Here is a 144,179-nt window from a genome sequence, read left to right on the forward strand (position 1 = left end):
GGTTCTAATGATGCGCCGGTATTAAGAGCCCCAACCTAGGGGAGAAGTTCTTCGTTCTTGCATCAACGTCGCCAGTTCGTCCCACCCTCCATTACGACTCCTGTGGCTGCAAATGACGCCCTTTTACGGCGCCAACCTATGAAGGTGGTGCTGCGTGTGCGGAGCCACGTGGTGCATCGGAGACCCGAACCAGCTAAGAGTTTTTATTTAACCCCCAACCATGTGCCAGGTGTAGTACGAATCCACATTCACTCTAGGACTTATATTATATATTTTTTTCCTCATTGTTAAAGATTTAAGATGATTATGTGTGTTCATATTTTTAATTTATAGCAACTATATTGTAGTTTTTAATTTAACGTAGTGATTGTTAAGATTATCGGTAATAAATTAATTCAAATCTGTTTTTTTTTTTTTCTATTTAAACATCCTTCAATTTAAATTTTATATATTTTTTAGTTTGCCGCTTTAAAAGATAATTCTCTCTAAAATTATTATTTTAATGCGCGACAGTTTGTAATATTAAAATAATGGCTTTTTACTAAATGCATCCATATGTATACTCGGTACATATACCAAAATAACATTTTTTACACTTTTTATCTGTCTATTTGTTTCGGCTAATCTCTGAATCGGCTGGGCCGATTTGACGGGACTTTCACTGACAGATAGCTGATGTAATAAGGAGTAGCCTAGGCTACTTTTATTTGAGAAATTTATTTATTTTATAACTCTACGAACTGAACAATAACTTTTTTGTTAAATTCCACGCAGGCGAAGTCGCGGGCACAGCTAGTAGTTTATATAGAGAAGGAGTGCAGAGTGCTCATTTTTTTTAATTATGCATAAAAAGTACATTAAACCAATAAAACAAACATTACACACACTATCATGTACTTGACACACACACGCATATATTATGTATCTACTCTATTGTTTATTATTATAGAAGTTTAGTCTTTGACAACAGAACCTTAATAATGTTCAAAAATATAATTTAAATTGATTATGGTCCAATTTCGACCACTAGGCGACCACTAGAAACAATAAATGAGCGATGGATATTTTATGCTTTATTTTATTATTAGTAATAAAACGATACAACATTATATACAAAGAAAAATAATAGGGCTAAATAGAACACTATATTACTCGTAAGAACAGTTTAAATATAATATGTATAATGTAAACATTGTCTTTTTACGAGTAAATAAAAAATATATAATTAATAAGACAGATATCATGAAATATCTACTTTATAATTTACTCGTATACCCTAACGCATTTGTTATTCTAGATATACTACAATTAAGAACATGCATAGAAAAATCATATCTTCGTATACAATTATTTAACTGAAGTTCTCCATGTCTAGCAGCGTTGTATATTAGTAATAGCCTACTGAACAATTACTACAAGCTGTCACCGAACATCGATTAGCTACAACATCGACTTATTTTTCTAATTTTTAAATTAAAATTTTCAACTAAATTTAATATAAAGGAGAAAATTAACTATATTTTAAACAATTTTTGGACGAAATTCACCACAGCTCTTAACGCACAGCCAAACACTTGTAACCGCTACAACTCGTCGTCAAAATCTACGGGTAGTTTTTAGACCGTATGTAAAAGCACGTTCAAAAAAAAATTAGATAAATCGAAAAACGAATACAAACTTATTGTCGCTATATTTATTTATAATACACGTTTAATTACTCTTCAAATTTTATATTTTACAAATATTATTTTTATTCAATAATACTTACAAATAAAACATTTTCAATGCTGCTAGTAAATTCGTTATTTACCACGCTACAAAAATAAATTAATACGAAAAATATATAACTATGTTTCTGTACTGCAATTAAATAAAATTAATACTCGGCAGCATCTATCACACGAACAACCAAACCAGATAGTGTGTTTAATACTTAGGAGAATAATTAAGTATTAATGATCCTTGAAACACTCTTGTTTAATGTCTTCGTCCTTCATAGAGTAGGTACATATGAGTACCTATCAGAAGGATCAATATTTTTATAACTTTATGTAAAAGACACAAACTCAAACGTAGTTAAGTATAGTATAATTTATAGAAAAGCAATATATCACAAGCTCGTCGATAGTCGAACGTCTAATACTTAAATACTGTAAATCTTGTATAGTTATTTTTTATTATATTGTGCTTTCACCAAACCTTTTAATTTTCAAAAAAGTAAGTAAGAATATCAGACTGCTAATGGATTTATACGTATAGAAATATTTTTTTATCGAAAAATCTACTAATATAATGTATAATAATAATATTTTACTATCTGGTCTTCGTTTTGTAAATTCGATTGTATTAATTGATTTAATAAGTCGTATTGTTTCCTTTACTGTCTATAAAACGTTAACATTAATTATTTTTCTAACAATGTTAATTAAAATATTTAAATTGACTACATTTGTTTTTTGTCCAATTAAATATTCGGTTTTTGTAATTTTGTGTATCATTCATTTGATATTTAAGTGATTATAAAAAATATTTTTAATAATACTGATTTTATAATGGTAACATTTATAGATACAACCCGTACGTAGCATTTAATACACTATTCCACAGTTACAGGTAAAATGTAGATAGACATAAATTAACCTTCTTAAATTTTAATAAAGATAACAAAATTTAATAGTATTAAATCAGAACGTGGCTAAGGGCAAAATGAGTTGTTTGGTTACGAAAACCTTTATGGCGTTTAAGGGTTTTCGGTATCAGATATAACAATGACGTCCTCTTGAAGAAACTCTTCAGGTTCCCTTCTCGATGTCAAGTCTTGTGGCTGTAATAATATGGAAAGGGGACATCCATTAATCATATAGACATAGATGGTAACTCATAATGGGCGGGGAGGTCAAATGAAATCTCACCAAATCTCAATTTAAACCGAGCGGGATAATCGAAAATATCACCTCAACTTCAAAACATATAAATAAAGTTTGGAATGGGTCCCGACCCATTGGTCGACGAAAAAAACGTAGACGTTTCCCATGACTGTGTTCTAGCACTACCAGAAATCCCAGATAACATTTATTCAATCGAAAAATTACACGAAACTCCATGGATTGAGTAAAAATTTTAAAAAGTGTTGTTTATATCTCGTTTTGCTTTAAATTTTATTTAATTAAAAAAAGCACACACGCACACGCACACCCGCACACACGCATACAAACAATGAATAAAAATCTTCTTTGACAACAGAAACTTAATAACATTCAAACGTATAATTTAAACTAGCTGTGCCCGTGACTTCGCCCGCGTAGTATTTAATAAAAATGTTATTTTTCAATTCGTAGAGTTACTCTAGTGAAAGTCCCGTCAGAATCAGTCCAGCCGTTTCAGAGATTAGCCGGAATAAACAGACAGACAGACAGACAAAAATTGTAAAAATGTTATTTTGGTATATGTACCATGTATAGTGTATACATCCATATGCATTTAGTAAAAAGCGGTTATTTTCATATTACAAACAGACACTCCAATTTTATTTATTTGTATAGATAAAATATGGTCGAATCTCGACCACTGGGCGACCACTAGTTTAAATAATTTGTTGTAAGAAATAATAAATAAATAAGACAACCTGTTCACTGACAGCTTTTTGCGACATTCTTTCGTTGAGATCTTCATTTTCTTCATAATCTTGCCCCTCTGGGTCGCTTAGTTCCCGGTAGGCGTCGGATATATTAAGGGTTAGCGATGGCCCTGAAAATATTTTAATACAGTGTTTCAGTTTCGTACATTTCTGACACTTGCATTGTAAGCAGTAGGCAATTTTTCAAAGCTTAATCCACTATTGTTATTTAGTGTTATTACGTAGTATTTGTGTTTGTTATCAAACAAAAAAACCGGCTAAGTGAGAGTTGGAATCGCGTACGAAGGGTTCTGTACCAGTGAGTAGGTTAATTACAGTAGATAAAATTATACAAAACTAAAATTTTATAAAAATAACTAATAATTTACGTAGGTAATAAGTTTCGCAATTAATATCACGTAGATACTACAAATCTTATTAAGTTTCTTTATTTTAAGCAGATATCCCCAAATGTAAGAAGCAAATTGCAAACTTAGAGGCAGGGTTTTTATGCACATTCGGATAGCAAGACGACGCTGTGCTCGCGCAAATACGCAGCTGTAGCTCGCCTTGTTTCGTGACGTTATCGCTACCCGAGCGATTGTTGCTACTGAGTATTTTGTGAATATTTCAAGTGCCTACCTGTTGCCATTATTGATATCCAGCAAAAAAAGGCAAAAATATTACGTTTGTTGTATGGAAGCCCCTTAAATATTTATATTATTTTGTTTTTAGTATTCAATTTTGTTATTATAGCAGCAATAGAAATACCTACATCATTTGTGAAAATTTAAACTGTCTAGCTATCGCGGTTCTTGAAATACAGCCTGGTGACAGACTGACGGACAGACAGCGAAGTCTTAGTAATAGGGTCTCGTTTTTACCCTTTGAGTACGAAAACCTAAAAAATGAGATTATAAAAAAAAAACTATTTTGAAAAACGTTTACATACATTGTTGGGACATCCTTTTGAGTACGTGTTTGACTTGTGTCAGGATGTCCCGCTTTTCCATGGTCATACTTATAAAATTAAAACTTAACATTATCAAAATTCAATAACAAGAGAAACAAAAACAAAAAAAAGCTTATTTATGTAGGTTTCTGTGCGCGTGTGTGTGTGTGTGTGCGTGTGTGTGTGTGAGTATTTGAGTGTATGGTGGGTTGTGCTTCAATTTTTAGGTAATTAACTCAAGTAAAGCCTTTTTCATAATTTAGTTTTGTAAGCCTTTCAGTTAGTGGTTTATTTAGTTTGTAAGTATTTAAAGAATATATTTTTAACAAATTGTTTATCTTCTTGTATACAAGCGTATTATTGACAAGCAAATTTAGATTTCGCAATAGATGTTTCATCTGTTTAAGTTCCTTTTTGTTTTAGTGCAAACAACTATACTATATATATCCTTCTCAGACTCAGTATCTTATTTATGGAGTAAAGCTCTTTCTCGGGGTATCGGTAAGATTTACAGTACATAACCTTTAACAATGCTCTTTGACTACGTTCTAGTTCAGGTTATTTAATTTTTGATGCTCCTCATAATACTGGTATGCAATAGGATAGTAATAATTGGACAAAGGCTGTGTAAACTTGGTTTATAACGTTTTTCGTTGCTTTATTCTTAGTAGTAGTTATGTCTTAGAATCTTAGAGATATAAATAAGTTTTCTAAATTTGCTAGATAATAGTTCTATTTATTTATTTATTTATTCTTAATGTACACCAAAATACAGACACATAAAGAAAGATACAATACAAGATGTACAAAGGCGATCTTATCGCTAAATAGCGATTTCTTCCAGATAACCTTTGGGAACTGGACACGATACAGTAGCAGTGGTTAGAAGTGTGCACAAATTAAGGAGGAAAAATCAATAATAAATAGATAAAAAACTACGATATGATAGACTTACATAATTATTAAAGAAAAGAAAAAACATATAAATAAGTAAATATTTTAGTGTATACTATATAATATACATATACACACACATAAACATACATACACACATACATACATACACATATAAAAATATATACATATACACACATAAATATATACATATATGTACACTTAAAGTAAACTACAAATCGCGACAGTTATGACTTAATGAGCGACATATAATGCTTTTTAAGGCGTTGCTTGAAGCAAGCTTATGTTGGAGCTTGTTTTATTGAAAGCGGAAGAGAGTTCCACAGACGGGCAGCATTAACAGTAAATGAATTGGAGTAGAAGGAGGTAGAATGGGGAGGAGTTCTATATGAGAATGCTAAGATAATCTTTGGTCAATGACTATACCTAAATATTTGGTTGAATATGTTTTATCAATGCTAGGACAAGGACATATTAAGCTAGGCACGGGACACTGATGTATGTGTAGTTTTGATAATATAGGTTAAGTTTTTATTTATTTATTGAACAACACACATATATAATTCGTCTTGTTTGTATTGACTGTCAGAAAGTTCGACCTAAGCCAACTAGATACTTTCCCTAAGCCTGTTTAAGCAGTAAAGTGAACTCCTTTCCAAATTACATCGATTTGTAATAAAATAACATCATCAACCTATGTAGTTACTCGAAAAACTGAACAATTAATACGTATTATTAAGTACAAGTCAAAAACTTGTCGTCAGATCTTCTTCAAATTTAAATGAGACCACAAAAGTCTATACTATATACAAGTAATACTAACAGTCAGTTTCTTCCATATCAGATGATTCCGCCGTATCCGACGTAGGCTCTGAAATAAGAGTTTATAGGTTAACTGAATATTTCATAAGTTTTAGGTAATTTAAGTTTAGATCATATTATTGATTTATTTACCAGATGAACTCGTATCACCTTCACACTGGTTATTTGGCTTAACTGGTTTAACAACACATTTCAGCTTGCATTTTCCTTTTGGTAACTTGGAGATCTATAACAAATAATTGTGTTTGCAGGCAAACGAAGAAAAACTGACTTCATTTATAATGACAAGTAATACAACGTAGGTAGACGAAAAAATAGTCAATAAATACGCATTATCAAAGATTACTCCAAAAGTTGTAATCAGATCTCGATGAAATTTAAATGTGATCACATGGTAAACATCGGCTTTCGATTAAATTAAAAATTATCAAAATCGGTACACCCAGTAAAAAGTTATGCGGATTTTCGAGTTTCCTTCGATTTCTCTGGGATCCCATCATCAGATCCTGGTTTCCTTATAATGGTACTACACCAAGGATATCTCCTTTCCAACAAAAAAAGAATTATCAAAATTGGTTCACAAACGACGAAGCTATCCCCGAACATACATAATATATATATATACGGTCGGATTGAGTAACCTCCTCCTTTTTTGAAGTCGGTTAAACGTCGTACATACTTGAAAAATTAAATATAACGATTTGCATATCAAATAGCGTGTTTAAAAAGTAAAAACATTTTCAATAATTAATCTTTCTGAATACTTTAGTAATATACTCCAGAAATAGTTTTTATTTATCTGCAAAAGATTGATGATTATGTATGAACATGTGTGTTATAATACTTGTAGTCGAAAAATTTACTGAAACTGAACTGAACCAATGTTCAGCCAAATGTTATTATAACTTGCTTATAACAAAATATACTTTTATTATATAAAAAGGACGTTTTATATTTTAATTTTAATAAATAATTTTACCAGAACTTCGCATGGTTCAGTGCTACTATCAGGTTCTGCGATCCTGACCGCTTCGCCTTCTATCTTCTTGGGTTTTTTTACGGGATTCATCTTCTTTATTAGTTGACTTTTATCTGTAATATTATGGGGTTAAAGGAACTTTATTGTCAAAAAGAATACAATATTCACTTATATGAGAATATTAAATTAAACTTACAACTAAAATCGTGTACAATGTGTGACGAAACAAAGCAACAATGGCAAAACATTCAGAAAATAATATATTTTTTTAAAGAGGGTGTCTATAGAAAAAAATAGTTTTATAGAAAAGCAAAGATTAATTAGAATTGGAAGTGGATTGTTGAGTTAGTAGAAATTGCATAATTTTTTTTTTGTTTTTTATTTATTTTATGATTAGTCGAAAACCATTCTACGTTACTATACTATTCTTATTATTACAATTTTTATTATTTTGTGTTATTTTTTTGTTGTTTTGTGTTATTTTTCACATATTATGTGTATTTTTAATAGCCTCTTAAACTGATTAAATTACTGTTTGCCTCTTTAATGTTTTATGGTAAATTATTGTATAGTTTAGCTCCTTCAAATATATACTCTTATTTCCGTATTTTTTTTGTTGGGGGTTTGGTATTTCTATGTTATTGTGGTTTCTTAATATTTATATTATTACAAACTCTTTAAATTATTTCTCTATTTAATTTTAATTAACTATTACTCTAAAAGTAAAATGAAATTAGTAAGCGCATAGTCTGAACCATGATAATAATAATATAAGGAAATAAATAAAAATAAAAACATTTATGTTATTAAACAGGAGATAGCTCTCAGTTAAGTAAAACAAAAAATATACCATAATAATTTCTCTAATACATTGTGAAAAGCAATAATAAAAACCGTAAATCATCAGCATATTTAGTATTTAAAAAAAAAATTGAGTATTTTTATTACTCAATAAAAACATAATAGAACTAAATCTGAAAGCGTTGTTTGTTTTATTCGCACGCGACAACACAACACAAGGCAACAGGTGGCTATTAGAAAACAAGACGCAGAATCACCAAGCGCAATATTCTATAAGATTACTAGCTGACTCCGTAAACGTTGTTTTGCCATATATTTTATTAACCCTCTTAACCCCCCCCCCCCCCTTATAACTAAGGGTCATGAAAAATAGATGTTATGCTTATCATGCTTATATGCTAGTGACAATCGCTCTGGTGTAAAGGTGCATGATGGTTTGTGAACTCTGATGTTTTGATCTGTCCGTTTGATATCTCGGGGAGCACGTAAAGCTGTCGCTCTCGGTTGTTTTCATCAGCATCTGATAGCATTCGTTACTTATGTCAGGGATAATATCCAAAAACCCGCAGTTCAGTAGCGTGGCGGATTATCATCAAAACACGCGAGTGAATTCAAAAGGTAATCCATTATATTGCCTACTTATTGGATGACGCGTTGGCGCAAAGGTCACAGCACTGGTTTGTTGATGTTGCGCTGGCGGTTGCGGGTTTGATCCCTTCTTTGACACATCGGTCCCGGTTGTTATCATGTACACCTGATAGCGATTGTTTCTCGTAATAGTGAATATATCCGCTAACCGCCATTGGAGAAGCGTGGTGGGTTAATCTCTGATCCTTCTCCTACATGAGGAAAGAGGCTATGAACAGCAGTGGGATATTACAGGCTGAAGCGAGCGAGCAAACCTACTTATTACGACTGTGTATACGATCTCCCTTCTCATCTCAGTTAACAGGAACGTGATATAGTCAAAATCAATAATCTATTTATAATGGCACATCGCAATTACAATATTGTTAAGGTCGTGCGTCATGTTTTGTTAATACAACTTGCTAATAATTCGCCAAAACTTACCTACGAACTAAGTTATTATACAATTTATTTCAAAATGATTTACATTCGCCATTTTTGCATTATTTCCATAATATTTGTAATAAGTTATTTGTTTATATATATTAAAACAATACAGCAATATACAATACTTACGCTTCAGTTGTTTTCTAACAATATGGCAGTTTAATAACTATTAAACAAGTATTACCACACAATGTAATTTTCAAAGTTCGTCTGTCCCGTACACGTCAAAATAGCTTGGATACGAAAGCTAGAATACCTAGATTTCCGGGTTCAGCCAGGTAACGACATGGTTTGCGCATGTCTGACTTCATGATCAATAAATTGCAATACCTGTATTCATACAATGAGATAAAGGAACTGTCTAATTTAATATTACATTCATTAATTAAACGTAATGTATTTTTCAAAAGTTTTCATTTTCTTTCAGACCACTACGAGTACATGCCTATTAATTTGGTTGCACGGTAATATTCTCATGAATTTCTATTTAAAGCATAAGATTGATATGTAAAATAGTGTATGGTGGATGAAAAAATATTACCAATTTTTTTTTGGAGTTTCCTCCTTTAGGATCGATTTTCATATAAGGACTCTGGTATGAAAAAAAAAGGAGTAAAATCTACTGGACGAATGACTTCGTTACGTTTCTCGTAACGCCATCTCTGTCGTAGCCAGATGACGACGTTTTCTAATAATGCCATATTGGGTTCCGATAGATGGCATTATTTGATTCGTTTGGTTACCATTTGATTTGGTATTAATCTTTGTCTAAAATAAAATTAGTGGTAGGTTTTTTTTTATGTCACTAGGTCGGCAAACAAGCGTACGGCTCACCTGATAGTAAGCGATTACCGTAGCTTATAGACGCCTGCAACACCAGAAGCATCGCAAGCGCGTTGCCGACCCAATTCCCAATCCCCCCAGGAGCTCTGGTCACCTTACTCACCAACAGGAACACAATACTGCTTGAAAACAGTATTTTCCTGTGATCTTCTGTAAGGTCGAGGTACTACCCCAGTCGGGCTGCTCCATATTTTGAGCAGGAAATTCCTGCTGTGCCCTACCTCAGTTAAAAATATATTAAACTAGTAAGCCTATAGTAAGCATATAGTAGGTATATTAAACTAGTAAGCCTTTTTTGTGCCTATCTACACAGTCGATTTGAAGGAGTAAACTCCAGTCGTGCGTCGGAGACGAGCGGACACATACACTTTTTTTCCTTTAAAAATATAGTAAAAGTGGATTATATGTGGAAAAATTATTGCATGTTACACATTAAGTTGACCACTCTCGACTACCAATATGGTAGTGGATAAGAGTAAGTCAAAGGACTAAATAGGGGTTTACTCGAGAGTCGTGAGTATTTTTGGATTGTGAAGATATTAAAGAGAAGAATAATATTATAATTTAATAACCTCCTAAAATATACCAACCGACTTTCCTTTACATCAATTTACTTACCAATGGTCCTTAAATGCTATTTTTGAGATAAATTTGTATTGGTTATAGCATTAACCGTTTATAAGATAAACTGCCAACAACAAGAAAAATTGCAACATAATATTTGTAATTTAATTTTTTTGTAATTTTTTCACTGAAAATAGGCCTTAACATTTTTGATTCGGCTACTCGACGAATATCTTGAGTTCTTTTCTTAACCCACGTTAGATTTGTTATAAATCTAGTCTGGCGGTTGACGGTTAGCGTAGCTAAAGGACGCATGCAACACCAAGAGTGTCAAAAGCAAATAGCCAGCCCTACCCTCGATACGATGCATCCTTGAATCAAAGAATAGTAATTGAATAATAGCTGTAAAAACTCTTTGAAATAAAGCGATTTCAATGTATTACTTAATAATGTCGGCTTTCATTCTATATGTTATACAGGTATATATTTTAAGCGTGTTGTCTCATTTTTTTCCCAAAGTAGTTGTCGTAGTAGATATCAAAGATATTTTACGATGGAAAAATATACATTACAGTGTTAGTATAATATATAGACCATGAACTGATAGACCAGTGCTTTTACCTTCTGCAAATGGTAAAAAGTGAAAAAAATTATAGAAGGACAAAACCCATTGGAAAAGAAATATAATACAATGATAATTAAAAATAAATTAGAGGCGATCCGAGGTCCGGAAGTGGTAAGGGGTAAAAAAACGGTAAAAAAAACGGGATTTCCGGCTAAACTCAAATCCTATGGAAAAAAGCTCAATACTAAAGTGGTAGATAGTAAAAAGATCTACAACTATTATATTTAGACTTTTTTCGCATAACCTTAAAATTCGTGTGAAAATTTAAAAAAAATCAAGTTTTTGGTTTTTTATTTTTATCTTTTACAAGAAAAAATTGTTTTTTTTTTACAAAATTTGGTAAAAACTTACCTTTTTATGTCCCCAACACACTGTAATTTTTTTGATTAAATTTTTTTTCACCTTATTTTAACCTCAATATTCAAAAAGCACCCTCATTTTTAGTCGAAAATTCTTACGACAAAATATCATCTCCATCATCTTCATCAGGATGATGATGATGACGTCAAAATGTCAGCTTACGAAAAAAAAAAGTCGGTGGGTTTTTCGTTCGTTGAAATCACTATTTTATGTTGCTGTAAAAAAAAATATACATTACTATGGTAAATGTTTTCAGAAAATACAATCCGCTGCTATCTAAGAATCTGAAAATCAGCTAAAAAAGCCCCTTAGACTGAAGACACTTCCCCAAAGTAGGGCCTAGAAAAATCAATAATAAAGGAAAAAAAGGAAAAAGTTTGATACTAACTGACACTCTTGTGAAAATGAAATGAAAGAACGTGTACGTGAAAGAGAAGAAAAATTAAGAAAACAAAAAATAATAATTCTTGGACTTAATGGCTTTCAGTTGTGCAACGAAGACTCTTAAGACTGTAAAAAGACTGAAAACTGAGAAAGTAACAAAAGACATGTCGCTGCGGATGCTAATCGGACTTTAATATTACAAGCTTTGATTGAAATTATAAAATTATGTTTGTAATTTGTTAATATTAAATGTTTAATGTTTATAATTAATGAATCTTAGTGAATTGATTATCTGTTTGTTTAGTTACTATTTCTTTTTATGTAATACTTTTGCTGTTTAAATTGCTGAATGATTAACATTAAAATATTATAGAAGTCAATTTTATGCATTTGTACTTTGATTTATTCGTCTAATAATTTAATTTAATATTGTAACGATCCTAACGCGTGTACTCTCTCGACCAATAGGAACGCAGTATGACAATGTCTTCATGTAATGTATATTGGCGGGAAATCGAGTTGACGTAAGCGTGTTTTGATCGGTGAAGGAGCCAGATTCCTTTTGGTATTAGCTAGCGAAAGATAGCCTTTCTTTAGTCATGGAAACTCTGTCAATTTTGTGCCTTATATCTTAAAATTTTGAAATAATTTGTAAAGCTCTTGTTAAAAGTTAAAAATTAAGAAATTACGTTTAATTTACATACTATTTTAGTTACTTCTTTTTACGTGACGGTAGTTTAAAAACAAATTATAATTCTACCATTGAAATCAATTTTTCTAGTAAATTATAATTAAAATTGTGTTATAATTAAATCTTTATTTTTCATTTTGCTTTCGCTTTTAATTTCGAGTCATGGATAGCGATAGCAGAACCATAGACCTAGCTGTTGTTGACGGTTCTGCCATTTTTAACCGACTTCAAAAAAAGGAGGAGGTTACTCAAATCGACCGTATATATATATATATATATATATATTATGTATGACCCTGTCCGTAATTCCGCCCTGGAACTCCAGTCACCTTACTCACCAACAGGAACACAACACTGCTTGAAAACAGTATTATTTAGCTATGATCTTCTGTAAGAGGTACTACCCCAGTCAGGCTGCTCCATGTTTTGAGTAGGAAACTTCCTGCTGTACCCTACCTAAATAAGTTAAGATAACATAATGGAAGAAAAAGAAAAATGATCAAACAAAAGCATCGGCTTAAAATTTGGTTTTTATGTACACCTACGCATGCTTTTATGACACAAAATCAATGCAGGTAATGCAATACCTAGGATATGCACAGGTTGGTCCAGCTAAATGCAATCTACCTGTCTGCGCATGTTCGTTCTTTAATCGATACAAAATAATATTGGCTATAGGAAAATTATATGAAAATAATACCAAGTAACATGGAATACGTTTATGTTATATACACAAAAGATGAAAAAAAGATGCCTGAGTGATAGTCGACGGGTAAAAAGAAATCACGTATTCGTATCGTACCGTTTTTAACCGACTTCCAAAAAGAAGGAGGTTCTCAAATCGACTCTATTTTTTTTTATGTATGTGACTTCAGAACTTTTGACTGGGTGGACCGATTTCGACAAATATTTTTTAATCGAAAGATGACAGAGGTTTTGTTTAATCGAAGAGACATAACTTTTTACTGGATGTACTGATTTTGATAATTCTTTTTTTGTTGGAAAGGAGATAGTTCTAGAGTCCCTAGTTTGGTACCATGATAAGGAAACCAGGATTTGATGACATGATCCCAGAGAAATTGAGGAAAATTCTCGAAAATCCGTATAACTTTTTACTGGGTGTACTGATTTTGATAATTTTTAATTTACTCGAAAGCTGATGTTTATTATGTGGTCACATTTAAATTTTATCGATATCTGATAACTACTTTTTGAGTAATATTTGATAACGCGTAGTTCCTTGACTATTTCTTCGTCGATTATTGTATTACTTGTCGATGTAATTGGGGTCATTTTTTATTTTATTTAGACAGCTTGAAGTCAAGTTATGTACAAGTTGTTTTCACCATCTGAGTAAGCCTTTCATGAGTATCAACTCTGTGCGTTTTAGTATCTACACTTTTAGTATCACTAACTATAATGTGTTATAGAGTTCTAGTATCTTTCGATTACATTAATACGTACGATTACGATTTGTGTAATCGTGCAAAAGATTTGAGCAAGATTTTTGATTCACAAACAGTTCATACGCAATACTAAAGAAGACATTACAAAGGTTTCGTTACCCACGTAATAACGTATTGGTAGTATCATAATATCAGAAACTTGACGGTCACTTTCGTGATAATAACCATCTGTATTCGAAAATCTCCTCCGGTATTGCAAAGTTTGCCCTCTTTTTAATTGGGATTTGCATGATTTCAAATTACTTGTTCTGTCACAAAGGATATTCATGATAAACCCAAAGACCGTCTACTAATTGGTATGAAAAGTTACACTAACATAAGAATGATCGGCTATGGAGAATTCATGGAGTATCTTCTAGTGTAAAGTCCTATAAAAATCGCTGAAGCCGTTCCGAAAGTTAGCCCAAACAACAAAAAGAGAGACAGACAGACATACATTTTAGTATCGTATAAAAAACTATAGGCACTTGAATAAAAACAGTCATTGTGAACTCACAGACAGACAATTTAATTTTATTCATATGTAGGTATAAATGATCGATTATTTAGTTAAGATGCGATTTTATTGTGCAACGCAGCTAAATAATGACTGGAATGGTAAAATTATGACAATCTCTTTACGTTGAAAAACTAATTTGTGTGAGCGAGAGAATACGTATAAAACTATTTTGACACGTAGATAGTCTTTATTATATAAAAATTACACATAGAATAGATTTTTAAAACAGTTATACAAGATATAAAAATAACTCATAATGAGATACAGTAATGATCAAGTCAATACATTTATGAAATCAGATTTGTAAATGAATAATTTTTCCCACTTCGTATACATGTAATTTCATTATTAAATAATAATTTTTATTAGCTTCCTGTCACATTTTTATTATTTATGATTTTACTTCAAAGTACATCGTTTTTTAATGCAAATAATTGTAACGGTTAAGCGACTGTTTTAATAGACATACATGTAACACTTGAAACAACGAAGAAGATCGAGATGTTTGTACTAATAGAACTAACATCGAACATTGATACAATTCCATAAAACTACTAGTACTTATAACATCAAATTACATAAAAGATTATACAACATATGTTGAATACATTTCCCGGTCCCCCAAAAGATTATACTCAATAGTATATTTTCAGTTCGTCTTAAAATTTTGGCCTATCGTTAACCGTAACCGGTCGTACAAACTATTCTCGAATAATATTCATATACCTCAGGAATAGTGGTCCAGTCATAAAGTCATGAGGAATCTCATTTTCCATTGGATGTTCAGAATTTCTAAATTTGACCTCTATGTTCTATAGTTAGGGAAGTATTAAATTACCTACTGAGATCTGTAACTATAACATCAAGTTACACAAACCTACCAAATTAAATCGTTGAAAGCAATAGCTAATAATCAAGAACATTGATAACTAACACTGAGAATATTTCTAGACAATTATGCTTAGTACTGTTTTTAAACAGTAATAGTCGAATAAAATTTTAAAACAATGCGAAGGTTTAATTAACTATTGTACGACACTCAGTAAGTTCATAATTGAAGATAACATTTAGTTCATTAACGCGTGATATTATTTCATTTTGTTGTTCTCTAATGCCTCTGAAAATCTGTGCGTTGACATCAAATACTGAAGTAAAATTTCTTTTTTTTTTGTTTTTTTCGCTTGCACGAAGACGTTTAAAGTATCCTCGTAGTTTCTAGTATCTGTAAAAATAGTGACTTGTAAGGACAGTACCTACTATAAAGAAATTTTATAAATTCATTCATTTCAAATTTATACTAACCTCTGACAAATCTTCCTCGCTTTTGTAGCGATCATCGTTTGCCGGTGGAGGAGGCATTTGCTGACGAAGTTCTTGCTGCCTTGCCAAGTTCAATCTCGCTGTCAAATTAGCTTTATTGGCGTGATTAGGTGGGCTTTTGTTTTCCAACTAGAACATAATAATTAATGTAAAAAATTTAAGATAATTATGAGTAAGTATATATTTGTATGTTCTCAATCATACTATTTCATCCAACTCCTTGTACAGCTCTTTGATCCTTTTGGTGGCCTCATCACGGTCCCAGTTATCTTTAATCTCAAATGGTATTGGAGCATCGGGATCGGAGAACCCTGTACAAATTATTTCATTATTTCACACTAGTTGAGATTATCGTTTCAGTATTAAAATGAAACTCTAGGAATTCGGTTGTTTCTGTTTTACATATATTATATAAAAACTGTTGTTACTTGGTGGGCTGTCTGTGTCCGGAACAAAGAGGCTGCAAGGATGTCCAATAGCGTATTCATTAGAATCCTTTGTCCACTTTTGTACCTGTAAAATCTTCAATCAAACCATTAAAAAATATACAACATTATTTTATACAACTATTGGATTGAATGCGAGCAAAAACGTACAGCTTGATTTTCTTCTTCCAGTTTATAGCGTTGAGAGTGAGTAGCCAAGTAATACGCCCTATTTTTCATTATATCTGCTTTTGAGCTTGGTGGTTTGATCTGAAAAAAAATAATTATTATTATCACACAAATCATAACCTTAAAGTTATTCAACCGAGATTGGATTAATACATACGATCTCAAAGAGAGCTTTAAATACTTTAAAAAGTCGAACTAAGTCAACTGAGTTTTCACCGCGAGAAGCATTCGTTTGAAGCCTATGTATTCTTGAAGGTGAAGCCGGTTCTCGAGACACTGTAAATATTGTTAAATCGTTAACTTTTGTAAGATTAAAAATTAAATAAAATTATGTTTTAATTTTAGTATTATATATCATACTTACTATCATTATTTCCTTCAGCCATTACACAAATATTTTACGCTGTTGAGGCGTTTCTGTAATTAATGAATTATATTAATACGTTTTGTGCGTAAACAGATTTATAAAAATTTATTTACAAAAGATTAATCAGTGAAAAAAGTATGTTATGAGCGTAATATTATAAATAATAGTGACAGGAATAAGACAAGAACAATTTATTAACTAGTAAAAAAACGCATCACACTTAACGCCCCCTAGTGAGATTTTCTACTGTGGCAAGGATCAAGAAAGACACAATGCACGGGAACAGACGCTCAGACTACAGCAAACATATGTATGGCCTACATAGATCATTGCAAAGAGCGGGGAACGAGCTAGAAACTGCCAGCATAATACCCAGTGCCATGACCACAACGGCGTTGTCGTAACGTAAAAAAAAAGTCGAAAGAACGCTTTCTAAACACCCGATGAAAAAATATAGAAAGGTAGCAGGGCAGATGGACTTGTCGTGAATAAAGTCGACAAATAAGAAAACAGTATTAAACAAAACTTTACCAAAAATACAAACTCACTGCATACACCCTCGCTTTTATACACAAACAAGCGAAACAAGTAAACGCAACAGCTGGGTTCATGAGTACCAACACCAAAAAATAGTCCATTATTACAAAAATATTCTAACTTATGAGTTATTTTACTTGCGCGCGCAGCTATTAAAATTCTTTTTCTCTTTCTTACATTAGGTTGGCTAGCACTCCCCACTCCTTTCCCAGAGATGGAGGAGAATATGAACAAAATTCAATAAGTGTTACCAGTTAATGTATATATTAATTATAACGTTTATTAGTAGGGTACCTACCCTACTTATTTCACAAGAAACATATCATACGAAAATAACTATGCAATCACATATTATTATTTGCAAAACACAAAATAATAATAATTCACCAAAAATTTTTTTTTAAAAAGTAATACTTACAATATTTCTATTTAAACGTGATGTGATCAATTTAACACTTTTTACCGAAGACTATTTCAATACACGTCGTTATATCCCGAATACGGAGAATGGAATGCTATAGATTTTCCCTCAACCCAGATGGCTAGATTCAGATCATCTCAATGCGCATGTCTACCATTGAATCAATACCGCCAAGGGTTTTAAATTTCGCTAAAAATAGATATTTATTACAAAAATGAAATACCTACCAGTAGGATATCAGCAAAAAATTAAAATCATCTAAATCTCAAATCGATAGTATACAAATAAACAAGTGACAATTTGTTTTCGTATACACTTATGCACTAAAACACGTTGTTATCATAACACTACCGGGCAAACACTTGCTCTAAAATAACATAATAGTATATATGGGGTCGGCTATGAGAAAGACAAGAACTAACACCCGAACAAAAGTCATCTCCACATCTCTGAGCCGTAACCGAAATGGTGACTATCAATATTTATAATACTTTTGCACTTATGCATCAGAATGATTATTAAAAACTCAAAGTAATCGTTAGGATACGCCCTTCCTTTACAACACTCATAAAAAGAACTAAGGAGTTGAGAAAAACCATGTCAAACTTTTGTGTGAAATCGATAAAAATTATGACAGCAGAGAACTGTTCCTGCAGTTTTTTTAAAAAAATAACAATACATGTAAATAATAGTAAATTGTAATCAATGTAGGATAAGTAATAAGATGGTATATTCCTTTTTATGTAAAAATTTGTTTAATTTTACGTATATATATATATATATATATATATATATATATATATATATATATATATATATATTAAGTACAAATGTAAATTCTGCCTCCATAGGTTATATATATTATAGTCGCTTCAGCCTGTTATATCCCACTACTGGGCATAGAACTCTTTCCCCATGTAGAAGAAGGATCAGAGCTTAATCCACCACGCTGCTCCAATGCGGGTTGGCGGATATATTCCCTACTACGAGTAACGATCGCTATCAGGTGTACATGATAACAACCGGGACCGACGGCTTAACGTGCTCTCCGAGGCACGGTGGGGAGACCCACAAGGACTGCACAAACACCCAGACCACGGCAAACACCTGTATGGCTAATACAAATGTTTGTCATGAGCAGGGATCGAACCCGCAACCGCCAACGCAACAGGTACAATCCATGGCTGTAACCGTTGCGGCAACGCGTAATTGACGTTAAACACCAACCCCACTTATTATATCTATACATCTATATAAATAAACAAAATTGGAATGTCGGTTTGTAATATTAAAATAACCGGTATATAAACCAAAATAACATTTTTTTTATATCGGTCTGTCTGTCTGTCTGTTTGCCTGTCTGTTTGTTCCGGCTAACCTCTGAAATGGCTAAACTGATTTTGACAGGACTTTCACTGCTAGATAGTTGATATAATGAGGAGTAACTTAAGCTACTTTTATTTTGGAAATTTGTTTATTGTAGGTATAGCTCTGTGAACTGAACAATAACTTTTTTGTTCAATTCCACGCGGACAAAGTCGCGAGCAGAGCTAGTTATTTTATAAGAAATAACATAGAATTAGCTTAGACGGTAACTTACCCAGAGAGTGAATGTGGATGAATGAAAGAAATTAGTATGCAGAATGAAATTGCGAGAGGCATAAACGATAGAACTGGAAAGAAGGTGTACTAGTAGATAAAGGCCCAGAACAATGTTTTTGGGGGTTAAGATTTAAAAAAAAATAGCACTCCCCAGTTATAGAAGAGAGTAAAATATAAATAGGAGTAGACTAAGTTAAGTTAGTCTTATAAATAACTACACTTAATTATGTAAAATTAGATTAACTATACGGCTAGATTAGCTATTACATTAGGATTAGAGGAACAAACGTCTCAGAATCTAGTAAAACTACTTCGATTTGGTACTATCGATCAAATGATTTTATATTGTGACTAGCTGACTCGGCAAACGTTGTCTTGCCGCTAAAAGCTACTTAAAAATGGGTGTTGGTGGTAGAAGGGTGAAAATTTAGGGTTGTATGTATTTTTAAACGCCAAATCATAATTAAATAAAAAATAAATAATTTATCTAAAAATTCAAAAAAAATTAGGGTTGGACTACCCTTAACATTTAGGAAGATGAAAAATAGATGTTGTTCGATTCTCAGACCTACCCAATATGCACACAAAATTTCATGAGAATGGGTCAAGCCGTTTCGGAGGAGTTTAACTACAAACACGACGACACGAGAATTTTATATATTAGATTTGATGTTTAAAATTCAATTTCCGATTAAGTCTATCAAAATAGTTCACTAGTGATCTTAGTAACAAAAAAATAAGTTTTGCCAAGCGTTGTTTTAAGCATAGAGTGGAACTTAGCGTCGCGGATGTAGTCCATGAGGTCACTAGATATTTCGATCTTCATTTAACTTTTTGTCAATGCAAATAAGACTTCAGATTAACAGCACAAAAATATTCGTAATTGACATTATTTACATTTATAGATGTGTTATAAACTTCCTTATAGACAGGAGAGTTTTTTTTTATTTCTAGTAAGTCGGAATTAGTATTAACCAAGATAATTCTGACAGCATTCATTGCAATATTGCACCCGGGTATGATTTTTAGACGACTCAAAAAAGAGCAGGTTCTCAATCAGCAGTATTTTTAGTAACTAAAATTTTACTGAGTGTACCGATTTTGATGATTATTTTTGATTAATGTGGTAATTCTTAAGTTATACTTAATAATGCGTATTAATATGTAATAATCCGTATTTAGCATAAACAGCGTGGTGGATTAAGCTCTGATCCTTCTCCTACATGGGGTAAGAGGCCTATACCCAGCAATGGGATGTTACAGGCTGAAGCGGAAGCGGAATTAGCAATTTTTTGCCTACTACTTACGTTGTATTGCTTGTCGGTGTAAATTTATGTCGGTTTTTTTCGTTTGCGAGCAAACACAATTATGGCATACGACTTTATCAACTCGAGTTAAGATTCCTCCTATGTATAATCTATCTCATACTTGAATATCACACATAGCAATTACAAATAAAAATATCAAAAACTTGTCTCTTTATTGCCTTGTTGTGTGAAATCCAGCATATAAAATATTTCGATAACCTGCAGAACATAAAGAGATGCCCTTTCAATTTTTCTTTAGGTATTTTAAATAGTTTTAAAACATTTATTAATCTCACAATTGTCACAATGTTAAAATCATCTTCACCTATAATTTTACTTGACTGAGAACAACAAATAACTTACTTTAAAGGTGTGTATAATAAAATGAAAGAATGTGCATGTTTTTATCACGCATAATCAACGCAGGAAGTGCTAGACCTAGATTTGCACAAGTTGGTCGACCTAAATCCAGGCTACCTATCTGCGCATGTTTGTTCTATAATCGATACAAATAAACATTAAATAGTAAATAGATAAATGGCTATAGGAAAAAAACCAGAATATACTAGAAGTAGACAGGAACATGCAATAAGTTTATGTATACCTAATATACACAAACAAGCAATACTAGCCTGTGAAGAAGCCTGGATGTTTAATCGATGGGTAAAAATATATCACAGGTGGAGTTTTCAATTACAGGTTATATATTACATTAAGTAAATGGGGTTAATTGCAACTTAATTTGATTCAGTAAATACGGATTTAAACTTAATCAGATTTTAATAGTGATTGTAAATGTACGAGGTGTAAAATATACAAGGGCAATAAATAATTGAAAATCAACTGATTGGATTAGCTCCTTCATTAATCAAAATCCTTTCTTGACTGACTAATCGGAATAAGAATGTAGAAGGTCGAACTACAATGTACTAAAACAAAAAAAAAATTTTGATCTACAACTAAAATAAATAACTACTATGTTTTTACTATGTAAGAAACAATGTCATATATAATAATAATAATAAATATGGCTGTGGTTGAGCACAGCAGAAACCATGCTGCTCAAAATCTGGAGCAGCTAAACTGTGGAATTACAGACGGACCTTACAGACGACCACAGACAAATAATACTGCTTCTAAGCACTGTTGTGTTCCTCCAGAACCAGAGCTCCTGGGAGCATTTGGAGTAGCAGCTACTGATATTGCAGGAGTACAGGTACAAGCTACGATAAGCGCTTACCAATAAATTAGCCGTATGCTTTTTGCAGACCTAGTTCTCAAAAAAAAAGTAATCTATACATCTATACAAATGAATAAAATTGAAGTGTCTGTTTGTAATATTAAAATAACCGCTTTTTAATAAATTCATATAGATGTATACACGGTACATATACCAAAATAACCTTTTTTACAATTTTTGTCTGTCTGTCTATCTGTTTGCCCCAGCTAATCTCTGAAACAGCTGAACTGATTTCTACGGGACTTTCACTGGTAGATAGCAGATGCATTAGGGAGTAACTTATATTTATACTTTATAACTCTGCGAATTTAATAATAACTTTTTTGTTAAATTCCATGCGGACGAAGTCGCGGGCACAGCTAATTATTAAATAAATTAATAAACGCTTAACGCTCAACCCATAGACCATACGTACTACATTAATCTGGCAATAGATTTGAGCTAAAGATCTGCGCCTTCAGAAACCAAGTACTAAAACAATATTAATAAAAACTTCATACGCAATACTAAAGAAGACATTACAAAGTTTTCGTTACCCACGTAACGAATTGCCCGAACCGTCCCCGAAATTGGTAGTATCATAATATCAAAAACTTGACGGTCACTTTTGTGATAATAACGATCTGTATTCGGTATCTGTATTGTAATCTCCTCCGGTATTGCAAAGTTTGCCCTCTTTTTAATTGGGGTTTGCATGATTTCAAATTACTTACCAAGATTGCTGTGTTTTTAATCATTGATTATGTCATTGAGTAAATACGAGAATACATAGTAACTCCTATACGATTCTCTAGAAAGTTCTATCACAAAGGATATTCATGGTAAACCCAAAGACCGTCTACTAATTGGTATGTAAAATTACATTAACATACGAATGATCGGCCATGGAGAATTCATGAAGTATCTTCTAGTGTAAAGTCCTATAAAAATCGCTTAAGCCGTTCCGAAAGTTAGCCCAAACAAACAAAAAGAGAGACAGACAGACATAAATTTAAAATTCTTGTGTTTGTAATTTAGTATCGTATAAAAAACTATATGCACTTGAATAAAAACAGTCATTTGAACTCACAGACAGACAATTTAATTTTATTCATATGTAGGTATAGATGATCGATTATTTAGCTAAGATGCGATTTTATTGTGCAACGCAGCTAAATAATGACTGGAATGGTAAAATTATGACAATCTCTTTACGTTGAAAAACTAATTTGTGTGAGTGAGAGAAAACGTATAAAACTATTTTGACACGTAGATAATCTTTATTATATAAAAATTACACACAGAAAAGATTTTTAAAACAGTTATACAACATATAAAAATAATTCACAATGAGATACAGTAATGATCAAGTCAATACATTTATGAAATCAGATTTGTAAATGAATAATTTTTCCCACTTCGTATACATGTAATTTCATTATTAAATAATAATTTTTATTAGCTTCCTGTCACATTTTTATTATTTATGATTTTACGTCAAAGTACATCGTTTTTTAATGCAAATAATTGTAACGGTTAAGCGACTGTTTTAATAGACACTTATACGTATAACACTTGAAACAAGAAGAAGATCAAGATAGAACTAACATCGAACATTGATACAATTCCATAAAACTACTAGTACTTATAACATCAAATTACATAAAATATTATACAACATATATTGACTGCATTTCCCGGTCCCCCAAAAGATTATACTCAATAGTATATTTTCAGTTCGTCTTAAAATTTTGGCCTATCGTTCCGGTCCGGTAAAACCGGTCGTGCAAACTATTCTCGAATAATATTCATATACCTTAGGAATACTGGTCCAGTCATAAAGTCATGAGGAATCTCATTTTCCATTGGATGTTCAGAATTTGTAAATTTGACTTCTAAGTTCTATAGTTAGGGAAGTAGTAAATTACCTACTGAGATCTGCAACTACAACATCAAGTTACACAAACCTACCAAATTAATTCGTTGAAAGCAATAGCTAATAATAGTGCTGTGTGGCTACGGCACTAAAGAATTTAGCCACCCCCTCTCTTCCCGTGGGTGTCGTAAGAGGCGACTAAGGGATAACAAGGTTCCACAACCACCTTGGAACTTAAGAAGCCGACCGATGGCGGGATAACCATCCAACTGCTGGCTTTGAAATACACAGGCCGAAGACGGGCAGCAGCGTCTTCGGTGCGACAAAGCCAGTACTGCGGTCACCAACCCGCCTGCCCAGCGTGGTGACTATGGGCAAAACACATGAGTTCACGTTTTTTTGGCGTCAACTTGTGGAGGCCTATGTCCAGCAGTGGACTGTATAGGCTGTAATGATGATGATGATGAATAGCTAATAATCAAGAACATTGATAACTAACACTGAGAATATTTCTAGACAATTATGCTTAGTACTGTTTTTAAACAGTAATAGTCGAATAAAATTTTAAAACAATGCAAAGGTTTAATTAACTATTGTACGACACTCAGTAAGTTCATAATTGAAGATAACATTTAGTTCATTAACGCGTGATATCATTTCATTTTGTTGTTCTCTAATGTCTCTGAAAATCTGTGCGTTGACATCAAATACTGAAGTAAAATTTCTTTTTTTTTTTTGTTTTTGTCGCTTGCACGAAGACGTTTAAAGTATCCTCGTAGTTTCTAGTATCTGTAAAAATAGTGACTTGTAAGGACAGTACCTACTATAAAGAAATTTTATAAATTCATTCATTTCAAATTTATACTAACCTCTGACAAATCTTCCTCGCTTTTGTAGCGATCATCGTTTGCCGGTGGAGGGGGCATTTGCTGACGAAGTTCTTGCTGCCTTGCCAAGTTCAATCTCGCTGTCACATTAGCTTTATTGGCGTGATTAGGTGGGCTTTTATTTTCCAACTAGAACATAATAAATTAATGTAAAAAATTTAAAATAATTATGAGTAAGTATATATTTGTATGTTCTCAATCATACTATTTCATCCAACTCCTTGTACAGCTCTTTGATCCTCTTGGTGGCCTCATCACGGTCCCAGTTATCTTTAATCTCAAATGGTATTGGAGTATCGGGATCGGAGAACCCTGTACAAATTATTTCATTATTTCACACTAGTTGAGATTATCGTTTCAGTATTAAAATAAAACTCTTGGAATTCGGTTGTTTCTGTTTTACATATATTATATAAAAACGGTTGTTACTTGGTGGGCTGTCTGTGTCCGGAACAAAGAGGCTGCAAGGATGTCCAATAGCGTATTCATTAGAATCCTTTGTCCACTTTTGTACCTGTAAAATCTTCAATCAAACCATTAAAAAATATACAACATTATTTTATACAACTATTGGATTGAATACGAGCAAAAACGTACAGCTTGATTTTCTTCTTCCAGTTTATAGCGTTGAGAGTGAGTAGCCAAGTAATACGCCCTATTTTTCATTATATCTGCTTTTGAGCTTGGTGGTTTGATCTGAAAAAAATAATTATTATTATCACACAAATCATAACCTTATTCAATTATTCAACCGAGATTGGATTAATACATACGATCTCAAAGAGAGCTTTAAATACTTTAAAAAGTCGAACTAAGTCAACTGAGTTTTCACCGCGAGAAGCATTCGTTTGAAGCCTATGTAGTCTTGAAGGTGAAGCCGGTTCTCGAGGCACTGTAAATATTGTTAAATCGTTAACATTTGTAAGCGTAAAAATTAAATAAAATCATGTTTTAATTTTAGTACTATATATCATACTTACTATCATTATTTCCTTCAGCCATTACACAAATATTTTACGCTGTTGAGGCGTTTCTGTAATTAATGAATTATATCAATACCTTTTGTGCGTAAACAGATTTATAAAAATTTATTTACAAAAGATTAATCAGTGAAAAAAGTATGTTATGAGCGTAATATTATAAATAATAGTAACAGGAATAAGACAAGAACAGTTTATTAACTAGTAAAAAAACGCATCACACTCAACGCCCCCTAATGAGATTTACTACTGTGGCAAGGATCAAGAAAGACAATGCACGGGAACAGACGCCCAGACTACAGCAAACATATGTATGGCCTACATAAATCATTGCAAAGAGCGGGGAACGCGCTAGAAACTGCCAGCATAATAACCATTGCCATGACCAGAACGGCGTTGTCATAACATAAAAAAAAGTCGTAAAGACGCTTTCTAATCACGCGTCGAAAAAATTAAAAAAGGTAGCACTTGTCTAATGCGTAAACAAATCGGGTTAAAAGGAACATATCTATTATAAGGATTATGGGGTAGGTACATAAATCACAAGAAACATGGGATTCGCAAATAGCTTAGCAATTTTTAATTCAGACATCATTATTATTGGCAAACACAAAATAAAAATAATTCGCCAAATACAAATTATCTTAAAATTATTTAACAAAAAAATGTTAGAAAAGTACAAGTAAATGTAAAAAAATTCATGCTTACAATATTTTTATTTAAACGTGATGTGATCAATTCAACACTTTCTTTACAAAGACTATTTCAATACAGGAAAACAATTGATCTAAAACGCGTCGTTATATCCCGAACGTGAAAAATGAAATGCTATAGATTTTCTCTCAACCCAGAAGGCTAGATTCAAATCATCTCAATGCGCATGTCTACCTTTGAATCAATAATGCCAAGGGTTTAAAATTTCTCTAAAAATAGATATTTATTACACACATTAAGTACCAGTATGGTATCAGTAATAAATTTGTCATCAAAATCTCATCCGATAGTATACAAATAAACAAAGCTACTAAATAATTTGCAAAGGAGTTAAGATAGCAAGTTTTATATCTTGAATTTTTTCCCAATTTTATAACATCTCAAGTGATAATTTGTTTTAGTATCAACAATTATTATCGAACCACCGATCTATCACCGGGCAAAAACCAGCTTAATAAACACACTACTCTATGGCACTGTGGGTTCGGTTATCAGAAAGACAAGAACCAACATCCGAACAAAGGTAGAATAATGCGGTACTGATTTCGATGGTATGATGAAATTAATTTTAAAATGTTGTTCCGGAGAGTTAATTTTGTTAGTCACAATCGAAATCAAAAACAACACTATTCAAATAGAGCAAGAGCACTTTCGAATCGTCATTTTACAAATTGAAATTTTAAGATGATTACTATTTTTGTAAAAGTAAAGCTACCACCGATTCGAAATATAGATTCTGCAGAGAAGAATCGGCAAGAAACTCCGCATTACTCCTTTGAAAATAATATATGAACTATGTTTTAGTACAAAAGTAGTAATATCTTGCATGAAATACAGCGTCACTAAGTCCACACATCTTTATCAACTATTTGATCCTGCACCGAATAATAGGCTCTATCTATTTATTTGTTTTTTTAATAAAAACTTTAAATTTTTGTTGAGATAATTCCAAAATTATTTGTGGGATTTTATTATACATGCAACTACCCAGAAAGGACCCAGGAGACGCTTATTTTGTGCAGTTAGAAACTTGGAGTTAAAATTTTGTTATTATCTCTTGTTTACATTGCGTGCTGTGTGGCTTGCGTGCTACTGAGATCTGCAACTACAACATCAAGTTACACAAACCTACCAAATTAATTCGTTGAAAGCAATAGCTAATAATAGTGCTGTGTGGCTACGGCACTAAAGAATTTAGCCACCCCCTCTCTTCCCGTGGATGTCGTAAGAGGCGACTAAGGGATAACAAGGTTCCACAACCACCTTGGAACTTAAGAAGCCGACCGATGGCGGGATAACCATCCAACTGCTGGCTTTGAAATACACAGGCCGAAGACGGGCAGCAGCGTCTTCGGTGCGACAAAGCCAGTACTGCGGTCACCAACCCGCCTGCCCAGCGTGGTGACTATGGGCAAAACACATGAGTTCACGCTATTTTTGGCGTAAACTTGTGGAGGCCTATGTCCAGCAGTGGACTGTATAGGCTGTAATGATGACATTGCGATTATTATTATTTAAAATTTCAAAACAATGAATTTTCTGGTGAATAACGTAATATTTCTATAAAGATAATGCGAAGCAATTTTTAATATACCTTTTGAAAAACACCCGGTAAGGAGACTCGAGCTCCAAGCCCGTAAATGCCGCGAATAGCCATTTTTGCAAAATAAATACAGTCTTAACATTTGTAGCATTACTCCACAACAACAGACCGGAAATAGTTAAAATATATTAAGCGTGCAGTAGCAACGTCGGTCAGCTGTCGTAGTTTTCTGACTGGGAATGCTGCAGAGCTGAGTCTACCACACAAAATTTCATAAAAATCGATCCATCTGTTTTGGAGAAGTATGGTAAATAACATTTTGACACGAGACTTTAATGTATAAGACTAGCTGACCCCGAAAAAACGTTGTTTTGCCATATATGCTATTAACTGCCTTAATCCCCCTCCCGCCTTATTACTGGGTATAAAGGAGTGTGGCGATACCTTTCGCGCAACATACGAACTAAGAACTGACGTATCCTACATCGCGATATCAAAGTTATCAGAGTGATTGATACAAGAACCCGACAAGAACCGTCGGGGGCGTTAGCCCACCAGACACAAACCCGTCTGGTCGGAGAATCCTCCCTTTTCAATGGGGATGAGGAACTACACCCCATGCCTCACTCTTCCAAAAGGGTATAAAAAATGGTGTTGGCCAATTCTCAGACCTACCCGATATGCACACAATATTTCATAAAAATCGGTCCAGCCGTTTCGGAGAAGTATGGTAACTAACATTGTAACACGATAATTTTATATATGTGACTAGCTGACCCCGAAAACGTTTTTATGCCGTAGGTAGATGTTATAAACCCCCCATAACATTGTGACCCCATTAACAATGTAATTGTTGTAATAATTTAAGCAACGAAATTGGAATTCACAAACGCAAACGATATTATTTCAATAGTATTTTTCCGAAAAAAATAACTACTTACCTTTATTATAATTTTATGCTGTACCTACTTCCAACGTGTCGGGAACAGTTAAAAATTTAAAAAAGTTAAGTCTTTTTAGTAGTCTACAACTTGTTAGTTTCGTTTGTTTCCTTGGCAGTTTCATAAAATGATAAAGTTATTCGACTCTCCTCATAGATGTTAAAATTAGAATTTTTACTTAATGCTATGTATCGATCCTTATAAAAATACCCACCCATACATATTATTTATATTTTTTTAAGTTCTAAACAGACCCTTAGTAAATAAATTAAAGTCAATAAAGTATAATAAAATCTTCGGAAACATCGCGATAAGGTACTTTTTAAATTATCCTAATTGTTGTAGGATAAAAAAAAAGTAAAGTTAAAAGTCGCTCAACGTGCAATGGAACAGGCTGTTCTTGGGGTTTCTCTCAATGATAGGATTAGAAATAAGACTATCTGCGAAAGAACGAAAGTATGTCGGTTACTTTTGTTGTCTCACAGAATTAGCAAGTTGAAGTGGCAGTGGGCTGGTTATCTGCGTCGCAGGAGCGATGGCCGTGGAGTAGACGGGTCCTGGAGTGGAGACCGCGTCTTGGCAAACGCAGTGTGAGACGTCCTCCGGCCCGTTAGACCGACAATCTACGTAAGATTACCGGTGTGGGCTAGATGTTAAATTCCACGCAGACGAAATCGCGGGCAAAGCTAGTAATAAATAAAAGAGTATATATGCATGTGTGTAGTATTTTTTTATTGATTTGAAGTTAACCGTGTTTCGCTCTTACTTAGCTTACCTGGATTTAAAACGATTTTGAATTTATGCACTCCTAGTAGGACGTTATTGTAATTTGGCGAGCGCTACAAGAATATATGTTTCTCATCCATAACTTTATCCCATAAATTTAAATAATTTTGTTTGCTCCGCCTTCCTAGTCCCCTCTAGTGCACCGACGTGACCTAGAGTGTGAATTTATTTACCAGCTTTTATTTATGTGATCCTAATACATTGCATCGTTCCGCACTGCAACTGTGCATTTTGCACATCTTTTGTAAATTCGATTTATTTAATGACAATTTTTTTCTTTCGTTTCTCTTTTTAACAGTTAATTTTTCGTTTTTTTTTTCTCTTTTTTTAATATCAACATTTTATTTAAACATAATTTCATTCACAAATAAATCGTACAACATATTTTTTTTATGGTTATGATTTCGTTTACCAAAATTAGTATGCAATTATAGTATAACCTACAGTGAATATGTAGCACGCAGACCTATGGCAAACAATTCCTAGGCTGTCGTAGCACTTGTAGAGAAGACTATTATTAACAAAACAAATATAAACAAAAAAACATAAAATATAATTGCATATTTTAAGCGAAAATTATTGATGACTAGTTGTGCCCGCGACTTTGTCCGCGTGAAATTTAGCAAAAAAGTTATTGTTCATTTCACAGAGTTTTAAAATAAATAAATTTCTAAAATAAAGGTAGCCTAAGTTACTCCTTATTACATCATCTATCTGCCAGTGGAAGTTTCGTCAAAATCGATTCAGCCGTTTCAGAGATTAACCGGAACAGCAAACAGACAGTCAGACAGACAGTCAGACAGACGGACAGACGGACAAAAATTATAAAAGAAATGTTATTTTGGTTATTATAAATGTTATTAGGTTGGTTATATGCATTTAGTAAAAACCACTTATTTTTTATATTACCAGCAGGCACTCCAATTTTATTTATTTATATATGTTGCAGTCAAAACTCTTAACCAGTCAAAAGCACTATTGACTAGCAAAATCAGTCAGAAGTACTTTTGACCGTTTGCTTTAGTCAATAATACTTTTGACTAAAATAACAGTTAAAAGTATTTTTGCCCAATGGAGCTGGTTAAAAGTACTTTTGACTAAATGATTCCGTCAAAAGTGGTTTTGACTGGTTGTATCAGTCAAAACTCTTAAAAAGTTAAGGTACTCGATAAAAATAACGATAAACGCACATATAAACTTTTATATTATTCATTATTAGTGGAGAACGTGTTAATATTAGAACAAAAATGAGTGACTACGAAAAGAAAGAAGGCTTTGTGCAAAGAATTTTAGCGATGGAAGATATGAAAGATAGTCATTTCAATGTGATGACAAAAGAAAAAGTTGAAAAAATTGCAATGTATGTGGAAGACGCGAAATTTAATGAAAAGGGAACATCATTACAGTACAGTAGACTACAAGCTTTAACACATTGAAGTTTGTGGTATAAAAAAATTAGTTACAAACACAGAACCTGTCAAATATTTTTGCCTGCTGAAGAAATCTACGACATTATTGATGCTGCTCATATTTCTATAGGGCATGGTGGTCGCGATAGACTTAAGAATGAAACGGCAAAAAAGTACGCTAATGTTACAAAAGAAATGATTAATATATATTTATCAATGTGCGAAGTATGCCAAAGGAAGAAAAGAAAGAAAAGGATGGGTCAGGTTTAGAAATCGATCCTGCACACTGAAATGAACTGCCGCTGCCAAGTTGATCTGATTGACATGCAGCCGCAAGAAGATCGCGGGCATAAATTTATTATGGTTTATCAGGATCATTTGACTAAATTTATTCACATCTAACGAGTTAATAGTGCTTTTGACTGACGCTTTTTTGCAGTTAAAACTACTTTTGACGGAGAGCGTCAGTCAAAAGTATTTTTAACCGCGAATTTGCAGTCAAAAGTACTAATAACCAACAATTTTCAGTCAAAACCACTTTTGACCAACTTCTCCAGTCAAAAGTACTTTTGACTGATTTCGCTAGTCAATAGTACTTTTGACTGGTTAAGAGTTCTGACTGCAACATATAGATTCTTTTAGCGCATGACTAAACATATTGATTGATTACACTTTAAGTTACTAACACTCCATAACCAAGTAGGAGGTGTATAGTCTTCATTAACTGGTTGGTTCATTATTTGTTTAGACTATAGAATCGAAATGGCAATTCCAGACGGCCATACTGCCGGTTTGTAATTTGTTAATTTTTTTCACGTATAAAAAGACCAGATTAATTAATATAAGTTATATATATAGATATATATTAAATTATAATATTTTAATTGAATTTAATATTTTAAATTCTACAAAGTCATTGTAGTCAAATTCAGACAAAAATTTTGAAACTTCAAGTATATAAACATATCGGATCATCAATAAAAAGCAATAGAAAAATATATTTTATATATTAATATATCTTATCCAAAAAAATAAATAAATTAAACAGTATATAATAAACGCCTGTCTGCATTAAAATCATGGTTTTTGGTAGGGGGAGTCCGCGAGAGGCATAAAACTGAAACTATGACATTTAATATTAGAAAGCAAACTGATGTGTACAAGGTTTAGGAAAGTAGGTACATATTTATATCACCAAACTTACTTTATACCCATTAATTTGAAATGTAATTTTGTTTGGTATGTGGTTCAAATGTAAAAAGGCACCCATGCGAGAGTTGGCCATAGTGGTAAGGAGATTTGACCATATATATTTGTAAAGGGAAAACAATGATAAATACGTTTTAAACCTTGAATATTTAATAAGAATAAAGGAAACAACATGTTGCTTATTTAATATACTATAGTCACCTATTATCACCAAGAAGGTAGTCAAAACACAAACTTTTTTATAAAAATAGAGTGACATCAAAAACAAATCACACTCTGAATAATCATTTTTTTCTCTTCTAAATAATGCTATTAATATCAGTCTCCAATATGTCTAATATTTAAAATTTAAAATAACTTTTAATATCACAAATTTGAACTTAGTGTTCGCATTCATGACATTTAAAGTTTTCATTATCTTTATATGTTACCCCACCGCATTTATCGTGAACATATCGCTTACATGAAATACAGAGTCTCATGTCTAATACTTGGTCTGTTTTGCTACAAAAAATACTAACGGTTATTAAACTTCAGGAATAACACCATTTTCAGATTTCCTCTTATTGAGTTTCTCCTTTTGACGTTTCTCTTTTTGACTGTCGCACATTTGTTAAAACCTTTTTCAGATACTGTTTCACTCCTACTATCCTAAAGAATTATTTTTATAGTTTTGTTTGGCCATTTTTCCCTTCTAATCAGAATTCCCCTTTCGGTAGAAGTAAACAGTCAGACTTAATTCGATTTCTCGCTTGCTAAACCTTATATAATATTAACATGTAAACATGCGACGAGACAGGATATACTATAACTAGCGACCTGCCCCGGCTTCACACTGTTGCAAAAAGCATCAGTTTTCCTCAACTATATTATGCATGTATTATACATATATAAACCTTTCTCTGGAATCACTCTATTTACTAAAGAAAACCGCATCAAATTCCGTTGCATAGTATTAAATATCTAAGCACACAGACAGCGGGAAACAACTTTGTTTTATACCATGTAATGGGTACATGCGTGACCGAGCTTATATCGGTATTTTTAGTAAATCATGTTTTTTAGAAATCATATTTAAATACTGATTTTACTGAAATATTAATAAAAAATATGATCTGGTTATTTAAATAAATATCATGAGTGCAATTTTAAAAAAAAGGAGGGATTTCAACCGTGGTCTTCTCAGTTGATCCCGACCGGCCGATTTCTCACCTGAGCTAGTACAACTTTACGATTGCGAAATTTACCTTCGTATTCTAACGATATTGTAGGCATTTTTTCATTATTAAAAAACTGCAATAAAACGACATTTTCCAAAAATGAATCCTAGCTATATCAATTTATTGCCCCCAAAATTCCCTTCATACTAAATTTCATGAAAATCATTGGAGCCGTTTCCGAGATCCAGATTATATATATAGACAAGAACTGCTCGTTTAATAGTATTAGATATGCCGTAGTTAGTCGTTACAGGTAGAAGAATATATAGATAGTGTAATCTTTTTAAAATTTAACTTCGAAATAACAGAATCCGATCCGAATCGGACTAATCGTGTAAAATGTTTACGGGTGAAACGGCAACGTTATGATGAAACGGCAACGTTTTTGTCGATAGCGTTGGAACGGAAATCTAAGGCTTTGTAGTGGCAAACTAATTATATTTGTATAAATATAATTAGTTTGCCAAAGAAGTTTCATTTCTGACATGTGTACTTTCTACGCACTCACTTTTTTATTATTTATGTTTATTTATTTTTATGTATAAAATTCTCGTATCACAATGTTAGTAAAACTTTTACTTGCGATCAATATAAATACATAGGTTTTAAGTAGGTTTATCCGTTTACGCAGCGTATGCAAAGGAAGCTCTCAAAAAATATATTTTAATGGATGGAGCTCCCTTCAATCAGCATTTTTCAATTTAAACCCGTAGTTACTGAAATTAGCGTGTTCAAACAAACAAACAAACAAACAAAGTCTTCAGCTTCCATAATATTAGTATAGATAATCCACATTGGAAATTACTACATAACTGCTTCCGCCTCGGCTTCCGCTAAAAGGCTATCGCGGCAACTCTAATATAACGTACTAAGAAGTATTTGTATTAAATGTTTGCAACAATTTGCAAAGAAAACAATTGGATATTTATGACATTTATTAAAATAAATACCGACATTTCAAATACAATGTTAAGTAGCCATTACAAATATTGAATATAATTTTCTTTTTTTTTTTAATTTTTCGATATAATAATAACACAAAGTGTGATGTAAATAGTTTTTCCGTTGAAAAGATATTTTAATTTTTAATTTTAATTCTTACGATCTAAACACCAACAATTAGTTTTAAATTTAAAGTTTTTTTTTTTTAACAGCCCTTACCTGTTATCATACCGCAGTCGTTTCAGAATCATATACAAGTAAATTATTTTAAGACGTGTATATTTCAGTAAATCCGAAATGTTTCGTATGTTTTATTATAAGTAATATATAAGTATAAGTACATCATATTGAGAATAATTGACACTGCCGATTTTTAGTAAAAGTCTGTGAAACTTTCCATTTTTTACTGCTTTTGTAAAATGTTGACGCGATTACATTTCTTTACTTTTGGATCATGATTATAATTTTCAATCATTAAAATAATAATATTATTATTATAATACAACTTATTTGATTTAAATAAATATAAAATATTGAAATCAAATTTTTCGGATTTCCATTGTTACTACTTATACTTATATATTATTATACTTAAACACGGCCTTTTACCTAAACACGCCAGAATAATATTATAACTATCACTACAAACGTACATCGAACACCAACTAACTAAAATATCAGTACAGAGTTAAAATAGATTAGATACATCTTATATTTAAAACAGAAAAAAATACAAGTGTAGCAAAAAAAAAATTTGGTTATTGTGCATAGATGCATAAAGCCTTTAAGATTTCCAACTGAAACTCTTTGTAAAATTAGTGACCTTTTATCAGTCTGAAAAATCTACGTTCTTAATCTCGTTTTGTAGTGTCGTAAATCACTAGGTAATGTATGTAAGCTTACCCAGAGAAGAGGTAGCTAACTCATAGTAATTACCTCACGTAAGGTACGCACAGCCTTCGCTACAAGACAATGTAATGCCCAGTCCACTAACGTATATACATATAGTAAGATAAGCAAAATACTTAACATTCAATAAAATGTTAACTAAATGGTCAGGGTCAGCTTTATTGAGCTAGAAAACCTTAGTGCTAAAATTAGCTTAAAATAGGTGGTTCTTTGCATTCTAATATACGCTACTACTGCCTATACACTCTTTTAAGATGCATGTGTGAAGTACACATATTACAGACCACTGAAGATTCGTTGGCGCAACTGTCACACCGCTGGTTTGTGGCTGTTGCGCTGGCGGTTGCGGGTACGATCCCCGCACATGACAAACGTTTGTATTGGCCATACAGATGTTTGTCGTGGTCTGGGTGCTTGTGCAGTCCTTATGGGTCTCTCCCACCGTGCCTCGGAGAGCACGTTTAGCCTTCGGTCCCGGTTGTTATCAAATACATCTGATAGCGATCGCTACTCATAATAGGATATATATCCACCGACCCGCATTGGAGAAGCGTGGTGGATTAAGCTCTGCTCCTTCTCCTACACGGAGAAAGAGACCTATGCCCAGCAGTAGAATATTACAGGCTGAAGCGATACACACCACTACTGCACTCATTTGTTTTCAACAAGTTTGTCAAAAAATATGTTGTAATGTCAAAAAATATCATCTTTGCTTTCTAACAAGAAAAGTATACTTCAAAACCATATATCATCCAAAACTTTGAGTCTTTTTTTGTATATACAATTTACACAATACATAGATAAGTTTTTTGAACAAATTTTCTTAAGTAATTTTTTTTTTTTTTTTTTATTAATTTAGTGGACAGACGAGATATATGAGGTTTATGTTACTAGTTAGTCTTAAGAAATTTATGTTAGGTGAATATAACACAGTTAATGTATTAAGCTTTGAATACTTTTGCTCCTATATTGTAGAGTTAATTTTAATTTACAAATAGGGGTCGAAAAGAAATGATAATTATGGGAGCGTATGAAGTGGAAACATGATAAAAAAGTAAGCCTTCAAGACATAGAAACGTTATCAGTATCTTCGAAATTAAGTGATCCTCTTACGAAAGTTCATCGGCTTTCCATTGCAATTCCTTGATCTGTAAACACAAAAATAAATGTTTGATACATCGATTAATAAATAATAACACTTTTACGGTAAGTACAATTATAGTAAATTATAAAAAAGAGAATACTAAAAAAAAGACACAAAACGTACTCATTCTAATTGCGTAAAGGGTTCTCATTGATATATCTCTACCATAAACCTTTTATGAGAGTAAATAGCTCATTATATGGTATCATATATGGGTAGTTAAAATTTAAGAACAAAAACCTACACATTCAGGTAGGTCGCTGCCGGAAATATCCTGTTAAAATCTGGAGCAACCCGACTGGGGAAGTACTCTTACAGAAGATAACAGCTAAATAATCGCTCAAGTGGTGTTGTGTTCCTGTGGTGAGTAGGGTAGCCAGACCTCCTGAGGTGGATCGCGAGTTGCCACTCATTCCTCTGAATGAGAGGCAATGGGCTTACAAAACTCGTGGTGTTTCAGGAGTCTAAAGGCTACCGGAACCGTTACCATCAAGCTAGCCGTACGTTTTTTTGCTAACATAATTGTATAAAACGACATGTTATACTTAAATTATTATATATTTACTTGGATGGGAAAACTCTAATAAAATATTATTTGTACATAGCATAAAACTGTGATTAGTCCATATATGTACGTGTGTAAATTAGTATATCACTTCACTTCACTTCAGCCTATCGCAGTGCACTACTGGACATAGGCCTTCCTAAGTTTGCGCCGAAATTTTGATAAAATTTTGATAAAATTTTGATATTGCTAAAAATATAGGAATCTTATTTCTTATTTAGTAGTTATAGATAACAATTAGGCTACATTAATATATTATATAATACCTCTTTAAAGCTTCCTTCTCTTTTTGTTTTTTATACATTTTATCGCTTTTTTCAAAAATTGGAGGACGTTCGTGATTTCGTGATACCGATGAAGTGAAAACAGATAACCCTGAAAATTGAACGACTTTAAATATTTTTATTGCATATTTGTGGTTTTATATTTAAATAAAAAGTAATCGCTGGAATGTTCGCGCATAAAATTTTATTATTCTTTTTTACGTTCGTTATTGTGGAGACAAAGTTTGATTCTATAAAAAATAAAACGATTCACGAATAAAAGATTATCGTGGTTCAAGTTCACCGATTGAGGTGGTTATAAATAACATTATTATCTATTCGATCATATCTTAGTGGATACGATACTAACATTCGCTTTCTTCGTTCAGCATCTCTGACACTTCAGCGTCCGACATTTCGTCTGAAATAAAAAACAAACACAAATTTTATATTACGTATATATAAATTTGAAATAGCTTATATGCTTTATCCAAATATCGTACCAGTTTTATTTCTTCCTGAACGATACTGCAGTTTTACGTTAGACTTCGACTTTTCATTATTTTTTTCAATCATTCTTGAAACCTGAACAGAAAAATATAAAGTACATATAAAATTAACAAATTCAACATTTTTTTATTTTATTATTCGCTCATTTATGCATATTTTTACAATTATACATCACTGAAATAAATGATGCATTAAAAAAAATAATACTGTTCTTAGACCTTATCTGTACATAACATATAAATACACATAAGAATAATCCTCGCATACATATATAAGAACAATCGCATTTGAACAAACTAAAGCATAAAATTAATTTCACGAAATGATTCCTTTTTACCTCATTTCACAATACAAAAATAACAATCATAGACATGTACCAAGCTGTCGCAGAGTGCTTTATTATTTGAGCTCTGGGTGTTCAAGCCAGCTGCATTTTTGAGTTCCTTTCTACTTTCTTCAGTGTTGGTCATCTCGTTCACAGATTTGGAATTATCTTACAACATCAAAATCTCGTGTAATTAGAACGCAATTAACTTTCCGTATATTTAATGAGAATGTCATTAACAGGAAAGTTTAACTACACTAATGCGCATGACTTTTAGTAACCCCCTCTCCTCTGAACCGCTACTGCGCAGAAGTCACCACCTTCCTTTTTTTCATCGCAAGAACAAAGGGTTCCAAATTACACTATCGAAACTTGTACTAGCTTATTTTTATCATTATTTTTTTAAGTCTAAATATACAATATTAGAGATATTTCTTGAAAATATCTGTAAAGTAGCCGGATAATGAAGTTTAGAAAACCAATATTAACAAAGAAACATTTTTATTGATCTTATTTTTCTGTCATTTACTACATTTGAGGAGTGTCTTTGCAAAAGGAGATATTTACGTATAATCTATACAAATAAAAAAAACTGAAGTAGCTGTTTGTAACATTAAAATAACCACCTTTTACTAAATGCATAAAGATGTATACACGATATATATACCAAAATAACATCTTTTACAATATTTGTCTGCCTATCTGTCTGTCTATCTGTCTGTTTGTTTGAGTTCACGTCATTTTCGGCGCGAACTTGTGGAGGCATATGTCCAGCAATGGACTGTAATAGGCTGAAGTGTATGTCTGAGTGTGTGAAAATCACTAAAATGTTTTAAAGATAGTTAGAACCTAATCGAAATGCGTTGCCGCATCAGAAGATGTCACCTTTGTTTGGTACCCTTTGACAAAACATTCTTTAATAAGCAGTATTCTTCGTTTTGACAGCAATTTTCTTCTTAAAATTTCTTCTCACTCCTCTTCCTTTTATGATAAATCTTTTACAGCTCAAGTCTCTCGCCTATGGAATACCTTGCCCTTGAATATCAGACGTGTACAAACACCTGTACCTTTTAAAAAGACTATTTGGATGTATTTTCTTCAAACTCAACAATAAAGAAGTAATTTATAATTATAATGTATATATGTATTTATATGTATGTATGCATGTATGTGGGTATGTATGTATATATGTCAGTATGTATGTATTTATGTATGTTTGTATATGTTTAATTATTTGAATATTTATTATAAATTTGTTGTAACTAGTACACCTATGCTGACGCTAGACCATTTCCTTTGCCCTAAGGTTGCCTGGAAGAGATCGCTTTTTAGCGATAAGGTCACCCTTTGTACCTAATGAATATATTGTTAGTATTTTTCATTTTTTGCTTTGTATTATTTCTGTTTTTGGTGTAAAATAAAGTGTATTATCATTATTATTATTATTTGTGTAGCAGGACCGATGACCCCTGGAGCAGATGCGTCCTGAACTGGAGACCACGTGTTAGTAAATACAGTGTGAGATGCCCTCCCGCCCGCTGGACCGACGATATACGTAAGATAAGGATAAGGATTGCGGACAAGCATATGCGGACAAGTGTATGGCGCAAGCTTGGGAAGGCCTATGTCCTACAGCGGACTGCAGTAGAATGAAGCAAGCAGTTGTCTGTTTGTAATATTAAAATAACCGCTTTTAACTAAATTCATTGTTTTTTTTTTGGTGTTACGGGTGACATAATCACTAAGTGATTAAACTCCTATAAAATAAAAGATTAAAAAAAAACTAAATTCATATACATGGTACATATACCAAAATAGCACTATTTATAATTTTTGTCAGTCTGTTTGTCAATCTGTCCGTCTGGTTATTCCGGCTAATCTCTGAAACAGCTGTACCGATTTTGACGGGCCTTTCACTAGCAGATAGCTGATGAAATAAGGAGTAACGTAGGCTACTTTTACTATCGAAATTTATTTATTTTATAATTCTGCGAAATGAACAATGATTATTCTGTTAAATTCCACGCGGAGGAAGTCGCGGGCACAGAATTATTTTTATAAATGTATAATCAAACAATCGGACATTTAAGACATTTATTAAAATAAACATCGATATTTAAAATACAATAAATATTAAATATAACATTATAAATATTAAATATAAAATAATTTAAAAAATGTTTATCAAAATAATAAAATCATAACATCTGACTTAAATAATTGTTCTAGTTAAAAAGATATATTAGTACCTAGTTCAAACTCTTAACATCTAAACATCTATATTTTGTGTGTTAAAATTCAAAGTTTATTTATACCCATAATACCGCAGTCGTCTCTGAGCCATCCTACGTAAATCGTATCAGGGCATGTAAATCGAGTAAATCCGAAATGTTTCATATATCTTATTATGAGTAAGTAAATGATCACATTTATAATATTTAATCAGCGTATATAAAGAGCACTACGAACCGAGGAATAACTGACTAGATAACACGCAAAACTACGATTAAAGGATAAAATAATACATATGTAATTACTAAGAAGGTACAATGCAACTGAAAGACACATAGTTTTATTAGTAGTTGACAAAATCTGATGGCATTTTCAAGACATTAACCATGTTAGGTTAACCATTTAAGTTTCTAAAATAAATAAACTAAAAACTTAATCAAAAACAAATTCGTAAGAGACTTGATGCTTTTTAAACAAGTACATTCGCTAATTGTATGTATTATACTTAAAATAATCTAACTTGTAAAGTAATTACAATTCAATCACAAACAAACAGTGATATAAATAACAACCAATTTGCAGTCAATTACTTTTTTTTCATGGTGTAAAAAAGTAAACAAGATCTGAGGCAAGCAACAAAAATATGTAACCACTCTGAGAAAAGATAAGAGAAGAAGGTAGATATATTTTTTTATTCATTATTTAGACTGGACACCATATTTTAACGAGTTTAAATCTCCCCACCATACTCACCCATCTGTCTATGCTAAGGGCACGTAATGGAGAAAAACATTTTAGAAAAGTAGTTACATTTTTTGTGCGCTGACCTCTGTTTGTAATAATAAATAATCTAACAAACTGTTACTATATTTACGTTTATAATCTTAATAACTAATCTTAACGTCTGAATAATCAAAATTAACACACATTATTTTTGAGAACTAAACCTTTATAAATATAATTTATTTTTAATAGATTTCAAGTTAAGTGTTCTATAAATTACATTATACAGTGTTATAAAAATATACGAGTATAGTCGACAAATTTAAAACAGAATACATTTTTTTTAATTTTTCATTATGCTTTAGAATTGCGCAAAAAGGATCGGCATATTTTAATTCTTTAGTTAAATTTATCAACAATTTCTTGTTAACATTTCCTTCATAATTTATGGAAAAAATATAAACCTTTGTTAACAAAACAATACCGAAATAATAATATAAATATTAAAAAGCATGAATGCATCATGGGGTTCATTCGAAAATATTTACTAAAAGGACAATTATGAAAAAATATTTATGGTTTTTAAGCTTAGTTGTTAGAAGCAAAGTTTTACATTTTAAATGTTTTATGACTAACACATATAAACATTCATTTTAGAATAACTAACAAGATTAGAAACGTATGATAGCATAACCAAGATTTGGTTGAAATACATAATACGTTTTAGAATCAATACGTCTAAGGTGAGTAAGAGATATCGATCTTTTCATCATCTGTCATCTTCGAAAACACATTGTCCTCTTCCAAGATATCTTCATCCAACGAATCATCGTTCTGTAAAAAATTTAAATTATAAATAAAGAATACATTTCAAATAATAAAAATATATTATATTCTTTATTCAAGTAACCAGTGGCTCATTTTAGTTAGTGAACAATATTTCTTACATACTATGTTAGGTGTATTATTTCTTTTTTTTTTTAAATTAAGTTACAATGCACACGAATCACCGCTGCACCATTTCGTCAATTCCAAATAATGTATTGGTAAAAATCGTATAAATTAATTAATAAATCCATAGTAATTTGATACCTCTTTAAGACCTTCTTTTTTCAGAGCTTCATTTTCCAGAGCTTCTTGTTCATACAAATGGTTACTTTTTTCGAAAACGCGTGGTGTGTTTCGTGATCCTGAAGATCCCGGAACCAACGGGCCTGTAATTTTTTTTTTCAATATTTTTATTTTCCTTAAGAGTCATGTTAGACAACTATTCTAATGAAGCCATCAATACATATATTATTATAATAATAATAAAAATGTAACGGATCGCTGTCTGTACATGGAAGATATATGAAAATAAATATTATTGAGACCTTTATTAAAGCAAATAGCACCTAAAACAATCATTGTTACAATTTTTGTCTAATGTCTGTGCGTTTGTGCACGCTAATCTCAGAAATGGCTTATCCGATTTAGATGTGGTTTTCACTAATTTATTGTGGTAAGCTTCGTTTAACATTTAGTGAGTTTCATGTCAATCGATTCATAAGCAAAAAAGTAATGCCAGTTTAAAGAATCACGTTGACATGTAAATACCGAAACGGCGGTATTTATAATCCAAAATTAAACCAAAAGATAAATTCAAAAAATTTAAATCAACTAATCAATTCAGCAAAACAGCACTTAATTGTGCCATGTGACACAGTGCGTTATAAGTTAATATTTCAAAATTTCCTTCGGATATTAATATCATAAATAATATATAATATAAATATATTATTAAGTTGCCTGCGGCCTGACGTTAAGTTAAAGTAATGTATAATCATTATATCACAATAGTTTAGGACTTCCCAGAGAGGAAAGTACCACGGAGCCGAGCTTGTCCCAGGCTTGGCCCAACTATGTAAAACTCTGGGCCAAGCTTGCAAGCCAGGCCTGGCCCAGTCTTGGTAGAAGTCTGGAATGATAACAATGGGTCAGGCTTGATTGCCGGGATTGGGCCAGGCTTGGTTGCCGGGACTGGACCAGACTTGGCTACCGGGACTGGACCAGACTTGGTTGCCGGGACTGGACCAGACTTGGTTGCCGGGACTGGGCTAGGCTCAGTTACCAAAACTAGGCCATGCTTAATTACCAAGACTGGACAATGCTTAATTGCCAAGACTGAGCCATGCTTGAGCGGATGAGAGAAGAGGCCACCGATGAGGCCTCCGTCCGCAGGCGACGAACGGGGTGCGTAGAAGGCGCTACGTAATATGCGTCCAGTAACGCCCCTGTGCCCGTGTCGGGCCAGGATGGGAACCCGGTCCTACTAGACACGGCGTCGTCGGGATTGTTCAGAGGTGAGCCGGACAGTCCCCATGAAGAAGAAGTCTGGCCTTTTCGCCGAGGCCAGTCTGCCGCTGGGGGGATCCTGTTGCCTGCAGATCCGGGACCCTCCAATTAAAGCGGCTGAAGGCGCCCGCAGGAGTTTTGGTCGGTATTGCAATCCCAAGTGCTGAAGCCGACATACGGTCTAGGAATGCCTACCCGGGCATCCTGGATATCACCCGTAAATCGGTTCCCTTGCGATACCAAAAAAAAGGTTGGAGAATCATTGGCATGGCCGAGTCTGGGTTAACCAGTCTTGGCCCACGCTTTGATCTACATTGAATGGCCAAGGCTAGGTAAGCCAGTCTTGGCCCAAGGTTGGATAATCATTGGCACGACCAATTCTGGGTTAACTAGTCTTGGCCTACGCTCGGATCTCCAATGAAGGCCCAAGGCTGGATTAGCCAATCTTGGCCCAAGGTTGCGCAGCCTGGCCCAAGCCTACCCCCTTTGTCAACTCTGGTTCTTGGTATCCCTGATTTGTGATTCACTTTTAGTGCGCTAGACTTACTAGAACAGTCTTGCGAAAACCAGTCTTCTTTTAGGAGTATTCAATCGATTTTTGGGTTATTTTAGTAATACGAACTAATCTCCTATTTTACTATACAGCATTATCGCCAATGCTTCCAGCGTATACTTAATATTAGGTATTTATATTATATACAATTAGAAGTCTAAGAAACATTCATGTTTTTTAAATTTCTAGCTTAAGGAAAAACTTTCTAGTTTCTAACTCCAGAAATTTCAAACCATATATATAAATATATTTCGTGTCACGATGTATGTTAGCGATTAACTCCGAAACTACTGAACCAACTTTTATCAAATTTTGTAAGCATCTGTAATTTGGTCTAACTTGGGAGTTAGGGTAGTTTTTATCTAAATTGGACTCGGTAGGTGGCGCTGTTATCGGAATGTATGCGATCAAATTTGGTAGCTGTTTTCCGGGCATGATAACGTCTGCCAGGTTATATATATAATACTAACATTTACTCTTATCGCCCTTCTCAGGCTCCTCATCCGACGTGTCATCTGAAATATAAAACAAAATAATATTTTATTTATATAATTTCAAAATAAATGTTTTTTATTCGTCAAACAAACGTTTTACCAGATCCGTCTGTTCCTGAGTTGTAGGCAGATTTTACGTCATTCTTTGAGTCATCATCGTTTTTCTCAGTGAGTTTAGACATCTGCAATCAAAATAATATAAAAAATATTTGCAGAATTCAAAAATATTTTGTAAGTAAAAAATATTTTGATACACTGTCACTTGTCTGTACACTCGCTCTTTTGCATAATTTCATGCAAAACAGGCTAAGATAATACAACAACAACCGCATTAGCGTACAATACTCATAATTTTAATTGCAATATATATAAAAAAACTTTACTGATAGACTAGGCTAGTCTCACAAAATACTATTTCTTATCTCTTATCACAATGTAAATAATGAGCATCTACCAAGCTTTCGCAGAGCACGTTGCTATCCGTCCTTTGGGTGTAAAATCCAGCTCCTCTTGCGACCTCCTTATTTTTTTCGTCGTTTGTTTTAATCATCTTTATTAATGATTCGTAACTTTCATAATAAACTAATACCTAAAAACAACACATTTTTCCTATTAAAACGATTTATTATAATTTTCACTGAGAAGAAAAGTTTGTAATAAACGCAATAGCGCATGGCTGTTAATCACCCCTACTCTAATTTGAATCGCAACTGCGCAGACGTGCCAGCACCTGGACAACCTCTCTTTGAAAATATTCGAAATTCACAAATACAAAAGTAAGCAATATCGGTGTAGCACAGCAATTGGAGGCATTCGATGGGGACAAACAAAAAAATATGACCACTTATTTAAAAAAAAATAATATCAGTTCGCAATTTAATGACAATAAAAAACATAATATGTAATTTACATAAAATATTACAATCGGCTGTCATAACAATAGTGTAAACAAAATAAATAACACTTTTTACTCACAAATTGAGTGATTTATCACTGTATTAATTCTTCAAAACTTTCACGTCTCAATATATGTCACCTTACATTGAATGCAAAAGCTAGAATGCCTAGATTTCCAGGCACAGCTAGAATAAGAGGGACTTGCGCATGTCCGACCTTTCGTAGAATCAATAAAACGTAAAATCTGGAAATGTTCGCTTCTGCGCTATGTTCTTGTTTACCAATCAACGTTTAACTATAACACGGAAAGGGTATTTAAAGGACACTCAATTTGTCCGCTTCCTTATTTTTTATCACAATAATAACTATATTAATTTATTTCACTAACACACATTGCACACAAATCGGAAAATTAAATTAAAAAATTACAGAGGGGAAACCCATAAATTATCACATGAATTTAATATCTGAGATTTTTAGTATAATTTTTAATTATAAAATCGCTTTGATTACTTGTTAAGACATTGCAAATTTTATAATTTCCGTTTTTAATTCGTTTTCATTTCCAACATGTCTAATGCCCAAAAAGGCAAGACCAAGACGTTTTTGTCCCCCATCGGCACCATAATGTAATTTATTGAATGGTGTTTTAAATGAAAATATGTTTGTTAATTTTAATGTTAACTGTATACAAAGTAAACGTGTATATGTTTATTTTTGTACGTTGGGAGAAAAAAACATCATTCATGTTGTTTTTATACTGTTTAATGAGTATAAAAATTTGATAGTAATTGCTATTGTAAAAAAAGGATAAAGACACTTACGTCTTTAGGAGAAATCTTTGTATGTATGGCTGGTATAAAAATGAAATTGACTATTTTTAAAACGACAAATAAATCAAAGTCACTTGAGGAATGTGGCACCATTGTAAATTTAAATTTTAATAGTAACCATAGAATGCTCAGACCATGTATGAACACATTATCTAATTTTAAATTAAATCGCCCTTCCAAAGTTGAAAAGTCAGTGCCAATAAACAAAGAATAGACTGTTGGTATTAAGCTAAATGTACCTAAAATCTCAAATTTGTAACAAAATCATTACTTCAAAACTTGTACAATCAACAAAAATACAACATAGTTCATAACACACTAACAGCAAGATAAGTACTAAAAATAATTCAAATGACAAAGAACATTTATCAGGAAAAGTAATTGAACTTATGGGAAAAGATCAAAAATAATTAAGACGTCAACTAAAACATAATATATTAGAAATCAAATAGTTTATATAAGGAAAGACATAAAAACTCAAATAGAAAGAGACGGTGAAAATTTTACGTTAAGTATCTACATACGAAAAACGTATTAATCAGACTGGAGGACTGAGGAAAAGGCAATTAGGTTTCTTGCCGAAAAGACAAACTGGATACCTAAGGGGACATCCATTTATTACGTGAGCTCAGAATGGGGGGAGGAGTCCAATGAAATCTCACTAAATCTCATTTAAACCGAGGACGGATAATCGAAAATCTCACCTCAACTCCAAAAAATATAAAATATTAAAGATACTAAAAATATGTATCCCACCAAAAACATTTTCATGTAAAATGTTGCCAAGACGAGATCATATGGCTCGCACTGTCAAAAAGTTATCAGATCTCATGTAGAGCCAAGCTTCTAACTCTACACGCCCTAACTCTGCAAACCCTAACTTTACAAACTCTACACCTTAGTCAAAATATGTGGCTTGGCCGTTTTGCTACCGTCGCGTGGGCGTAAGGTGAAAAATTTATTCACTGTTTATTACTTTTCTGTTATACAATAGTTCTATTAAAGAAAAAATAAAAAGAAGAAGAATAATTGATATACATATAATAAAAAATAAAAAGAAAATATACATATATATAAATGAGACAGGAAAGTCGTCATCTACAACATCGGCAGCCGGTAGTAATGAAACGGCCAAGCCACATATTTTGACTAAGGTGTAGAGTTTGTAAAGTTAGGGTTTGCAGAGTTAGGGCGTGTAGAGTTAGAAGCTTGGCTCTACATGAGATCTGATAACTTTTTGACAGTGCGAGCCATATGATCTCGTCTTGGCAACATTTTACATGAAAATGTTTTTGGTGGGATTTCACTTCTTTTTGTAAGTTGCTTATGACAATATTATAGCTGCATTTTAGCTCCGACACATTTTATACCATAAATATCATCCAATCTTCACAATATTCGGTTTAAACACGCTGTTTTTGATTTTATGTTGAACTGATATGCAAACAGTGACCTCCGCCAAAACTTAAATAGCAAAATTACAAAATGTAAATTTTCGACATAAACTAATAACCGATTTTTATTTTTTATATATTTTATTATTATTATTAATAACAAGGAGTCCTTATATCAATTTTCAGACCTCTAGCATCAAAATTTGCGGAAGTCTCATACAAACTTCCATCTCCTAGTTTAAGGGGTTGGGGGGTAAAAGTTCCAAGTTTTAGAATTTTTTTGTTGTTTGTGTACTAATACTAGCTTACATACCAAATTTCAGCTTTCTGGGACTTCAGGAAGTACTCTATGAATTTTGATGATCATCAGTGAGTGACGAAATCGGGGTTTTTTAGGTATCAATAAAATCTAAAGTATAAGAGCTATGCAATTGAAACTTTATATGTTTAATAAATCCGCTATTGACATCATATCCCCAGAATTTTGTTTATCTGGTATAATCCAAACCCAAGTTATGAGGGTTCAAAAAAACGACGAAGCGCTTCGAGAAAAGATAGGTAGTGCTTTTCGATTTTTTTTTTTTTTTGTCTCGTCTTGGCGGGGGCACTACCGTGCCCCCAGATGTTTGGTGTTCGTTTTCCTCGCTAAAATAAATGTCATTGCTATTAAAATCATTAAATTCAAAAGAATTAAAAAAAAAGATAAAGAGTTTCGGGTATTTAAAAGAAAGAACAATAGTATAGGCAACGTATCGATTATTCCCTATGCCCGGGTTACACGAGCACACGAGTGCAAAGTACACGTGTCTCCATGAATTGACTAAAAATTTTAAATGCATGTTATATTTAGCCGTTTTTTGCTTGAAATTATATTTAATTTAAATAAATATAACTATAGTATACCTAGTTTATTTTTATCCCGAATAATAAAAAATAAATTTAGTTTAAATTTTTTTTTGCGTCAAACTCATGTAAGGGGAGAAGGGATCAAGACAAAATCTCACCTAAGGGGTGGAGGAGCCTAAACTGATCGAAAAATAGCTCACGTAATTAATGGGTTCTCCCTAATATGAAAGATCAATTTTTCAAAACAAAGACAAAAAGGTACGACATATTATCAATAGCAACAAATTACTACGAAAATCACTACGAAAACCAGCAAAGGTCTAATAAGAGACACTGACTTATAAATAACAAGAACAAAGTACCGCCATATACCGTTGTCATCTAAAGCCTAAGGATAAATTCGTACTTTCAATTCTTGCAACTGTCCAAGCGCTATCAATAATTATAACCTGAGATTTATCAGGGCTCAGAACCAAGTTAGTTGAATGAATTGCACTCACTAATCTAAATATCTACTGGCGCAAAATGGCGATAAATATGGGTGTGGTCTGCATACACATGATAGAGAGAAGAGATACATTAGGTAATTGAATTTATGAAAATTTAGAAAAACAAAGGAGAAAGACGCTACCTTGAGGTACTCCAGCTTGCACATCAAGAAACATAAAAAAGGCTCGTCGAGGCCTATGTGTTGTCGTCGTTCCTCTAGGTAACCCCGAAACCAGTTCTTCACCAATTTTATATTTACCAATTTTTACACTCAGTTAAAATTTTGTTATTATTCAGTTGCGTAATTTCCTAGATCGGCTACTCCAGATTTGAAAAAGTCTAACCTATTGCTACTTTAACAACCTAATGACTATATTTAAATAAATAAATAAATATTTACAACATACACAGACGGTCATCTGTTCTTAAAGTAAGCAACTTAATGATTGTGTTATAGGTAACAGCAGACTAGTGTAGCTACGTTTTTTTTTTTTTTTTTTTATAAACATACATATAAATAATACATATTTAAATAAATATATATTACACCCAGACTCGGGGTGGGAATCGAACCCACAAACCCCGGAGCACAAAGCAGTCAATTATATTTACACAACAAATCAAAAACAACCTGGGTTTTCTAAAAATGATTACAGTCGCAATTCGCATGACCATCAAAACGTCTATTTGCAAGAACATACGCACACATATCTAGGACCCACAAAGAACTGAAATGTCTGTATTAAACACTAGCGACCCGCTCCGGCTTCGCACGGGTATAAAATATAATTATAGCCTATGTCATTCACTGAAAAAATGATTAAAATCGATCCAGTAGTTTTGATTTATTCATTACTGCCCGTGGCCCGCACGCGTTAAATTAGACTAAAAGCCGGCCGGAACCGCCGCAAACGCTACGTACTGCGATTTTTAAATCTGTAATATCTTCGAAAATATTCATTTAAATCATATGCTGTAAAGGGCCATATAGATCTATATTAAATAAAAAATATATTTAAGGTATTTAATTGGATAAGGATTAATGCTGTATTGGTTAAAATCGCTTCGAAATTTAGCCATTATTTGTCGTAAAAAGTAAATGACAAAAAAATGTTATTGTGGGATATCCATAAGAGATAGGTATATACCATCGCGGAGTTTTCTGTAGACCTTTTCAATGTGTACAATACTTAGTACATTATTTTGATAAATCTCGTAAGGTTCAGCCTGCGTTTGCAATTTAAGCGAAAAAAAAAATTATTATTTACGACATAACATTAGAAAACTCAAAAATAACAGTATTTCTCCACTATTTAATGGATTTATTATACATATAAACCTTCCTCTTGAATCAATCTATCTATTAAAAAGAACCGCATCAAAATCCGTTGCGTAATTTTAAAGATTTAAGCGTACATACATGTGCAGGGACAGAGAAAGCGACTTTGTTTTATACTATGTAGTGATTTAAATTGGTAAATGGAAAACTTTGGGCGGATTACTTATGCGATTTCGGATAGCATAGTTATAATTTTTGAAGAGAAATATGTAATATACAATAAAACTACTGGTTTTAGAGTTAAATAAAATTATAATTGTAATAACCTTTCTTTTTTATGCAATGAAATTAGTGTAAATCAATTTATTTCAAATATACTGTCCAATATATCCATTTTCAATTAAAAATATTAAAAAAAGTAGAAGTCAAACATTTTTATAAAGATCATTTTGCAAATAAATAACAATTTACAAGAAATATTATTTATTGATAAAATCAGAAAATTTCAAGAACTAGTAAAGAGTATACCTATGTCATTATCGCTAATTATCAATTGTATTTACACACTACTGTATTAATTTTCACTTTTGGTTTTAAGCCTTTTTTAAGTAAATAATTACTAACAATAGCCTCATCTTCAAATGGGCTTCATAAAGATTATTACCGAAGTCTTTCTTCCTATAATTTACTGCACGCCTTATGCGTTTTGCAGGTGATCTCGTCTACAAAAATACGTAAGGTGCATTCATATATCTATACTATATAAATTTAACTACTCTTAAATATTACTCGATCGCGATGGGCACGAATCAGATAAAAATAAAATACGAACGTAAGTAAACGTATCTGTTAATCGTGTGACGAATAACAAAAGACAGATTACGAACCGGTAACCTTAACAAAATTTGGTTCAAATTAATATAATATATAGTTATTTACTTCCATACCAAGTACTTAACATATAATATATGTATTCTCCTTTTAAGCACATTATGGCAGTCTTAGGAGATTGCTTTTTCAATGAATACCAATTACAATACAACAAAAAGGTATTGTACGAAATAAAGATAAAATAGACTAATACATTACTTAAACTTAACTATGGATGGTTATTATATAAAATTACATATTACAATAAATCTACTCGTACATGTTACAATAAATATAATTAAATTGAAATAAATATTGAACAAAATTATGTATAGAGAATATTGTAAATGTAATAGTCCTCGAACCCAAATATTTAGTAATTATATTACTTACTTCTACTCCAAGGTACCTCTAGAAGAAACCTTACATATCTCAACTCAATCAATCGTTATTATATCAGTACATTTTAAAATTCGTGTTCATATAAACAAACCAAAATTATTAACATGTTTAACTGCAGTTGTATTTAGAGAAACACATAACAGTTAGTATAATTAAAATACAGATTTAGATCATTAGATACAGATGGATTACATTCTGAAATGCAAAAAAAAAACCTTGTAATATCTAATAGTAACAAAAAACTAAAAGTTATAAAAACTAATTTAAAAAAAATGAATTTCATTGGAATGTATTGTGGAATGGTAACCGTTAACTGAAATTTAGCAAAAATTAAAAAAAAAAAAAAGAAAAAAGTGAGTATAGAGGTATTTTAGAAAGAATATACAAATAAATATATTTTTGTTTGGCCAATCAGTTTTAAAACTAAATTGATTTTTGAAGACAATGTAAGACTTCTTCTATTTCTATATTTACAAAGATATCTTTTATATTTTATCAAATTGTGCTTCTTGACTCGGATTCTAATATATGGATATACATATAGAAGTTAAAGATTTCGACATATAATATCCTATATTGATACATCTCACTAATAGTGTTATGGCTATTCATGAATATATCTTAAAATTTATAATTTATTACGAAAATGTGATCTACCTTTTTAACTTACATTTATTTAATTGTTACAGATATTCCAAATTTTATTTTTTAACAAAGACAAGTAAAAATCGGGTAGAACAGTTGAGTAATCTAAACAGATCATCCTATAACAGTCACTTTCTGTTCTCTTTTGTTGTGTATTTTTGTTAATTTTAATACGATAAATATTACATATATAACCAGGGTGGCAATCAAGCGTACGGCTCACCTGATGGTAAGCGGTTACCATGGCCTATAGACGCCAGCAAAACCAGAAGCATCGCAAACGTTTGCTGGCCCTAACCCGACACTCCCTAGGAGTTCTGGAGTTCTCCAGACCTACTAGGCTAAAGGCTAGGCTTAAGGTGGCCAGAACTCCAGTTCTGGTCACCTTGCTTAACAAATAAATACACAGGGCCGGATTTAGGGGAGGACAACTGGGGCTACAGCCCCGTAGCCACCACTAAAGAGCACAATAGAGACTATGGAAAAAAACAGACTAGTAAACACCAAACAACTTTTCCTTTCATATTTTTTCCCGTTTTCCCTTTTAACCCGTGAGAAGGCGCGCTATTAGCATTTTGCTCACCAAAAATTTTATATCGACAATTTTTGATATTAATGGCACTGTGTAGTCACCAGCTTCTCTGTACCTTCCTAAATATTCTTCTCCTATATAATGCGATTATTACACAGGCCGAAGACGGGCAGCGGCGTCTTCGGTACGACAAAGCCAGCCCTGCGGTCACCAACCCGCTTGCCCAGCGTGGTGACTATGGGCAACACACATGAGTTCACGCCATTTTTGGCGCGAACATGTGTAGGTCTATGTCCAACAGTGGACTGCAATAAACTGCAATGATGATGATGACGATGAATGATAATATAATGCGATGCATGACAAGGTGCTACTAGGGGTTATATTTTACAGCACATAAGCATTTAGCTCGCGCGCGCAGTTCCGTGTGATTTTTAGGGGCGCGTATTCTCACGGGTTAAAAAAATTGTCCATTTTATTTGGAAAATAATTTGGGGACAAGGGGCCGCCAATTCTTTGTTGCCCCGAGGCCACAAGACCTCTAAATCCGGCCCTGGGACCACAAGACCATTATTACTTGTTAGTAGTATTATTTATCTTCATATACAACCTATACAAAAATAATTACAATCATAAATAAAACAAACACTACATATCTATTGCTAGATTACACGTTAATCTTTAAGATGCCTCTAGAAGAAATCTCATACGTCATAATTAATATCAAAGGACGTTTAAGTTACTCAAATTATAATTTTTACCAATCGGTGTTCGATTTCCTGGAGATGTAAAAACACGTTTTCCATCACTCTCAAACTAAAAAAAAACAAGTATTAGAAAAATTAAAATATGAAGAGAAAAGTGAAATTTTGATTGTTTGATGAAAATATGAGACTGCTTCTATTTTCATATGTACAAAGACATCTCTTATATTTACTCTTATTTGCTAAATTTGATGCGACGTTTTTATATGGTATTACTTACTTTGATCAACTAACCCGACAGCTACATTTACAGACAATTCTTCTAATTTTATAAATTAAATAATCAACATTTTTATATTGTTTGTGTTTTTATATTCTAATTCTTCAATGAATTTAAGACTAAAATATTATATTTGATAAAACTAGTACTACCAACAGACTACCTACTATGTTTTTTTTTCCTTTTTTTTTCTTTTTGATAATTAAATACGTATGGAACGCAAAGAAATACTTGTCTATAAACGAAAATTACACACTAATTATCATTGTAAGGTACCTCAAGTAGAAACTTCATATACTATGTAAACTACCGATCGATTTGAAAGTTCAATTCACTCAAAAATAAATATTATAATCAATTTAAATTTATTATTATACGGAGACGAAAATATGTAAAGGCTGTCTAATCCAATCATCGATATCCAATGGGAAATGTGTCAAAGCTATCAAAAAAGTGTCAGAATAAATAACTCTAGATATGTAAGAGTTAATTGATCGGTTAATTAAGTTATTAGACTTTTCCACATAACTATCAAATTTCTTTTTTTTATATGTACAAAGTTATCTCATATCTCATATATTTCGTGTATCTCAAATCTACATATCTACCTGTGATGTAACTGTACGCTGTAATCTAATGTATTTGAAGCCTGCAAGGCTTTTCAAGCTTAAAATTAAGACGTCGGCTTCGTAACTAAAAGCTTTTAAGACGTTACATTAATCTAATGTTATTAAATTAACATTCTTCTACTACTAAAAGAAAGTATTTTATACTCTAAGCCTGACGTCATTAAAATTTAAGATTTATCCAGACGAAATGTCACATTTCATTGTCTTATCAGCCATCAAAGTAATTATAAAAAAAATTATACAAGTCACTTAATTATTTTAAATTAAAATCTCTTTCAGTCGTGAAAAAAATAAACAACATAAAATTCTAAAATATTTAAATGTGATTTTTCAACAATGGCTGATTAGATATGAATTTGTCAGATTTCTTCTACATGCTATGTTTAAAGTGAAATATTTTTCTTGTAAATAAATATCTACTCATTTTATTAGTGCACTTTTTTCAGTTTTTTTACTTACATCTTATCATACTTACGAATAATGATTTACCTATTGTATAAACTTAAGTTGACCACCCCCTCCCTTCCGGTGGGTTGTCGTAAGAGGCGACTAAGGGATAACACAGTTCTACTACCACCTTGGAACTTAAAAAGCCGACCGATGGCGGAATAACCATCTTACTGCTGGCTTTGAAATACACAGGCCGAAGACGGGCAGCAGCGTCTTAGGTGCGACAAAGCCAGCCCTGCGGTCACCAACCCGCCTGCCCAGCGTGGTGACTATGGGCAACACACATGAGTTCACGCCATTTTCGGCTCGAACTTGTGGAGGCCTATGTCCAGCAGTCGACTGTGAAGCTAGACAATGAAGCTAAAACGATATACGGTACCCAGAAATTAATAGTGCACATCGACTTTTGAACGAGACAATCGGCTAATTTTAAATTTGTAGCGCATTATAGTCTAGCATTCCAGACCTTCCTTATCCATTAAATCAATCTATCAATCGACACTACAAAGTTAAAACTAGCTGACGGTCCAAAGGTCGATGTGTATAATTTATAGCCGGGTACTGTATATGATGAGTAAAGGTAAGGAGGACCGTTTCTTTGTATGTTAATGTCCTTGGAAACGTATCCATAGATGACTCTGGGATAGCCTAGGATAAGTGATTTGAATTCAACTTGTACTTCAGGTGGAACTTCTATTTTTAAATTAATAATAAACTATTGACAGGAAAAAACTACTCCTTTTGTATTTTTTGCTAAATAAATATTTTTTTTCTGTGCTGTCTATTTAACTTTAAGGATTAAAATCTAACATTCCTGCAGCATCAACATAATATGACAAATTTTAATTTATTAGTAGGTAGTGTTGTTTGTCACATCCAAATAATCTTCAGAAGAGATTTCGGACATCCAAATACTTTATTTTATCTGTAAAAGAAATGAAAGTGTAAGTTTTACTTAAAAATATTAATAGATACCTAAAATTTAATTACATTATTTTGTTTAATGTTCTGCCAAACACCTCAAATTCCATTTTTTTTCTTATATCTTTAGATTATAAAATATTATTATTAAAATTAATCAACACGATGAATTAAATTATTTGAATTAACAACTGCTGTGAGGTTAATCTGTGGGGTTACTGTTATTTGTGTAGATATATTTTTTTAACTGCTGGCTTTGAAATACACAGGCCGAAGACGGGCAGCGGCGTCTTCGGTGCGACAAAGTCAGCCCTGCGGTCACCAACCCGCCTGCCCAGCGTGGTGACTATGGGCAACACACATGAGTTCACGCCATTTTTGGCGTGAACTTGTGGAGGCCTATGTCCAGCAGTGGACTGCAATAGGCTGGAATGATGAAAAAAAGTACAAAAAACACGGTCCGCCATCTTTACAAGTCCGCCATATTGAATTTAGAGTAATATAACTTTATATTTCAAGTTATTCCCAGCAAGCCTTTAACTTCTTTTAATAGTGCTTCCTCCTTTTTGGTATAATTTGGCCTATATCCACTATATAGTTATATACTATATGTAGAGTGGGCTCTTATACCCAACAGTGGCTACGTAAACTTTATTTTAACTATTTTCAAACATTTTACAATAACACAATATATGATACAACTTTAAGTTCAACTTTTTAAGATGCAGTAACTAATACAAAATTTCTTTACTTTAATATTTTTAATACAAACATTTTAAAAAATCTTCAAAACTTATTTATTTGAGACTTAAAATAAACTGTTGTTCTCCATTCATAGAAAATTCTATAGCCATATACATCATATGATCTGATACAAATAAATATTTACTGGTTTTAGTTTTTGTAACATTAAAGTATAAAAATATTTTAAAACAAAAACATTTTTTCAACTTCATTTAGATACTTAATGTCTTCAAAAAAATATAAATCTGTAATTTATTATATTTGTTACTGTTATTTTAAAAACTGCTTGAAAAGCCTTTGTTAACAGATGCGAAATTATTTATATGGTCACCAGAATTACAAAACTGAAAGCCGCGTCCAATTTCATAACAGATTTTGCATGATTCCGAAACAAACATACATAGAGACAAACATTCTTAAAACAATTTTTATTGACTTCTATTGCAATCTTAAAGATACAATAAGTCCAAACATCAACTTGTTATTATTTCATTATGTGTACATGTACATAATAACGAGTATTAGAACAACTGGATTTTCTTAAATCAATAATTTATTACCAACAACAAAAGAGCTCAGGCACCTGTCCATATTTGCTATAAATACTCGTAATACTCTTAAATTTATTGAGCATTTGAAAAAAAGTTGGTTTAATGTTAAGATTTAAAGGAATTTTTACGAACATACTAGAATATTACATCACTAATATTACAAATCATACTTACTATGTTATCCGAAACGTTTATTGACTCATTCATCTTATTTTCTTCGAATAAATGAGTCTCCAAATTTCCATTTATACGAAATTCTTGCGGTGAAAGTGTAGAGGACTGTGATCCTATAACAATTACACCATTATATATCCCATATGGTTAACTTACTAAACAGTAAATGTGATTTCATTGACGACGCGTTAGCGCCACAGCACTGTGGCTGTTGCACTAGCGGTTGCGGGTTCGATCCTCGCACATGACAAACATTTTTATTGTCCATACTGATGTTTGTCATGGTCTGGGTGTTTGTGTTTTGAACTCACAAGTCCCTACCACCCCTTGGAGAGCACGTTAAGTCGTCGATCCTGGTTATCATCATGTACACCTTATAGCAGTCGTTACTCAAAGTAGAAAATATATGCGCCAACCCGCATTGGAGCAGCGTGCTGGATTAAGCTCTGATCCTTCTCCTACATAATGAAGAGCCGTGGATATTACATGCTGGAGCGTATTAAAAAGTTAAGTGAAAAACGAACAATGTAAAATCAATTGAGACCTGGCAAAGATAAATAAATTCAGTGTACAATAAACTCGATTGAACTTTAAATCATAAATAAATTGCGTTCTGACATATATAATACATACACTAACACATCTACGTGTGTAAATCTATACAAATAAATAAAATTAGAGAGTCAGTTTGTAATGTTAAAATAACCGCTTTTTACTTAAAATTTTTGTCTGTCTATCTGTCTGTTTGTTCCTGCTAATCTCTGAAACGGCTGGACCGATTTTGACGGGATTTTCACTGGCAGATAGCTGATGTAATGAAAAGCAACTTAGTCTACTTTTATTTTAGACATTTATTTATTTTGTAACTCTGCGAACTGAACTGATTTTTTAAATTCCACGCGGTCGAAGTCGCGGGCACAGCTAGTATATAATAAATATGTGCATACTTGAATATTGGTTATATCCATTGACGTCTTTAATTTAAATTCAGACCTTATTTTAAACGATAAAAATTCATAAATGCGTCTACCTCCATCACTTATCGTAAACTTCGTCGGTGCATCCATCACTTGGTTTATATATTCGTTATTCATTTTTTGATTTTAGTACTTTGCTTATAAATGAAGGAAGCTTCTTGACAACACCGGCTCTTTGACTTTTACACAGCGTCATGGTTTAGTTACCTAAAACATTATATTACGATTAATATTAAGAAAGAAAAATATAAGTATGTGTGTGGTTAGGTATGCTTGTTACCGCGATTTCCCAATGGCGCTACCAGTAAGTTTATAACTGCGCAGTTTAGCTTGCGCAAGTCTACTGGATCGATTGAAAATCGTCAAGTTCAGGATGGTTATGTTTATTATTTATCAAAAATATATTTCAATAATTATTACCTCTCTAAGTAAAATATATTTATCACGATACGAGTCCAACGAAGAGAATAAATATATTCACAGTATTGCATGCATATTTTACATTTTTTATCAAAATTAAATTATACTTTCACTTCAGCCCATCGCAGTCCACTGCTGGACATAGGCCTCCCCAAGTTCGCGCCACACACATCCCGGTCTTCCGCAAACCTACTAAATTATACTTATAAATGATATTTTATATTTTATTCACATATATCTATATGTTTTATTTTTATAGCATATCTAAAATAATCTAAAATAAATCTTAAGAGTACTTACGTTTTTCGAAATAGCCAACAACAAGACTAAATATCAAAATATTAAAATAATATTTGGCACTCGTTCAAATATCTCTGTTGTTGTGTACATGACAGCACAGTGTCGGTGCTACAAGCGAAATATCTAGGATTCATCTGTAAAATCTGGATCTAGGCATGCGCAATTTGATTCGGGTGCCATTATTTCAAAGGGATGAAAGTATTGTTCGGTAAACAGATAGCGAGGTTGACTTGAAAGCATAGAAGATTGGTGTACAAATACTTATAATTATATAATTATGTTTTAATATTTTAAATATCTTGTACAGAATCATAAATACAGTTGATGAGAAATAATAATAGTTTAAAGTTTTTCTTCTTTTAAGTTTGTCTCGATCGAGAAAATGTAAGAGTAATTATGTCTAAACCGTAAAACATTTAGGAGAGTAATTTTTATTTGTACATGTCGCCTAGTGGACGAAATTCGACCATAATCTAACCAAATATTTAACAACAAACAAAAGAGTATAAATGTTTGTGTGTATCAAATACATGGTAGTGTGTGTAACGTTTTTTTATATTGTTGTAATGTATTTTTTGTGCATAATCTTAAAAAATTATTAGCATTCTGCTCTTCTTCTCTATATAAACTATAAGTGTGCGAAATTTCATACTTCTCCGTCCACGCAATTTTCGTAAAAACGGGTACAAAATTTTTGCTTCACGTATTGATATATAGAAGATTCTGATTTCATATTGACAATTTACTAAAAACCGACCTACTAAAATAAAGTATAAGTATATATCATATGGACTACCACAGGCATTTCAAAAGGGGATATTTTTAATTGCACATAACTTATCACTGATTTATGTATATATTATTTCTCAAAAAGTACACCAATTGATTATTAAAACTACCATTCCAAATATTTCGAAAAGTAACAGCAAGTTTATTGTATTTTTTCTCAGATATAAGACAAAAATATATATATATTTTCGTATCAAATACATCATACTAATTGCACAGCCAATTAAATAGTCCTGCTGAAGAAATAACTATTTATTTACTTGCAGCATGTTTCTTATTGAGCATTTCAAAATTTGCTTGAGAAAAAGACTACTTAATAAAATTTTAAATGTATGACGTGTGTGTGTGTTCAGCAAATGTATATGTTTTTGTACAGCGTTATTTGTTCTAGCTGCCATAGCCTAACTAATAAATAGCATTTTATAAATAATGCTTAGGGCGGAAACGAAGTTATAATTCGAGCTTCCTTATCACCTTACCTCGGCATTGTGAATATCGCCATGTGGATTTCAGACAATCTAATAAATACCTAACACACAGTTACAACAAGGCTACTGTTATGGTGTAATTAGATAATTAAGTTGTTGAGTTAGGTTAAGTTTTTTTTTTTTTTTTTTTGTTGAAATTAAATTATTTATGGATGCATGACTTGGCGAGTAAGCTGGTGAATGCGTGACGAGAGCGTTACGAAAATTGTGATCGGGCTAGGCGAATAGTAGTTGAGTGGGAGATATAACTTAGAGAAAATAGAAAGAGAGAGTTATGTATCGTAAGTTTATTTCAGTCGCGTGGTCTAAAGCACACTCTTTTTTTATTTGACTGGGTATATTTTTAAACCGAAGCTCGAAAAGAAAAAACGTCTTTCACAAATATACAGGTCAGAACACACTGGAATATCAATGCATGCCTCATGAGCCCGTTCCTTACATGATAAGCATTTATTTTTTATCTTGTATTAAAATTGTTTCTGGTGGTACCCTTAAGCGAGTTTTCTGGTAAATATCGACAACAAGCAAGTTTTCCGGTACGTTTTGATAAATATCTAATAAGGAAGAACTAAATGACTGATCTAGAGACCTGTCATTTTAAATAGATTAAGTGCAATGTTATAACGACATCTTTTTGGTGGTTACTTCTCCAATCGCAACTATTAAATTTTCGGTTTACAAGCGACCTTTATTCATCCTCTCCATGATTTAAGATATAAGTTTACCTGAAATAATAAATACAGCCTTTAGTAGTTTAGTTTTATATTATGTAAGAGTGAAAAAATAATTGTTCGTCATAGGGAAAAACACACTGTTCGGAACTAAGGACGCATAGAACATCACTATAATGGAAATAACCTTAAATATATGCATTTTGTGTGCTAGCAAACGAAAAAAAAAAACTACTTGAATTACATCGACAAGTAGGTACTGTAAGTAGACTAAAAAAATTAACGAATTCGATGTCTCTAGGATTCCATTATCAGATCCTGGTTTCCTTATCATAGTACCCTTGGGATATGTCCTTTCCAACAAAAAAGAATTATCAAAATCGGTTCATAAACGTCGAACACACATTTAAAGAAAAAAAATATATATAGTCAAATTGAGTTATCTTCTCCTTTTTTGAAGTCGGTTAAAAAATACTTACCAAAAAAATTGAATGCTGTTAGAAAAAATTTATATGCTGTTAGCAGACGTAAATCTTGCATCAACCAGTATTTTTTGGCTTACACGGCCTCTCACGACCTGTACGAGAGGGCCTAACTGCTGCTGCGTCACTCGCGGACTAAGTAGCACTGCTTGTTTCTTTTTTACTGCAAATTACCTTTTTCGTTCTTTTTTTTGTCATAGATTTCATATACGTTCAGTACTACCGTTCGTTCGGCGCTAGGGGACTTCCCCTTATATGTAAATGCGCCTCGCGATATCACCCACGTAATTTCAGATCCAGCATTAATGTTGGAACAAAGTGGCCGGCCTATTTATTTACTCTAGACCACTTATTAACATACCGAATTCAGTTAAAATTAGCCTTAGCTAACTGCTAAGCTACTTATAGCTTTTACGTTAAAAAACAATAACATCAATCCATTCTCACAAATTTTCACATTTCTAATATTAGTAGATTAATAAGCAATGATCGTTATATCTATTCGATCTGGGTGTTACGAATATAACCATTTTCAACGTCGTACACGTTAGATGATGTTTCATATTTTTTAAGAAATAGTTTATAAATATTTCTTTTGTCAGAAAAAATACTTTTTAGAGGATTGCAATCACATCTTCTGAGAATCCCAGAATATTATAATTATTTGATTGTAAAGATAAATAATCAAACGCTTCCGCCCAACTGGCCCGAGTGGGATTTTCTCCTATGTCGGGGGAACACACACAAGCCACGACAACCATCTATATAGCCATGAACCAGCGACCGCTAGTACAACAGCCAATACCGTAACTGCTGCGCCAAAAGATTATATATTTTATATATATATTATTATTTTTTTAACGATACTGTAAAAATATCATTCATGGTGATAAAAAAAGACTAACGTGAAAGTTTGAGCCCTTAATAATCATATTAAGGGATATATCGTTACGGCTATAGGTTTATTAACAGTAATCGCATTTTTTTACTCAAAACTCGTCAATAATCAATCTGAAAATTTTGAACGATGCGTATTCATAAAGGAAATTAAATTTCCTAAAAAAAGCTTCCGTAGTAAATTAATGTAAAACAAGCCGTTTCCTTGTAATCGTGCCTTAAACATTGACTTTTTTTTCAATTTTGCGTTTAGATTTAGGATTTTTGTTACTACTTTGTTTTCAAAGAAAATTTAATACTCTAGAAAAAAAATTTAAATTTTTTTAATAAAATTCACTACTTGAAGTAAAATTCAAAAGTAGATAATCTACTTTTTGCGTTACATATGGTTTTTTTCTATTATATAGTGAGTTTATGACTTTATTTCTTTTATTTTGTTTATGTATTAATTTGCAAATATATTTAATATATAAAATTCTCGTGTCGCGGTGTTTGTAAACTCCTCCGAAACGGCTTGACCGATTCTCATGAAATTTTGTGTGCATATTGGGTAGGTCTGAGAATCGAACATCATCTATTTTTCATCCCCTTAAATGTTAAGGGTAGTCCACCCCTATTTTTTTTTTCTTTTTTTAATTTTTAGATTATTTGTTTTTTATTTTATCATGATTTGGCGTTGAAAAATACATACAACCCTAAACTTTCACCCTTCTACCACCAAACCCATTTTTAAATAGCGTTTAGCGGCAAGATAACGTTAGCCGAGTCAGCTAGTTTTACATATAATATTATGTGGTTTTCGAATGGGGACCGCTAAAAAGGTATTGTGTCCCGGGCGCGAGTTAAGCTGGCTACGCCACTGCTAGCTACGCTACGCTAGATAACCAATCGTTAAAAAGCAAAATAATACATAGAGAAATTACAATTTTATAAAAAAAAAATAGTAGTTCAGCAAAACAAAGTTATTCTCAATATTTAAGTCGTAAATTTTTCAATCAAGTGGAAAAAATAGTGTATACATTCATTTATTTATTTATTTAAATGTTCGTCAGATCTTCAAGCTTATCTAAACAATCTATATATTAATTCTTGAAGCAAAAACTTTGTACCTCTTTTTACAAAAATTGCGCGGACTGAGGAGTATGAAATTTCGCACACTTATAGTTTGTATAGAGGAGTACAGAATTTTTTTTTAATTATGCATAAAAAAATACATTAAATCAATTACACACACTACCATGTATTTGACACACGCATATATACTCTTTTGTTTATTATTATAGATTTTGTTTAATATATTATAGTCTTTAACAACAGAACCTTAAAAAAGTTCAAACTTATCTATACAAAACAATAAAATTGGAGTGTCGGTTTGTAATATTAAAACAACCACTTTTTACTAAATGCATCCATATGTATAGATAGTATATGTACAGATACACAGTACATATACCAAAATAACATTTTTTACAATTTTTGTCTGTCTGTCTGTTTGTTCCGGGTAGTCTCTGAAACGGCTGGACCGGTTTTCTAAGGACATTCACTGACAGATAGCTAATGTAATAAGTAGTAACTTAGGCTGCTTTTATTTTAGAAATTTGTTTATTTTGTTAATCTGCGAACTGAACAATATTCTTTTTTAATTCTGCGCGAACGAAGCACACTAGGGCACAGCTAATTAAAATAATTGTGGTCGAATTTGGAATTTGGGCGACCATTAGTAAATATAAATATAAAACGAAAAAATGCATCACACTAGAATATTTATTTCAAGAACATATACACTTCAATGGTTCATAATAAAGAAATAAAATTCACTTATTTTACGTGTATTAAAAAATAGAAAACAACTATCATAATTATAAAGCTCAATAACAAAATACAACTTATAATAAATTTGTGTGGTCCACCTTAACTCTAAAATACAAACAAGATATTACTTTTTACAAAAAAAAAAAGAATTATTTATGAAGTAGGTACCTTGTATTAAAAAAGGTTTAAATGCATAATTTATAATGAATTATATTCAAAGTATGAGAAAGATAATATATAAAATTAACAAAATCAGTCATATTACATAAACCGAAAACACTTTTTTAAGTAATTTAATTTTTTTTTTTTTATATTTAGTGAGCCTCTATTAAGATGTCAATATAGTCCATTTTTAATCAAGGCCCTTATAAATCTTAAACAAATTTACAAAGATAATCCTATGATATTGCTATACACTATAGTTAAGTATAATAAGAAATAGTGTATACAATATCTATAAATAAAAAGGGATGATTACTTTTGTAGATTGACAGCTTATTCAAAATATATTTTTATAAATTTTGCTAGTAATACGTGGACAGTATCAAAACAATATTTATATCGTGTTACACACATTTCAATGTGTGTTAACTCATAAAAATTAATATTATTTTTTAATGTTACGTGACCACAAAGCTAATCAAAACTTGTACACTTTTGATCCTACATTTACAAAAGTTGGATAAACAAGCAAACAATTGTGTCTTATACTATTTTCAAGATCTTATCGCTCTCTTACAAATTGTTTTGTCCGTGAAACGTCAAAATTGCAGATTGTAAGATTAAGGCCTGTTTCAACAATTGCAGATAAAGTTTATTATGCAAATAAGTTACGATTAGACTTTAACAGCAGGGTGTGGAATAGACCATTAGGACCAATTTGACCCGAATTAATAAATTAAAGCCTTTAGATTTATTTTCGCGAATAGAAATATCTCATAAGTACAGTGGAATTCGATGGTAAAAGAGAATAATACAACAAAAACTTATTTGCTGGATATCATGATCCATCAAATAGCGTTATCCACAACTGGTAAAGCAGGCCCTAGGGGCTTTTTGGAGCGGTTGCCTTCAAAACAATCTGACGTATGACAGTCAACTAATAAAAGTTTATGATTTTTTTTTCTTTTTCGTAAGTAGTAGTTTTTCATCATCATCATCATCATAATCATCATTACAGCCTATTGCAGTCCACTGCTGGACATAGGCCTTCACAAGTTCGCGCCAAAAATGGCGTAATCTCATGTATTTTGTCCATAGTCACCATGCTCGGCAGGCGGGTTGGTGACCGCAGAGCTGGCTTTGTCGCACGTAAGTCACTGCTGCTCGTCTTCGGCCTGTGTATTTCAAAGCCAGCAAGCAGGTGGATTGTTGTCACGCTGTCGGTCGGTTTTGTAAGTTCCGAGGTGGAACAAGTGGAACCAAGTTGAACTGTGTTATCCCTTAGCCGCCTCGTACAACACCCACGGAAAGAGAGGAGATGGCTATATTACTGCCATCACCACACAGCAAGTTTTTCAGTTGTAATTTATTAGTTGTGGAACAGGCTCTAATGGCCTGTTTTACCTCCCTTTGTTAATCTCAATTCGTAACATGGCCATGATAAACTTTAACCATAAATAGTGAAGCAGACCCTCAATACAAGTTTGCTTAGAAATACATTATAATATATTTAATACATAGCGACTGAAATCCGACCGCGATTTGACAGAATCATGAATTATTAATGACCACCGTAAACCAATATATTTATAAATACATTTTTTTATACATATATACGATTATGAAAATGTTTGTACAAATTAGCATTGCATTCTTAACAATTTTAATCAGGGACTCAAATTCAATGCACTATTTTTTACTCGATCCATCTAAAAATTGAGGAAGCAGAGAGGAAGTAGCAAAGCCATCGTAAATAAAATTTATGCTGCTTCTTTAAATGGATCGTATTTCTCTAAAAATTTCAGTTTCGCTTTAACATTTCGCCGATATATTTACAGAAAACTAAAAAATGGGAGTACAAATTGGACTTTTTTGTTTGTTTGTTCGGGCGTATTTATTTACTGACATGCCGACTGACGAAAACACTTGGATGTAATGAGTAATATATTTGTCGTATGAGTACGACTCAATATCTTCTTAACCGACTTCCAAAAAAGGAGGAGGTTCTCAATTCGACTGTATTTTTTTTTTTTTTTTTTTTTTTTTTTTTTTTATGTATGTTACATCAGAACTTTTGACTGGGTAGACCGATTTCGACAAATTTTGTTTTAATCGAAAGGTGGTGTGTGCCAATTGGTCCCATTTAAATTTATTTGAGATCTAACAACTACTTTTCGAATTATATCTAATAATGCGTTTTTACTTGACGCTTTTTTCGCCGACCTACGTTGTATTATACCGCATAACTTTTTACTGGATATACCAATTTTGATAATTCTTTTTTTGTTGGAAAGGGGATATCCCTAGTTTGGTACCGTGATAAGGAAACGAGGATCTGATGATGGGATCCCAGAGAAATCTAGGGGAACTCTCGAAAATCCGCAATAACTTTTTACTGGGTGTACCGATTTTGATAATTTTTAATTTAATCGAAAGCTGATGTTTATCATGTGGTCACATATAATTTTTATCGAGATCTGATAACTACTTTTTGAGTAATCTTTGATAACGCGTAGTTGCTTGACTATTTTTTCGTCGATCTACGTTGTATTACTTGTCGATGTAATTGAAGTCGGTTTTTTTTTCGTTTGCGAGCAAACACAATTATTTAATTATTTCTTTAAAAAATTTTGTATGATACGAGTATAAATTTTTTATCAATGGTTTGAAATTAAGTAGCCTGAAAATTAATTATAAAAAAACTCATAGCACTGACTGGTTACTACAACCTCACCTGATACCTGCTCTGACTAACCAACTTACAACTCATTACTAAATCAAAGTTAAAAGCAATAGATAGACTGGTTTGAGTATTTTATACAACACCCTACAGGAAGTATTCAACTAAACTAATTTATACAATCAATACATAGTTAATTTATAAACATATTTCAAAAACTTTGAGAAAATAGTGTTGAATAATAAATTTCGTCTTAATCGTACACCGAATACGCTACAATCTACGATATACACAACTACTCGGTCAATCAATATATAAATACTGTGACAGTATATAAAAAGTGTGAATTTTAAAAGGCGAACAACTACGAAGAGCGAACACAAAGTTCGTGACAGAAAATGTAATATTTAAGTTTATGCATGAAACAAAAAAGAAATTCATCGAATTCTAAATAAGAGTGTTTGTTGTGAGATTTCGAATACTTACAAACGAAACAATAATATCGAGAGCAATCAGTATAAGCCACCAGATTTCAAACAGAGTAATTCAACAAACATTCAATATTGCACAACAACTTATTAGACTAGCAAGAGTAAACTCGACGAAGTTACGAACAATCCAGTTACAATACAGTTTTTCATCCATATTTGCAATGGGCTGTTATTGTATTAAATTTAAAACGTTTATGAATTAAGCCCGGTTCCTATATCAATATAAAAAAAACGGTTACTTTTGTTACAATATGAACATTTTTTCGAAATTGAACAAATCGTAACCAAAACGGTTGGTTTTTTTAAATATAAGAAAAACTAGGTTTAAGTATTGCATTTTTGAGCAATGCGATTTGTTATATACATTTTATTGTTTATAAGTATTTTAATAGTGATTTACAAAAGTAAATATTACACATATAATACTTTATTATTTAATACCGATTGTAAATAATATATACAATAATTAATCTTTTGCTTATTGTAATGTCGGTGAGAAGATCCAAATGAGAAAGTGAATAAGTGTAATAGGAATCTGATTTCGTCGTACCATTATAATATGTAGAAGTTCCGATACAACACGTTCTTGTTTATATATAAGTACGCACATGATTGTATATATTTAGCGTACACTTAGTATTAAATATGAGTTTTTTCCTCTATAGTTACTAATGCTACAATAAATAATGCCAATTGAGAAATGTAATACAGGCATTATACTTAAGTTATACGTAAAAGATAAATATAGATAAGTGACAAATGTTACAAGCAACACGAATATTAGTAATTGAAGATTGAAATAAAATTACCGACCAATCGCAAGACTCAAACATGGCCGTATCCAGAATATTGTAAGGGTGGGGAGACAAAAGTCGATAAGCATTAGAAAATTAAATTATTTTTATTTATTGCAACGTTTTATTTACATTCACTATCTACACTATTACAATAATAACTTACGGAGCTTTTGACTAAATGTACCTAAAATTTGCGTTTTAAAAATCAAAAATATCAATTATTGGCTTCGAGCCCCACCCTGACTCGGAAATCTTACCGCACCATTGGTGGCGTACCAACCATGCACTCATAGACTAAGAACTTCGTCCTGCCATATAAATACGTGAACACACTAATCTGACAATATCTATATTTTAATTGAAACTTGTTTTTTTTTTATTAAATGGTTCGAAATTGAACCAATGTGAAAAGAAAACATTTCTAAGAGGAACAAATTAGGAAAAACATCACCACCTTAAAACCGATGGCGGATATTCTACCAAGAACATTTCGACACCAACAATTTATACTACGCCAATTCGACTTTTCGATAAGTTTGTTTTTTTTAATGCGAACTTGATAAAATGTGTTTTTTATGTAATAAAAAAAAGTGAAATTGCAATGAATAAATTAACTATTAAAGATACCAAATTTCAAATAAGTTTCTTAATTAATACAAAAGGTATCACGTTTCTCCCTTTTATAAGCCTCTATTGTAAAGTTCACTTTTAAGAGTTAGCTTAGTATAAATTGCTGGTGTCGATTTTTTCACTGACACTGGATTTAATCTTGATTCTTGATTTTTTTTGTGATTAAGAATAAAATGTATATAAATAATAGTAATTAGGATAAAATTTCACAACTTAGCACTTGAATGTATTACGAACATTTTGTAATAAAGGACATTCGATATATAATAATTCATTCCCAAAGATGCCACATTTTACTTACAGCAAATACTGCTAAGCAATAAGTTTGTGCTGGCCTAAAATCGGCAATGTGTGGTCTAGCCCCACTAAGACATTAATTAATACCGTGTGGTATATTATTTATATCACATTAATAAACAATTGATTATCTAATATGCGATTATATACTAAGGTCTCGATAAAAGTTAATACGACAAAAATGCGAGTACAATAATTTTACCCAAATTTGTGCATCTAAATAAGTACAATTCTATATTTTAAAATTTCGTTATAAAAATGTATAATACGTAGTCAATTCCATAGGTTTCAAAGGCAACCTCAATTATTCTTTTGTCATCTAAAACAAGACACAATATTAAGCTTCTCAAGATCACTATAATTCCTAGTTTTTAAACTATCAACATATTATTTCCTTAATACATTTTTTTGTTATTTTTATATTTTATCACAACACTAGAATAATATTTTTGTAATATATATGGATTTCATGAGAAAGCTTATTTTAAATAGACGAATAGCTTAAAGATGATCATTCTTCATTCTTAATTGTCTTAGATCCACTGGGCCCATAAGAAAATGAATAGTTTATTTACTAAGAAAAACTTATGCCTTATTCACGACAGTGCGAGCAACTACGCTCATAGTTTTCTAAGTTAGGGAAATTTTATAAGTATGTGACCTCGGTTAAAATTATGCTTAAATTAAAATGTTCAATTTTGCCAGTTTTGCTTACGTGAGGAGACTCTGATTATAGCTACACTATTGGGGGCGCTATAATGTGGAATATAAATAAAAAAGTGCGCTGCTTAGTCCCCAGTGGCATGTTATAAGACAATTTAAGAGCGATTTATAAAAACAACTTACTCTTAACTATTCAGATTACACCTATTTTTAATTTTAACACTGTAAATCTACAATGTTTCAATTGATTTGGTAGAACGGTTGTATAGTTTTCGTCAGTATAACTTTTTTTTGTTAATTATTAAAAACTAACACTTTCATGTTGCTTGCTAACTACAAAAATGTTAATCCTAATGACCGTGAGTTATGATTTATACTTTGAGTACAGGCAGAATTCATTCTAACTCGTCTAAGGCACAAAAATGCCAGAAAACTATATCATTATTTTAGTTGTAACTATTATTTAAGATTAAATTCGAGTAAATACAATATATACAATCGACGATTATACACGATTATACAAGAATAATTAAACTGATCCGGGATACTGTACTTAATAAGCTTAGTAACAGAGAATCACTGAAATTTTAGAGGTATCCCAGTCATTGTTTATACGTTACGTACATACGTTATGAGAACGTATAAAATTTTAGTTGATCTTAAAGCCTAGATTACAATTTCATGGCAATTGGCTAATATAATAATACTATCTACATCTGGAGAACGTTAAAGAATCTCCGTTGTATATTCGTTTAAATCATTAAGTAACTATTATAAACAATTATTTTTTTAAATAGACACAGGTTAAATAGCATGTTCTTTAACTTCTTTACATGCATAATTTAATTTCTTTTTTTTTTGTTTTTTTTTTTATTATTTAGTTGTTTAATACAATCACTTATGTATAAAACCATCTTTATCATACGATTACAGTTTTAAAATTTTAATGTTTAGTAGAGAATATTATAGTATATTAGTAATAAGTAATAAGTGAGTCTTACAAATGTCTTATTCTAATACATCTCTGATAATATTAAGGCATCATACTCGGAGTATAATGAAAATGAAAACTAGAGAATACATCAATCAATCTAATAATCGTCAATCTAAATAGATTGATTCACATATAAATTTTATAAATATTGTGATACATTTTATTATTTATGTGGTAACTAAATAATTTTTGACAATTGCGAAAACTGACCCGGGAAAGTATTACCTTAGTTTTATAGTCCCAAAATCCAAATAAGAGGGTGGATCGAAAAGTTCGCGGTCTGACATACAAACTGACATTTGGTCTTTACATTCTATGGCTGTCAAAGTATAAAAGTTTATCCTGGCACAACTGAAAGCCCAAGAATAATAATATAAAAGTTTTTTGTTTGTGTGCATCGAACACAAAATATATATTATCAATGAACTCTGATTTTCTAAGATATTCGTAAGGTGGGTCAATAGACTGCTTTCAACAATTACTCACGACTGTTTGGAGATGTTTGAAGGACGATGTTGATGACCCGCAGGACTTTTTGATCCGTTTTGTTACTATAGACGAAACCTGGGTTCATCACCATACGCCAGGGTCCAAATAATAGTCCAAGCAGTGGGAAAATCTGATGAACACCAAAGAAAGCAAAGGCAACTTTATCAGCTGGCAAGGTGATGGCATCAGTTTTTTGAGATGCTAGTGGGGTCATAATGGTGGACTATTTTTCAAAAGGGCAATGAAGTCCACATACTATAGCAACCTACGCAGTCGTTTACATGAAGAAATCAAATCCAGAAATCAGTCCAGAATTACGAAGAAAGAAAATGCTGTTTCACCAGGATAATGTCACACACGTCAAACACGTCTATCGAAAGTATGGCTCAAATTCCTGATTGTTTTTTTGAACTGCCATCCCAACCAACTCATTCGCCTGATTTATCACCTTCCGTCTTTCATCATTCCAGCCTATTGCAGTCCACTGCTGGACATAGGCCTCCACAAGTTCGCGCCAAAAATGTGTGAACTCATGTGTGTTGCCCATTGTCACCACGCTGGGCAGGCGGGTTGGTGACCGCAGGGCTGACTTTGTCGCACCTAAGCACTGCTGCCCGTCTTCGGCCTGTGTGTTTCAAAGCCAGCGGTAAGATGGTTATCCCGCCATCGCTCGGCTTCTTAAGTTCCAAGGTAGTAGTGGAACTGTGTTATCCCTTAGTCGCCTCTTACGACACCCACGGGAAGAGAGGGAGTGGCTATATTCTTTGGTGCCGTAGCCACACAGTAGCTTCCGACTTTCATATGTTACTAACTTAAAAAACACCTTGATGGCTACAAATTTTCATGAGAGTATAAAGAGTTTGAAGCCGGTCTTAAAACCGGTATGGAAGCTTTGCAAAACAAATGGAAGAAATAAATTGAGTTAGGTGGAGATTATGTTGAGAAATTAAAATACTTTTGTATGTAATTTTTTTTTCAGGCCGCGAAATTTCCGATTAACCTTCGTAAGTTGATTAATAAACAATATTTACAAAAATCATTTCTAATATTATATATATTATTCATTTTTAATATTGTAAAGACTACATACAAAATTGTAAGTGTAAATATGAGAATAAATATGAACAACAAGTTCATAAAAACAGGACGCATGCAGATACACTGGCAAACCAATTGCTTAAAATATCAACCGCCTCAATAATCAGCGTTGTAGCATTTTGTATTAATATCTTAACATCGAATGCCGAAAAAGCTTTTAAATTTAATTTTTACTTAAGGACTAATTAGCCCTATCCAAAATACTTCGTTGGTTATTTCACATAAACTACAATAAGTTATAATATTTACATATAATCTTATTAATAATTGCATTAAAAATGTGATGCTTTGTATATTAATATGGTACTTACAAAAGAATTCAATTCTTGAAAATTTCTTACAAATTCACGTGTATGCTGTTATTTTATATAATTTTTTGTCTTCTAACAAAAGCAATAATTTGTCATTTTTAACGCTAGAAAAAGAAACTTGATTTGGTCTATAGTTCTACTTCAATCCGACAAAAAAATGTGATATTTCTGCAAATTGCAATATTTTGAAACTTCGAAGGCAAGCACCATATACATGTAATATAGGCCTACTTTTAAGAATCGTCTAATTTTCTGACAAAAAATATTAAATATAGTCATATATGGAACTTAGTGTGAATATAAACATTTATTATTATTATTATTATTATTATATCGTACTGAAAATACTAGAAACAGTAACTTGAAAATCAGTTCAATTTTATATTAAATTACATTATGGAAGCGAGATTCGATAAAAATGTAATTTTACAGGACAAATTTTAATACTTTTCATTGGCTACTTTTTGTAAAGATAAAATAAATTTCAAATTTTAAAAATTAAGCAAATCTGTATACTTAAACTAACTCGAATTAGACAAATTATAAATCAAGATCAACCGTAATGATTTTAATATTTGATTCGTTGGATAAAATATCTTAAAAAGTTACAGAAAAAAATATTCGTTTAAATAAACAATGTAGAGCAAAATGACAACAACTGTCAAATTAAAATGTATTAAATAATGACAATATCCATCAAATCGATTTGTCCTATCATGTCAGATCTTTCGGTAAATGAGTGAATCTGTGTCTTGCCATGTTTTCTGTGATTTGGTTATGAAAAAACATTTAAAGATCTATTTTATTATTACTACTTATTAAAACATTTGTGTATTATTTATTATATTGCACTAGTACAAAATGCTTAACTCGTTTGTAATAATACTCATATACAAATATAAGTTGCGTTATCCCTAAGACTTGAATATATTAGCTGACAAATTCGATACTATGGGCGATCGCATCACCAAAGACGCTATTTACGATTACCAATAACATTTTATATAAACGCTCATTATCAATGCAAGTTATGACGTCATCTTATACAATTTTCAAGGTAAATATTTCACATTATTTCTAGTCTAGTACTAGTCTTGCAGTACGTAGACTTTTCATAGAAAAGGGAATATTAAGAAGTCTAATTGCGCTCTATCACCAAAAACATTCGAAAATCCCAGTATGACTATAAAACTTCCAAAATAATTAAAGAAGACACATTCAATAATTCGATTGATATATCTCGTACAGATCATGTAATTTACCTTTCTTTACCTTATGTTACTTCAACATTAGGGAATCGATAACACTCTACATTTTATTAGAGAATCGTGATAGCAAATAAAAATTTTAACACATCACATTACCAAATAATACTTATAGGTATCTTTATAGTAAAACATATGTATAATAGCCATTTTTAAGGCGTGCGCCGTCGGGGTAAAATAAAATTGAACACAACACCAAAGATTCGTATTCAGAGAGCGTTCGTCTCCTAACGTATAAACAAGCCATTTATGTTTATCCCACTTTTATATTGCCTACTCAAATTCGCTCTTAATCATTGCTGCACACTTCTAGAAGCTTCCGCGTCCTGGCGTGTGATATTAAAGGCCTCTGTTTTCAAGAAGTCTACGGTTTTATATGCTGAATCGGCGTCGGCAGAGGAATGAGATTTCCCGTGTATGATAGCTGGTTTCTTGAAATCTTGAGGCTATTTGAAAAAAAAAAAGCAAATGAAAATAAAACGTATTATATAAATACAGAATTTTATATCTAATTTTTACTTACGTTAGATGAAGGTGGCGTGGACGTGTGGAGATCGAGGTCTAAATACTGCAACACATCGCGTCTCGATTCATCATTAGTGTTCTGTGAAAGAGAAAAAAAATCAATTTAATTTGAGTTTATATTTATGATTTTAGCTTTAAAAGTATAAATAATCAATTACCAATCCACCAAAGTTGTACATATTGCCGATGCAGTGTGTCGAATGGCGAGGTTTTAATGCGCGGTCGACAGCCGGCGGCAGAGTCGAAAGATTGCAATACTGCATTGACTGAAAGAAATATATATACATTAATATAAAAATCTTGACCGATTAAAACCCGATTCCTATATTGATGAAACGATTCGTTTTGCGAACTGTTCAATTTTGTGCATCTTGTGTTCAAAACTGGACTCAATTACACTAAAATACGCTTAATACATCACCATCATCACTTCAACCTATTGCAGTCCACTGCTGGACATAGGCCTCCACAAGTTGGCGCCAAATATGCGTGAACTCGTGTGTGTTGCCCATAGTCACCACGCTGGGCAGGCGGGTTGGTGACCGCAGTACTGGCTTTGTCGCACCTAAGACGCTGCTGCCTGTCTTCGGCCCGTGTATTTCAAAGCCAGCAGTTGGATGGTTATCCCGATTATCCGCCGTTAAATAACCATTTAATGATTACATCTCTTTATTTGTTCAGCTTTCACCAGATTTTGTTAGATATTTCGCTGTAAAGTAAACTGTACCCTGTGTAGGGTACACTGCGAACTTTAATGAAAAGAGATCTTGTGCCGTGCTTTGCCAAATAGGCTTAGTTTAATTTATGTGACCTATAAGGTGATTTTGCATTGACTATTTTTAATTATTTGCATTTTGATTTAGGGTATTATGGATGCTATAATACCACAAAAAGACTCAGACACAGATTCTGACGTTTCTAATGATAATAGTATGAACAAAAGTATTGTTGAGTAAACATATCGTATAAGTGATACAGATTCGTCGGGTACAGATGAGATTCCCGAGTTACCCAATAACATACAATACAATATCAACCCCAGTCACTTTGTTGCCAAAAAAATCTCCGCTACATTTTCACCCTACAGTTCAGTACCGAAACCAGCAGCATACATATCTATCAACTTTTCATCTGTAAATTCAAATAATGAAATATCATCGTTTCAAGATTGGCCATTTCAGAAGGGTGGCGAAGCGTATTCTTCTTTGATAGTACACTGCAATAATAACCCACCTAATATTTAAAAAAATATTAATAAAAATATATTTAGGTCCCCTTAAAGTTATTTAAAAATAAATAACCTCTTAATTTGAAGTTTTAAACTTTGCCAGAATACTGTACTAACAGGTGCTTTGCATTTTGCCAAGTTAAGGGTTAAGTCTCGTTTATATTTATACAAATCTGAAGCTTTAGATTTGAGTCCCAGCGCCATCGAGAAAAACCTTGCCGTTCCATCCGTAAAAATTTTACCCTCATGCGTCTAAGAAGTTTCACTTCTAAAACGTCCGTCTATACGTACATATGAAAATAAGAGTAATCATTAGATGCAACGCAGGTAAATCAAAAAACAGGTGCAGCATAGTAGAAGAAAGGAAATACTTCATCAACACTTACATGGCCCATAGCGGCATCGTCTTCATCATCAGTGGTCCGAACGTAGTGGCTTATCACAGATCGACCTGGCGATGAAGGCGCCGTATGGTGGTGTGGTTGGCGAGGCAAACGCATCCAAGGAAATGGCGACTAAAAATAACAAAAAAAAATTAACCTAACGTTGACAACTACTGGAAATATATTCATTCAAGGTTTAAAACCACAGCATATCAAAAGAACATGTGGTGTTCGAAATTTAATTGTTCGTAAGAAAAAAAACTAATCATTAATTGAATATGGGTGAACCAATTCACAGACAATTTTTCAACACTATTAATTTTTTAACCGATTTCCAAAAAAGGAAAAGGTTCTCAAATCGTGTGTATTTATGTTACCTCAGAACTTTTGACTGGGTTGACCGATTTCGATGATTATTGTTTTAATCGAAAGGTGATGTTTTATTTGGTCCCATTTAAATTTAACTACACTAGACTTAGACTATTCTTTCGTCGACTTACGTGGTATTATACCGACTAACTTTTCACTGGATATACCGATTTTGAGGATTATTGTTTTAGTCGAGTCGTGCTTGTTATGTGGTTCCATTTAAATTTCATCGACATTTGACACTTACTTTTTAAGCTATATCTAATAATGCGTATTTACTCGATTGTTTTCTCGCCACCCTACGTTGTATTATACCTTATAACTTTTTACTGGGTGCACTGATTTTGATGTTTGTTGTATGTATCAAAAGCTAATACTTGTCATTTGGTTCCATTTAAGTATCGAGATGTAATGAGGGCTTTTTTATGACGCGTATTTACATGACAATGCGGGGAAGTGTCTGTGGTCATGTTCAATACTTTGTTACGACGCCATCTATCGGAATATAATAAGTACCATTTGAGCGATTTTCGATGACACGTATTTACGAGACTACTTTGAAAACTATAATACTTCGGTGAATATCGACCAAATGATGTTTACATGGCCACAAATGGGCTATCTAACTTTGAAAGAATATCGGACCAGTAGTTCCTGAGATTAGTGCGTTCAAACAAACTCTTCAGCTTTATAATATTAGTATACATTTTGATGATTCTTGTTTTAATAGAAACGTAGTGCTTGTGTTGTGGTCCCATTTAAATTTGACCGAGATCTAATGACTACTTTTTGAGTAATCTTTGAAGACGCGTTTTAACTTGAGTATTTTTTCGTCTACCTACGTTGTGTTACTTGTCGATGTAATTGAAGTCTGTTTTTATTTTCGCTTGCGAGCAAACACAATTATTTTAATAATAATAAGGACCGATTTCACCTGTTGTGGAATAAAGTTTATCTTCCACATAAATTTTGAACAGACTAACAAAGGGTAGAATAGGCCATTTGTACCTGTTTAATCTATATATATATAATGAATGTTTATCTGTATGTCCTTTATAGAATCGTATTATATCGAATTTGATCATGTCATGATCTTCAGCAAAGTGTTGTTGCATGAACCCACAAAGGTTACCGAGTTGGTACGACCAAAAAAAAGCGTAGTAATGCGTGCAGTGTACGAGCTAGTAATCTCATAAATATAGTGGAATTCGATGACAAAAAAATACAAAATCAATCAAATAGTTTTATCCATAACCAGTGACAAAGCCCCTTAGGCTCAGAGTATTTATAGTATTATAATGCTGGTTCCAAGTCGTTTTACTAAATAAATAAACATTAATCTATAATTTATATCTATAATCTATAATAATCTATAATATAATATATAATAATATATAATAATAATATACGCGAAAGGTCATTCATCACGAAATCTCCGAAACTATAACACCTACAAACTTGAAATTTGGCAAGTAGGCTCCTTATAGGACGTAGACATCCGCTAAGAACGGGTTTTACAAAACTCGACCCCTAAGGGGGTAAAACGGGGTTTGGAAGTTTGTATGAAAGTCCTATGTTTTTGACGTAAGAGACTTGAAATTTAAAATGTATGCTCTATAGATGGTAACAAGGTGTTCAAATAATGTATCTTTAGAAATCAACTCCCTTTTGGGGTTAAAACGGGGGATGGTAGGTTTACTCACTCATCACGAAATCTTCGAAACTATAACACCTACAAACTTGAAATTTGGCAGATAGGCTTCTTATAGGGCGTAGACATTCGCTAGGAACGGGTTTTACAAAACTCGACCCCTAAGGGGGTAAAACAGGGTTTGGAAGTTTGTATGAAAGTCCTATGTTTTTGAAGTAAGAGACTTGAAATTTAAAATGTATGCTCTATAGATAGTGAGAAGGTGTTCAAATAATGTATATTTAGAAATCAACTCCGTTTTGGGGTTAAAACGGGGGATGGTAGGTTGATTCACTCATCACGAAATCTCCGAAACTATAATACCTACAAACTTGAAATTTGGCAGGTACGTTTCTTATAGGGCGTATACATTTGCTAAGAACGAATTTTATGAAACTCTACCCCTAAGGGGATAAAACGGGGGTTGGAAGTTTGTATGAAAGTCCTATGTTTTTGGAGGAAGAGACTTGAAATTTAAAATGTATGCTCTATAGATAGTGAGAAGGTGTTCAAATAATGTATCTTTAGAAATCAACTCCCTTTTGGGGTTAAAACGGGGGATGGTAGGTTGACTTACTCATCACGAAATCTCCGAAACTATAACAGCTACAAATTTGAAAATTGGCAAGTAGGTTCCTTATAGGGCATATACATTTGCTAAGAACGAATTTTATGAAACTCGACCCCTAAGGTGATAAAACGGGGGTTGAAAGTTTGTATGAAAGTCCTATGTTTTAGAAGTAACAGACTTGAAATTTAAAATGTATGCTCTATAAATGATGAAGAGGTGTTCAAATAATGTATCTTTAGAAATCAAGTCCTTTTTGGGGTTAAAACGGGGGATCGTAGGTTGACTCACTGATCACGAAATCTCCGAAACTATAACACCTAAAAACTTGAAATTTGGCAGGTAGGTTCCTTATAGGGCGTAGACATTCGCTAAGAACGGATTTTACGGATTTGACGGGATAAAACGGGGGTTGGAAGTTTGTATGAAAGTTTTTGAAGTAAGAGACTTTAAATTTAAAATGTATGCTCTATAGATGGTGAGGAGGTGTCCAAATAATGCATCGTAATCTATATATATAAAAGAGAAAGGTCACCGACTCACTCATCACGAGAACTCAAAAACCGCTGGATGGTTCATCCATCCAGGATGGAAAAAGATGAAATTTGGCATGGAGGTAGATTATAGTTAGTAGACGTCCGCTAAGAACTGATTTTGCGATATTCCATCGCTAAGGGGGTTTAATTGGACTTGATAGTTTGTATGAAACATATACAGCAGGGTCGGTTTAAAGGAAAATAACCGCGTTTGCAACCCTGTGTTCAAGAAATATTTATATTGATCACTTATAAGTAGTACAAAAAAATATATTTTATACAATATCTAATTTTTACGTTACTAGGATAATTTATTACTAGGATATTTTATTTACCCCTGTCGTCACGGAGTCGCGGAGGAGAGTGCGTTACGCTATTCCGTTGCATATATTTACGTAGAACCATATTAAAAACTAAATTGCATGCAGTATGTTTTAAACATATTTACACTACAATACTATTATATTATTACTACATTATTTTATACCACAATTCTGACGAATTCAACGAACCATTTTGTTCGACGCAACGCGCGCTTCACGCTGACGTAGTCACGGGCAACAGTTAGTGTATTATACTCTTAAAACTAAGTCCCCAAAAATGTACGTGTGATCGATTCCCTCAAAATCGACTCAACGGATTTTCGTGCGGTTTCACCAGTGGAGAGATGGCTTTAAGAGGAAGGTTTACGGAACAGTTAAGCCAATTTTGATGAGTTTCATTGGAAGTTTGCTGGGAAAACTTTGTGACACACTGATTTCAACGCGGGCGTAGCCGCAGGCACAGCTAGTAAATACCTATTCTTAAGAATATTTGGAAGAGTTAATTTCTTTTTCAGACTCATGTCCGATTTATTTATGTACATTTATCTACGTTTTGATCCTTATTTTTAACGATAACATAACAATATAATATTAATAATTCAAAATTAACCTTATTTAAATTTAATTAAATAGTGATACAAGTATTCATTTTAATAATGTATAAAATCACAAAAAAAATACAGCAGAATTAACGAAAAATACTGTTGTAGTGCAGTAAGCAAGTGCAAAAAAATAAAGAAAATGAATTCGAATCAATTCAGCTGAACACTGCAAAGCGGTCGCGTTCTTGGTCGTATAAATGTTTAAATGCAACATACGTACGACAATAACAACAAGGTATAAATTGTCAATTTTCAGCCTACCTCTTCATATATTCAGAGGGAAAACATTAGGTAACCAAATTTAGTATCATAAATCAATATTGTGACGTCAATACCTACACCGTTCGGTAGACAACAAGCGAAGTAATTTTTATGTTTAAGTAATGGAAAGCGCTGTTTTTTTTTTTATTATTATTTACAGATTGCTTGCTTTGTCGTATGATAACATAATCAATGACTATGAACTGTAAGATACAGCGGTAGACAACTATAATAGTTCAACCATGTACATTCAGCCCATAACATCACCACCAGAGTGGTTGTACAACTGTAAAATTTCAAAAAAAACCTAGGCAACTGCGAGCGTCAGCGAGGTTTCGATTTCAATATTAAAAAATATATTTTAACTGGATTTCCTAAAATTTTTTTTTTAGAAATTAAATAACTGATCTTTTAGAAGGTTTGCGCTTTGTTTAATGAGATACTATAATATCATTAGTAATATGAAAAAAATAGTAGAAAATATTATGTATATTCGAAAGAAAATATTACCTGACCTTAATTTAATTTTATTTACTTAAAGGGGACTTACTATAAGAAATATTATTAAGGTAGGTGATTAATATATGTATTAAAAAGAAAAAAAACAAGAAACAATAATAACAAATAAAAAAATTAATAATCAGTTTGTAGCTAATAGTAGATTTGGAAACTTAATTCTTACATGTATACATAAATACAAACATGCTTATAAATATATTATATACAAAAAAAAGTCATAATCAATTTCAACAATGGTATAAATACATAATTTCTAAACAGCATTAAAATTGTACTTACTGTATTTTCTTGAATTTCGACTGGCTCCTGTACCTTGGGACCGTGGAAGGATTCTCGATGTACTAAATCCCTATTCATTGAAAAGGTTTTAGGTGGTCGTGGAGGTACGGGCGGGCCTGTCATATATAATAGAATGTAACGGATCACACAGAACTGTCATTAATTTCATATTACCAGTGAATAACATACCATCATCACTAATTCCATTATTATGCTGCTGTGGGTGTATGGTCAGCCTTGTGAAACTTTTTGCTACTTTTACCTCTCCTAGAACAATGATTTATATAAACATAACTTCCACAAATAGCATTAAAATAATCACAATATGTATTTATATATATATTTATTTAGGTACATTTATTTACATAATAAATGTATCTATACCTGACAGTTGTCACCTAAAAGATGGGCATGAATCTGCCTACCTTAGGAAATGACCCATCTGAGTAACTTAAACATATTTATTTATTTACTTACATAGAAAACTTGCCAGAGTATGTCTATTTCAACAATAATCTCATGGCTCATTGTTAGGATTTATCTCTTTTCTATTTGTATCTTTATCTAGTATGGTCTATGTAACGTTATATAGGTTGAGTAATAAGTTAAACAGTACAGATTATCTAATGATATATTATATATAAAAGTTATCTCACCTATGTTATATTGACTAGCATTAAGCGACCTGCACTCATCCTCACTATTGGAATCATTTTCTGAGAAATCCACCGCGACGTTGTTGATGCGTATCTGTGGTGTACCATGGTACGAATTAGATCTATTGCTAGCAATTTCTGGCTTATCAAGTGTCTTTGTGCTAGTTACAATATTTTTAGGATCAAAAGTGAAAGCTCTTTTCGCGTGCTACGAAACAAAGTTGAAATTTAAATAAATTTAACAATTGATGTCAAGTTAAAAAGTCTAAATTGATTCAAAAAAAAAAAATAATTTTAATTTTCAACAAAGTGGTATTGAAGTAAGTTTTTAATTACCTGTGCACGAACACCTGTTATGCATTCGGATATTGGTATATAGGGTCCAGTGCTCTCTCCGGAATCATTTATGACATTTCCTCGGTCATGAGACCCCAAGGAATTGTGGTATTCGTTTCGATTTACTAAAGTGGAACTGTTCTGTCCTTGTATAGTGGGTTGTGTGACATTGGCATTTGTCCTTGATATCTCATTCACATTGTTAGTTAACGTTACAGCATGGTTTTGATAAATAGCTAAAAACATTCATATAGGTAATGTACACTTATTTTTCAAATTCAAAAAAAGAATGGCAATTTGAATATTTTTAACAGCACTAGCACATACAATTTAGTTACAATATTGTCATATATAAGTATTGTTTTAAACAGCATACTAAGATTACTGTAATAACATTACCTAAAAATTTAAAAAGAAAACATGCCATTGAATAAGTTAAAAAATTGAAAAATACACAACTGTTTTCATATATAGACTTAATTTATACTAACATTATAGAGCTTGAGATTTTGTTTGTTTTTTTAAGCCCACTAATATTGGGAACTACTGGTTCGATATGAATAATCACTATTTCCAAACTAGTAGTTCCTGCTATTCAAAGTGATATATCAATTGACTGGATAATCCATTTACCGACGTAGGCTATAGGCTATATAATATGACGCTACGACCAATAGAAGCAGAGCATTAAAAAGAAATGTTACGAAAACAAGAAATAATATTCTTTTCAGAGAATTTTCGTGGGTGCGCTGCGCAAACGATTTAAAGCTACACAAATACCATGTATGATGGAAATAATTGCCGTTAACAGTTCTAAAAAAAAAAATCCGCCAGAGCTATCAATAATCAAGTTTGTTCAAAAATAATGCATGAATCCTTATCAAAATAAATATATTATACAGGTATTTATTTAAATTTGAACAAAATTGTAATTTACATCATTTGATTTCAATGAATATCTTAGAATATATCACAGTTTTTAAAATAATAATTAATAATAAATAATGATAATTATTATAAATAATGAGAATTAAAAATAATTAATGATCACCAAAAATCGTAAGATGATTTTATTTCATTATTATTGAACAGACATATGGATCTACACAATTGCAGAAATCCTCCCCCGACAATGCAATTTTATGGAGATAAATTTTGTCTTTATAGCTTTTAATTTCGACTCATAATTTAGGAGATAATGTAAAATCAAAATGTGCTGTGTGGCTACGGCACTAAAGAATTTAGCCACCCCCTCTCTTCCCGTGGGTGTCGTAAGAGGCGACTAAGGGATAACAAGGTTCCACAACCACCTTGGAACTTAAAAAGCCGACCGATGGCGGGATAACCATCCAACTGCTGGCTTTGAAATACACAGGCTGAAGACGGGCAGCAGCGTCTTTGGTGCGACAAAGCCAGTACTGCGGTCAACAACCCGCCTGCCCAGTGTGGTGACTATGGGCAAAACACATGAGTTCACGTTATTTTTGGCGTAAACTTGTGGAGGCCTATGTCCAGCAGTGGACTGTATAGGCTGTAATGATGAATGTAAAATCAAAAGTAACAATGCCGTGTCGCGCGGCGCGCCTGTGCAAGTCGCCTGGGTTGTACAGTAAATGTTTACAAACATTTAAGTGGGTTTCATCTTCAAATTAACTCAGATGAAACCATGGGACAGTGACTATATATACATTGTCAATTTTATTACTAAGAAACTATCACTACCATTAATAAAAAAAATGTGTAAATTTTTACACACCCACTACCTATTTTTGATATACATCAGCTATTTCAAATTGAAATGTAATATTTGCATTTTTTTTTCATGTAATTTTATGTAAATTTTGCACGTATATGAATCATAAATCAAATTTATTAAACACATTCATTCATCGTAGCACATTTAGCGCATTGCTTTAAAGTTTCATTTTAAAGTTACATGAAAAATAAATCCACAAGATTTTCATCATAAAACGCACACAGCAAAAAAATATGTTAACATGAATTAAACAATTAATAAATAAAAGTAGTTTAAAGTTAATATAATTCATTAATATCCATTACAGTGTACAACTATTTTATATATGAGAATAATTTTTACATTAAACATTACGGGTAACTAAAGCCAGTCGATTGCATGTGTATATTACACAAAACATTTAAGGTGTTTAATTTTTAAAAATTGCTCAAAAGATGAAACTTAGTCAATTATCGATTACATGTTCAAACTTGTTTTACACAGCAAATAAAGAAATATTAATTTGCAAAATTGTATGGAATACATCTAAAGTGACACATTGTTTACAAAATTAAAATGTTTAGTAAATATGTATGCAAAAAGTTTTTAGCATAGGATTATATCTAGTTCAGGAAATAAGAAAACAAGAACATACATTTTTGTTTAAATTTGCAAAACAATAAATAGTATAATTTATCCATTAAAAACTTACCAGAAAAACTAGCATTTTCATCTGTAGCCCTTAAACCACAAACACTACAGATTGCATCAACCCATTTCTCCATTTCAGATTCACAGTCAGCCTCGAGATGGTATGTTCTTGTTTGAGTCTGAATGGTGAATACCGAGCCACGTATCTTCGGATCCGGCGCTCCTTGATTTGTGCGTTCCATATGCAGTCCCGCATCCACCTACAATGGGTATTGTGAAGTATTATACTGCATGCATTCAATATTATTTTCATGTCTTACGTAGTCATGAATAAATTTTGAATAATAAATGCTATTGCAAAAACATTATGCACTGAGGTGCAAGCAACACTTAATATGTATATTATATTTGTTACTGATAAGTACCTGTTCACAGAAATCTAGATTGATCGAACCCTTGACCCGTCTACAATTACTGTCGGCATAGTAATCTAGGAAATATTGTCCTGGGAGTTCACCTGATTGTCGCAAGGCAAACCACCTTCTCCGCCATTTCTGATTATAAAAAAATCTTTCAATATACATAAATATTTATTTATTATAGTTATGTGTAACAATATTATTAAAATAAAAATAGTTTCTTGAAATGGTAATTATCGCAAGTTACCACCAACTAAATTCCAATCTGTCAACAAACTAAAACATAAAAAGAAGTGTATTAAATTTACTTACTGTTTTCCAAATACGTTTTGAAGGCGGTGATTTCGTTAACCATCCCTCAAATACAATATTTTTAGACATTTTATTTTTTAGAAGCCTATGCCGAATTTATGAGTCAGAGAATAAGATTTATTTACGTATAGAGTAATAACGCACACTAATGAATGGATTCCCTTTTACTTAAGAATCTAGACTCTGACTGAGGTTGATACAGATAATTGAATAATTCCATATTTTAACGCAACCGCGGTACAGACAATTAAATCTTATGTCAAGATCTAGGCAGATGGAATCCAAAAATAAACCTCGTTATTGCTATATATTTATTTGTAATGAATAAATTATAATATGCAGTAGTAAAGTACTAAAACAACAAAAGGACTTTTTAACTAAATTATTATTTAGAAATTAAGAAAGTCATTGTTTTTATATATTCAGATTTAAAATTTTACGTACCAGAAAATTAAATAAAATTAATGATTTAAACAAATTATACTAATAATTGCAAAAACACTTAAAAATTTTAAAACGAATAAATGGACTATAAGGAACTTCATTACTGGTTTATTACTATTAAGTATAGACCTCGAACAGCACAGTAAAAGTAACAAACACACTAATTTTGCATCTATCTCAAAAAACATAGACTTAATCTTGTGTATAAAATATTTTTATTATAAACTAATTCTAATAGCACAAGAGATCTCAGTTCTATCTAAATATGCTTTGACAAACAAAACATAACTGGTCATCAGGTGGTAATTAAAAATTTATCCATGTAAATAAAAAAGTCAATTTAAAACATATCTACTTCAATGAACACCCTAGTGAATAAGTTATACAATGTAATGAGTGGACGAAATTTATTATAGAAAATCAATTATGTTGTTTTGAAGTAAAACTTTTTTACGCACACTTGACTTGGGGAGTAACCTGGTTAATGCGTGAAGTTGAGAGGGGGATATAAGTTAATTTATCGATCAATTTATGGTTAGACTATAATAAATATAATGTTTTTTGTGACATTTTTTTCATTCAATCATTTTCATACCAGAATGCTTCTATACATTATCATTACAGAAACTATATTAGGAATCCACAAATATGTAGATATCTAATATATATACCTACACTTAACTAGCGCATGGATGTAAACCATAGAGCTTGGAGAGAAGGAGAACGATCGCTACGTACCAAAGCATTAGCCCGCCTGTTCTTAAAAAATTGTACATAATTATAGAATGAATAGTTCATTTTTCACCAGTCACGCTACCGTTGGTAAATAATGTCTGTGACATTAGCTGTTTATGCCATTTGCTTATGAGTACAAGTAGATGAAGTTAGTTGAATAATGTACATTGTACAAATTTTCTTCGCGGCATTGGTGAGAAAATAATCGTAGTCCGTAATTTAATTTTTGACAAAAAGAAACATTAAAAAATGGTGAAATATTGTATCGGACTAAACGTTAATAGATCATTTCATATTGGCGCACAACAGCCCGCGCTTTTATTGACACAATTTAGCGATTACAGCGCTACGCTATTTCGTCGATATTTTCGGGACACTATTTTCTACAGCGATCGTTCGCCTTCTCTCCAAGCTCCATGATGTAAACCATCCATCACTTGTGCCATATTTGTGCCATAATAGCGATCATCAATCCATACGGCCACGAGAATTTTTTTTATTGTCTTTGACGTGTCGGAGTATATACCTGGCATAACAGTCACTATCAAAATATAAATTGTCAAGTTCCTACTTTCACAAAACAATATTATTTAATACATATTTTCACACTATCGCTCTAATACTAAGCGATTGATTTAATACACGTTTTCGATTCAAATACCCTTATTTTGTTTAAATTAACAAGTTCTCTTAATTCTTAATAAATGTAATTTATGGCTGGTTCTTTGCTTTAGGAATCTGGAAATATCTTTGATTCGTCTACTATCCTACACGTATTGGGCAAAAAACAAGACCCTATTATGTATTTTTTCGTAAAGTAATATACCTAACTAAATCAGTATGGTACACTGTAATTCTCATGTAGAACAATTTTAACCTCTACCTAATTGGAAGATGACGAAATCACCTACACAAAAAGTTACTAAAGTTTCTAAAATATACTTAATGTACCTTGCTACCTACTTTGTACTTAATGAACTTTACAATATTTTTGTGTATTTAGACACTGATTTAAATATAATCTAAGGCAAATTTTGTATTAGGTATTTCTTTTAAATAAGAAGACTACTATTTTACACATCTTATTATTATACGTATATTCAAATTTTTAAAAGTAATTAGAAAATAAATTTCCAAATTACGTTTCATTATGTCACATCCAAATTATCCTCAAAGTAACGTGTCGAAATTTAACGATTATGATCCAGAAAAGTAAGTAAACGTCTAATTTTTCTGTTAATAATGTACATACGCAATTAGTACATTAAAAGTAGATATAATTATATCATTGATGTAGCTTCATTGTTATAAGTTTGTTGCTAAAGCAAGAAGCCGACTTTTACTCATCTCCACAGCCTGTTATACGAGTAGGTATATGTATAATAAATGTATGTTTGTACATTGGATGAAATTATTGCGAACTTAAAGAGAAGAAAACGAACCATGACGACGGCTTTTAGAAAGGTAAGGACAACGAAATATTGTACGTTCCCTCGACATACTGGCACCTAGCTTACACCCACCGTAGGAGACGCAGCTATATTTACACCTGATCGATCGATTTTGCGTCAGAGTTGTAGGTAATACGAATATATCCTTGTTTGAATAAACTGTTCTTGAGCTGCATCAAGTTCACTTCGGTAATGATAATAAATTACGTAATAAGGGTTTTAGCGATGTTTAAAAACTTGATTCAATTCGCGACAATATTTGATATTATTCTTCAACGTAAACTATCAGAGACTCAAATACTGAAAATGGCTGATTTTATTTCCTTTCTTCTAGATATGCACTTGATGACGTTTCACCTACAGTAATAGTTGACGAGAGTTTAATTCCAAACCAACCTCCATCTTTGACACAGCGCGCCGTCGGAAAGTTTCTGCAGCCTCTAACGAAACAGTTGGTTGAAGTACCACCTAGGTACTGTATCTTAGCCTCACTATAATCATACACTGTTTGACTTGCAATATTTTTATTTGAAATCCATAGTTTTAATGTTTCCTTAAATGAGTAATTTGTTATTCATATATTATAAATACAACAGACCTACTATTGATGAGTTGCCGGATGCAGTAATTGACAATATGGTTAGGAAGGACAAAGCATTTTGGGTTGATAAGCCTGGTACTAATGCTTACACTTTGCATGATGCTTATTATAATTCTGGTATGGCTACCCAAAAAGTAATGCCACGTGAGTATTTGTTAGATTGAAAACATGTAAATAATAATAGAAAATTTTTGCTTTGAATATCCATTCAAACAAAAACTACACGTAGTTAAATTATGGTCATTAATGATAAGTTTCTAAGAAGCAGCTGATTAAAAGTAACTACATATATAAAAATAATAGTTTCCTTTTTTTCTAAAACTACATCCCACTGTGTTTATTGCAACTTATTACCTAATAAGCATCACTTTTCTATTTCCATAATTTTCTTGTAATTAGATCTTAAGTAAACATGATAAAAATTCAACATAAAATTAATTTAATTTCGTTTTAAATCATATCATATAGATATGTTGTTTTATGTTATTGGGATAAAATAATTAATTACAATTATCATTAAACTAATTACTTTATTTAGCTCGTCAGAACGTGTTTCCCCGTTCCTATCAGTATGACCTTGATTGTGTTATATACAGACGTCGGCTAGCCTGCCAATCTGAATTGGAAAAGGTCCTTTTTCATAATAAATATATTTTAGTACCATTTATAACAGTTTCTCTAAAATACGTAGACTTGAAGAGACTTAATGAAAAACTATACAGTATGTAAACATCTATATTAGGAAATACGAACTAGAGACGAACTTCACACATCTGCTTAATTGATGTTTTTTTTTTTTTATATAGTTCATTAGAAAAATATTCGCAAAAGGGTTGCCAAAACAATCTTGGGCAGGCTATATTTAATATAAAGTTGATATTTTTTTTAACTATGCACCTTTGAGCTTCAAAAATAAATTTAATGATGATGACAGCACCGTTGTCGAGCGTTACGTGTCCGACGCACGAGCGAGTGGGTCTGAGATCCAATCGCTGAGGGAAGCTATGATTCAGAGTCTGAACTTGTCCCTTAAAGCTGTCTCCGATTGGGGTGACGCAAACCTGGTCAAGTTTAACGCCTCTAAGACCCGGGCGTGTCTTTTTTCGGCAAAGCGGAGTCCTTTCCATCTGACTCCCTCTTTCGAGGTGTGCCCGTGCCCATAACCGGCCGCCTAGAGCTTCTTGGCGTTACTTTGTCATCCACCTTCAATTTCGGCTCATACATAGAGGCAAAGGCTCAAACAGCTGCCAGAAAACTGGGCGTCCTCTCGAAGTTGAGACAGTACTTCACTCCGGAACAGCTTCTAAATTTATATCAAGCGCAAGTTCGATCATGCATGGAGTACTGCTCTCATCTTTGGGATGGCTCAGCCAAGTACCAGCTGGAGCTTCTCGAGTCGATTGAGAGACGAGCCAGGAGGCTCATCGGTGATAATGCACTGGTCGCTGCTGTGGCCGGCCTGTTGGTTTTTTATCGGATACACTTCGGAGAGTGTGCGCTGGAACTCCATAACCTGATTCCCCCCTCCCCCTTCCATCATCGTACAACCAGACGCTCTGCGTTACGCCACCCTTATATGGTTGACATTCCCCTTATACGCACTAAGCGATTCGCTAGTACATTCTTGATTCGTACAGCCAAAGAATGGAACTCTACCGGCGTCTGTGTTTCCAGAAAATTATAACCTGGAGATCTTTAAGTCGCGAGTGAATAGGTTACTTCTAGGTAAGCGTGCTCTATCTTAGATCGCATTTTTACTTATCATCAGGTGAAATAGTGGTCAAACGCAAGCCTATCATTGTATAAAAAAAAACAATACCTGCCGATAGTACTTTCAACTACATATTTAATAAAAAAAATCTTACATCAAAATGAGCGTTGTTTCATTGCAAATACCATTATATAGGGCTGCCTGCTAAGTCTGATTTGAATAGCGGTTGGGAAATATAATATAGTCTAGCAAGGTATTTTTCAGCCAACTTTTTCGCAATTTATCTTTAATATACTAATCAATACAATTATTTAATTTTCATCCATTGAGTAGGTGGGTGAAGATCACGTCTATTTCGTATCTTAGACTACTAATATTGGGAAAATGTGTTGTTTATGTAACTATACTATATAGGGTTGGTGTATTATCAACAAGTATCAACAAGGCTGCTCCACTGTATATTGACGGGTATACAAACAAGTTTCAAGAATTTAAATTTTTTTCGCGGTACTTTTTCATTACGTACGTAAAAAGATGACGTAAAAAAATACTTAATTGTTGTAACATTTCGGATTACTACTAAGCAGCACATAACTATTGAGCACATAACTAACCGAAAATTAAAGATATATAGTTATGTCATAAATATCGCACCTGTTACAAGTTTTTTACGTAATATTCCATTATTTCTCACATCACTTACGTTATATTTTGAGTAATACAGTACCGACTATCCTTACAGAAACAATTGCCTGAATATTGTCGAAGATGTAATCAAAATTTTTCCACTGAAAAAGGACCAGCTCAGACGAGTTTCACTACGAAGACAACGCAAAAGCGATGGAAATATTACCCAGACCTTACTGCTAAGTTGTCTTCCAATCAAATACGGGATATGATGATGAATGAGTATAACCATAATACTATAATAAATGCATTAATACAAAATAAAAAATACAATAATATACTGTTCGTTGCAGCAACGAGAAAAAAAGTGAACATACTCAGCCTACACCATAATTCATAAATTTAGCTGCTGATTTTTAGTTTACCCATTAGCTACATAGTGTATATTATAAGAAAACCAATCAATATAAAAAATTATGTCTTTCAGGGTTGGTCGTCCATTTAAAAATGAAGCTTGTAGGTGGTATAATGAAAATTATCCTACTGTGAAGTATGATTGTATTTTACGCAAATTTTCAAAATAAATACTTACCTACAATAAACCCAAGGCTCTAAACTATTACAATGTTTTGTTTCTTTTAACTAATTTTTATTTCCTGTAAGTACTGTAAGTCTACTAATGTTACAAAAGAAATAAATTTCATTTATTTACTAGCTAACCCCGCAAACGTTGTTTTACCATAAATAGTATTAACGCCTTTACCCCCCCCCCCCCCCGCGCCTTATAACTTAGGGCTATGAAAATAGATGTTGGCCGATTCTCAAACATACCCGATATACATACATAATTTAATAAAAATCGGTCTAGCCGTTTCGGAAAAGTATGGTAACTAACATTGTGACACGAGAATTTTTATATATAAGATTTAAACTAAAATACAGGTGTATTCGAAAATAAAAGTTTACTAAAAAATTAACTGAGTTCATAATTTATCTCCGATTCTTAAGTAAAAGTAAAACATTGTAGTTGCTATGTATTCCGAATCTTTACATGTGATATAAGGGAGCAAAATAAGTACCCATATACGAACACGTGTGTGGTTTCCGTGTCACTAGGTCAATAAAAAATATTGAGAAACTAAAAATGTTATTTGTTTTTCTCACACATTGGTATAATTACAATACAAGAAAGTCTTGTAAATCATTCAATTTAAGATGTTGCTTATAAAGCCCATTTAATCGAGATCTTTGATCTCACAGCAGTAGATAATCTTCATGCTTTAGTACCTCTTTTCTTGGAATTATAAAAATATTTTACTTTCATATATGACGTACTATTCTTTTGTTTGTCTACCACTTTCAAAATTTTTGGTATGTCTATATAAGTGTATCAATAAATTCTCTAAAAAAATTAGATCCCATCCCCAAATTATCCAACAATGGCGAAACAAAACGATGGGCTTTTTCTCTTGGAGGTACTCGTAGATAAAATAATTTTCAGTAAAAGTCCTTGTTTTTCTGACAAGGATTTTAAGACGTGTATTAATATCGAATGTCCAGGAGTTGAACCTATAGAGATTTGTGACGACGAACCAGGAACGTGCATAGTCAAGAGCGATGGACCTTTTATTAAATCGTTTAATAGTGGAAAATCCTGTCTTTTTTCGCTAAATGACAGTCAAATCTCTAATGCAATGTCGAAGTTTCCAATAAATGTTTCCGTGTATAAATCTCTTCCATGTGGCTGCTTACCTACAAAAATTATAATGGGAGAATGTAAGATTGACATGACAAAAGAATTTGTTGAAGCTAGGAAAACTTTTTTGGAAGATCCAACTAATGTTAGCTACCAAGCTCTAAAGGATTCATTTCATATTGTGGGTCCTGATGGTTCAGAAACTGGGGAAGTAGTTATGTTTTTGCGCATATCCTGTTTCGGTAAATTGATTATTACTAGATTTCAAGGACCAGGTGGATCACCAAATCTTGGACCTGGTAAAAATACAGGAATTGTAGATAGATCGTGTACTCCTAAAAAAGATTATCAAACTATGCAAGATCCCTGTGCTTGCCAAATGGGAAGGAATCTCGGTAGCGGTGGAATAGACGGAAATACTGGAATGCCTTGTGATACTAGTGGAGGAAATGATGTATGTCCAGCAGGTAACTTTTATCTCAAATATAACAATACAGTTTTTTTTTTTCATTTACTCTAAAAAATTTATTAATATAACACTTTCTGCAATTCAAAACATAATTCAGCAATCAAAGTCTTATAAAAAGGCCATAATTTTATTTTAATTAATAAAATGGTGGTTTTTTTGAAGCAATAAAGAGTTAAACTGAATGACAGTATAAGAAATAGTGAGATAAGGAAACGTTGTGGTCTGAAAGAAAATGTAGTGACAAAAATTGAGAAAGGTATGCTCAGATAGTTTGGCCATGTCGTGAGAATGAGTGAAGAACGATTGACGAAAAAAGTGTATTAGGCGAGTGTGAATGGAAGGGTTGGAAGGAGTAGATCTAGACGGACGTTCCGAGACCAAATAAGGGACGTCTTGAAAAAAGACCAGGTCAAGAGTACCCTAAGCCGAAGAGCTTGTATGAAGACGAGGCGAAAGAAATATGTAAGAATCGTAGCAAGTGGAAAGAAGTGATCTCTGCCTACCCCTATGGGAAAGAGGCGTGATTATATGTATGTATGTATGTATGTAATAAAGATGTTTCGGTAACGACATAAATATATCGGCGTCTTTTGAATTATATTATAGTATTATAAAATAAAATTATATTACAGTTAAAGACCCCTACAATAGTATGCCTTGTATGGGATCTGATGACCCTTGTTATTGTTCTGGACCTAAACCCCAGCCACCGCAGGAAATGGCTTGCAGAAATATGGATCAATATTGTTTACACGTACCTAAAGGTTAGCATTATTCACTTAATCTTATTCTTTAATAGGATATTTAGCCATGAAAATATTTTCATAACCAGGTCACAGTAAGCAATTTGAAGAAATAGGCACCAACCTTGGTGGAAACGAGCTCAAAATAAAAGTTCCTGCGAGTGCCTCCATTATTAAAAAAATAAGTCAAACGCATTGTTCTATGCAATGTCCCTACTCAAAAAATACAGATAACGGTCCTTGTGAACCGCCATGTGGAAAAAATCAAATAAGTTTAGCATTACCAAGTGAAGCTACTTGCTGTCAAGGCGCACAATTGTCTGGTACACAATTTAGTTGCTTAACTGAAGGTTGCCTTCAAGCTTCCAAACACGGTCAACAGACGACTTTGGCCCGAGGCGATATAAAACAAGAGTTAGCTAATCAAGATGTTTTTGTCCTGAAGGTAGCCAAAACAGCAGTTTTAAATGAAAAAAAATGCAAATTTGAGCTAGAACTTGTAACTCCTAAAGGACCCGATAAAAAAATTCCCATAAAGAAAGTTAATACATGTCTCCAATCTGACCTTGATTGTGAATGTTGTGTGCCACGCCTGAAAAAAACAAAGGGAAAGAAAAAGCGATAACTTTATAATTATATTTTGTGTTATAAATAATTAAACTATATGAAATATGCATGTATAAAAAGAGGGAATATGCACTTGACCTTAAAATTCTAACCTTATTCTAATTTTCAAATATTTTCACAAGGAATAAAATTAGTGGCACTAACAATAACACAATAACGAAGTATTCAATATCTTTTCAGTTTCGTCGTTCGTATAGAGTTAACTCTAACATCAATTAGCTCTACCGTTAAATGTACCTAATATTTTCGACTGAATATATAGCATCTTTTAATTAAACTTCTTAGGTTCTTATTAAGTTGAGATACATATTGTATATTCATAAGGAAGATGATTGATAGAAAATATGCAAAAATATATAAATATATTTACGTATTTGCCTTTTGTTTAAATTAATAATTAATAATGTATGAGTATCTATAATTACATATCATTTTTATGTACATTTAATATCACAGCAAGCGTTTATTCTATACTAGTTAAATTTTCTTACAATACAGACAAATACATATATTTTATAGTTTTTAAATAAATTTTAGTAATTTTGTTGCAAACTTTAATAATGACTTACTGATCTAAATATGCGTGCATATTCCCTGTTATACAGATTGCTGTCCCACTGGAAACAAAGTTGTATTCCAATTGCCCATGGAGTCCTGTGAAATTGGCCATAAGCAAAGAGCTCACTTCAAGTTTACATCTGATGGCTTAGGAGATTTAGCTAGAGATGAACCTGGTCAACTCATACCGACTTCTTCGGAGCAATACCCTGGAGTTGTGTATGATTTTCCAAAACAAGTAATAAAAATGAGAATCGGCAAGTCAATCGAAATGCCTGGAAGAAAATCAAAACTTGAATATCAATTTATAACACCAGTGATTACACATGAAAAAATTGTGCCAGTGAGAGAAGCGCGTACAGCACAATGCACTCAAGGATATACTCAATGTTGCTCTTCAAATCCAAAATAAAAATTGCATGTTAATTTTTCGTTTGCTCTAATTTAAAGTAAATAATAGTTTGCATTGTAGATATTACTTTAATTAATAAATTACTTCCATTAAAATTTTAAGGCTTGTTTAATTTTACTTACACATTACATTTATCGTAGGTACTCGTAGTCGGCAAAAACTGATACCACATCAAAACTTGGCGGATGATAAGTTACCATTATGGAAAATAGAACAGCTTACATTTGAAGACGTTCAAGTTGTTAATAACAAAGCTCCAATGAAATGTGCGCTTTCTAAAAAACCTACCGATTTGTTTTTTAATATCACAGATTGCGCGTGGGAATCATATGATTCTGTAATGAGTTTGGCTAGTCAAAATATTAAAGACATTGGTTTATTTGGAAGGAAAGATACATCCATTTACATGACTCTTTCTCATAATTTTTGTGGACGTCGGTCTTCAGGGACTCAAGCAACAGCTTCTATTAATAAATCTTTTCAAGTTTGTGACGAATGGAAAAACCAAATAAACCGCTATATTGATATCAATTCAGATTACTGTTCGACATGTTCTGTATCAACATTTGCTTTTAAACAATATAGTTGCCGCGTATCAGAGAATTTGCTTAATCCAGAAATTTATTTTTTTGGAAAAAAGAAAGAAAAAACGGATTCTAAGGGGATGGGATCTAAAGCTTCTTATTCTAAACTACAGAAATCAAGCCAGACAACAAGTACTGGTTGTAAAAGTGATTTGAAAAAAAGTAGTTCGAAATCAAGTGTTCAATCAGGTTCTACTACAACGGTTAAAAAACCAAGTAGTACTAAGACTTCGAAACCAAAGCCAAATCTTCCGATAAAAAAGTCTAAAGGTGCAGCAACTGCATCAGGTACATCTAAAACAGTTACTATTAAAGATGAAAAACCACAAAAACCATGTCCAGCATTAGGAACAACAAAGGGGGACATGATGGTCACTGTTTCGCATATAAAAATTGGACCTAAAGAAACATGCCCCGTACATGGAAATAGTCCTTGTCAGGGCCCAAAATGTGTATTAGCATCTTCAGGAGAAGAACAAGGGTCTGTTAATGTAACTACAGTCAATAATCCAAGGAAAGGTGTCTTCGAGGTGACAATTCGAAGACTTACAGGTGCTCCTTTAGCGAAAAATGAATTAATGCTAGAATGGACCCCTCCACCTTTCCGTCCCTTACCATGTAATGCACCACGTCTACTGCCTTACATTCCTGCTCGACCTTGTCGTCATTCGAAATGTAAACTCATTGTATGCAAACCTTCGCCTTGTAAGCCTAAGTGTTCAAGAAAAAAACCTTGTGGACAAGCATGTTGTCGATTACTTCCCGGCAGTAGATGTTATAAAACAAAATGTTGTGACAGCCCATGTCATTCCTGCAAGCCATGTCCACCAAAGCCTTGTTGCCCTACTTCAAAGTGCATTAAATGTGTTCAACCGTGCAAAACGCCATGCGCTGTGCCTTGTAAAAGCTCGCCTTGCCTTAAGCCTTGTCCGGTTGGGCGCAAACGACCTCGCAAATCTCGAAGTCAACCGAGAATCAAATCTTATCACAAGAAACATTCTCCTTGCTATAACCGTTCAAAGGCCTGTCCTGTCGTTAGATGTCGTAGTATACCTGGACCGTGTATCATGCACTGTGGTATTCGTCCACCTTGCTTACCACGAAACTACATTTCAGTACTTCCAAGTAAACTCAAAAAGGCAAGTATAGAATCATGTCTGAAAAGTTGTTCCTCCTGTTGTGGTTAAGTATAAAATAAACTTAGCAACTATTTAAATTATTTTTAAAAATAACAAAAACAAGAAAAAGAACTTGACACAACATCCTTAAACTAAAAAATTAATATAAACATGATGATATAACACAAAATGTGTATTTACATTTCATATGTCTATTTAAAACAAGTAAAAAATTGTATATTTACCACGAGAACTTTTCAATAAAAATAATTAAAACCTTATCACTTTCGCCGTTTTATTTATTTGATCCATTTTGTTAACACTTCTCCTGAATATGTAAAAAAAATAATGTGGATTTCTTCCATGATTTAGTCTAGTAATTTTTAGTTCGAGACGTTTTAAGCCAGATTTAAAGTTGAATCTTTGCCATTAACTGAGGTACGGCACAGCAGGAATTTCCTGCTCAAAATATGGAGCAGCCCGACTGGGATAGTACCTCGACCTTACAGAAGATCACAGCAAAATACTGTTTTCAAGCAGTATTGTGTTCCTGTCGGTGAGTAAGGTGACCAGAGCTCCTGGGGGGATTGGGGATTGGGTCGGGAACGCGCTTGCGATGCTTCTGGTGTTGCAGGAGTCTATAAGCTACGGTAATCGCTTACCATCAGGTGAGCCGTACGCTTGTTTGCCGAACTAGTGACAAAAAAATTAACATTTTTCTATTGAACTCGTAGATTTGCCAAAAATAGTGATAAACCCTTTTCCATCTTAAAATCTCCCCCCTCCGCTCGCCGCTTCTAGACCACTAATCGCCCGTAGATTATTTTACCTTTAATTTTTGTTGTATTTTCGGACTTTTCTGATGGGGTTCATCCTGTCCTAATTTTTATGAGGCTCAAAAATTATCGAGCCTGGTCTAAAGAATCAATCAACGAAGAAAGAAATATGAAAGAAGAAAAATTAAAAACTTAGAAGATTGTTTGACATTTAACTGTCAGTTTAATTTTATTGTATTAATATTTTGTTTCATTACATTGGATAACAGTAACTATTTCAATGTTTCTAAATTTTCCAGTACAATTTGTATTGAACCTATAAAATTTACATCAGGCTGCACTATAATTAGTAATAAATTTATTTAAAGAATGAGTACCAAAGGTACACAAGTTCAAGGCAAAATCAAACAATCCTCTGCAAGATCGGGGCTATGCCCTAGGCTATGTAGCCTGGTTCCAAAAAATTTACCTGCTCCAGGAGCAACACAGGCTGTCCTGCATCCTAGAAAAGATGTTTTTCTTTTAAAGGTATTTTCACTCATATAATAGGAACTATTATATACCTCCTACCTGACTCGGCAAACGTTGTCTTACCGCTAAACGCTATTTAAAAATAGGGGCTGGTGCTAGAAGGGTGAAAATTTAGGGTTGTATGTATTTTTAACGCCAAATCATAATAAAATAAAGAATATATAATTTATCTAAAAATTAAAAAAAAATTAGGGGTGGACTACCCTTAACATTTAGGAGGGTGAAAAACAGATGTTGTTCGATTCTCAGACCTACCCAATATGCACACAAAATTTCATGAGAATCGGTCAAGCCGTTTCGGAGGAGTTTAACTACAAACACCGCAACACGAGAATTTTATATCTTAATATATATAAATCTCGTGTCACAATGTTTGTCCTCAATGGACTCCTAAACTAATTAACCGATTTTAATCAAATTTGCACACCGTATGCAGTTTGATCTAACTTGAAAGATAGACTATATTTTATTTCGATATATACTCAAGTAAAAAAAAATAAGGCGGTACGAAGTTCGCCAGGTCGGCTAGTATTAGATAAGAAATTAGTAAAATAAATAAATTAGTAAAGTATAGTAAGATTAGTAAGAGGAAAGATTAGATAATTTATAAATGTAAAATTTTTACTATTACACTATTAAATTATTAAACCATTAGTAAACTCCTTATTCTACAGTAATGTAAGCTACACAAGCGGTAGTTGCAGTTCAAATAGAATCAGTTTGCAGTAGTGAATAAAATTAACGCCAGTTTCCGACTACATCGTTTCTATATAAGTATATCTTATTTAAATACTCTTACAATTATCAGGTTTATTGTACTCGGATATTTTAAATCTTATTCAAGGTAGCGAAGGTAGGTCCTAATGGTGATCGTCGTTGTAAGATGGAATTGGAATTAGTAACTCCAAAGGGTCCGGATAAGAGAAGTCCATTTCGTTGTGACACTAGGGAAACACAATGCGAACCAGATCCACCTCCTTGCTGTTGTGTAAAACAGAAGAATAGAAGAAAATAAATTTTTTGATAGTAAATAAGTCAATACATGTAAAATCATTCATAATGAAATGAACAAGATATTAAAGATAACAAGCCCTTTTATTGAAGACTAGCTGACCCGGCGAACTTCGTATCGCCTAACACAAACTTTATCGTATGGTATTAAAGTTCAAATTGACTTTTAAGTATTATCACAAATCTTTTGTATGGGAGTATAGAAAAGTGTTGTTTTTAGACTTTTTCAGGAAATTTAAATTTTTTTTTTTTTTAGAATTTTTCTCTCCGTAAGAACCATCCTCGTATTTCAAGGAATATTTTAAAAAAAGAATTAGCGAAATCGGTCCAACCGTTCTCGAGTTTTGCGCTTAGCAACACATTCAGCGACTCATTTTTATATTATAGACTATTGATCAAATTACAAAAATTTCGAAAGAGCTCAATTTTACGAGAGACCTTGGATAAGCCCGTAGAAATAAAGTGATAAAGGTTCATCCCATGAGACTCAATGTATGCTAGTTTTAGTATATGTATATACATTACGCATTACGTTGTTTGTCCGCGATTTCATTTTTGCACACCGTGTGCAGTTTGATCGAACTTGAAAGATAGGCTATATTTTATTTTGATATATGTAATTATTATATTTAATAGAAACAAATAAGACGGTACGAAGTTCGCCAGGTCAGCGATACGTTTTTTTTAACCAAGAAAACGCCTGATAGACCAGAGAGCTCGAACAATTATGATTTGAGATTTAAATTTGTAAAATGTTTGCGTGACGAATAAAAATAAATAAATAAACAGATTTAAAAAAAAATGCGTAATACTAATCACGGATTTTAAAACATAGGAGAAGAAACCTCAAAACATGTAGGCATATCGAAGGTAAGTCACAACTCGTCACTTTATATAAGCAAAAAAATAGGATAAATTCGATAACTTATTTAAAAATAATCATAAACAATGATTTGTGCTATACTTTATTGATTCATTATTCCAGCCTATACAGTCCACTGCTGGACATAGGCCTCCACAAGTCTACGCCAAAAATAAAACGAACTTATGTATTTTGCCCACAGTCACCACGCTAGGCAGGCGGGTTGGTGACCGCAGTACTGGCTTTGTCGCACCGAAAACGCTGCTGCCCGTCTTCGGCCTGTGTCTTTCAAAGCCAGCAGTTGGATGGCTATCCCGCCACCGGTCGGCTTTTCAAGTTCCAAGGTGGTAGCGCAACTGTGTTATCCCTCAGTCGCCTCTTACGACACCCACGGGCAGAGAGGGGGTGGCTATATTCTTTAGTACCGTAGCCACACAGTATACTTTATTAATTGGTGACTGCTAATTTATATTACGTGCATATTTAATTTGTACCTACATATCCGTTACCACTAAAATAATTGCCCGGGAACATTTTGCAACATACTTAACATGTATCTTGGAGTTAGGTAATTTGAAAAAACGTCTTGTGCCAAAATCCAACGTTGAACTTCCTTTAACTGCGGTGCTTTTTATGATTGTTTGCTCTGAATAAAAGCTAAAAAATAAGAAAGTGTCATTTTTTGAAAAAGTCGTATTCTTTGGTCAAGCCCAGTCAACTGCTATTTTTTTGGATATTTTGCTCGACGAAAATCGTTTGAAACTACTCAAAAAATACTGAAAATCCTCTTTAAAAAAATTTGTCTAATTTGTTTTTAGGTTATTTCTTACTGAAAGTCTTGAACTGTGGTCAAACTTAATAAATATTGGATAGTAAAATAGGTTCAAAGGCAAGATTAAAAAGTTTGAGAACTTTGCCGTGTATCTATAAAAATAAATAAAATTGGAGTGTCTGTTTGTAAAATAAAAATAACCGCCTTTTACTAAATGCATATAAATGTATACACGGTACATACCAAATAACATTTCTTACAATTTTTTCTGTGTCTATCTGTCTGTCTGTCTGTTTTTTGTTCCGGCTAATTTCTTAAACGACTGGACCAATTATGACGGGACATTCACTGGTAGATACTTTAGGCTACTTTTATTTTAGAAAGTTATTTATTTTATAACTCTGCGAACTGAACAATAACTTTTTTGTTAAATTCCACGCTAACAAAGTCGCGGCCACAGCTAGTTCTTTATATTTTTTTATGTGAATAGGTCGGCAAACAAGCGTACGGTCTACCTAATGGTAAGTGGCTACCGTAGCCTATAGACGCTTGCAACACTAGAAGCATCGCAAGCCAGTTCCAACCCTACCCTGACTGACTCCAGACAGTTTGACCTACTACACTACTACGACTATTTTCCGCAGTAATACAACACTATTTGCGCGCAATATTATGTATCTGTTATCTATTGTAAGACTGAGGTACTTGCCCAGCCTTGCTGCGCCAGATTTTGTACAGTAGGCGCGCGAGAAGATTTAAAACAGAGGTAAGTTGAAACAACGCAAATTTCTCGAAATCCCAAAACGCTAGCTAGTTTGTGATTATGGCTAATTTTCCACTGCCATCTCATCAGACATCAGACAGGGTGACCCACTCTCGCCCAGAATTTTTATAGGAGTTTTGGAACATGCGATCAGCGGACTTGATTGGAATCAAATGGGATTAAATATTAAAGGAAAATACCTGTCACATCTAAGATTCGCTGATGACATCGTCCTTATGTCTGAGAGTAGTAAAAAATTAGAATACATGATATCAACCCTACATGAAGCTAGTAAAACAGTTGGGCTTGAAATAAATCTAAATAAAACAAAAATTATAACAAACAGCATAGTTAATCCTATAAAATTAAACAACATTCATCTTGAGTACGTAGATAGCTACATTTACCTCGGAAAACAAATATCCTTCAAAGCACAAAATAATGACCAAGAAATCACAAGAAGAATTAAAAAACCTGGAGCAAGTTTTGGAGCTATAAAGAAGTTCTAAAAGGACATTTCTCTGTGAATTTGAAAAGAAAAATAATGAATACATGTCTTCTGCCTTCTTTAACCTATGCATGTCAAACATGGAAATTTACATCTAAAGCCAAACATAAAATTAAAACAACTCAGAGAGCCATGGAAAGAAGCATGTTAAAGATCAGAAAAATGCAGAAAATAAGGCACACAATTATTAGAGAGAAGTCAGAAGTGATCGACGCATTAAACTTCGCTATGAAATTAAAATGGAAATGGGCTGGACATGTATCTAGATTAACTGACGAAAGATGGACGAAGCGAGTTACAGAGTGGACAGGTCCGCAAGGCTACAGAAGAGTAGGAAGACCACTTACGAGATGGGCTGACGACTTAACACACACCGCAGGCCGAGACTGGCTAAACATAGCTAAAGATAGAGACACGTGGCATTCTCTGGAGGAGGCCTTTACCTGAGAGGGGTTCTTGCATCTCAACTATATATTTCTAAATTCTAAATTTATTTATTCTGATTTTTATTTGCATTGACTGATATTTATTTTAAATTGAGTTATTGAGTGTTATTTTATTTAATTATGAATGTAATGTAAACCTTGACAAATATTTTTGAATTTGAGTTATTAATTATATGCTATATTGACAATTATGAATGTAATATAAATACCTTAACAAATATTTTTTATTTTTTTTGAATTTGAGTTATTAATAAAATTATTAGCTTTATTGACAATTATGAGTGTAATGTAAATACCTTGACAAATAGATATTATACAGTCAATCAGACAAAAATTATTCATAAATGTGATATTAAAAAAATCAATTATTAATTAATTTTTTTTACAACAATAGTTTTTTAATAATTTGTCATTATATCATAGTTTGTTTATTTTCAGTCTGATAATGTTATTAAATTTTTTCAACAATTTTAATGCAATAATTTTAGTCAAAAATCTGTAATGAAATGACGCAAGAAATAAAAGGCTTTTTTATTTTTATTTTTTATTTTTATTTTTATTTTCCACTGCCATCTCAGTGGTCATTTGACATTTTCACCTTTATACAATATTTGGTCAAAAAGTCGGTAAAAGTAAGTTTTTATCCTAATAATAGCTTCGCTTTAATTTGGTGTAATTAGCTAATATATATATACATATTCCGCTTATGCTAACTGTTTGACGATATTTCTCAGCTTACTAATCCAAGATTTAAATAATAATAACTCTAGGAGTGTTGAAGCAGCCTATTTCAACTCACCTCGTTTGCATTTGCTTTGGATTGGCGTTTTGTTTTAGATAGATTTTTTATTTGTTACGGTATGCTAAGGGTTTAAAATATGCTTATCATAACAATATATGATATTTTTGAATATCATATCAAAAATTGACCGCTCCAGCGGGATTCGAACCCGCGTCTCCGACTGACCGTGTCGGCGCTCTAGCCAATTAAGCTATGGAACGATGTACCCGCTCGAGCGAAACTTTTGATATGATGATTTTTATTTTTCGGTTTAAGCGGTCAATTTTTGATATGATATTCAAAAATGTTTAGAATTCCTAATGTGTGGGTAACACAAAAATAAAATCGTACATATTAATATATGATATTTTAGGAACTGTCCAAACTTTCTTTGCAAAGCAGTACACGTAAGATATCACTTTACGTAACCGCCTATTACTTAAGTAACACTCTTATCAATTATGATTGTCTTAATCTGATGCCATTAAACAAGGTTTCATTTAGTATACAACACGTTACATACTATCGTTTTTTTTTTTTTTTTGAAAGTTATATGTCTTAATGTAAAAAATGTTTTAACTTTCCTCGGTCTCCCTTATAAATCCTGTGGTCGTCACTATCCGATTTCCAAATTGCTGATGAAGGATGTAAATAAATTTTCCAATGCATGATTCCGTACAGTATGAATGGTATAATGAATCTTTCCGTGTTATAATAGAGGACCTCAAGCGGCGATTTCGGATGTAACTCGGGGCCAGCAGTTTAATATGAGGGGAGAATCCTTGTAACCTACTAGATACTTTTACCCAGTCTGATCCCTCAATATAGTGGTGTGTGTTCAGTGCAGTTGGTCAGATTATTAAAAAAAAAAAACTATCTACAAAACAAGTGGGGCACCTCAGATTTAAACAAAATAAATTTGTTACATGCAGAAAACAAAATTACTTTTATAATCTGACGATTTGCACGCATAAAAAAATTAAGCGAGTCAAAAAGTTGCAAAATAAAACGTTTACCTCGAAATATTCGAGCGCAGTTAATTATTTTTTTTTTTAAGCAAATTACTTAAAAATTATAGAATTAATATACACTGCCGATTTCCAAAAGCCGAAGTATCTAAAATTATCAATAGAGTGTACATACAACTACCGAATATTACGTATTTTCCGATCCACGTTTCTCTTTCCTTCTCACTCTTTCTTTATAATATATATTTTTCTGATGATTTTTTTTTAATTTTTACGTGAAAAAATTAACAACGAAAATAAAAAAAAATATTTTGTTTGTCAGATTAAAAAAAAAACCTTTACGAAATTGTCTGATTAAGGGTGTGTACCACTAGTATATATAGAGTTGAAACGTCTGTATAAAAATATTATGCACTTGAGTATTTTATTGTAATGGTTTCTTTTTTCATTTGCAAAAATCAACTAGGTATTTTGAGTCACGTCCAAATCGTCAGTCATTATAATAGGATACTCTTTATAATTTTTACTTCTTATACAGCTTTCCACAACGGGCAATCCGGCAGATTAATATCTCTCTGTAAACAGAAGTTTGTAGACTCTATCAAACTCTGATGCGCTTGAAATTTTTTTAAACTTTTTTTTATATTTTTGAAAATCCATACGAGCCACCACTAAAAGGGTAAACGTCATATGCAGTTTTTTTTTTCTTTTTAGCATCTAATCTTTACGATCCAATGAGTTTCCAAAAGGTGGAAGCAATAACCCATTTAGCATACTGGGCTTCCCTACTATTATGCTTCTATAACAAGAAATTCTCCAACTATGTACAAACAACTTAACTTTTCTATACATTTTTCTTCTTCTAATCTATGATAATGTGACAGACATCATTGGCTGTTATTAAATTTTTATTTATAAAATTATACAGTATTATTTTTCATAACATTAAATAAAAATCATGGAAAAGACCAGTGATCGTAAAACCACGAAAAAACCGTATGAAGAAATCGGAGCTATATTTAACGGAAACGAGGTACAAAGTGAAAAAAATCTACTAACATACTCAGTCAGTCAGTCAGTCAGTTCAGCCTATCGTAGACTATCGTAGACATAGGTTACGCAGACAATCTTACGTAGATCGTCGGTCCAGTGGACCGGAGGATGTCCACCACTGCGTTTGCTAATACGCGGTCTCCACTCCAAGACGTCTGCTCGTACGACAATCGGTCCTACTACACAGGTGATTAGCCCACAGCCACTTCAACTTGCTAATTGTGTGGGTTTGGGGGTGCGATGGTATAGTTTGTCAAGTTCTTCGTCCGCCATCGCGAGGATCCTCCGACCAGACGGTTATTGTGTCCGGTTATTGTGACTGACGGGCTACGGTTGTTGTCGGGATCTTGTATATATACTCAATCACTCTGATAACTTTGATAGGGCGATGTAGGATACGTCAGTTTTGTCTAGTTTTTTATGTCGCGAGATAGATATCGCACATCTATAGTGTTCGGCAGATAACACAAAAGACTGAAGAGTATAATCAGCCGCTGTGTATGGCATTTGTAGACTATGAGAAAACCTTTGACTCTGTCGAGACCTTCACTGTCCTTGATTCACTGCAGAGATGTAATACCAGCTGGCGATATATCTAGGTACTGAGGTATATATATGTACGACGAGGCGATGAAGATCGTCCATATCCAAGACCAGCGAAAAAGACTAATATATTTAGCTATATTTAATTCATAATAATATTAAATATTTTACTTTTCATATGCTAGATTTTACTTTTATTTCCATTACGTATATCAAAAGTTCTGAATTAAAGGTCAAAATCAGGATTCCAAAAAGTACTTCAAAGCCACCAAAGTTGACTCCATCACAGCTAAAGTTACAAAACCAATGTACATGTGACGATGAAGGATCGATGTGTTCAGAGACATGCGGCTTTCCAGGAGAACCAAATGGAGGACCAGCTAATAGACTCAATTTTCAGGTTTATATTTTACAAACATAATTATATTCATATTAATATAAACAAAAATCACTGAAGTAGGGAAATATCTTGCCTTAAATATGAGTGGCTCGACTCGGAAAGTACACAACCTTGCGAAAGATCACAACTTAATAATCTAATGCTCTTAAGTAGAGTTTTAATGTTGTTATGTCTAAGGTAGCCAGAATTCCTTTGCTGTTTTGACAACCCGAAGGGCGCAACAACACGTAGCTTGTTTGCCACCCTAGCGATGCAAAAAAATCGTCATAATTCTTTATTGCTGTTCTTTACCCGTAACATTCACATAACTAAATTAGTATTACGTTTTGTTGTCGATTCTTTACGAGAGTTTCCGATGAAAGTTCCTTTTATTTTTTGAACAAAATTACTTTATTTATAATTATTTGTTATATTTGAAAGGTCTTTAATCCTTTAAAAATTTATCCTCAGATTCCTGATGATATTTGCGAAGCTCTAACCAACAGAACTCCTCTCAATTCAGAATTAGTTTACAGCAAGAAGGAAGCTCATGACAACCTCTGCAATTTGTGTAATGTTACACCCAGTAATGCTCCAAAGGGTGTCCAAGCACAAAAAGTACTTTATCCAGATAAAGATGTATTCCTGCTTAAAATTGGGAAACAAACTGATGAACCGAACCGCACAGGAAACATTGAGGTTTGTATCGTAATAGAAAATGTAATTTTATTATATCTCATTTCTTTTAATTATAGTTTTACTATAACATAAAAAGTAATCCTTAAAATTTGTTTGCTAATAATTAAGAAACTATAAAACTTGTTAATCGTTTTTTATATATATTATATAATATGATCTTTTTAATTTAAAACATCATCATTTCAGCCTATTGTAGTGTACTGCTGGACATAGGCCTCTACGAGTTCGAGCCAAAAATGGCGTGAACTCATGTGTGTTGCCAATGGTCACCTCGCTGGGCAGGCGGGTTGGTGACCGCAGAGCTGGCTTTGTCGCACCGAAGACGCTGCTACCCGTCTTCGGCCTGTGTATTTCAAAGCCAGCAGTTGGATGGTTATCCCGCCATCAGTCGGCTTTATAAGTTCTAAGGTGGTAGTGGAACTGTGTTATCCCTTAGTCGCCTCTTATGACACCCACGGAAAGAGAGGGAGTGGCTATATTCTTTAATGCAGTAGCCACACAGCTTAATACATATCGGTAACATTTACGCTTTGAAACGTAACGTATCATAGCAATTTAGATTATATAATAAGTTTTTTATTAAATACCAAATAGAGACAAAATCTAAAAGACATCTTATTATTAATATACGACATCATTATCTTAGAGTATTTTATTAAACTATATTGTTAATTTCAGGTAGAGCTAGTTACTCCTCGGGCACCAGCTAAACCACAGCCAGCGACTCATTCTTGCAAACAAATACAGTGCGAAGAAAATGAAATACCTTGTTGCCTACCATGCAGAACGTGTCGTCGTGTCTATCCTAAAAAAAGAAAGACTAAAAGGCCTAATTGTTGTTTGTAATTAAAATCACCTGTCAAATAGAAAAAAAAATAATGTTTGTAATTTTTTATACATTAATGAAAATTGTAATGTTACTACGTAATTATTTTTCTTGTCGAAATCGTTCTATAGAATTCTATTTTTCTAAGTACATATCAAAGAAAGTTCCTAACTGCTAACGTAGATAATATGCATTGGTCATAGGCGTAATAAATCATTTTCTGGTTTACAATTTTTATTTGTTGCTTACACTTATCGCGTAATCAAAGTAATAAAACTGTATATTAACCGAGGAAATCCGCTTTAATGAATTATAAATTGATTTAATACATATCCCAATATATACAAAAGTGATATAAAAAATAAATAACAAATGTACGCCTCACACTCAAAGGACCCCAGACCACGAGAAACATCTGTATGGCCAATACAAGCCCGAGGATCGAGCCCGCGACCGTCAGCGTAACAGCCAGTACTTATGACCGCTGTGCCCACGTGTTGTCGAACTAAATTATTAAAACATAGATACACAAACAAAAGAATATCACAAATATACTGTACACAATAGGTCTTGAAAATACAAGAGAGATTACGATCTTCAAGCGCGTGTACAAAATGTAGACATTGATCTCTTAACACCGTCTAACCACGAAGCTATCTCGGGCTAAATCAAAATTTCAGCCTCGTCTAAAAATATTAACAATGAACCTACGTCCATTGAAATTCAAAATAATTATTTGCAAATCAACTACTACATAAATTATCCAGGAATAAACACTACTCGTGTAACCAAAAACGGTAGTGAAATAATATGTATAACAACTATGTTCATAGATAAATAAGTAGTCAGAGAAGAGAAAATTAACTATTTAATATGTCAACATTTTTTTTCCTTTATTGCACATATTTGTTTTAACATACTTATAATGAATAAATGAATATATACCTCAACCCTCTACCTAAATAATTAGCCTAGTCAATTTTGGTAAAATAAACGTGATGTAAGCAGGATTGCATTTTGTTTCGTCAAGAAGCTATTTATCTCACAATCCCAAAAACTTAAAATATCTAGTAATTTACTAGATATAATCTTTAATGATCTAGTTTATTATTATAATAATGTATCATAATTTATTACAACTCAAATTAGCTACAAAAACTGTTAAAGAAAGTTGTGTGGAATAAATATCATTGATAAGTCGTGGGACATATTTTGTCTTTAAAAATAATTAACTTTAAAAATAAATATCTAAAAACATTACTTATTTCTTTTTAAAGTTAATTATTTATCAAATACAAACAAATTTAATTCAGGTATTAGGGTTATAAAATAGAAATTTACATAACTTACTCGAATTTAAAGTAGTTTCAGTACATATATTTTGGTGGCGAATATATATCCGTACTCGAGCTCGAGTACGGATGACCGAGCTGAGCTCGGTTTTTTTTTTGTTAAACGTGTTTTTTGGACACTAAGCTTCAGCCTGTAATATCCGACTGCTGGACATAGGCATTCTCTATGTAGGAGAAGGATCAGAGCTTAATCCACCACGCTACTCAAATGCGGATTGGTGGATTGTTTGCCGTGCCTCGGAGAGCACGTAAAGCCGTCGGTCCCGGCTATTACCATGTACACCTGATAGCGATCGTTACTCATAGTAGGGTTACTCTTATCCACGATCCCGCATTGGAGCAGCGTGGGATATTACAGGCTGAAGCTGTTATTTGGAAATTTTATTTAAATACGAATTACATACTGATGAAATATGAATTTTCGTTCTTACTGACTTAATAGTAAAAAAAATAAAATAAGAACTGGTTATTTAAATAAAACATCACGAGTGCAATTTAAAAAAACGGGATAAAATCGATCTGGAGACTATACATCTGGATTTGAACCCTGTTCGTAATCACGAATAGACGATCTGTCCATAGAAAAAAAGGATATGTAAATGCTATAATGCTGTGAGCGCTCTGGTGTAATGGTCTGTGTGCCGTATCGGCGGCACCTAAACACGGTCGCGGGTTAGATTCCCACTCGGAGTGGGTATTTGTGTTTATACAAATATTTATTTCCGGTCTGGTTGTTAGTCCTTGTGGGTCTCCCCACCGTGTCTCGGAGACCATGTTAAGTTGTCGGTCCCGAGCAGCGTGGTGGATTAAGCTCTGATCCTTGGAGGATGAAGAAAGAGGCCTATGCCCAGAAGTAGGATATTACAGGCTGGAGCGTAAATGCCGTATCATTGTGCAGGACGCAGTGTTTTCATAAAATGCGAGTAATAAAGAAATATACATTTTTACAAACACCCCTCTTTTTTTTCAACCAAACTTAAACCTACAAAAATATATACATAAGTGAAAAAATATACTATCAAACGCATTAACTTGATGCGTTTCATAGTATGTTTTGTTAATGAGGTAGTTGTAATGTACCTAATTGTGTTAAATATACCTTTAGAACAACTTTATTGTATCAAAATTGTAGTCGTTAATTATTTAACTATTGTTTGAAATGACCACCAGCATTTAATTAATAAGCCCTTATAAATTAAATACATATATAGTCTTTGGCAAAACTAAAAGATATTGAGAGAAGTGTTATTCAGAATCTCAGCCTCACTAACCTTTGAAATTTTTGTCACTTGAAAATAGTTAAATAACAACATGTCATGCTTATGACATGGAAAGGATACGTGGGTGCATAATAATTAATGTCCCTGTAAATAAGTAACGCAGATATCCTTTGTGAAAGCAATGGAAAATCGTGCCCTTTCACGGGTGACCTCTCTTCAGGCTTAAAACAAATCAATAGAACGGTCTTACCACCTACGATTTTTCAATCACTCTGTCTAGGTGTACGTGTTGATTGATTTTATTTAATCTGCGCATTATGATGCGCATTCCCCGGAGTCTGCCTAAGCGAGACGAACTTATATGTAATTGTATAGAAATTTTGAGAGCAAACACCGCATCCAAGTATTGATTTTAGCATATCCCTGTAGACCCGAGTATGAAGGCTGTCTGTTTATAGCAGCCTCCACCATCCTCCATTTAATAACGCCTACCTGATGGACCTACGCAAAAGATATAATCAATACTAAGCAAACACCTACATGCTAACAATGTTAATTGAATATAATCACATTTTGCTTTTTCACGGAACTCATTTTATAGTCGTAATTTCCGACTAGATATGTAATTATGTACATGTCTTCGATTTTCGCCCAAGTATTTGAATAAACCATACATATGTCGTTTGTCGTCGTCTAGATATTTACACTTGATTGTTGTTGGTGCTTCTGGACAGCTACCACAATATTAGCACCCTACTACAAGCCGTTGAGTTTGACAAGTTTAATATTACTATCACAATTTCCAAGAAAGACAATTTTGATTTAATTTTGTTCAGTAAAACATTCTATAGAACGGACTGTCTAGCTGGTCAGGTGGATTCGCTCGCTTCTAGGTATACGAAGGTAAAAAGGTTTGTACTCTATGAATACTCCACGTACGAAATAGTTTGTTATTTTATTAGTTTCATGCTGTTTTTTTTTTTTTTTTTTTTCGTTAAACAAATATTCCACTTCTATTAAGCCTGCATTCATCACATCTTATTTAAATAATTTTAATTACTGTCTGTTACTGTTCGTTTTCGAGTATGCCATAAGTAAGACATTCCTCAAGGTAATATGACATACCTTTTTTTAAAATAAAAGTGCTAAAATTTGCAGTGAATATTAAGAACGTAATAGAAATCAAACTAGGAATAAGTAACATTTTGTATATATTTCAGATAATTTCATAAAAAATTTCCAACGAAACTTTTAAATGAATTTTTTTTTTAAGGTAACCTTAACCTAAAATAATTATTACTGATCTGGCTTGCTGTTTTATGCACTCCGAATTTTAAAACAAGAGTCTAAATTTTTTTTTGTTGTCGACAATTATTATTTAATATATAAATAATAAATGAGTATAATAATATATGAGTATTAGTCGTTAGTCAGATTGGTTGGGGTCACTTTGGAGAAATCTTCTTACCAATCTGCATGTATGTTTGGAATTGCTTCATTATTATTATAAATCCACACGCTGCTCCAATGCGAGTTGGCGGATATATTCCCTACTATGAGTAACGATCGCTATATGGTGTGCATGATAACAACCGGGACCGACGGCTTAATGTGGTCTTCGAGGTACGGTGGGGAGACCCATAAAGACTGCACAAACACCCAGACTACGGCAACACCTGTATTGCCAATACAAAAGTTTGTCATGTGCGGGGATCGAACCCGCAACCGCACGAGCAACAGGCACAATCCGTGGCTGTGACCGTTGCGCCAACGTGGCGTCTAAATTATATACATATATGTCGGCTTTTATTTTGAAACAACGTCAACATGTTTGACGGTCGGTAATTTTTTTTACTTATTTAGTGCAAATTATTCGCACGGGTATTGCTAGTAAAATATATATACATAGATTATAGTGTATATAAATTTAACAATCCTTTATTTGCTAGCCCGCTCATGTACTTTTGCCTTAGGCCGGTGTCAAGCACTACCCAGCTTAGTGATTATTATTATACAAAAAACTATAATAATAATAATATAACTCTTCATTGTACACCAAGAATGAGCAAAATTTCCAAAAAAAAAAAACAGAGTATATAGGCGGCCTTATCGCTAATCCTCCTCATACATTGAAAAAGAGTCCTATACCCCACCAGTGGGATGTTACAGGATTCTGTCGTTACCAAGAAATTTAAGAAGAGGTTCTACAACATTTCCAGAAACGAATACCTACTTTCACGTTTGTGGGCAGTAGGTAAAGCATATGTATAGGTTTACATTGTGGGTGAAATTTTAAACGCTGACAATTTATAAACTGATGTAATATTTCTCTGATAAATAAGGCGGGCTCTTTTTACAATTCTTAGATTGCAAATTATCTTCTGTGTATATATAAATGAATGATTGTCTGTATGTCCTTTATAGAATCGTAAACTATGCATTTGATCATGTCATGATCTTCAGCAAAGTGTTGTGCGTGAGCCCACAAAGGTTTCTGAGTTGGTAGAATCAAAGAAATAAAAAAAGCGTAGCAACGCGTGCAGTGTACAGCTAGTAATATATAAAAGTAGTCAATAAATTAAACATGTCAAACTGTGGTGATTATTGGTAAAACCTAGTACAAGTATTGACATGGTATGGCATATGTATCGACATTTTTACCATCAAAAACACCAAACATAATTGTGTTTGCAGGGAAACGAAGAAAAACCGACTTCAATTATATCGACAAGTAATAAACGTAGATAGACGAAAAAATAGTCAAGTAAATACGCATTATCCAAGATTACTCCAAAAGTTGTAATCAGATCTCGATGAAATTTAAATGTGACCACATGATAAACATCGGCTTTCGATTAAATTAAAAATCATCAAAATCGGTACACCCAGTAAAAAGTTATGCGGATTTTCGAGAGTTTCCCTCGATTTCTCTAGATCCTGGCTTCCTTATCATGGTACCAAACTAGGGATATCTTCTTTCCAACAAAAAAAGAATTATCAAAATCGGTTCACAAACGACGGAGTTATCCCCGAACATACATAAAAAAAATAAAAAAAAAATTTATACGGTCGAATTGAATAACCTCCTCCTTTTTTTGAAGTCGGTTAAAAATAGTAAAAATGGATAAGCGAATCTGGGTTTGGGAAAAACATCGCTCGGTAAGAATCTCCATAAATTTTTAGGATGTATAGTAAGTAGGTACCTACCTAATAAAAAAAAATTAACCACGTGTAATTCAATGTTAAGAAGGTAGATGGCTCTGTAAAGAATAAATCTGCAAACAAAGTGTAACCCTCAACAGCGCCATCTATAAGCTTTCAACGGTACTATTGTTAAATTTACGCGTCTTAATTATTGTAAAGGTTAGTTTCTGACAAAGTATTGTTAGTAAACCTATCTTTGTTTAGAAAAGATGGCAGAATGATTAGAGGAAGATGTACATAGGTAAGCAGACTTATCGCAAGAAGAGCGTTTAAAGTACCTACCTATAATATTGTCTATGAAATTGCCGTTTCGTCGTACTGGCTATTTAAAAACTAAAAAAAAATCGCTAAGAAATCGAATTTGAATTATTTTTATTTTAAAAATATAGAATTATTTTTTTATAATTAGTCACTTTTTAATGGTTAGCGTTCTGTTTACATCGCATATGTACGTTTTTTGTCATCATGGATATGTTAAAGATTCGAGTGATTATGAAGTATGATTTCCGTTGAGGTAGCAAAGCGACAGAAGCGACCCGCAATATCAACGATGTTTACGGTGCGACCACTACTAACGATCGTACCAGCCGTTATTGGTTTGCTCGCTTTAGTTCCGGAAATTTTGACCTAAGAAATGAACCACGTAGTCGGCCCTAAAACGTTGGTCGACAATGACGAATTAAAGGCAATTATGGAGGCTGATGATTTTTAAACTACAGCTGAATTAGCAGCAACTTTCGAAGTTAGCAATAAAATAATATTGGTCCATTTGCGTTAAATTGGCAAGGTAAAGTAGCTCGACAGTTGGGTGCCTCACGAATTGAATGAACGCCAGCGCGAAATACGCGTCGAGATGTGCCTTGCACTGCTCAACAAACACACAAACGAAGGCATATTGAATCGCATTGTTACTTGTGACGAAAAATGGATTCTATTCATCAATTGCAAGCGGTCAGCTAATTGGTTAGATCGTGGTTCAGTACCTAAACAATGCCCTAAACTAAAAATGACCCCTAAGAAAGTGATGGTAACTGTTAAGTTTGGTGGTCTAGCGGCGGTGCTAAACTAAACACAATAATGGGGAAGCTGGCATGTCTCCAAATAGCTTTGGTCAATCGCTGGGCTCCGTTGCTCCTGTATGACAACGCGCGACCTCATACTGCACAGCAGACGGTTTCCAAGTTACAAGAGCTGGGATTGGAAGTCCTCCGTCATCCACCGTACTTACCAGATCTAGCCCCTACAGACTTCCACTTTTTCCAGAATTTGGATAACTTTTTGGTGGGAAAAAAATTCAATACCCGAGAGGCAGTACAAAATGCCCTTGAAAATCTTGTTGCCTCTCGTCCAGCAGAGTTTTTCAAGAAAGGCTAGATAAGCTAGCTAAGCTAGATAAGCTACCGCGACGTTGGCAAAAATGCATTGATTCCATGGATTAATTACTTTGAATAATAAAAATAAAAAATATAGAAACAAAAGTGCGATAACTCATCATAAAAATTAAATTAAAAATTAAAAAAAACCGACACAATAATCTGAGTTGCCTTTAAAAAGTAAAAAATAACTAAAGAAACTCAATCTTAAAGTACCTAAGTATGTACGAGTGTTAATAATTCTAAAAAAAAATACATCACGTTGGGGGATCGCTCCTACTTATTTATTACCTACTATTTATTACATATATATATGTATATCACATGCCTACCCAACAAAGTTTTTTACCCGAGCCTTATTATTTGGGCAGACGTCGTTGACGGTCGTATCCGAAACGCAATATTTTGAAGTAATTTTAAAAAAGTTTTCTTTTCATAATTTTATTTTTAAATTCATCTAATGTTGCTTAGTTAAGTTAGGTTAGCTTAAACTATTTGTCATGAATTGTTAGATTTGGACTTACCAAGATTGATTGGATCGAGCTTTATTTCCCAGTGACGAGTCTTGCTTAAAGGACTATCTTTGCTTATTGAACATGGTGTTGTTAAGGGGCTTAACTACCTTCTCAAGAATGGTATATCTACAATTGTGCATCGGTTTTGATACCTTTTTCACAAAAATATGGCTGTTATTCCTTCATAGCTAACACCCCACTAAACCATCACTTAAGCCGGATAATGCCCACGTTGTATTCTGTTAACTAATTGGGAAGATTTCTTAGAGCTTTGACCATTAATACGATCATTTTGTTTGTTGAAATATTGCTCAATTGTAAAAAAGTTCACATCCGTAAACAATTTTTTTCTGTGACCTCTCTTTGCATACCTACCACTTAAGTAGTTGTTTTGATTACCACCCTATCCTTTTTAAGTTATCAGCTAAGAAATGACCAATGCGTCTCTTATAGGCTATAAGTCCTAAGTCATCTTTTAAAATACGCGGCATGGTTCTAGGTGCTATCTTCATCTCTCGATATAAAATCTTTTGCTTTCGGACAGGATTACGTCGAATTCTTTCCCTTACTACTTTGATTTTCGTGCGAACACTACGTGGACGGCCAAAGATTTTAATCGTTTATCGATTTAAATCTTTGTGGACGGCCAGATCTTTTAAAGTCTCAAACAGAGGAGGTTTCATTTAACTAATACCAAGCGTATGGCTCTATACCTCCTTTATATACAAAGGCAATCACAGCGATTCAATTCTCTTTATCACCCCACAGTGGCGTAACTATAGGGTGGCAGGGGTGGCGAAAAGCCACGGGCCCCCGACCCAAGAGGGCCCCGACCCAAGAGGGCCCCGGCCCAAGAGGCCACGAACTCAGAAATAACCTAACATTTTTAACAAAATTTTGTATTTAAATACTAAAAATTATAATTTTTTTATGTACTTAAAATCAATGAAAGTGGGCACAACTAAAGACCATATACAAATTCAAACTAATCATTTTAAAACTTAATATTATTATACTTTTATTTTAACACATTCAAAACGAAAAGATGTCGATTTTCAGAACGCATCCATTAGTTGCTTCATTTTTTTGTCTTGGCTATTCTGTCTATTGAAAATTCCATGGCCCGATCTTTAAACTTTGATGATGTGGTAGATACTTTTGCAGAACAGAAAGCTCGGAGAAAAGAATTTTATTAATAAAAAAATCTTATTAAAAGTAAATTGTTATTTCATTATAAATATTTGTAACCTATGTTCTTGAAAATAAAACTTATTAGATATTTAACTAAAATGCACATTATATTTATAGTTTTTGGTAACTACTTAACTTACATCAGTGGTTTATTAAAATTAAATTCTAACGTGACTATTTTTAGTGGGACGCCGGAGGGCCCCATCCAAAAAATTTGCCACGGGCCTCAGATGGTATAGTTACGCCACTGTCACCCCACTCCAATATTTATATCACAAAATACTTGTACTATTAATCATATAAAAATGACTGATTCCAAATTCTAATGTAATATTTTGTTTATTTTTAATTGTAACAGTATTATCTCTTTGATCTTTTTTTTAATTAGATCTTTGAGCAATAGGTATAACCATAAATTATACTTTTTTTTACGTGGGGAAAATCCATCATGGATACCCTCCGGCACGGGGGCGCCAGCGCCAGCTATATCGGACTCCTACTGACTAAAAAAACCACCCCGTGTGAGCAGTCATCCGCCTGGGTAGCGCGAGAAGGGGTCGCGCTAGCATTCGCCACCTCGGCCCGGATCATAAATTATACTTACACTAGCTATACCCGTGCGAATAATTCACACTAAACAAAAAAAAATACAAACCGTAAATCATGTTTACGTTGTTTCAAAACTAAAGCTGTCATATTATGTATAATTTTAATGATTAATTAATTTACAAAAAAAAAAGCAATAATAAATTTTTTAGTTGTGGGTGCCGTTAGAGCAAGCAATTATCTATAAAATGACAATTTGTGTGGAGTAATTGTGAGGTATTTTTCTAAAAAGAGAGACAAAATTAGCGTATTAATAATACTCGTATATGATGATGATAATATATAAATAATATGATCATATTATATTTATAAGAAATTTATGTGTGGATTATGTAGTAGTGTTCAATTACACACAAGAACACTTTTATAAAAGTATATTAAATAATGAGTATTATAATATTATTATGTTATTAAGATTTAAAAATGTATATTTAGAGAAGAATAGACATTTAATTATTCATTAGGCAAGTAATAAGCAATGTTCACACCTCATATCATTTAATTTATAATATAAACTAACGTAACGATCAAACTAACCACAAATAACGCTGACTAGTAGAATGGTACAATCAATACAGTTATATATTACATACAAGTTTTTTTAACCGACTTCCAAAAAAGGAGGAGGTTCTCAATTCGACTGTATTTTTTTTTTAATGTATGTTACATCAGCACTTTTAACCGGGTAGACCGATTTCGACAAATTTTGTTTTAATCGAAAGGTGGTGTGTGCCAATTGGTCCCATTTAAATTTATTTGACATATAACAATTACTTTTCGAGTTATATCTAATAATGCGTTTTTACTTGACGCATTTTTCGTCGACCTACGTTGTATTATACCGCATAACTTTCTACTGGATGTACCGATTTTGATAATTCTTTTTTTTTGGAAAGGGGATATCCCTAGTTTGGTACCATGATAAGGAAACCAAGATCTGATGATGGGATCCCAGAGAAATCGAGGGAAACTCTTGAAAATCCGCAATAACTTTTTACTGGATGTACCGATTTTGATAATTTTTAATTTATTCGAAAGCTGATGTTTATCATGTGGTCACATATAAATTTTATCGAGATCTGATAGCTACTTTTTGAGTAATCTTTGATAACGCGTAGTTACTTGACTATTTTTTCGTCGATCTCTCGTTGTATTACTCTTCGATGTAATTGAAGTCGGTTTTTTTTCGTTTGCGAGCAAACACAATTTTTTATTTTTCACTTGTAGATCATGTATATATTCTTTATTGCACTTTAAAAAAACATAATTACAAGTCATTTTTGCAAAGAATGTTTGCAAAGGCGAACTTATCTCTGTAAGAGATCTCTACCAGTCTACCCATGGTGGTGAGAGAAGATGTTATCGCGGGACTCATAAGCGCTTTGTGATAAAGTGAAAAAAAACTGAACAAAAACTTATAAATTAATAAAAAAAAGCCATGTACTTATTTTGCAATATATACATTCAAAATTAGTGATATAAAATACATATATACTTAAATACATACACAGTTACATGCACATATACATGCATACATACCCACATACATACATACACATATACATACATAAATACATACATACACATATACATACATACACACATACATACATACATACATACATATATTGAGAGTACAACAATTATGAGAGGTTCATAGCTTCAGAGAGAAGATGATTTCTTAGCCCGTCCTTGAAAGCATAAATTGAAGTGCTGTCTTGGATCACTCTCGGTAAATGATTCCAAAGTTTTGCAGCGCGTATTGTGAATGAATTGAGGAGGAAGTTGGTGTTATGTCTGGGGACTTCAAGCATCGATGTGATGCAAGACCTTCTAGATCGTGTTGGGGTAGGAGAAAGAAGGAAACGGGACCGAAGGTAGGAGGGAGGGGGTTGGAGTGTTTTAATTTTATAAACACTACAAAACCGAGTTATTTTTTCCGCGCATTCAACTATCTCGTCTGATTTTAAGTCGAGGTTAATGATTCTTTTCCTATTCTAATATTGCTCCTATTAAAATTTGATCAAGAAATGAACTGTTTTTATATCTTTAAAAGTATTCCGTTATTCTAACTACTCAACTAATAACGAAAAATCACTCTGTGTGATACTGTGATAAGAGCGGTACAAGACAAAAAACTGTTGAAAGTCATTCACATTATTAAAAAATCGGACTTGTAAGGTACCTACTTAGTGACGTATTAATATTATTTGCGGTTCTAACATAAGTATTGTTTAAAAATATTTTCGGAATATTTGTTTTTCCGTATCATGAAGAGTAATAATTTTTTCTTTTGTTACTTTAAATTTAGATACTGATGTATCTGGAATTACTATTGTATAAATCTCTTACACGTGCAAAAGTTTTTCTACTCTTTTTCCTTTAAAATTACAATAGCTGTTGTCCGCGATCGCGCCACATGGATAATTCTGATGTTATCCCATACAGTGTGCTATCTCATAGATACAGTGTGCTATCTCATATGAATCGTGCATTTTTAAGAAGCGAATACAAAAGTTAAAATACAATGGGTAACAAAAAATTAAATAGTAAGTAGCTCTTTTTACGTAAAAATATTTTTAAATTAAATTTAACATCGCTTATATAACTCTGTTTTACCCATAAAATTCAAAAACTCTTCAACATGTATTTTCTTATTATGTAGTTTAGATGCTATGTAGCTAACCTCATTCATTAAAAATTAAAAATGACGGAGTTTCAGACACAGTTCCATCTCCATTTCCATTTTCCATTTTCCATCCAACGCGTTGAGATCGAATAGCATGTAAGCCACGACACGAATTTCGCTATTTGGTCTTTCTTTGATTGCCACAACGCGTCGTGCGCGTTTTCATTAGAGCCATAACACGAATTTCGCTATGTGGATGTTTTACTGTGACCACATCGCGTTGTGAGCTATTTTTCCGCTCAATGAGCTTTTTCGATCTTTGAGCGTAACATATATATATAGAATCTGAATCTCGAAAACGGCTTCAACGATTTTCATGAAATCTAATTGCACTCGTTATTTTTTATTTAAATAGCTAGTTCTTATTTTTTTATTATTAATTCATATTTTATCTTTATTATTTTTTAACTTTTTTTTTATTTTTTAAAATAGTTTATTTTTTAAAAATTGTTGGTAAAAAAATATTACTCATATTTTATAAATGTGTAACTCGTATTTAAATATTATTTCCAAAAAACACTATTTACTAAAAATACCGAGCTAAGCTCGTACAGCCAGTTACTGCATGTATTATACATATAAACCTTTCTCTGAAATCACTCTATTTACTACAGAAAACCGCATCAAAATCCGTTGCGTAGTAGTAGTAAAGATCTAAGCATACAGACGGCGAGAAGCGTTATACTTTAAAAGTCGAAAATAACTCACACAGATCAAATTATACTAGTACTATGTACATTTTTTTAACAACTTAAAATTAGAAGCAGTGATTAATACGAAGTCTATTTTGGTAATCTTGTTTCAATTGTGCCAATATGCTTACGGTACTAGTTTTAATGAATCTTTTTTTAAACAATAAGATTTTTCTGGATACGACGATACAAGGCGCGAACAATTTGAGGAGTGAAATCGTGTCAAACAAGGAAACAGCAGAGATGCTGAGAGTGACGCTTTACAATGCTTTTAGCGGCAGCAAGAGCAAGACGCAGTTAAATATATGTACTATCATTTAGGTACTGTACCGAAACGAATTGCAAGCGTCAATTTATGTTCCATTTTAGAGTTTTATCGTTTTAATTAATTATAATTTGATTTATTTAAAAAATATTGAACTTAGTCGCGTGTATGAGCTGACACTGACTTTTATTTTATTTCTTTTATCTATTTTAAATCCTAAAATCACCAATCAAAGATTTATATGCATAAAAGAAAAGCTACAATATTTAACGTTTTACGCAAAAACATTTTTGGTTTTTTTTTTTCAATCCTTCAGGATCTTCTGTAGCAACTTTTCCAAAATAATAACAGTATAAAATTATATTAAGTAAAATACTGTGATACATATGTAATAAAGAAATGCAAGAGATACTTAAAATTTGTAACTAGATTTAATAGATTTAGTTTCTATTAACACAGTAACGCTATATACTCTTTACGAAAACCTGAAAGTATCAAGTTCGAAGCTTTGCCGTAAATGATGCTCTGACTATTGAGTTATCGACCTTAGAGCGCTGTACGCAACGCACCGCGTCGCGTCGTCAGTCGACAGCGACTCCCTACTCTTTCTTTTATGACGCAACAATCGGCCTCACTTGCTTGAGCCTTACGCGTTTCATATTAATTGTACTCGCTTTGGCTAGCATCGCTCATTCCGATCCAAACCGGCGTGTCGGCTGGTCGTGTGCTTCTTCCTATTTATAAAACACGTGGCTCAGTGTATTATTCATTCTATAACCTAGAAATTACAAAAGTACATAGTTTTCGGCACCTGGGTGAGACGATATAAAGTGTGGTGAGTGTTTCAGTCAGTAAATGTATTATTTTTTATAAAATAGTTCGTACCGACACGTTCGATGTTGACAGATAATTTTCGAGACATATCGAGGTGTTAAATTCGTTGAGCTTTTGTAAGTAATAGTGATCGTATAATATTTATAAAACACAATATGTATAGTAAATATATTAAATGATAGTTAATTTAACATTTAAATATCATCCGCACGTAAATTTAAGTAAAAATCATGTACCTACTGATCGACAGCTGTCCTAAATTACACGTTCATATGTATATTATGATAAATACGGACGTGTATAATAACAAAAATATTTAAAATAATTATGATATCTTTATAGTTTTTACATAGAAAACTTAATAAAGTTACATATATATACTGAAAAATGATATAAAATTACATGGAATAAAAATACCGATGTCTGTATATAATTCGTGAAATCCACAAACATGAGAATGCGCGCAGCTGCATGAGAAAAATTGTTCTGTAAATTAATCTATAATAAATACGTATTCTTTAAGTTATCTAACTGAATAATTGTATTTGAATTAAATTAAAGTTTAGTATTGGTCAGAAATCAAATAACCATTTTCTCCAGTTGTGTGGCAGTCTTGAAAAAATAAAAAACATAATATAATATGTAAGTTTTTTTGCGGTGTTATTTATCCTGACCATTCTACGGCGTCGTTCATTTGTATAAACTTACATGCAAATGTCCAATGACACATAAAATCTTCGCTATCCGTCTAATAACTATAGATGGATAAATTAATTAGACTTCGAGAATTTTTTGTTAACATCGAACCGACTGTCACATAAATTAGTTACTTTGTCAAAATTCACTAGGCTTTATTGCATGCGGTGACAAAAAAAAAGGTTAACGAGTAATGTACGTCTGCCGTCATCATCACTTAATGATAAAATATCATTTTATGTTAGAAAACATAGTATTTAAATAGGTACTTGATTTTTTAAATTAATGTGGTTATTTTATAGATTCTATTATATTATCTTAATAATGTATTAAAAATATTTGATTGTAATAAAGAGTACGCGAACAAATTAAGTAAGGGTGAAATAACAATAGCAGAATAGGTCATTGACACCTAAAGTCTAGTCTGCCGGTAAAGAACACCTTATGAACTATTTAATCGACATTACACTACTTTCATTGATCCACTTTATGCCTGTCGGACATTTTAATTGTTAACACAACGTTTATTTAGGTCAGTCAATAAGAATATATAGTATTTATTAGCTGAAATGAGTAGGTACTGAAAGACATTTTGCCAATTAATTGCAGTCTTTTGAAATACGTCACTAACAACATAATCGATATACTTATGTTGTTACTTTCATGATTCAGTTATACATTTTGTATTCATTCAATAGCGGTTGGAATTTTTTATTTATTTATGAAACTACTTTGATTTTTTATTTAAAATAGTTTACTAAGAAAAAGGTGCCTTGTATGAATGTTAATGAACTCCATGTAAATGTCGCAAATAAATAGGTACGTTATCTTTGTAGTGACCGGAATAATGCTGCACAGATAATTAATATTATATAAATTAATTTACACCAGTTATCGTATTTTTTTATCTTAAAAATGTAAAGGACGATATAAATAACTTACGTGTGCCGTATTTTAATGTAGAGGCATTTAATTTTAACATCAATTGAAATAGTTTTTGTAAAAGTAATAAGTAAGTCAATTATTCTCGTTTATTCACACGAACCGTGACATAAAATTATAGATAAAACTATATCACAAGCACGAATAATACGTTTGAAACGTAAATACTCGTAGTATACAGTACATTAGGGTTCTGAAAATTCGGAAAATCATGGGATCACGTGGAGACCCTGTTTGCATCTCCAGTTCGTTTTAGTATGAATAGCTTAATTAAAATAAAATTCCCGAAAGTACCGGGATTGAAATTTGATTTCCTGGTTCTTTTTGACTGACCAAAGAACCGGGAAATCCTGGTGCAATTAAGACAATGTACCATAGATCCTGGTTCTTAAAAACAGACCGGTTCTGGAAACCCATACTATACATCACACATATATTCGAGGTACCTAAATTAAACGCGTATAAATGTATTTCGCCCAGTATTTTAGACTGTCAGATTGCTATTCTTCTGCTAAGTTTCTACTTCAGCATTACATACTCAGACAAAAGCTTACACCGATAAAAACAGTGCAAACAGAATTTTATTATTATTATTTTTAAAAGTTTGCTGTCGCTGTACCGGCGACTTTGTTCACGTGGAATTTTACAAAAAAGTTATTGCTTAGTTCGCAGTCATAAAATAAAAGTAGCCTATTTTACTCCTTAGTACATCAGCTATCTGCCAGTGAAAGTCCTATCAAAATCGGTTAAGCCGTTTCAGAGATTAGCCGGAACAAACAGACAGACAGACAAAAATTATAAAAAATGTTGTTTTGGCATATGTACCGTATATACATGCATATGCATTTATTAAAAAGCAGTTATTTTAATATAACAAATAGACACTCAAATTTTGTTTATTTGTATAGATTATATTTTACTACCTCAGCCTCGCGGTTTCACTCGTAATATACGATCCCGTGGGAATGTCGAAATAAAAAGTAGCCTGTGTGCTTTTCCGGACCTCCAGCTATGTAGGTACATACGAAATTTTAGTAATAACAGTTCAATAGTTTTCGCGTGAAACAATAACAAACATGAATTCATCTTAACAAACTTTTGCATTTATAATATCACTACCTGTGCACCGCGGTTTCATCCGCGTTTATTTGAGGAAAAAAACATACTAAAATATTATATACCTTCATCAATGGACTATCAAATACATATATTTTTTTTTTCAATCTAAACCAGTATTTCCTGAGAGTAACGCAATATTTATATAAACAAACTTATCAGCTTTATGATATAAGTATAGATTTAAGTATTGTTAAATTTATGGTTCAGACATTTTATAGGAGTACCTAATTCGGTAACTGATTTTTATATAAATATAATTACTGATAGTAGGAGTGATATGATTAGTACATAAGTACCTACAATCTACACACTGGTATTGAAGTTTGCTTTATTATTGTTAATGTTTATTGCTATATATATGTATATGAATATTTGTCTGTATGTCCTTTGTAGAATCGTAAACTATGCATTTGATCATGATCTTCAGCAAAGTGTTGTGCATGAGCCCACAAAGGTTTCTGATTTGGTACGACCAAAAAAAAAGTGTAGCAAAGCGCGCAGAGTATAGCGAGGTTAAAAATAATTAATATTAAAGTCAAACAATCGTTAGTATATTCGACGTTCTCATTAATTATTATTATACGCTTTATCTACGTTAAACGTATAGACATCATTGATACTCGTAGTTATAAACGTGACCGCCACATTAAGTTCATATTGTACGTAGTTATTATATTTTTAATGTAAAAATGCACTACAGCACCATGAAATATAAGTATAAACACTATATATATATATATATGAACTTTGAATATTTTTAATTTTAATTTATTTTATGTAACGTTTAAAAATCGAAAAATCGCAAAAAATAAAAGTTGTCGAATCTCCCAATCCTTAACACTATAACTTCATTATGTATTTGGGTATTGTATACAATATAATATTATAATTATAATATTACAAATGTTTTAAAAGATAAACATAAATATAAAATATGCAAAAAAAAATTATAATTAAAATTGTATACCAATACAATAATACAACCAACACAGTCACACAGCAAATACATTTGTATTTTAATGATCCTAGTGGAAAAAAACACGCGGTATTTCGCTATAAGGACACAATAGTAGGACACAAAGTCTTTTTGTTCACTGTTTAAAAAAAATACTCTATCTATAAGTATAAATAAAAATGAATCACAAAAATTTCTGTGCCGGCCGGTGTCTGTAGTACCCGCCCCTCTCAGCGGTGACGCTGTAAAGGCCGATAGAGCAAACAGCACTTGACAATTCGAAAAAAAAAAAATTTGTAAGCGTATAACTTTTGAGCGACTACAAATAACCAGACAAAACCTTTTTTTTTCGTCAGAATAAAGTTTGTTCACAAAAAAAAACAAGACGATAAAAAGTTCGTCGGCTCAGCTAGTAGAATATTAAAAAACAAATAGGGTCATTGCGCCTGTTCGCGTCCACCGCCCAATTCGCGTCCATTTTACGGATCTGACTTTGAAAAGTCTCGAAATTAAGTATACTAAGACACCAATAAGTCGAAAAATAATTACCGGCTTATACCTCAATGTATAAGAGGCACGTACGCATAGACAAAAGTTCCGTGCGTCCAAACAAACCTGGGTAAAAAAAATAGTTAGTGAGGGCTGTTCAACAAGAGAGCGCGAAGGCACGGAATAATGAGAAGAAAATAGTGGGCAGCGGTTCGTTTGAAGGTGAGTCTTTTATTGTTTTATGTCTATTTTGGATACATAGCTGTTTCTAGGCGTTGGTTATGATAAAAGGAATTATAATAATTATGAATTTGCTTATTTTTTTATAGTTAACAGTTAAAATTAGGTGGACGCGAACTACTACACCGAATTTATAAAACTTCCACTTTGCGTCCGCAATGGACGCAAACTATACCTAAAGGGATTAATAATAAAACTAAATCGCGTCCATTTTTTAAATTAATTCTATAAAGTTAATACATAAAACTAAAAGTTTAATACCTATTCTGCTTTGAATGAAATAAGTAATTTCTTTCTTATTTTTTTTTTTTCTGTTTAAGATGAGTTCTTTGCAGATAAGAAACAAGAAGGAAAAAAGAACATACACAGAGGAAGATTTAAGGGAAGATTTGCATGACATCCAAGAGAAGAAGAAATCGTTAAGACAAGTACCTATGCAAAAAATATGCTATTCCAATATTGGACAAAATCAGTGAGTGCAGACCAAGAGGGTACAAAACTTATCTACACAAATAAATAAAATTGGAGTGTCTGTTTGTAATATTAAAGTAACAGCTTTTTACTAAATGTATATTGATTTATACACGGTACATATACCAAAATAAGCAATCTCTTTACTGTATGATGCCCTAATAGGAAGTCAGCTTGAGTATAATGCGGTAGTATGGTTTCCACATGAAGTCAAATACAGTCTCATACTGGAACGTATTCAAAATAAATTCACCAGGTTTCTTTACCATAGGCTTTATGGCGAGAATCCCTTGTATCCCTTGATGTATCCAACATTGTAACAACAAGTTGGAGACTAGCAGAGAGCTGGCTCTGGCAACTTATATTTTAAAATTATTCCGCGTTGTTGTCAAAATCCAGGGGTACTGCAGTGGATAGGTTTGAGCGTACCCGATAGGTATCTACAACGAAGGCGGCGACCGAGCTTATTTGCAGTACCCCACGGCAGAACCGAGCTAGTGCGCAACGGCCCCCTTGCTCGTTCAGTCAGAACGCTGAACTTGGTGGCTGACACACTAGACCTTTTTTTTTGTTCATGGAGTGAATTCGCAAAAGTTACTTTGTATATAATATGTTATGAGAAATGAATTTAATATTTCTATATTTATTATTGTTTTGTTTTTAGTATTATGTTAAAGTCAGCTAATTCTTTTTTAATTATAGTTTAACATTTTTTTCCTTTTGCTTTTTGTCTCTTTTACTATGTCTAATGAATTGGGTTATGCCTGTAATATTAGATGTAAGAAAATAAAATAAATAAATAAATAAAAACATTTTTTAGAATTTTTGTCTGTCTGTCTGTCTGTTTGCTCCGGCTAATCACTGAAACGACTGGACTGATTTTGACGTTACCATCTAGATAGCTAATGAAATAAGGAGTAAATTAGGCTACTTTTATTTTAGAAATTTATTTATTTTGTAATTCTACGAACAGAACAATATTTTTTTATTATAGTTATAATTATAATTCCACGCGGATGAAGTCGCGAGCACAGCTAGTATCAAATAAAACCAAGTAACGAAGAAGAAAACAGCGGTATTATTAATATTTAATGCGAATGGAGATATGTGTGCACCTCGTATTTTGTTTCCATAATTATTAATCAATTATTAATCAATCAAAATCATATTAATCAAGGCTGATCTTTGTGGTGCTGTGTGCTTACGGCATCAAAGAATATAAACACCCCCTCTCGTCCCGTGGGTGTCGTAAGAGGCGACTAAGTTCCTCTACTACCTCGGAACTTAAAAAGCCGACCGATGGCGGGATATCCATCCAACTGCTGGCTTTGAAATACACAGGACGAAGACGGGCAGCAGCGTCTTTGGTACGACAATGCCAGGTCTGCGGTCACCAACCCGTCTGCCCAGCGTGGTGACAATGGGCAAAACACAGGAGTGAACTTGTCGAGGCCTATGTCCAGTAGTCGACTGCGAAAGGCTGCTGTGATTGTAATTGCAGGCTGATCTTTAGCTTGCTTACATTCCTTTAAAATTCACAGAACAGATAATTGTTGAATTTTAAAGGTGGAATTACTATTTACTGACTACATAGGTACCTAATTTGTTTTTTAATTTTAAGTTTTATCAATGTTTAGAAGAATAAATAGGTGTATTATTTTCTTTATAGTGATTTATTAATGTTAATATGTTGATTTTTAAATAACTATAATTCTTCAATAAATAAATGATTAAAATCCAATGTTTACATTATCTCTTTACATTATCATAGAAATATCACCTCTTTATTCCTTTTCTAAGCTGGTGGACGCGAAGTGGTCCAGCGGGTGGACGCAAATTGGATTTTATGGACGCAAACTGGGTAAATCGCCTAATTCTGACGTTTGTATTTAAATAAAATAATACCAAGATGTTTCGAACAAAACTGAAAATTAATCTTTAAATAGACTATATAATGAACACAGTAAATAATTTTTTCATAGAAATTAGTGCGGGGACATTTTTATTTTCTTCTTCAAACTTGCCAACTGCACTAAGTGGACGCGAACAGGCGCAATGACCCTATTATTATTTTTACGAAACAATCACAATACAAAAAACATAAATTTATATATATATTATATAACTACTTAAAATAAAATACTATAAAATTAACACTAAAATTATAAATATTTCGCTACATTTTGGTGTAGTGCCTATAACTAAATTATGTCAAACCAAAAATACGTTGTCGTTTCAGCGATCTCTTAACTGTGACCTAGATATTCGGTAACCAAAGATAATACCGCAATTTATTTACGTAGGTACCTAGTAGCCTGTCATACATTAAAAACTTTTTACTGACTTAAAACGAATCTATAAAAAAATTATTGCTACCTAACTATTTTTTAAAGAATATTTTAAATCATTAACAATAGTATTCAATACTACACACCGTTCTGCTATAAACAGAACAGTACACTCTACAGTTGCAGTGCCGTAATTTTACAATTTAGTACTTATTTGTAGCGTTAACACAGTACGCAATCTATTTTTATCATACTGATCGTGGATAAATGTTTTAAAAGATAAACATAAATATAAAATATGCAAATAAAATTGTAATAACACATTTAGTATCTACTTACGTAATATCACGGAATAATTCTTATTTAAAGCTTTATTGTTTATAGGAATTAGATATAAATTTGTTTAATTATTATGGAAAATAAATCACCATTAACCAACATTGAACGACCGACTACCTGGGACGAAGCATTGTTTCATGTAATAAAAAATAAAAAGCGGTACTTTTGGTCTCCGTGTCGATGAACAACTGTTTTGAAAGAACCGTTTAAAATAATAAATAGAAAAATTTCAAATAAAAACGTTATCGTTTTTTTTTTTTTTTTTAGAATTTATACTGATCAATTTCGTTTCAGTCAGTCAGTTACAAGTTCTTAAAGAACCACCTGTGAGATCGATTACATAAAAATGTTAAAATCGATTTAATAACGAACTCCAATAAATACCGTACAAACGATTTGATGGTGTTATATAGTTATGGTTTTGGGTGCCTCGTTTCCGTTTGTGCTGACACAAAATAATTTCAATAGTTACGACTAAATAGGGACATTGAAGTTTTAAGCTTTAAAAATAAATAAATAAATAATAAATAAACGCTTCACACTACGGCCACCAGTAGGATTATCTCCTGTGTTGGGGATCCGGAAACACACAATACACAAGCACAAACGCCCAGACCACGGAAAACATCTGTATGACAAATACAAACGTTTGCCATGTGCGGGGATCGAACCCGCAACCGCCGGCGTAACAGCCACAAACCAGTACTGTGACCATTGCGATAACGCCTCTTTAAAATAACTCCATAACATTTTGTCCATTCTTATTTCTATGATGAGGGAAGATTTCACAGAATTAAATTAAACCATCTTTATCTCGATCATGTGTGAAAAGGCACGCCAAAACGCCAAATGGCACTGAAGGTGTGTATATAAGTACATATTCTGTGGATTTTCTGCCAGTGTAAAGTGTTTATCATTCAGATTAATTTCAATTGGTTCGATTCTGAATTACCACAAGATAGGATATGACCTCGATGCTTTGAAAATTAAGTAAATCGCTGATGCAGTTACAAGATGAGCCCAAGCTAACCCCAATCCAAACGATCCCAAAATGTAAATCCGGTCAAAGTATTTTTTTTTATCATTAAACCAGGTAGTGCAAGGTAATGCTGTCTTGTTTGTAACTTAAGTTCGCTGAAGTTAAAATTTATTCCAGCCGTCTACTGTTGATAAATGTAAATTTTATTTTTTATAAGTAATTATTTTCCACTTTTTAAAATAATTTCGACAAACATAACGGGGTTTTATCATTCATATACAATGTTTTCATGATTCTAAAATTAATACTAAGAACACGTGTGACCACAATACAATAAAATATAAACATTTAAAATTACGCTTACGTAGACATACTCGTAATATACATACACATTCTCAAGGGTATTGTATTTCTTATTAAATATTGCAATGAATTGCAACGTAGAAGAAATTATAATACAGATCATATTATTCCAAAACAGAACATTAATTTTTTGTTTACAGGTAGTTTATTTTTATTTTTATTCCGAACCAGCTGTGCCTGCGACTTGGTGCGCATGGAATTTAACAAAAAAGTTATTGTTCAGTTCGCAGAATTATAAAATAAATAAATTTCCAAAATAATAGTAGCCTAAGTTACTCTTTCTTTCATCAGCTATCGCTCTTAGCGATAAGACCGCCTTTGTACATCTTTCTTTGCATGTATCACTTTTTTTTTTGTAATGTTTCTTGGTGTACAATAAAGAGTATTTATCATTATTATTATTATAATTACTATCTGCCAGCGAATGTCCCGTCAAAATCGGTCCAGCCGTTTCAGAGATTAGCCGGAACAAACAGACAGACAGACAAAAATTGTAAAAAATGTTATTTTGGTATATATAACGTCTCTACATCCATACGCATTTAGTACAAAACGGTTATTTTAACATTACAAACAGACACTGCAATTTTATTTATTTGTGTAAATATCATTTTGTCTGCCAGAACTTAGTTTGAGATGTTGAACAATATTTTTTAACATCCTGACATGGAATGAAACCAATGTGATAACGCAAGTTTCATATCATTTGTGGCACAAAGCGCCCGTCACCAAAAAAATTTGTTGTTTTTTTAACGATAAATATCGTCTACTTACATAAGTCACCAGGATCAGTCTATTCAGTTTTAATTAGTGATTTTTAGTGACAGCTAAGTCTGTAAAGAATGAAAAATAACTCTGTCCTTTTTCTGCACGATTTTACATTAAGTAGATAATTTATTGACAAAATAACACTTAATTATTATGAACCAACAACTGTTCAATATCTATAAGCAGACATTATATTTCCTTATAATATTTTTTTTGTCTTCGTTACAATAGTATAATATTACTTTTTTTTTGTATTTATTATTTTTAAATTTCGATCTGAATTCGAAAAGCCACTCACCGATTAGCCGGCAAACTGTCATAAATATAAACCATTAAAAGAAAACTAATTAGACGATAACTGGTACTTATGAGGACAATTTTATTGCAATGTAATGAGGAAAATTAAAATATTTGATAAAGAAATAAAAGTGTAATTGGAATTAAACAAAAAATTAAACAGTTTATTTACATACGTTATTACATAATTATATTAACAGTTAACGTTAAATAAATAAATAAAGTAATACGCCGTTAACACCTAACCGGACACATGATAGTACCTAAGCCGATTGGCTAACTAATCTTAAGTAAACACTCAACTTTGTTGTTAAATGGTATTAGTCGGCGAGTGGTAGAGTCAGTAGTCGGCGAATTTTCTACAATAATTCTAAGATTAAAGCCGAGTATTAAATTACATACATAGCTGTCTACCTACCGAGTGACATTGCAAAATATACAGTAGGTAATTGTAGCACAGTCTCACAAACTTTCGTCTGCTTTTTAACCGACTTCCAAAAAAGGAAGAGGTTCTCAATTCGACTGTATTTTTTTTTTAATGTATGTTACATCAGAACTTTTGACCGGGTAGACCGATTTCGACAAATTTTGTTTTAATCGAAAGGTGGTGTGTGTCAATTGGTCCCATTTAAATTTATTTGAGATCTAACAAACAACTTTTTGAGTTATATCTAATAATGCGTTTTTACTTGACGCTTTTTTCGTCGACCTACGTTGTATTATACCGCATAACTTTCTACTGGATGTACCGATTTTGATAATTCATTTTTTGTTGGAAAGGGAATATTCCTAGTTTAGTACCATGATAAGGAAACTAGGATCTGATGATGGGATCCCAGAGAAATCGAGGGAAACTCTCGAAAATCCGCAATAACTTTTTACTGGGTGTACCGATTTTGATAATTTTTAATTTAATCGAAAGCTGATGTTTATCATGTAGTCACATATAAATTTTATCGAGATCTAATAACTACTTTTTGAGTAATCTTTGATAACGCGTAGTTGCTTAACTATTTTTTCGTCGATCTACGTTGTATTACTTGTCGATGTAATTGAAGTCGGTTTGTTTTTCGTTTGCGAGCAAACATAATTATGTAAGTAGTAAGTAGTTAGCGTCTCAAGTTTAAACATAAAAATAATTTTAATTTTAATACCTTAAAATTACTTTTATTATATTTACGTAGAATATTTTTATTAATTAATTACTTATTAATTTATAATAATACAATAATAATTAAAATAATAATTTTATTAATTAATAATTTAAGTATTCATTTTTCAACTTTTTCAAATTTTCCATACAAAGCTTTAATTATAAGTTATTGATCAGCTGTGTCTCTTATATTACAGAAAGTAGATAGCTGGCTTCAAAACGTTTTTATATAATATTAGTAAGATTATGTTATGCCAAACATTCTTAAACAAAAAATTATCGTTTATCACTGTTTAAATACAAATATTATATGTCCTCGATTACTTTAGTAATGTTTGTTGTTATGAGAATGAGTCGATTATTATAAACGGTTGTGCCTACTGCTTACCGGTTATCAGGCCAAAAGCATGATAACACTAAACAATGATGACATTTAATTGAAGAAACGAATACTTGTGCACTCATTGACTCTAAAGTACAATTACTAATGTATCTCTGTTAATGCTATTTAACTAAACTGTCTGATTATACTGATGAACTTTTATAATTGATATGGAAGTAAGCTAAAATAGAACATTAGTTTTTGGAACCAAGTTCCTTACGGCAAGCTTGACATTTGGCTAGGCGACCGAACTGAAAAAAATGTGATACTAAAACCGTAAGAAAAATATATAACGAAAGTGACGTAATATCAGTCACACGACTGTATAATGTGTATAATATGACGTTTGTAAAACTAAAATATTACTAGTAAACTTTTTTTAAATTATTTATTTAATTTTATACTGTCGACAAAAATAAATAAAGACATGTTTTTTTTATTTCACTTAATAGTTTGAATTATTATTACAATTTTTTTTTTGTTTGATTTATTTTATTTTAAGATATTTGTTATTTTCTAAAATACTAAAGGGGACTGTCCACTTTGTATGGAGGGGTTTCGGCCCCGAGTGGACAGTCACTGAGAATAATAATTATATATTAAGTTAGTAGTACTAACAAGTAGGAATTAGAAAAATGATATAATTTTGTGTCCAGGTGTTTCATTTTTTGTTTTTTTGTGGATAATTACAAGAAGGTTTCTGAAATAAAAAATCATTGTTTTTGTTATTTTTGTTTTACTAATCTGATTCGTACGTTAACAGAAGGTTATCTTAAAACTAGGCAGGTAGATTTATAAAATTTTAAAACCTTTTCCAGCCCAAAAAGCAAATAATTGTCATAACATGGGCACAACAACCTACTGTCCGTCGACCAACCATGCAGTTGCAATAATATTTTTTATGGCTTCTCTGCCTGACCTTTATTGTTTACATATAAAATAAATACAAAATATATTTTCCTACTTATGTGCCTACTGTGTATTTTACATCGCAGTAGTGATGAATTCTCGGTTGACGGAAAACCTTTCAGTAGGTTGCTTTATCACTATGAAAGCAATATGGAAGTCAAATGAATGTATGACGCAAAAGTCTGTAGTTTAGGGTTGCCATAATAAATAATATTTTCAATAAACAAACAAATCGATTAAATCGATAATCGAATTTAATATAATTAATTGCTTGCTTTTTATTTAGTCAATAACAATGTTTCTAAAATAGTTTATTTTTCCAAGTTAAATGTATTTTTACTAAATACACTTTTATAGATAACTTTTTCTTATTAATTCGATTTAATCGATTATATACTACTAACACTACTACTACAATACTTTTAATCGATTTTAACAAATAATTAATTTAAAAATATTTTAAAATCGATTATCATTACAGCCTATACAGTCCACTGCTGGACATAGGCCTCCACAAGTTTACGTCAAAAATAACGTGAACTCATGTGTTTTGCCCATAGTCACCACGCTGGGCAGGCGGGTTGGTGACCGCAGTACTGGCTTTGTCGCACCAAAGACGCTGCTGCCCGTCTTCGGCCTGTTTATTTCAAAGCCAGCAATTGGATGGTTATCCCGCCATCGGTCGGCTTCTTAAGTTCCAAGATGGTTGTGGAACCTTGTTATCCCTTAGTCGCCTCTTACGACACCCACGGGAAGAGAGGGGGTGGCTAAATTCTTTAGTGCCGTAGCCACTCAGCACATGTTGTTTATACCGGCATGGAATTCAGGACTATTGCCCATAGATTCTTTTGTTATCTAGGTGACTATCTTTATAACAGAATCAATCAAAATTAAAATCGATTGTTCGTTAGTAATTATTGTTTGTTTAAGACTGGCAACGTGGTATAATTAAATCACCAACCGTAAATAAACTAGAAGTGCCTATATACTAAATGAATTAAAATACTTATTAAATAAACTTTTTATCAGTTTATATTGCTACAACTGAAAATCACGAATAATCATGATTTTAACATATGAAAATTTTTGATATATTTGTTTTTTTGTATGAATTCTGTTCACGCTGGGCTGAAAATGGACAGTTCCCTTTCTTTAATACTTTTATGTACTTAATTAAAAACAAATCAACAAAATTTAATAAAAAATCAAGAACTAGAAAATATATATAAAATTCAACATTTTTTTTTTCAAATTGTGTTGCTTCTATACAATCCGAAGGAACTTCGTTTTTTTTTCTATTTCACGTAAATTATTTTAGAAAGTCACAAATGTGACAATTTAAACACTATTCAGGTTCGAGTTAGAAACGTGATTAAAATAAGTGTCAAATGAACTCTTTTCACATCACAATGAAAATTCTCTCTTTGAGAATGTAACCGTCGAAGCGTTAAATATAGCTATTTTTCTTTAATCCGTCAACAAAAGATGATAATTTATAAATGAAAGTCTTGACAAGTACTCGTCTTAATAACGAATTCTCGACTCGGCAAACGTTGTCTCGCCGCTAAGCGCTATTTAAAAATACGGGTTGGTGGTAGAGGGGTGAAAATTTAGGGCTGTATGTACTTTTCAAGGGCAAATCATAATAAAATAAAAAATAAATAATTTATCAAGTAATAAAAAAAAGTGGGGTGGACTACCCTACATTTAAGGGGATGAAAAATAGATGTTGTTCGATTCTCAGACCTACCCAGCATGCACACAAAATTTCATGAGAATCGGTGAAGCCGTTTCGGAGTTTAACTACAAACACCGCGACACGAGAATTTTATATATTAGATATTTTCTAGTTCTTGATTTTTTTTTGTTTTTTTTGAAATTTAGTATTATAGAAAATAACAAATACCGTAAAATAAAATAAATCAAACAAAATAATAATAATAATTCAAACAATTAAGTTAAATAAAAAAACATATGGCTTTATTTGTTTTTGTTGACAGTATAAATATACTAAAATAATTTAAAAAAAAAAATTACTAGTAATATTTTAGTTTGACAAACGTTATATTATACAGTCGTTTGACTGATATTTTTGTTAATTCCGTTATATATTTTTCTTACGGTTTTAATATCACATTTTTTTCAGTTCGCTCGCCCAGCCAAATGTCAAGCCTGCCGTAAGGAACTTCATTCCAAAATATCTGGGTTAAACGTGAAATGCAAAGGAATTAACGCACAACGCTTTTATGTTTTCTGCACTGGAAACAACATTGCAAATATTGATCGAAATAGTAGATTCCTGAAAAACGACAAATAGATTCACTTAATACATTCATAGAATCAATAGTTGCGCAAACCAGAAACGTGATACTTACATAAACAAATTTCGTACCCTCCAAGTATACCTGATTTAAATTCAATATCAATATTTCAATTTCGAACACCATTCTACTCATTTACATGTTTTGTTCTACCATAGTATGTTATGATGTATATATACGAGTATATGAGACGAATATGTAACAGCGTGCAACAAAATGTATACGATGATCTATAAAAATACAGTAAGTGCCCAGTATATGGTATACTTCCACTAATAATATTGTGCATAGTGATTATTATACTAGTAATTCATAAATTGTTACATAACGTTTTCTTCTTACGTTATTAGGACGACGAAGTTTAAAACAAAACTGACAAAATAAGTGTTTGTACAATGATACATGTTCGCCGTAATATTTTTATACTTGCGCAAAGAGAATCAACGTCATTACACAACAAAAATGTTTTTTTTTAACAACAGTGGACAAAATTATGATACCGATAGCTGAACACATTTTCGCTACTCGAAAATTTTCTTAAAAATAATATACCCAGAGTCCACTGCGCGTAAAAATCTAATATAAAAAAGTGCGAGTTTTTGTCGTGATACTGTTTTTAGGTCAACATAATGTTTGAAATATTATTACACTTTTAACTCGGCTAGAACGGTAACCCGTGATGACACTAGTACATAAAGAAAATAAATATACCTAACATTTCAACTTTAGATAATAATGTTTAAAGATGTATAGGATGGTGAAAGGTAAAATAAATAACTAGAACTCATGTCATATTGTATCGGAAGACTGGATATCTGGATACTACGAGTGACTCGGTCGTGTACATGTGTTGAATCGCAAAATAATACGGTCAGCCGAGGTTAACACTACCATGTGTTGGTTGGTCTGTTTAAAGAATTTTATAACATATTAAATTTTATTATTTCATATTGATCGCGCTTATTGAAAAATTCTAGCCATAACCGATTATAAATAATACTGTATCTTCCTAGCTTGACGCGAAGCAGAAAACAACAGATATCATTGGTATATATATACCAATGATATCTGTTATATATATACACACATAGATACTGTATGGAATCAATCTATATTTCAATACAGAAAATACAAAAGTTACATTTTTTAACACCAGTTCGAGCGAAATCTGTATTTTTTATTTTTATTATTATAATTATCAAATCTCCAACCACTTATCGTAGCGAAACAGTGATCAAATATTTCATCGTAAATTAAACCGCGTCAAAACTCTAGTCTAGTCTATCATGTAAATTGATATTTGTGGGTCATGAGCGTGACTTATCGCATCGTATCACAGAATGATATCAAGCTACTAACCTTGACTCTTACATTTTGCTATAACGATTTTATATTCGGGAATGAAAGTTGTATGAAAGCATGTATTCGCGATATATTATTCATAAGTATGATATATTATAGATAGGAGAATGACTATAGATTTTAAAATGTACGATCATTCTTTTTACGTAAAATGAGTTTAATACATCAATTTATTTAATACACACATTTACATATAAGTACACTATTTTGCAACTGGCTTAACATAAATTTAAGGTGTTTATTAAAAATAAATTAATAGATAAAGCGTATTATTTGGCGCAAGATTACATAATTGATAAAGATGTGAATTAGTGACGCTGTATGTCATGCACGATATTACTATTTTTGTACTAAAAAACAATGTTTGTATATTATTTTCAAAAGAGTAACTGCGAAGTTTCTTGTCGATTCTTCTCTACAGAATCTACGAGTACATTCCATATCGGTGGTAGCTTCACTTTTAAAAATTGTAGTTAATAATTCTTCTTCATTTTTAAAACTTTAAAATTTTATCTTGTAAAATCACAATTCAAAAGTACTTTTGAACCTATATATATAATGTTATTTTTGATTTTGACACAATTACACTATCGAAATTGTTTGATGTAGATTAGATTACTTAGATTTATTGTGACGTTTTGTTTGAGATACGCAAACACCAAGACAATTGAATTTCAAAATACAAATATGAAATTATAATAAATACATAAATTGAACATTGAACAAGGATACTGAGAGATATGGAGATAAACTTTAACTTACATATCACCTTGAATTTCCGTCCGTCTTTTATACAAGACAACTACAAAACCAACGTATCGATGTCTAATATATTTTCAATGTATAGTATTTCACTTGTCACAGGAGTCACAGGAATGTACACACACATACACATTAGAAAGATTATCGCAAAACTTCTGTAGGCACTACACCTACCGAATAGTTTTCCCTTTCCCAGGGAACCAACGTCAATCCATCAGCAATCTTGTAAAACAAAATTTCTATGTTAAATTTATATACGGATTGGTTACTTCAATTGGAACACTATTAAATTTGTTGATACCGTTATTAACATAATGGTTGGCTAATTCTAAAATTACACTTGGCTACAGGTATAACAACCAGTTTGGCCTCATTACCAATAAAATACAAGAAAAAGTGTAAATATAATTATCGTAAACATAAAATGACAACACAAACCATACAAAAATAATGGGCTTATAACAAAATAAATAAATGCAAGATTGCCAGTGAATTTCTGTGAAAGGATCGTCGTATTTTATTTATTTTTTATGGTACGTTTTTCGTAATTCTTATATTCCTGGAACATAACAATGGACGATCAGTACCTAAATACAAATAAATGTATTCTTTTATTTAAAAATATATTTCGTTATAACTAATCAATGAAGTATCCGAAGTCATCCAATTATCGAATTTCTATTTATCGGTTTCGATGATTACTTATGCGGAACCTCATTTATTCACTGCTAAGTTAACTTAAGTTGCTCCTAAAAAAACGTATCTCAGTATATCAATTTTTAGGTAACTTTCTTAGAACTTTAGAATATTATCGGCATAGAATGGCAACGGATCTTTGTGAATATATCCTTAGGAACAACCACAATGTGTGCTCGTTCGTAGCCTGTCTACGAAATTTGTAATTATACTTTAGAAACGTTTTACTATCTATTAAAATCATTATGTGTGTTTTTTTAAAATCCATTTTTAATCCAAGTAGTTCTAGCGTTTACAGACAATGTATTTATTTATTTATTTAGTAAGAACCACCAACAGAATTACATGTTTAAAAAAATTCAGTCAGTCAGCCAGTCAGCTCAGCCTACTGCAGTCCACTGCTGGACATAGGCCTCCCCAAGTTCGCGCCAGACATCCCGGTTTTCCGCAATCCTCATTCAGCCTACACCGGCAATCTTACATAGATCGTCGGTCCAACGGGCCGGGGGACGTCCTACACTGCGTTCGTCAAGACGCGGTCTCCACTCCAGGCCATCCACGGCCATGGGTCCTGCGACACAGATGACCAACCCACTGCCACTTCAACATGCTAATTCTGTGGGCTACGTCGGTTACTTTCGTCCTCTCGCGGATAGTCTCATTTTTAATCCTATCTTTGAGAGAAACCCCCAAGCATAGCCCGTTCCATTGCACGTTGAGCGACTCTAAACTTGTGGACCAGTCCCTTCGTCAGTGTCCACGTCTCGGCTCCGTATGTTAACATAGGCAGGACGCATTGCTCGAAGACTTTTGTCTTTAAGCATTGCGGAATCTTCGAAGTGAAGTGAAAAAAAAAATTACAACCACTTATGTGCCAAGGTATTAAATATATACATATAATTCCTCTTAAATGTAGTCACAGCATGCGTTTTAAATAATTAAGTCGTCAGCCTATTCAAAAAATTTTGAACATTTTGGATTTAAACCAGAAAATACATACAATATAAAGAACTAAATAACTATTACTATTATAAATTAATATAAATATAAATTAATATTAGTACTACATAGCTTGTGTTATCAAATCGGCGGCCCGGAAGTTTAATCCTTAGGTTTAGGTCTCCTCTCACTCGATCGGATATGTCGCTTATTAGTAGCTACACAGTGCGGCTAACGAACGTAAAAAGTAAAAAGAACTTAGTCCTAAAAACTTTCAAATTGTACAATTACTGTAATATTAAGAACAGTTTTATTACAAGCGTTTTAACTTTATTTTACTTTTTTTCAGATTATCGTTACATCCTGATATAAAGAGCACAAAATGGTGAACGTAAGTTATTATTTTAAATAAGTAATTTCACAAAAATACATAAGTAAATAATAATAACTAATATTTTGTTGTATACGTGAAGAATTTTGGTAAAGAATCATTTTTACAAGGATGTGTCATGGGGTGAAAAAAATCGACTAATAATAATAATAATATCTTTATTTCACAAACAAATAAATTTATTAATTAATAAAACATCGATTTATTAAGTAGTGTAAATGTCGACAACCTGTTTGCCGCTCATTGAATATACATTGCTTTTTTTATTTGTAAATTCGATTAAACGCCAACAACGTTGTTCAGTCGATACGTACATTAAAAAATTCTTTTTAGAAAACATGGTTAAGCGATAATTCAATAAATGACTACAAATAATATTATGTTGTTTATCAATAAATTGAAAACTTTATTTATACAGGACTCTAACGGCAATTTACCTCCGCCACAAGAATTGGAATCATTTTTACCTCAAGATGATAAGAATGAAAAAGTCCTAAGGACGTAAGTACAATAAAATTTTATTTTATATTTTATTTTATGTGTCGTTAACACAGCTCGTTACATTTAGTGAATATAGATCTCAGTCATGTATATTCTAACTAGTCTACTACAACTAGTTCAGTAATCGAGTTGGTGTCATAATAACAATACATATATAAAACAACTATTATATTAAGTTTCTTTAGAAGGTCATTATAGTAGTTACTTTAAGACATTACTATCTATTTAACAATTATTTATAATTAATGCTGACACAGCTAAATAGCAGCTTGATTGGCTTCTCTATAATGTATGGCCTCATTCTTATTAAATGAAAGTCTACGTACAAACTTGCTTACATACTGAAATACCAATATCATAGATAAAATAGAGAACAGAGGTAGGCACAGTACGAAATTTTCTGCTCAAATATGGAGCAGCCGGCCTGGGGTAGTACCCCTCGACCTTACAGAAGATAACAGCTAAATAATGCTGCTTCCAAGCAGTGGTGTGTTCCTGTTGGTAAGTAAGGTGACCAGAGCTCCTACGTACAATCAGTTAAGCCGTACACTTGTTAGCCGACCTAGTCTATAATCTATAATATATATAAAAGCGAAAGGTCACTCACTCATCACGAAATCTCCGAAACTATAACACCTACAAACTTGAAATTTGGCAAGTAGGTTTCTTATAAGACGTAGGCATCCGCTAAGAACGGATTTTACGAAACTCAACCCCTAAGGGGGTAAAACGGGGGTTGGAAGTTTGTATGAAAGTCCTGTTTTTGAAGTAAGAGACTTGAAATTTAAAATGTATGCTCTATAGATGATAAGAGGGCGTCCAAATAATGTATCTTTAGAAATCAACCCCCTTTTGGGGTTAAAACGGGGGATGGTAGGTTGACTCACTGATCACGAAATCTCCGAAACTATAACACCTACAAACTTGAAATTTGGCAGGTAGGTTCCTTATAAGGCGTAAACATCCGCTAAGAACGAATTTTACGAAACTCGACCCCTAAGGGGGTTAAACGGGGGTTGGAAGTTTGTATGAAAGTCCTATGTTTTTGAAGTAAGAGACTTGAAATATAAAATGTACGCTCTTTAGATGGTGAGAAGGTGTCCAACTAATGTATATTTAGAAATCAACTCCTTTTTGGGGTTAAACCGGGGGATGGTAGGTTGACTCCCTCATCACGAAATATCCGAAACTATAACAGCTACAAACTTGAAATTTGGCAGGTAGGTTCCTTATAGGGCGTAAACATCCGTTAAGAGATGATTTTACGAAACTCGACCCCTAAAGGGATAAAACGGGGGTTGGAAGTTTGTATGAGAGTCCTATGTTTTTGAAGTAAGAGACTTGAAATATAAAATGTACGCTCTTTAGATGGTGAGAAGGTGTTCAAATAATGCATCGTTATCTATACATATAAAAGAAAAAGGTAAATAACTCACGCATCACGAGAACTCAAAAACCGCTGGATGGGCTATCCATCCAGGTTGGACAAAGATAAAATTTGGCAGGGAGATAGATTATAGTTAGCAGACGTCCGCTAAGAACGGATCTTACGATATTCCACCGCTAAGGGGATTTAATTGGGGTCGATAGTTTGTATGAAACATATACAGCCTGAAAACAAAACTAAAAATGTGGTGTATAGAGAGGTTTTATAAAAATAACTATTAAATTATACTACATCGGCCTTTTAAAAAGTTACTCAGTTTGATAAGCATTTCAAGTGACTGAAATAAAAAAAAAATTGCGTTCACCATCTTAATAGTAATGCACATCTTCATTAGTTAAGATTTTGATGAGAGTTTCACTGGAAATTTACCGGGAAAACTTTGTGACACACTAATTTCAACGCGGGCGAAGCCGCGGGCACAGCTAGTTATATATAAAAAAGAGAACTACAAGCCATCGTGGTTACTAAGAATACAAGTAAATTACAAAAGTGATTTTAATGGTTTTACAATGTCTTTTGAAGTGCCGGTTTATGCTGTACTTGTATTTTTAGCAATTAAATATCAGCAATTTATCAAAATGTAATGTCATGTATTAAATGAGAATGTTTTAAGATCGTTTGCCAAATTTTTATTATTTTTTAAATGTTGTTTCTAAGTGTAGTTGAAACATTGGCATATCATCACTTCTTATACCTATTTCCAATACTCGCAAGTCACGAAATCAATATTTACTGTCAGCGCTTATCATATCAGCTATTATAGCTGTATCCATCATCACTATATACCAGACTAGCTGTGCCCTGTGGTTTGACACGCGTTAATTTAAGAAAAACGTAGCCCATAGCCTTCCTCGTTAAATGGGCTATCCAACAAAATAATTTTTTATTCCAACCATTAGTTTCTGAAATTAGCGCGTTTAAACAAACAAACTTCAGCTTTAGTTTTAATAAAAATAATTCGGTGCTTTCGTACTTGCAAACGAAAGATTACTATTACACAATACTCGTATAAAATTGAGATAAGTTAGCAGACATAAGTTAATAATACACATTTTTTTGGATAGTTTTAATTTTTTTTTCACTTCGAGTTCGAATTTTTTTAAAGGAATCTTAAGAATTTTATAAAAAAAAATCGTATACATATACAAATAAGCACGAAGCTGACGGACAGTAGACTTTTAGCGATATTATCTTTATTACACATTTTTACACTAAACTAACAATCAAGTCGATAACTCCACCCCTTTGGCAAATAAATGCTAAGTTTATTTATCTTCCATTTTCATTATTTAATTACTAGATACATATTTTTCCATTTTTAGGTACAACTTGAGGAAGGAGAAAGATGCAGAATCAGGAGATTATGATCCATTCTCAGAAAGGAATTTGGAAAATCCGACTTCGTAAGTATTTTTTTTAAGTTTTTAAGGTTTGTTATAATTATGGTCCATTA

The 144,179-nt window shown here is 32.4% G+C and overlaps 7 protein-coding genes and 4 long non-coding RNA genes across 11 annotated transcripts in view; 4 read left to right on the forward strand and 7 right to left on the reverse strand.

Annotated features, from left to right (window-relative positions):
• Positions 1-15,028: 15,028 nt before the first annotated feature.
• LOC123668596 lies at positions 15,029-16,915 on the reverse strand. The gene is made up of 7 exons (XM_045602323.1): positions 16,890-16,915; positions 16,683-16,801; positions 16,508-16,606; positions 16,340-16,424; positions 16,116-16,222; positions 15,894-16,040; positions 15,029-15,813 (listed from the first exon to the last, which is right to left on the reverse strand). Exons 1-7 carry the CDS (start codon positions 16,909-16,911, stop codon positions 15,787-15,789), a joined length of 606 nt encoding a protein of 201 aa, XP_045458279.1. The 5' UTR covers positions 16,912-16,915; the 3' UTR covers positions 15,029-15,786.
• A 514-nt stretch (positions 16,916-17,429) lies between these two features.
• Positions 17,430-35,781, reverse strand: LOC123668598. Its single transcript, XR_006745599.1, has 3 exons — positions 35,682-35,781; positions 26,226-26,229; positions 17,430-17,439 (listed from the first exon to the last, which is right to left on the reverse strand). It is a non-coding gene; the product is annotated as an uncharacterized LOC123668598 (long non-coding RNA).
• LOC123668595 lies at positions 24,596-26,545 on the reverse strand. The gene is made up of 8 exons (XM_045602322.1): positions 26,430-26,545; positions 25,722-25,774; positions 25,515-25,633; positions 25,339-25,437; positions 25,171-25,255; positions 24,947-25,053; positions 24,724-24,870; positions 24,596-24,643 (listed from the first exon to the last, which is right to left on the reverse strand). Exons 2-8 carry the CDS (start codon positions 25,741-25,743, stop codon positions 24,617-24,619), a joined length of 606 nt encoding a protein of 201 aa, XP_045458278.1. The 5' UTR covers positions 25,744-25,774; positions 26,430-26,545; the 3' UTR covers positions 24,596-24,616.
• Positions 35,782-44,663: 8,882 nt separating the features above from the next.
• LOC123668597 lies at positions 44,664-45,665 on the reverse strand. The gene is made up of 3 exons (XR_006745598.1): positions 45,513-45,665; positions 44,992-45,126; positions 44,664-44,719 (listed from the first exon to the last, which is right to left on the reverse strand). It is a non-coding gene; the product is annotated as an uncharacterized LOC123668597 (long non-coding RNA).
• Positions 45,666-55,505: 9,840 nt separating this feature from the next.
• Positions 55,506-58,992, reverse strand: LOC123668690. Its single transcript, XR_006745623.1, has 4 exons — positions 58,875-58,992; positions 58,208-58,361; positions 57,178-57,290; positions 55,506-55,712 (listed from the first exon to the last, which is right to left on the reverse strand). It is a non-coding gene; the product is annotated as an uncharacterized LOC123668690 (long non-coding RNA).
• A 14,853-nt stretch (positions 58,993-73,845) lies between these two features.
• On the reverse strand, positions 73,846-85,395 carry LOC123668569 (GRB2-associated-binding protein 3). Its single transcript, XM_045602301.1, has 12 exons — positions 85,283-85,395; positions 84,977-85,105; positions 84,613-84,811; positions 83,256-83,267; positions 82,166-82,290; positions 81,830-82,037; positions 81,363-81,440; positions 81,174-81,289; positions 76,030-76,158; positions 74,574-74,681; positions 74,414-74,494; positions 73,846-74,321 (listed from the first exon to the last, which is right to left on the reverse strand). The coding sequence occupies exons 1-12, from the start codon at positions 85,349-85,351 to the stop codon at positions 74,184-74,186; spliced, it is 1,392 nt and encodes a 463-aa protein (XP_045458257.1). The 5' UTR covers positions 85,352-85,395; the 3' UTR covers positions 73,846-74,183.
• Positions 85,396-87,611: 2,216 nt separating this feature from the next.
• On the forward strand, positions 87,612-91,473 carry LOC123668709. The gene is made up of 4 exons (XM_045602412.1): positions 87,612-87,673; positions 88,247-88,384; positions 88,509-88,657; positions 91,339-91,473. The coding sequence occupies exons 1-4, from the start codon at positions 87,612-87,614 to the stop codon at positions 91,398-91,400; spliced, it is 411 nt and encodes a 136-aa protein (XP_045458368.1). The 3' UTR covers positions 91,401-91,473.
• Positions 91,474-92,290: 817 nt separating this feature from the next.
• Positions 92,291-97,342, forward strand: LOC123668570. Its single transcript, XM_045602302.1, has 4 exons — positions 92,291-93,014; positions 93,649-93,780; positions 94,992-95,300; positions 95,497-97,342. The coding sequence occupies exons 1-4, from the start codon at positions 92,291-92,293 to the stop codon at positions 97,125-97,127; spliced, it is 2,796 nt and encodes a 931-aa protein (XP_045458258.1). The 3' UTR covers positions 97,128-97,342.
• Positions 97,343-101,287: 3,945 nt separating this feature from the next.
• On the reverse strand, positions 101,288-109,640 carry LOC123668712. Its single transcript, XR_006745628.1, has 3 exons — positions 109,629-109,640; positions 101,600-101,604; positions 101,288-101,368 (listed from the first exon to the last, which is right to left on the reverse strand). It is a non-coding gene; the product is annotated as an uncharacterized LOC123668712 (long non-coding RNA).
• LOC123668708 lies at positions 105,435-108,204 on the forward strand. The gene is made up of 4 exons (XM_045602411.1): positions 105,435-105,509; positions 106,305-106,472; positions 106,923-107,150; positions 107,829-108,204. The coding sequence occupies exons 1-4, from the start codon at positions 105,435-105,437 to the stop codon at positions 107,994-107,996; spliced, it is 639 nt and encodes a 212-aa protein (XP_045458367.1). The 3' UTR covers positions 107,997-108,204.
• A 31,095-nt stretch (positions 109,641-140,735) lies between the features above and the next one.
• The window catches only part of LOC123668710 (proton-coupled amino acid transporter-like protein pathetic), a 12,204-nt gene continuing 8,760 nt past the window's right edge, over positions 140,736-144,179 (forward strand). Inside the window, exons 1-3 of the mRNA XM_045602413.1 lie at positions 140,736-140,778; positions 141,197-141,279; positions 144,049-144,129. Of these exons, the coding sequence (XP_045458369.1) occupies positions 140,770-140,778; positions 141,197-141,279; positions 144,049-144,129 (173 nt within the window). The 5' untranslated portion in view covers positions 140,736-140,769. The remainder of the gene's footprint in view (positions 140,779-141,196; positions 141,280-144,048; positions 144,130-144,179) is intronic.

The sequence above is a fragment of the Melitaea cinxia genome, chromosome Z (assembly GCF_905220565.1).
Source record: "Melitaea cinxia chromosome Z, ilMelCinx1.1, whole genome shotgun sequence".
Taxonomy (NCBI): domain Eukaryota; kingdom Metazoa; phylum Arthropoda; class Insecta; order Lepidoptera; family Nymphalidae; genus Melitaea; species Melitaea cinxia.

What these genes read in the sequence shown, in the direction of transcription:
- LOC123668595 (XM_045602322.1), bottom strand. Translation starts at nt 25,743, where the DNA reads ATGGCTGAAGGAAATAATGATA. An exon ending in TTAAAGCTCTCTTTGAGATC is followed by an intron (nt 25,438 to 25,514) that starts GTATGTATTAAT and finishes TATTTTTTTCAG; the next exon opens with ATCAAACCACCAAGCTCAAA. An exon ending in ACAAGGAGTTGGATGAAATA is followed by an intron (nt 24,871 to 24,946) that starts GTATGATTGAGA and finishes ATTATGTTCTAG; the next exon opens with TTGGAAAATAAAAGCCCACC.
- LOC123668596 (XM_045602323.1), bottom strand. Translation starts at nt 16,911, where the DNA reads ATGGCTGAAGGAAATAATGATA. An exon ending in GGCTGAAGGAAATAATGATA is followed by an intron (nt 16,802 to 16,889) that starts GTAAGTATGATA and finishes CAATATTTACAG; the next exon opens with TGTCTCGAGAACCGGCTTCA. An exon ending in GCGAGGAAGATTTGTCAGAG is followed by an intron (nt 15,814 to 15,893) that starts GTTAGTATAAAT and finishes CTATTTTTACAG; the next exon opens with ATACTAGAAACTACGAGGAT.
- LOC123668570 (XM_045602302.1), top strand. Translation starts at nt 92,291, where the DNA reads ATGGCGAAACAAAACGATGGGCTTTTTCTCTTGGAGGTACTCGTAGAT. An exon ending in AAATGATGTATGTCCAGCAG is followed by an intron (nt 93,015 to 93,648) that starts GTAACTTTTATC and finishes ATTATATTACAG; the next exon opens with TTAAAGACCCCTACAATAGT. An exon ending in TGTGCCAGTGAGAGAAGCGC is followed by an intron (nt 95,301 to 95,496) that starts GTACAGCACAAT and finishes CATTTATCGTAG; the next exon opens with GTACTCGTAGTCGGCAAAAA.
- LOC123668708 (XM_045602411.1), top strand. Translation starts at nt 105,435, where the DNA reads ATGGAAAAGACCAGTGATCGTAAAACCACGAAAAAACCGTATGAAGAA. An exon ending in CTAATAGACTCAATTTTCAG is followed by an intron (nt 106,473 to 106,922) that starts GTTTATATTTTA and finishes ATTTATCCTCAG; the next exon opens with ATTCCTGATGATATTTGCGA. An exon ending in ACCGCACAGGAAACATTGAG is followed by an intron (nt 107,151 to 107,828) that starts GTTTGTATCGTA and finishes TGTTAATTTCAG; the next exon opens with GTAGAGCTAGTTACTCCTCG.
- LOC123668709 (XM_045602412.1), top strand. Translation starts at nt 87,612, where the DNA reads ATGTCACATCCAAATTATCCTCAAAGTAACGTGTCGAAATTTAACGAT. An exon ending in TTGGTTGAAGTACCACCTAG is followed by an intron (nt 88,385 to 88,508) that starts GTACTGTATCTT and finishes TAAATACAACAG; the next exon opens with ACCTACTATTGATGAGTTGC. An exon ending in TACCCAAAAAGTAATGCCAC is followed by an intron (nt 88,658 to 91,338) that starts GTGAGTATTTGT and finishes TATGTCTTTCAG; the next exon opens with GGTTGGTCGTCCATTTAAAA.
- LOC123668569 (XM_045602301.1), bottom strand. Translation starts at nt 85,351, where the DNA reads ATGTCTAAAAATATTGTATTTGAGGGATGGTTAACGAAATCACCGCCT. An exon ending in CAAAACGTATTTGGAAAACA is followed by an intron (nt 85,106 to 85,282) that starts GTAAGTAAATTT and finishes TTTTATAATCAG; the next exon opens with AAATGGCGGAGAAGGTGGTT. An exon ending in TGTACAACTTTGGTGGATTG is followed by an intron (nt 74,495 to 74,573) that starts GTAATTGATTAT and finishes TCTCTTTCACAG; the next exon opens with AACACTAATGATGAATCGAG.